The 144,179-nt window shown below is 43.8% G+C and overlaps 2 protein-coding genes across 5 annotated transcripts in view; one reads left to right on the forward strand and one right to left on the reverse strand.

The window, feature by feature from the left end:
- Window positions 1–18,244: 18,244 nt before the first annotated feature.
- Window positions 18,245–89,279, forward strand: fstl5 (follistatin-like 5; the record flags this gene model as incomplete). The annotated part of the gene is made up of 15 exons (XM_084459551.1): window positions 18,245–18,355; window positions 26,411–26,444; window positions 34,671–34,919; window positions 49,230–49,411; window positions 50,346–50,466; window positions 60,647–60,813; window positions 65,825–65,945; window positions 68,932–69,093; window positions 69,810–69,944; window positions 79,775–79,801; window positions 80,030–80,148; window positions 82,454–82,603; window positions 84,500–84,607; window positions 85,642–85,766; window positions 88,577–89,279. The coding sequence occupies 15 exons, from the start codon at window positions 18,245–18,247 to the stop codon at window positions 89,277–89,279; spliced, it is 2,514 nt and encodes an 837-aa protein (XP_084315677.1).
- Window positions 89,280–130,272: 40,993 nt separating this feature from the next.
- rapgef2b (Rap guanine nucleotide exchange factor 2b) overlaps window positions 130,273–144,179 on the reverse strand; it is a gene marked incomplete at its 3' end in the record, with an annotated part of 84,330 nt that continues 70,423 nt past the window's right edge. Inside the window, exons 13-30 of one of the 4 annotated variants that reach the window (XM_084459507.1) lie at window positions 144,098–144,179; window positions 143,789–143,992; window positions 142,825–142,933; window positions 142,343–142,616; window positions 141,181–141,338; window positions 140,736–140,750; window positions 139,866–140,106; window positions 139,012–139,395; window positions 138,126–138,337; window positions 137,845–137,968; window positions 136,199–136,422; window positions 135,933–136,103; window positions 135,442–135,591; window positions 135,115–135,168; window positions 133,667–133,868; window positions 132,374–132,894; window positions 131,880–132,197; window positions 130,273–130,313 (exon numbers count right to left, since the gene is read on the reverse strand). The exon at window positions 144,098–144,179 is cut by the window's right edge and continues 26 nt beyond it. In XM_084459507.1, coding sequence (XP_084315633.1) covers window positions 130,288–130,313; window positions 131,880–132,197; window positions 132,374–132,894; window positions 133,667–133,868; window positions 135,115–135,168; window positions 135,442–135,591; window positions 135,933–136,103; window positions 136,199–136,422; window positions 137,845–137,968; window positions 138,126–138,337; window positions 139,012–139,395; window positions 139,866–140,106; window positions 140,736–140,750; window positions 141,181–141,338; window positions 142,343–142,616; window positions 142,825–142,933; window positions 143,789–143,992; window positions 144,098–144,179 — 3,469 coding nt within the window. Of the gene's footprint in view, window positions 130,314–131,796; window positions 132,198–132,373; window positions 132,895–133,653; window positions 133,869–135,114; window positions 135,169–135,441; window positions 135,592–135,932; window positions 136,104–136,198; window positions 136,423–137,844; window positions 137,969–138,125; window positions 138,338–139,011; window positions 139,396–139,865; window positions 140,107–140,735; window positions 140,751–141,180; window positions 141,339–142,342; window positions 142,617–142,824; window positions 142,934–143,788; window positions 143,993–144,097 lie in introns of those variants that run through there. The other 3 variants (XM_084459506.1, XM_084459508.1, XM_084459509.1) reach the window with 3 other exon arrangements.

Raw genomic sequence — 144,179 nt, forward strand, 5'->3', positions numbered from 1 at the left:
TGTAGGAATATGATTTTATGTCATAGATTTCAGGCCAAATCAAAGCAGTAAATGGAAAGCGTACCCTACTGACGTAGGTCGTACAAGCAACATGTTTTCACATTGATATGGTCCATGTGGGATGAGATCATGGGATCTATTCAAACTACATCTGACATCCGTCGTGCCGCACAATGGCATCAAAGTGTCATCATCTGCCCCAGGCTTCCAATCACAGTCAAACACATCCGACTATTCATCCTTTCACACCGATAGCTCACGCTTTTTCGTGCAATTGCACATTCGATAATGACTATTCAAATGAGCAGTGCGAAATAACACATTCCAATGTGTTTGCTCACAGTGAGCTGTTTGATCTCAATAACATGTTTGTGTTTTGTCACAGTAGGCCTAATAGCACTGCATTTTAGTGATAACTAGTTGATTTCCTGTAGAGTTACCCTTAGTAACACTAGCACACTACATTTATTCACATGATTTGCACAGCAATTCTTTTGCTGGGAAAATCAGAAATGAGAGTCGCAAGGCTTTTTTATGTTGACAGTACAGTAGGCTACAGTAGGCTACAGTCTCAAACTGTCAAATGTATGACCCGGGAATGACTCGAGTCCAAGTCATTGTAACTCGAGTCCGAGTCATTGTAACTCGAGTCCACACCTCTGACTCAAACCATGGGGTCGGCTGCTGGTCTTGTCCTGTATTTTAAGACCCCTAACAAACTCACTGATGCCCCTTGGGGATCCCACACAGCTGTAAATTCACCACTGACCATTTCCCATCTATGAACACTAGATGTCACCATAATACTTTGGTTAAATCAATGGATGCTTCGGCAGTCACATCAGCATCGTTTAACAACTATTATCGATCAATGCAATAAATGGTTGATCGTCAATAACAAAATGATTGAATGAAGATTATAATAGATTATGCTTCTGAGGGCAAGGACAATTGTGAAATACTTGCTCTCAACACTACACAAGATGTTGCAGGAAGCATTGTGAAGCAATGTCCTGTATGCAAAGTTACATCTTATTTACTTTGACCAGTGTTCTGTTGATAACATGCGCTTCTAAAATGAAACTGGATTGATAGTTGCCTATAAATTAATCTGAACTTTCATATCACACTGCAGTGGATTGTCGGTCGGTAGTGTCTCAAAGGGCAAAGAAAAAAATACCAGAGCTCCAAAGTCACAAGGTTGACATGAGTTACTGATATCTAAGTTTACTAGAGGAGCCAGCGAGGAGAGCGATGCTCTCCAAAGGTACTAGAGGTAGCAAGACATCAAACCCTGCGAATCAATGACAGATAAAAGTGTCTTGCCTGGAGTAGCCATGAGTAAGACAATGGTGGGAGTGAAAGCAATACGAGATAGTCTGACGAGATAGTCTGACGAGATAGTCTGACGCTGTGGGCCACCTGTCTGTCGTCCAGGAAGCCGAGAGGAGAGGACGGTGCAGGAGAGTGAAATGTGATTAGAGAGAGAGATTGAGGGGTGATTGAAGGATTCCTCTCAGTGGGGGTGCTTATTGAGGTCTTACCTCCATGGGCCTGAAGAGACAATCAAGGTGGTGAGTGAAGGACGACTCAGGGATGGAACTGATCCATCATGAAGGGGAGGAAGCTATAGACATTTAAGTGAGAGAATTAAAAAAAAGATCTCTCTCTGGGAGGCTGCGTTCATTGCAGAAATGAGACGGCTGAAATGGGATAAATGATTAATTCCATTTTTCATTATTTCAACAATTTCACGTCGGGGAAGCTGTCTGTCTAATGGACTTGACTACAGGTCTTCCACATGGAAAGAGGCCTTAGCATCCCCATGCGGTGGCTACAAATTGAGTGATTTTTTTTTAAACTATGTGGTGAAATTGTGGGATGGACCTTTAGTTACGCAACTTGTAACATGTATTCCGTTTTCATTTACAAGTTTTCAGTCACCAAACCTGGGAACCGCACCGCCATTTTGAATGCACACTTTCCCAGGACCTGGTCATAGTGCACATCAGAACCTGAGTCCCCATGATGGTTAAAGTTGCACTGAAACGGACGTTTGAGATCATCTAACTTCCCTAGTTTGACGTATTTCCGACGCAAACAAGCTATGAGGGTGGGACATACATTTAGAGGAATTTGATTGGAACATTGACAAGTGGACGGGTTTTAAGAACTTTAGACAGATTCGATAGAAGGATAGCGTTGATTGGTGGATATCGTGAGATTGCCTGTTGTCGTCATTGCACGTGACCTACCGTTTTCCAGGAAGTAAGAAATTATATACTTTGATATGAGATTACAACAAAAGTAGAATTTTGTACATTCTTTGGCATACATCGTTGAATAGGTGAACACTATGACCAATTATGTGAACCAAAATGGGACAGAATGCTTTTTTTCATTTCAGTGCGTCTTTAATAGCTGCAGACAGGTGGTCAATCGCCTGTGTTTACCTCATCAGCTAGATCAGGCTTCAACTCCTCTTGTTGTCGTTTTGCCAGTGGACGAGCCTTTTCACCTAACATGGCCATTTTAGTGAAGAGATCTCATAACCTCGTGAGACCATCCCGATCTTGGGAGTTCACTTCCTGCCTTTTTTGGCTGCCTTTGTGGAGGGAGGGAAGTGGATGCTAGTTTTGCGGGGGTGGTTTTCGAGAGACTGTTAATCAGCCCCCTCTTAGGTGAAAGAGCTGGAGTGTGACCATTTTTATGATGTCGTAAAAATGTCGTATGATGTGATTCACGTAACGTCGCTGTTCTTCCTCACTCACTCTCTCTGCAAACATTCCAGAACACCAAAGTACCGAGGTCAAAATGAATAGTAAACTGCTATTTCAATCATGAAACTGAGTTATTCCCCAAGTGGGGAAGTACTTCTTCCAAGTACTTCTTCCTGTTAACATGCTTTATGGCATGACTATATTCTTAAATGTCAAATTGGCATACCCATAGGCCCGTTGGGGATGGGTGGGTGATGGGGGTGATGCCGTGGGGGGGGGGGGGGGCTCGCCCAAGGTGGCATATAAGCGTGAAACGCCACGGACTACACCTGGTGTGCAGAGCGGGAGGCGAAAACCTTCAGACTCCGTCATTTCATCATGGCCGCCAGTCCTCCCCCTACCAGGATGGACTTACTCAGACCGGCGTGGGTGAGGCTTAACTGTCTCCAGACCGGCGTCGGACACTTCTTCTCATCGATGCACAGACGGGGCCTGGCGTCCTGTGCGTGGTGCGAGTGTGGCGCCGAGGAACAAACCGTAGACCACGTCATCCAGGACTGACCGACGTATCGGACACCCTATGGAATGCGTGGCCTGTCGGACGTGGATGACGAATGGTGATATGGCTCCTGGAGGCGTGCCTGGATATATATCATTTTACCACCCCCTCACCCAGGCTCGGGGTGGTAAAAGGATAGCCCCTTGGCCCCGAGCCTGGGGGGGCAAGGACGAATCAACCAACCTACCCAGACGAAGAAGAAAAATATAAGTATCACGGACAATCAATACAAGTTTTTGTGATGAATTGCTGTTGATTTTATCGCAGTTCACACGGAGCCCCAGGCAGTGGTGCTTGAGTCAAATTGAGATTGTGAACTCCTTTGAGAACCGGCGTCAAAATCTTTTATATACAATGTCGCTCTAACCATGAGTTTGCTCCCTTCTTGGGTCGATGGTGTGGAGTGGGAGAAAAAGTCTAAAATATCCCCATGCAGTTTCACGGATGATGATGAAAACATCCCTGCCACACAACGTTGCTCAAAGGAACAATAGGTGAGCATGTTGGAGCTGATGTTGGGACAGATAGTCAATTATTGTCCCGTCATTTCTCATCACAACATAGTTTGACAATACATGTCAATCTATTCGCCTACACTATGGCTTTCAGTGCACCGGCGCCCATTTCATTGACTTTGCTGCTATTAAACTGGAGCCTAATGAGAGAACCAGAGGAAGAGAACGTTTGTTTTGTTCGTTTGATTTGTTTCAACGTTTGATGGCCTTTATGGACGACAATTTACTTCACAAAGATGCTGGCATCAGTCACATGGGAGATACTGTGACTGAGGATGAGGAGAACTTACATGCTGATTTATCTAAATTCTTCAAACAGCGGTACGGCGCAAAGTTGCAGCTCCACACATTAGCTTCTATCAAGCCTGAAATCTCACAAGCCCTTTTTTTCTTTTTTTGTCCTTCTTTTTTTTCTTCTTTTTTTTCCTTCTTTTTTTTTTCTTTTGAGAGCTCAGAGAACAGACATACCAAGATGTCACCATTTAGTAAGGTGATTGTGTCTGTCATCGTCATAGTCCTTTATCTTTAATTAATTACATGCATTTTACTGAGATATTATTGTATCTTGTTTAAACAAAAGAACTTACAAAGGACCAAGAAAACAGCAAATGTCCTCCCACCCTCTCACTCATACATCCACCCATATTCACTCAGTCACCCACTCCTACAAGACAGTCACCCTCTCACTCATACATCCACCCATATTCACTCAGTCACCCACTCATATTCACTCAGTCACCCACCCATATTCACTCAGTCACCCACTCATATTCACTCAGTCACCCACCCATATTCACTCAGTCACCCACTCCTACAAGACAGTCAACATCAGTCGACATCAATTACTATTATTTATTCAAGAACACGCATGTCATACTGTAGGTTGATTACCATTTATTGCTACAAATGGAAGTTTGGCGCTGATGGCTCTGCTCTTAATGCTGACCTGGATTATCCAAGCAGCCTGTTAATCCAAAACAGGGAGCATGCTACAATACATGCTACAATGCTCAGAGAAAACGATCTGCAGAAGTTGGCCTACTTGGGAGTAAAGACTGGACGACGTGGCTGTGTGGATAGATTAGTATGGCGTGTACCTAGAGGCGGCTTCAGAAACACTGATGGAGAGAGTAAGACATTAGAAGTAAAGAAAGGCGTTTCGTTTACTTTATACATTCTAAATGGAAAAATCCCTGCATCAATATCTGACATTAGTTAATTATAAGCCAGACGGTAACCTAGGATAGGTTGTGGGAGGAGAAGGATCAAGCAACACAATTAACGGTTATATAACAAAATGCAGCTTATTTTGTGTGTGTTTGTGCATGTGTGTGTGTGCGCGTGCTTGTGTGCACTCTATGCGTTTATGTGTGACACCTCTGTGTTGCTGGTGACAGTGTAATTAGCTCTCCTCCGTGTGGGTGTCTAAATCCTGTTGTTTGTGTGTGTGTGTGTGTGTGTGCGTGCGTGCGCGTATGCACACATCTGTGTACGTGTGTGCGCGTACCGTATGTGTTTATGTGTGACGCCTCTGTGTTGCTGGTGACAGCGTAATTATCTCTCCTCCTCTGTGTGGGTGTCTAAATCCTGTTCTATTTCAACATCACAGCCACCGTAGAAAGAGTGTTGATCAAGTTCACACACTATTATCACCCCCGTCCATATGTGCCTCTTCTTTTGTACTTGTGTGTCGTCTTGTTTTTTTTGCTGCTGACGGATTGGCACACCGCAGAAAAGAGCTTAACAGACCCAACCAATATAAATCATACTTTCCAATTTCCCACAGCGACAGAGCTTAGGGGGAGATCCGACTGCTAGCTGAAGAGTGCTAGCCAGTTAGAGTCTCTGTCAGGAGACTGGACCCCTATTTAGCCTAAGGCTGTCTCTTCAACTCTAACAAACTTCAGAAATTGGTGTCTCAGGATACTAAACCACTGCCAAGTCACTTCTATGACTCATTAGAAGTTTGGCAGATTCCTCTTTTCCTCCTTGTGGTGTCCATTTTAGATTTCACCGCTGTTCCCACGAGTCGCAGCATAATAGTCTAATTTAACGAGTGTCTGAGAAGTACAGGTATGCTTTCGTACGTATTAATTACACTGAGGCAGTTCAGAAAGTGCTTCTGCTCTCACGAAGAGTGCTTAAAAGGTAGCATCCATTCCCAAGAGGTGAATACTCTTCTTGAGTGGAGAGGTCAAGATGGACGCTTTCCTGCTGGGAGGCTAGACCTGAGTTAACGTCACTCTCCTAAGGCTCGATCCCCAGGACCTCATCCGCCGGGGCCTCATCCGTCGGGGCACAATGTAACAGCAGCTACAGTGAATCTACTAGAGGTTGACACTGCAATCTGGGCCAACACTCTCTGGTGTACAGTTTAATGGATGATGGAATGTGAAGCGGGTCACATATCACATCTGAGTGAGCCTGTCTCCATTGATGGGGCCCGTAGTGTGTGTTATAATCTATTACACTCTCCACACGCCGCTGCGTTGGAGAGCACAGGCATGCACACACACTCACACACACGCATGCACGCACATAGGCACACATTCACACACACACACACACACACACACACACACACACACACACACACACACACACACACACACACACACACACACACACACACATGAATTCTTTATTTAGGTCCCCATTTTCAAAATGCATTGCAGGGGCCCAAATATAATTCCATTGCTGTCGTGTTGTTTGTTCGTTTAACATGCACATTTCATAGTTATAAGCACGGTTCTAGGATGAACACAATATTATGCTTACACGTACACACATACTACACATATGTCTTGGAAAACAACATTTTGCAACTGGCTACATTAACGCCAGTTAGAACAGTGTGAGTTAGCGTGGAGTCAGATATTTGGAGAGGGCACTCCTGCTTGCACTAGCAGCCAGGACGTGGCAGCCATCTTGACACACACACACACACACACACACAGGCACATACACACACACATGCAGACACATGCAAACACATGCAGTCGCACACACACGTTCCAGGCCCACACACCCACACACACACACACACACACACACACACACACACACACACACACACACACACACACACACACACACACACACATAAAGGCTCAGTCAGTCCTAGTCTCAGAATGTATTGTACCTCGTAAGACTTTTTGTTTTATTTTGTGAATTTCTATATTCTCGCTATGGTCTTCTGTATTTTCCTTTCTGACATGAATGGTCAATGTGATCAATGAGTGGAGATCAATGAGTGGAGTTGAAGCAACACCTGGGTGTCATGCACACATGGCCGGCCGTCCGTGCACAGATGTGGCGGTAGCTACTCTCAGCCCCGTGAAGGAGGAGAATGCAAATGAACTATCTCCTCTTTTTTCCCCCTTATAAATCATGCTATAACTTGGTTTGGCAGCAGCGATGACACGCTTGACAGGCAAGACGCATATCCTCGTGCATCATGTTTGATTATGCCAATGCTGCAAAGCAGCCCTCCCGACCCTTGGCTGTGGATTCAGTATTTATTACAAGAAAAAATTGGCTATTTTGCTGTAGGCTACACGTATCATACATATTGCTGTATGCAGAGGAGAGGTGTCACGTGTAATTGAAAAAATAATGCTGGCTAGCAAGAATATCCATGCACGTAGTAGATGGCAGTTTAGATTTGAGGAAGAAACTGTTTGCAGCATCAGCAAAAATGTTTCTGTCTTGCCACATTACTAATGTTTACATTTAAAATATAGTTTGTAGAAATACGTGTTAAAACCCCCACCTTCCTTGCCAATGGCTCTACTGCTGTTTTCAGTCAGTATGATGCAGAATTGACCCGTTTTTAGAAACAATACAGACGGAATAGAGGACAATCGACATCCCCAATTCGATTCGTCTTTAGAGTAGAGTCAAGGGCAATTCGGGGATGGCATCAGACGAGTGTCTCTCTCCACTCACACACGTTACTGGTGTCTCCTGCTGGCTTTTGATTGGCTCATCTTGTGATTGCATGCAAATCCAATCGGCTCGCAGCCAGTAGGTGAGATTGGTTAGAGCTGGCGGAGCTGTCCACTGCCCCGTGGTGCTGAAGTCAGGATTCTCGACACTCGCTCGTTTGTTGGTGTTATTTTCGAAAAGGATTTAAATAAAAATCCCCTTGCTGCACAAAAACTTCCTCCCTGGACGGATATAGTGCGGATACGGAGATTTTCATCGGACCTAGGCTGAAGTAGACTACAGTTTCCCCCCCTGAATCTTGCTCGGATTATTTCTCTGGATGGTTTGCGTCTGGGCTTACTGGTAAGACACAAATACCCTGTACATGCACACATGCTGCTGGTGCATGCATTAACTAGCCTACTCTGTGAACATTTCATTATTTCAACTATCGCTGTCCACGAAGTGCACCTTGAAGTGTGTTCCTCTGTAGGCTATCAAACTGCAAACGAAACGTATAACTGTCATTAAAATTTAAATTATCAAACTCTTTTGATATCCCACCGTATCCCGGTAGGCATGTGGCTGTAAAGGCTTTAGTCCGGATGTGTTCTTTGTGTTGCGGGGTATACTGTATTTGTAGTGCATACTGTATTTGATGGCATCACTTCCCGATGAAGTTGGGAGAAGGGAATAAAAATCCCTGTGTGCTTCTATTTAGGCTCACGGTAAACAAAGCAACATGTCTCAGATTTTCAAATTAAATGCATATTTTGGCAATGTCAACGGTGTTGTTTGGGGCATTTAATTTCACCGCATAGTACTTAGTGTGTTATTTTGTCCTTTAGCACGCTAATCCTTGAGTGACACCGTTACCGGAGGGATTATTCTCTCGTTTTTACTCTCATCCTCTACCTCATCCTCTACCTCATCCTCTACCTCGCTGCGTGACTCATTTGGAAATAGTCCTTATTGTGATGTGATGGATTAATTTGTTTGATTCTCGCGAATAAAGTGGTTGGTAATAAACTGGTTGTTGTAGGCAGATGCAGACCAACTATCCAGTCTGGATAGTAGGCTACGGTTAAAGCAATAGGCCTACATCGCGATATTTGGACCTTTACAAACCTACATCGCGATATTTGGACCTTTACAAACATGCATGGTGCTAATTCTCCAATTAGATTTACTAAAAGTAAGATGAATCGTCCAAACAGTCTAGGCTACTCAGAAAGATAATTTATTACCTTTTAAAGTCGCACAGAAATGAAAAAATTCTGTCCCATTTTGGTTCACATAATTGGTCATAGTGTTCACCTATTCAACTATGTATGGCCAAAATCACAAAATTCTACTTTAGTTGTAATCTTATATCAAAGTATATAATTTCTTACTTCCTGGAAAACGGTAGGTCAAGTGCAATGACGACAACAAGTACCTTAGATTTTAGGCCAATAATTTCACGACATCCACCCGTCACAGTACAGTACTCATATGGTTTAGAGTGACAACAGACAACTTTGTTGTCACTCTAAAGAATTGACAACAGAAACAACAAACTGTAAACAAATCCACAGCAACCCGCCCACACAGACCTCTTTCAGTAAAAAAAAAAAATATTTACAAAGAGACATTTTCTTTTTGAACCATCATGCAGGAAACATGTTTTTCTTCCTTTTCAACTTCAGTCCAATTAAACCTTTTAGCATCAGGTGGGACAACATGAATTAATGTGAGCTCATCTGCCGCTGGTTACAATTACTTCAAGACCCAGAGGTAATTCCGACATGCTGATTTTCTAGTCAGAATATCTTTTTGTGAGAGAAAAACACAGGGGAAATGTAGAAAGGGCTGGTTCTGTAGGTAGAGAACAAGAGCAGCCAGGACAGGGACACGTCCCTTTCGAAATGGGATGGTGGCAACGGGTAAATTGAATGAAATAAATCAGAAAATTGTGAGTTTCTCACACATCAGCTCGACCAGTGATACCATCTTTCTGTAGGCTACTGTTTTCACCTCCTTGTGGCCATGTACGGTAGTGTAAGCCCAGTGCTACTGTAAGTTCCATGCTTAGTAGGGCCAAATTATATAGTCATGTCTTATGCCTAGTAATGTGCTCTATGGAAGCACAACTAGCGATTCATAAAGACAGATTGTTGAAAACAACCGTTTCGCGGCAGAAAATAGATTTTTTAGAAGCTGCATTCTCAGTGCCCTGTCCACCGCCATTACATGGATATACTTGGCTCGCGCTGGATTTAATTTCTTCTACAGGTCTCCGAATTACACCAAAGTTATCTCGGTGAGTCAAACGTCTTATAATATGCCATAAATAAGGTCCAGGTTGTCAAAAACGAACATTCTCCTTTAATGATATTGTCTCTGCACTAGCTGGCTGTCATGCTCATCTCTATGCTGATGATACAGTTGTCTACTGTATTGTGGATACTGTTCAGGAAGCCATTAAGAACCTGCAGCTTTCTTTTAATATGCTGCAAGAAGCTCTCACCAATCTGAAACTAGTCCTTAATCCCAGCAAATCTAAATGTATGTTGTTTTCTAGAGCCAGGATTAGATTATGACAGGCTTCATTTACTAACGGCTAATGGCTCGCGTATTGAGAGAGTCACTGAGTACAAATATCTTGGTCTGTGGCTGGATGATAAACTCTCGTTCAAGTTTCATGTAGACAGTCTAGCCTCTAAGCTGCGGCAGAAAATTGGCTTCCTGTACAGAAACCGTTTTCCTAAGTTCAGCAGGAAGAGAATTGTTCAAGCTGTCTTCTTATCAGTCTTAGACTATGGTGACACAATCTTTAGAAATGCTTCTGTGACTACCCTGAAACTCCTAGACTTTGTCTTCCACTCCGCCCTAAGATTTATTACAGGTGATAGTTGTGACACCCACCACTGTGTTCTTTATGATAAGGTAGGCTGGTCTCCTCTCTATATATACAATGTGTGTGCCATTGAGATATGTGGAACAATCAGGGGTCGAGTGATGTAAAGGGTATAGAGTCCGGGGGGTGGGGGGGGGGGGGGGGGCACAAGCCTTGTTAATGAGTTTGATGGCCGTGGGAAAGAAGCTCTTTTAGTGGCGCGTGGACCCGGGTCCCGATGGACGGCAGTCTCCTGCCAGAGGGGAGTGGTTCAACCAGAACGTGACCGGGATGGGAAGGGTCGGCCACCATCTTTCAGGCCTGTTTCAGGGCCCTGGAGGCATGCAGGCGTGCAGATCCAGTTTACAAGGGTCCCGTATATGATTGAGGGGGTGTTCCTTTCCTGCTTCCTCCCAAAGTAGTTATGCTACATCACGGTAAAACAACTAGGCGTTTCCTGTAGGTAATTGATTTTTCTCACTACAGGTTTGAGTGAATTGCAGTGACCTAGGGCAACTTCCAAGGCAACGTTTACCCCGGAGAAGCCCACGAGTCGAGCCTTCTGACTAGGAGCGCTAGCTCTAGCATCAGATAGCATGTGACAGTAATACAGTAAAGACAGCTGCCTCGAGCTATTTGGATTGATTGGCTTTTACATGTTAGAATGAGCTTTCTCCGGTGTAGCCAACGTGACTGTGTTTCAAGTCATTCACAACAGTATTTGAATTATAGTGATTGCTTTGAGCAGATAGCCTACGCAGTCCACATGATTATTCATGAGAAAAAATAAATAAAAGAATCATTCATGAGAATAAATAAATACAAGAATTATTTATGAGAATAAATAAATGAATTGTTATTCAATTGTTTAGCGATGACAGATCCAGTTGATTATGATTCCCGGTTGGACTGTGCAACATATTTGAGGGGTTATTTTGCAATATCGGATATATTTATTGTTCACAATGGTGTCAGTTTCAAAGCGTTTCTCGGGTTTCACCTTCCTGCCATTAGGATCGCAGTTTCTCATTTCGCCAGAAACGTGCGTACGCATGGGTCAGAGTGTGCTTGGGTCAGAGTGTGCTTGGGTCAGAGTGTGCTTGGGTCAGAGTGTGCATGGGTCAGAGTGTGCATGGGTCAGAGTGTGCTTGGGTCAGAGTGTGCTTGGGTCAGAGTGTGCTTGGGTCAGAGTGTGCTTGGGTCAGAGTGTGCATGGGTCAGAGTGTGCTTGGGTCAGAGTGTGCTTGGGTCAGAGGGTGCTTGGAGGTGAGCACATTCTCCGCCATTCTCCCGTCAAGTTTGTTTTTTATAAATCCCAAAGTTTGCTCAGGAGTGGCGTACGCATTCTTTTGTGCGTACGCAAACTTTATAAATGAGGCCCCTAGTGTCACATTATTATTATTAGTGAATCTTTATCTGCTGTACAGTGGATAGCCTTTATGTTGTCCTTGTATGGAGTCATTTAAGAAGGGGGGGGGGGTGTTTTTGACCTATATGGCTGGATCTAGATCTTTTTGCTCTTTAGCAGATTGACTGAACACTCAGGGCTAGTCCACCAACTGGATGGGTTTAGGTTAATGAACAGAAGCTTACCCCTTGTTCCCACTAATCCATTGTGCACTGTATGTAGGTGGATATGGACTGTGTGTGTGTGTTTGTGTAAGCGCTTATGTGCATGTGTGTGTGTGTGTGTGTGTGTGTGTGTGCGTATGTATGTAACGCAGTTGAATTGGTTAAACTCATTCCTCAGTACCCACCCAATTGAATCGCTTTTCAGTGGCGTAGCTGGTTAAAACTCTTTTATTTATTAGGATATGGTCGTGTGTGTGTGCCATCAATACTTTCCCAGGTGGTGTCTGCCGTGTGTCTGCTTAACACATCATCCCTTTGTCATTCTACTTAATATGTTTGCCCCTTAAAGGTCAATGGGCACAATTTAAAATGGCCGCTACCCAAAGTTTATGCAACACCACGTAAACCGGAACTGAGGTCTAATTGCTTAACGCATTATGCCTTTGTTATTCTATTTAATATGCATGACCCCTAAAGGTCAAGGGGCACTGAAGGTTAATGCAACGCCGCATAAACAGGAAGTGACCTACAGGTACGCTGCATAAACAGGAAGTCCGCTACACATCAACCAATCACAACAATCACATTAGGCAGCCACTGGGTCAGATGTGGACACGGGTCAGGCTGATTTTCCGAAATTGCATGTGATTGTTGAATATGTGGCACGCTCCACAGATCACAACACCCCTGCTCGGGCACGCCCGCCTGGACGCACGCCTCCTGACGGCCAAACGATTCCGCTGTGAGAATTTGATATCATAAAGCACAGCCCCCCCCCCCGCCCCCCCCCCTCCGGATGATCCATTCTAGCATCAACCCCCTAAGGGTCACTGGGCACACTACGCTATGATCGGCTTGTTGGTGCCTGGAATATTGTGTGCAATATGGCTGAATATTTATCAGATTTTAAGGATATAGAAGATGACTTAGAATATGACGGAAGCCGATCGTAGCGTAGAGAATGTAGAAGAAAAGCTCTGAGTAAATCCTTGAAAAAGTGTCTGTTACATATACACCACTTATCAATAGCGCAGGTGCTGCCTTTCAGAGAGAGAGAGAGAGAGAGAGAGAGAGAGAGAGAGAGAGAGAGAGAGAGAGAAAGAGAGAGAGAGAGAGAGAGGTTCTCAGGCCATCAGCATACGTGAAAAAAGAAAAGAAACAAGAAGCATCTCAGCTTGTAGAAGTACAATAATACTGTATGGAAACAGCTGTAGACTGATAAAGGACTTTAGAGTTTTCAGTCTGGGCAGACAGAAAGACAGACGGGCAGAGTCAGCTAAGCAGGACACCTCTACCAGCTGCCACTTCCTGTCTCCCCCTCCAACAAACACACACAAACACATGCACACACACACACACACACACACACACGCAGGAATCATTTTGACTTCTTTCTTCCAGTGCCAAATTTATCTTCAGTACAGGGGATTTAGAAGGAGAGATATCATAGATGAGCATAAGTTCAACGCTCAATGTAACCACATTTTATGCATTTTTGTGCATATCTGAATGAATCTGATAATGGCCGACAAAGGGATTCGGTGATGATAAATGATGTCATCACAACATTTGGACAACACATTTACTTGAGGGCCCATCTCCTCATGCATGTTATCTTGTAATGCAGGATGTGCATCGTTGTTATCCGTGTGACATTTGGAACTGTGTTTCTTCTGTAATGAGTTTGGGATCTTTATCTGCTGTCCTGTAGGCCTGGATTATATTCCACGTTCCCTCTCTTATCCTTGTTAAGAAGGGTGACATGTGACATTGGTGGTTTTGTCCTGGAAATGCTGGAGGACAATCCTAATTGCCCTCCAGGAAGTAGGGATTGGCTAATCTCAGCTGTAATTGGTGGCGTGTCTCACCATCTCTGGCGTCGTCGGCCTGTCAATCACAAAGGTGTTGGCTCCTTGATAAGAGCGGTGCTCTTTTGAATCGTGGCAGGGCTTGGGGCTGTTGGAAATAGGATGTCACTCACTATTTGAACAGATATTTCAGCTTGTCTTGTCCATTATGCACCGTACAGTTTTGGTGCCAGTTTAGTAGTGTTTATACCCCTATAGAAAATAAATGTCACATTTTAACGAAGGGTACTTACTCAACGTTAAAGACCTAATCTGTAATGTGGGAAACAGTGCAACACAGCCCCAGCTACTGTAGCTTTCTGGTAGCCGGGCGTCGCCATCCTGATCACGTGAGCTCACATTCTGCTTTCCACAGATCCGTGTGGACCTCTCCCCATCCACATCGATTTCCAGAAAACACAAAATTAGCAGGCCAATCATGGACTGTGTTCTGTCTGCTGTTCTGCCTCCCGATGGACATGCACTCCCTCATTGGTTCTCATAGTTGATCCGTGAAATTGAAACACATGCTGACAAAACAGTCTCCCGAAGCAACGAGCAGTAACATTAACATGGAATATAGACACAGCCATAAGTGCAGTTATTGCAGTAATAGTCTCAATAACAACAATTTAACAAGAACAAGATTATGCACTGATGACGTTTCTCGGAGTTAAATATGTTTCTGCCGTTCTTCCGATTGGATTTGGCACAGACACAGCATGTTAGAGGAAAACCTTGGATGACATCCTGTGGATCTTGTTAGATGTAGAACCATTATTTCATACAGATGAAGGCCAAGTTATAAATGGTAAATCATAAAAGGAATGCACTTATATAGTGCTTTTATCCAAAGCACTTTACAATGGCCTTTCATTCACCCATTCACACACTAATGGCGGTGAATATGGAGACACTTTCACTTTCAGAAATACATGTATGTTATATCTTTGTAACTGTACCTCTACTAACTAGATTCCTGGTCACTTCAAACGTGGGTTGGCCAGAAAGACGGAAAGAACACGAAACAAAAGAAGCTGTATTATAGGCTACTCCTGAAAGAGTTATGGATGAGAGCACTTCAATGCCTGAGGTTCAGCTCGGCTTTGAAATGGCAGAATCCCTTTATCTCTATACTGTACAATGCTGTTGGGGAGGTGAGAGTGGGAGAAGTACCCTGATAGCTCCACAAAATAAGGTGTGCGGTGTGTGCGGTGTGCGGTGCCTTTTGTGCGGCAAACAGACAGCAGATGCTTCACAGTTCCCGGGGAGGAGAGACATCTTGGATGCAAACAGCAGTGCTCCAGCCCGAATTGATCTTTACAGGCAAATACCGCTGAGCACGCTTAAACAAGTCGTCTCACCGGGGCTCGGTTCTGCCTGCAGGAGCATACGGCTGACAAAGTGTAGAGGAACCGTGCGGAACACGGCGTAGTGGAAAATGTGTGACTTTAGACCAGCCACGGTAACGGGCTTAACTTCAAGAGTCCCGGAGCTTCAAAGTGTTTCGCTATGCACTGGGGCGGCTGTAGCTCAGTTGGTAGAGCGGGTCGTTCAATGATCGAAGGGTCAGTGGTTCGAATCCCAGCTCTGACTGTCCACATGTCGACGTGTCCTTGAGCAAGACACCTAAGCCCAAATTGCTCCCAATGAGCAGGTTAGCACTTTGCATGGCAGCTACCGCCATGTGTGTGTGAATGGGTGAATGAGAGGCCATTATAAAGCGCTTTGAGTGCCGCTAAGGTGGAAAAGAGCTATATAAGTGCAGTCTATTTACCATTTCACTATAGTCCTCATCACCATTCTCAACTGTTTTCCTTAAGGTGTGCACTCTCACCACAAAGTAACTGGTCTTTGCACCACCCCTGAAATCCATTAAGAGGAATACACACTTCAGGAAGTGTGTGTGTGTGTGTGTGTGTGTGTGTGTGTGGGAGAGGGAGGGGATGCAGGACATGTCTCAGGCGTCAAGAAATCATATGAGAAAGTTCATTTAAAGTTTTCCGCCTGACAGCAGTGACCCTACCGTGTGGATAATGCAAACAAACAACCTGCCATCGCCAGTGCTACTTTGCTGGTGCTTACATACATTTAATAGCCATCCACCCTCCTCTCTGTCCATCAGTACTCTATACAGTATGACATGCAGAGCGAGAGCTGGTGACCGGAAAAACAGATCTGAGATGGGGTCCTCGCTGGTGGCCTGTCAAAGCCTGATGCATTGTGTACATAGTGATGGGTAGTCTTCATTTGAAAGTCAATGCCAAAGCATAGACATGGTCCCTCGGATTTATATCCACCAGCCAAAGTTATGATGGCTCTCCCTTGGGGGGGAGAAAGGAATTGTTTTCTATCTTTCTGTCTCTCATTTTGCTTTCCAAACACACACACACACACACACACAAAGTTACACACACACACAGAGTTACACACACACACACACACACACATACACACACACACACACACACACACACACACACACACACACACACACACATTTGAATGCAGATGAACCTAAAGCATTAGCAATTATCCTTGAGGAATTGTCTCGGTATCATAAAATGACATTTTTATTTAATTGGCTGACTAACAAACAAGCTAATGTTAGGCTATTCGAATGTAGTCCCCATAACTAATTTATTGGAAGTATTCTAGGCTCCTGATATTCACCTCCGCCCCAGCCAATGCTGGGGCGGAGAATAATGTATTTGGTGGTGTGTGTGATTCTGTGAGTGAGTCTGTGAGTGAGTATATGAGTGTGTATGTGAGTGTGTATGTGAGTGAGTCTGTGAGTGAGTCTGTGAGTGAGTATGTGAGTGAGTCTGTGAGTGAGTCTGTGAGTGAGTCTGTGAGTGAGTCTGTGAGTGAGTATGTGAGTGTGTATGTGAGTGAGTGTGTGAGTGAGTCTGTGAGTGAGTCTGAGAGTGAGTCTGTGAGTGAGTCTGTGAGTTAGTAAACAAGGTTACGCTAAAACTACCGGACCGTTTTTTTTCATGAAATCCGGTCCGAAATAGTGTCTATGATGACACTGTTGACACCATTTATCTGTGACACCCCCGCCCTGTGAGGAAACACAGCAGAGAGACGGGGGTTTGGACTGGCATAAAGTTCAGAGAGCCACAAAATGCATCTATCGACAGAGGTCTGTGATCTCCGAGCACCATTTCTAGTTAACAGATGGCTTACTTACTGTACAGTAATGTTAGAGGATCAGAGCAGAGGTGCATACTGAGAGCTTGGAGCAGCCTGGATTTCCCGTTAATTTAGGAATAGATTTAAGAATATGATCCTGCATTTCCCCAACCGACAATTGAACATCTAGACACCACCAGGGGTCGAGTGATGGCGAAGGCAGATATGTCCTCGGAAAGCCCCAGCTCAAAAGAGTAGCAGCAGTGCAATGAACAGCAGGCCTGGTACATCAGAGGATGCCAACAACGTCACGGGCGCACGGTTTGAACACTTCCTCTTTGTCCGGCGAATCCAGGTGACACAATTGGCTTTGTGAACCTAACCTTTGACCCCCGAGCACGGCAGGTGGGCAGCGGGTCTGCCCGCGCAGCTGGGCGCTGTCTGTGATAGAGAACAACAGGGCGAAGAGGTCGTGGTCCTGACGGAAGTGATTTCACCCTCGCGGGCGATCATGACTGTTCATAGTCTGGGGCCTCCTGCGTTTGTACATATAATGTAGCATTTGTTGTGGGTTTTAAAATGTAATGTATAGAACATTTTTCTATTGTGCAGACTCTGTTCGAGTTAGTTTGAGGAGAGTATTTGAGTATTAAAGCAGAACCATCACTGTAATTACCTTTTAATACATTGTCCCTGTGTCCCTTTATCTTAATGCAGAACCATCTCTGTAATTACCTTTAAATACATTGTCCCTGTATCCCTTTATCTTGGTTCTTTCATGACACCTATTTTCCTCTAATTGATTCAAAGGAGATGTAATCTTCTTTTTGAGTGTGAGCCACTTAGCATTAGTTTAAACCAACATCAGATTTGTGGTTCTTATTGTCACTAATTACTGAGTGGTTGATCGATATATATATATATATATATATATATATATATGCAGGCAGGCACTTTATCGTGTTGTTGATGTATAGTCTTAGCTGAGCGCTATCGTTATTGACCCCCTGGCGTGTTTGTAAGGAGTACTCACCCATTCTGCTTTTGTTTTTCACAGGAAAAGACCAATGAGGACACCCGGATGGCGGTCCATGGCGGTGGTGTTCTTGTTGGGTGTCGTCATGCTCGATGTGGAGGGGAGGCCTGGGAAGGAGGGTTTCGGCCTGACGCCCTATCGACCTGTCGTGAGATTCCGGCACAAGGTACCGATTTTCTTCCTGTTCCGTTAGGCTGTTGTAACGAGAGGAGTCTGAACTTCTGTCAATTATGATACTAATTACAGGAGTCTGGGGTCTGTTTTATTGAGGGGGCTCAGAATACATCCTAATGATCAAAGACTACTGTTTCATGGTATAGGCTACCGATACTAGAAAGGTACCGCAATAACCTTTTCATTTTCTATTTGTATTTTTTATCTTTTTTTATTAATTTTTCATATCGTATCATTTCATTTCGTATCATAGCCACATCAATTTTGTTTCTTCCCAGTAAATCCAGACAGGCCATTCTCTTATTTACTATGTTGAGGCCCTGAAGATTGCAGGAGAACACATTCAGGTTAGCCATTTCATCTTTAAAGTAAAAAATGTAGATAGTACAAGCAGAAGAAGGTCACATGCCACCCCCGTCCCATCCCCAACTACCTCCCCCTCCCAACTCCTGTCCATCTTCTCCCTCAGCCAGTCTCCCACCCTCCCTCTTCCCAACTCCCAATCTTGCCCCCCCCCCCCCCAAGTCTCCATTCCTCCATCCCCATCCCACCCCCCCTTCCCAGTCTAGTTCCCAAGACCCTTACTCTACACTAAGGGTGAAGCACGTACAAGGCCATGCCTCTGGAACCAGCCAGCCTATCACGTGTTAGCAAGAAACGGCAAGCCAATCCTCGTAGTGATATCGGGCTAGGGAGGCGGGACTAGTAGAAAAGGAGATCTGTTAAGCGTTCGTGTGCCAAATTATTTCTGGGGACAATTAAGTAGTGTCTGAATATTGATGGGGACCGCCAGCGTCCCCGCTAAATTCTACGCCCATGGAGAAGTAAATGTTCAAAATGAACTGCCGTTTGAGCAAAATGTCTGAAGTTTAATTACATTACAGTCATTTAGCAGACGCTTATATCCAAAGAGGGGGGTAGAGGGAGGAGACAGATGGTGTGGGCAGAGCTCAGAGGCTGACGGCTTCTTATACCTGACGACGTCGAAACGAAGGTCACACTGACATGACAGCTGCTTTTTAAAAAGGATAATTATTAGAAATATTTATATTATAGGTGATACTGTATTATGGGCAATATTTATTTTGTGTGTGTGTGTGTGGGGGGGGGGGGGGTGCAGTTATATTATGAATTTGTGTGTGTGTGGAGGGTGGATATGCAGTTATATTTTTCATTAGACGTTTATCGGTGCTGCCAAGGAACACATTTTCATTTTCCTTCGCAGCAATGATACTAGCCACATTCAAACCTGAGACTGCAGTTAGAGCATGGATAATCCGCAGTCTGAGCATAATCCAAAGACTAGGGTACAGTACGTGCCCTTATTACCACCAGCTGTTCGACCGCATTAAATATACAGATTGTACAATATCATGTAGTTCTAACCTTGGTTCCTGTGAAGAATGACTGCAAGGCAAGGAGTGTTATTTCTAGGTAGTATGTTTTAAACGGCAAAACATTAACTTCATGGTGGAAATAATGAGTTCATTAATCAAGTTCACTCCAGGTGGGCTGAGGGACTTGTACTCGGCCATCTACTGCACACAACTTGCTGACACCCGTCTTTGGGAGAAGATGCTGTTTCATCCTAAGCCGTTGTCTATCTCAGTGAGCAGAGTTACAGACATCACATTATGTGAACAAGTCTTTGAATATACTGCACATACTTTACAAGTCATTGTGGATGTCCTATTTCTTAAACATAGTTTTGAGTGCGGACCCTTCTTTATTGTTGATCAAAGTTCTGTGGCAGCCCAAAATGTTTTCAATTCTACAACGGAGAGTTTGGATACTTGATTCTGATTGGCTAGCTTATTGCGACCGCATAACAATTAGTATTAATGCGCCGTCAATCTCATTGACGAGGCCATTGATAAGATCAAGCGGTAGACTATGCTTTGCGCAGCAACCACTCGCAGCAACCTCGCCTTTTTTGTATCCTATTACAAAAACGCACTCATCAGTCCGACTCCAACACTTCTACACCCCTACCAGCAAAAACGAGTGCTCTGGAGAACTGTTTTAATAACTGCACCATAGCTGGAAATATTCAAATAAACGTGAACCACCCGAATTATGCTTTATGGTTTATGTGAACAAGGCCAGCCCAAATAGGCGAGATAGCCTATGTTTCCTGGCAACCATTTAATTCAGAACTATAGGAGACTACAGGCTATAAGAGAAGGAAGCTGTAATCAAAACTACGGTGGGTTCAGTCGTGATTAACGTGCATGTTAATATTGACTATGAGTTATGGTCACTGTGGACGGCTAGCAGCTATGCAGTAAATTAATCATCATCTGTCATGATGAATTAGCCTATCATAGCCATGGTGTATCCCATGACTTTGTGCTCTCAATACAACTTGGGCTCTGACTTTCATTATCCAGCGTTGAGCACAGTAGATTGATTGCGATCCAGATGTGTATTGATTACATGTTCCTTCCTACTTGTGTCTGGATTTTGATAACATTATTTGCCAATTCATCAAGTTTAAACTGTGACATTTCTAGTATACATCAACAATAGTATGGTAATCAGGTTGCTGTGACCTCTCATCCTCAGAGGCCGAGATACTATCACATTTAATTCAGTAAACAGCTCCATATTCCATGTTTTGCTCTCATTCTGTACGCTCAGAACGCCCTCAGCAAGATGCTACTGTACTTCACCAAAGAGCCGTGCCAACAAAACACCACATTGCAAATTATGCACAATATTTCCATTTCCAGTACATTTCTAGTCTAGCCATAGAGAAGAGAGTGGGTCGTATGCCCACCTCCCTTGTTCTCTGTAAAGCGCATTGTGTTGCCTCTGGGTATGAGTGCGCTATACAAGTAAAGCTTTGATTGATTGTTTGATTGATTGATGACAACTAAAGGCCACTGAAAATAGAGAGAGACTGTTTGAAGGGCGGCCATCTCCCTTTTTACTAACATATTTGAAAATGCAACCAAACAGTAACCACGCCAAAACAGACCAGAGCCAGGGCCCTCGTCCAGTAAGACTGGCCCATCTGTCCTGTAGGCAGGAGGATTGCAGTGGAGTTCTGCAGCATTATAGTTGGGTTTGATTCCCTGTGGGAACATGTATTCTTCTTAACCATAACAAGTACTTAATCAAATGAATGGACCTCATTCACGAACGCAGTTACGAAAAAGTTAAAAACAAATTTCTTCTTAAATCCTACCTAGTAGTTCCCACGGAAATCCTGGTATTCACCAATGTGTTCAAAAGTGGTAGAGGGACCGGCACTCACGAATTCCAAAGAATGGATGCTTTATTGCTTCACAGCGACATACAAGACAGGCAGGACGAACGTTTCAGCCTTACGGCTATCTACAGCGTATGCGTGGGCAACAGGAAGTGTGTTCACATACATAAGACAAACGTAATCAACGTTGAATACGTGCAGGTGTGTCCCAGGTAATTGGGTGTGTCCAGACTGGCTAATGGTGCGTTCCAGGCAAACCGTAACTCGTGTTTTTCCGACCTCCTACACGTGAAAATGCTCTGGAATGGCAGTCAAACCTGTAACTTCCCACCCGTGAACTCATACAGATCGATGTACTCCCAGTTGCTGGGTGGGAAGTTACGGGTTTGACTGCCATTCCACAGCATTTTCACGTGTAGGAGGTAGGAAAAACACGAGTAACGGGTTGCCTGGAACGTGCCATAAGTTCTCCACAGAGGCCTGCATAAGATAATGGAATGCAAAAATATATATAAACAGAACTACTATATATAAACAGAGAAAGAGAGAAACTGAACTGAATAAACTGAGAAATCATTGGTTATTGTATTTAATTCAATTCTACAGTTGGATGATAATATTATAGGATTGGAATACAATAATGTTTGATATTATGTTTAATAATTGTTTTCATTATTTTACAAAGCAAGATTGCTGTGCAATGTGACACACATTGCACACACAGTGAGTGGCGACACAGCACACACACATGCAACTTCAAGGTCGCCGGTGGAAATTGTTCCCTGCATTTCTCCCATCAAAGCTGTCCTTCCCCAGGGACAGCCAGGAGCAGCGGGCCGCCCACGTTCATGGTGCCTGGGGACCACATCCAAGTGCTCAGTCAAGGTCCTTCTGCATATTCATTCTGGGTTCTTTTGGGAGGGAACCCTAGTGAACACGGGGGAGAACATGCAAACCCCACACAGAAAGGCCCGGAGACCTTCTTGCTGTGAGTACCTTGCTGAGTACAAGGTACTGCACCAACGTACAGAGTACTGTTATTATATATCCACTACTGACGCTACTAAGTATGACAGGTAGAGTCCACTGCTACACCGTCTTGAGATTTTCGTTTGGGCATGCTTGACTTCTGTCTCAACTTTTCTTTTCTAATTCATTGTAGGAGTACGCCTAGTTGGCTAAATAAATATCTGATTCTGATCTGGGTTCAATCTGGGGTCCTCTATCTTCCTAATGCACCTGACACAACACCACCTCCACACAAAAAAGGAGGAATGGGATGCTATTATGCGTGAGGTGAAATAGGATCAGGTAAAGGGCGCACAACAGAACAACAAATTCAGCCCTGCCCGCACTCACCGGGCCTACGACTGCTTTTCAGGGTTCGTACTGTAAATCCTGTTCATAGCTAAGAACATATCCCAGTTGAGAAACCGTTGAGGATTGACAGAATTTTCCCGGGAACTTCGTAAGTGGGTTTATGAAGACATTCCTTAACTTTTGCTTGACTACATTCAGGAATGAGGCCCAATGTGTTTAAAATAACAGAGAGATGAAGTCATTTTACGACTGTACTGTATGTTGTCAGCCATAGAAAGCCACAACGGTGAAGTATGTCACTTTTACCTTTGCCTGGCTACTCAAGGACGTTCAGAATAACAGGAGATCGCTCTTTAAAGTGAGTCACTATTCTTAAGGGTCACTATTCTTTAACGAGGTCTGTAGGCATGATTAATGTCGTGAAAATGTAAGTGACCTTACTAACTTTGAATGTGGACACCACATCAATCATCCAGACTAAGTCATCTTAACAGCATCTCTTCGTCTGTAACCCCCACTAGCCTCTCTTTTTTTCATAATAAAATAAGAAAAACCTTATTGTCCGTTACATTTACATGTTATAATGCAAGTGTCTTTTTTTATTTTACAAACCATTCTTAGAGAGTGCTGGGTGACAGTTGCAGATAAGGGAAAACATTTTCCAGTTTTTTTTTTGGTTTGAATTTATGAAATTACCATTTATTACCATAGCAATTCAGAGTTAGCTGTCATGCCACTATCTCGTACTGTAGATGATGGAAGGACAAAATGGGGTCAGGGGTGGAACTGTTGAGAGCCACAAGCACTAAGCACCAGCCTGCCCACATGGCAAATCTAGATTAAAAACTGATGAGATTAGAGAGAGACAAGGGAGAGCGAGAGAGAGAGAGAGTGACGTGAGAAGGGATGACTGAGCACAAGAGGGGGAAAGAGAGATAGAACACGAGGGAGAAAGAAATGAGAGAGAGAGAGAGGCAGACGGACAGATAGACAAAGAGAGATCGCCCTGTGTAGATGAGGTTGAATGGCAGGCTCTGGTGAAGCGGCGTCCTAGGGATAAGCAGGAGAGAGGGAGGGAGAGAGGGAGGGAGAGAGGGATAGAGAGAGGGAGGGAGGGAGGGAGGGAGGGAGAGAGGGAGAGAGGGAGAGAGGGAGAGAGAGAGGGTGGGAGGGAGGGAGGGAGAGAGAGAGAGAGGGAGGGAGGGAGAGAGAGAGGGAGGGAGGGAGGGAGGGAGGGAGGGAGAGAGGGAGGGAGGGGGCGGGGGAGAGAGGGAGGGAGAGAGAGAGAGAGAGGGAGGGGGCGGAGATAAGGCCTGAGAGACGCAGGCGGGCGGTCAGCCAGCGGGTCTGGTTACTGGGGCACAGACGAGCGGTCAGCCAGCGGGTCTGGTTACTGGGGCAGATTGGTTGTACAGCTTGGTATGAGTGGCAGAGAGAGAGGTCTGCTAAGGCCTCTGGGAAAACGCTCTCTGGGAAAACACTGGCCTTCAAACCATCAAACTAGCTGTGCCAACTAATTGATCCTCTCGCTAAAAGTACAGCTTCCATGGAAGTTGCTGTATTTTAGGAGGTGTTGCTATGGCGTATTAAACTCAGACATGATTTGTCTAAGAGGTTTAAGTAAGGCAAACCAGTATTGGTAAGCAGCAACGGCAGTTTGGAATCATGTAGTATTAGTTTAGCAGATTTTACATGGAGATAAATGCTGACAGACGGGATGTCCGTGACTATTGGTTGAAAACTTGTGATTAAACATGTGGCTGATCCACTGTTCTTTGTTACCATGGGATCCCTGCCCAGACATGGAAAGTTGTTTGTGTGAAGTGAGATGATCTGTACCCACACAGATAATACAACTTTGGTCTCGCTGGACAAACATCCAAATACAGACTTTTTTTGTGGTACAGTTAATGTCCTCCTAACGTCACATATTGCTGAAGTGGTGGCGGTGACTAAGAATACCTACTGTATTTCAAAAGAGTCATTCTATACCTTACAAATCCCCCTATTGAAATTGTTGATGAGTCATGTATTCAGTAGATTTACGTGGGACTGGGGGATGAACGCACAAACCGATTCATGGCAGGTTCTATTTAAATCCATGATTTACACACCGGCTATTTTCTGTTTGCAGTCTGAAAAAGAGACTGTTTATCGACTCTAGACCTGTTGCATTGCATCGCACCCTTCATAACACCAGCCTGCTAGTACTGTAGCTGGAATAAGAAGGTCTGAATCCGGAGTACGAGAGAGGCAGAGAGAGAGAGAGAGAGAGAGAGAGAGAGAGAGAGAGAAAGAGACAGAGAGGCAGAGAGAGAGAAAGAGAGAGAGAGAGAGAGAGAGAGAGAGAGGCAGAGAGAGAGAGAGAGAGAGAGAGAGAGAGAGAGAATTAAGCTATAAAGACTTGGAGCTTTAGAATCAAATATTTATGTCCCTTTCATTCCTATTCATGGGTTGCAGATTGGTCAGAGAGAGGATTGCCCCCTTGATAACCAAGCCTTTTATAATGGCCGCACGCCATCATTGTGGATGGCTAGCCCAATTTGTGGTATTCCCACTTCTTTATTATTCTCCCCAGTTTTTGTCTCCTTAACTACTTCTTCATACTGTGTGCTAGAAACGTCATTCAAACTTTAAAATGTTCACGATGTTTAGCTCTTTAATGGATCCATTCAGATTTTTTATATTTTATATAGTTTTTTAGAAATGTAACTTTTAATAGTAATTTTTGTGCCTTTGGAACTGCTGGTGGAATGTTCAGTATCATGATGTTTTTAGAGTGGTGGCAGCTGTTGCTTTGAAAATATTCACACATTTTGTAAACTGCCGGCACTCCTACAGTTTTGAAAGCTCACACACATATTATACATCGAAACGTTCACACAACTGTGCTGATTCGTACAATGTAAAGATCTAAGCTGTGTGACTTACAGTTTCTGAGGTACGTAGGTAGGTATGTATCTGGAAAGGTGGGCCTTGGAATAAAAAAAAAAATCTAAAGTGGGCCTTAACTTACAAAAGGTTGAGAACCCCTGACATACACAATTGAGTAGTAAATAATTTGGCATGGAACAATACTTCTCTTAACCTTTAGACAACTTTTATATAAGTAAGGCTAGGCTTTAACTGTCGAGCACACTGCGTAATACAGAATACTGATGTACTGTAGATATTCATATGTAGCGATTTCTTGGTCCAGGTAAACTGCACAGTATGAAGGACATAACAATCTCAAATCTTCAGAGGATATTGAAATGCAACGGTTGTACCGGTGCCCTTTATAGGGGTTTCTTAATACTGAATAACACACTGAGATTCGTCAGGAAATAAATTGGCTCCCTAGTCACTAGGGCCTAGTTTATTCCCAGGCAGCATAAATCATTTTGTTCTTTGTAGAGGCAGTTCTTGTTTCACTCCAGCTGAAATTGCTTTTATGATGCATTTGTTAGTCAGGTCTTATTATATTGATGCATGTGTGATTGTGTGATATCTCATCCATTGTTTTTGCTTCAGCAGGATGGGATCCCAGGGAGCTTGCGGATAAAGGGTATGTTGCAATTATTCTTCATTACCACTGTGCTTGAGATTTCGTTCTGTGCAGATATTACATTTGACAACGTTGTTTAGCTTAGGTGTAGTTTTTAATCACACATATACCCAATAATAATAATAATAATAATATTTTTATTTATACAGCGCTTTCAATCAAAGTGCTTTACAGAGCAGCTAAAAAGGCAAGTGAAAACACACAACATTAAAAACGACACAACACTCAAATAAAAACACAATATCAATAAAACAACAAAACACACTCTAAGACACATATACAACAGAAAACAGGTGGGTCTTTAGCTTAGCCTTAAACACCTCCACTGAGCAAGCCAATGTTTTCAATTCCAACTAAAATATATTAGGTTCTTTGAAAAGGTATATCTGTGGTTCACAGCAGGGCGGACTCTCTGATCTCCGTGAGGAGTGAATGGAGCCAGACTGCATAGCTGGGAACTCCATCAGTTTACCTTTCAGAGCCGACTGCTTGGTCTGAAAAGGCCAGCATATTATGAGCTAAATAAATAAAGGATTACAATCTTTGATAATTGCATCCATAATTCATTTTTACACTGGCTTATAATGATACTTTGATCAAGCTTTCAATAAAGTTTGGCTCATGAAAGATCTATGAGGCTTGGTTATGCAGCTATAATTACAATTTGGTCATTTTGCAGACAATCTCATCCAAGGCAAACGGCTTACAATGTTTTTTGAGCTAGTGTTGAGGTTGAGTAGTCATTCCTTGCTGAAGGGCACAACAGAAGGCGTTTGTCAAGTGGTCTGGCCCAGTCTTGAACCAGCAACCTTTCAGTCTCTGGTCGGATATCGTAACCACTGCGTCACAGACCCCCCTGTAAGCCATACTTAAAATAAATGTTTCACTGTACAGACTGATACAGTCTTCAGGCTACACTTTTTCCTCAGAATATCACTTGTTTTGCTTTGCTGGAAACAAAAAAGAGATGAAACTTAGACGGTGAAATTGCCTCTAATATCACTGCTCACACCATTACTCCCAGCACCCTCCACCTGCTAACCTGACACACCGGCAATTCACATGCAATAATGCGCCTTGACAAATGTCAGTGTGGGTCTCCCACTGTCTGACAGATGCATCTCATCTGTCTACCTGTCACCTTTCTAATGTCCGCCCCCTCTGCTCAGAGTAGAAGTCAATGTCAGCCAAAAGGTGGCTACCAATACGACTGCCACTAAGCATTACCAAGGGGTGGTGAATGGACATCTTTCCATTTTTCCTCCCCCAGGGAAGGTCAAAGCAGTAATTGTAGAGGGCGCATTATCATAAAGGGCGGTCTCAGCTGTCGTCCACGATTCACTTTAATGCTCCCTTTTCTGTAAGCAGGTAGACAAGTTCCTCCTTTGGCTAGCGTTTTCAGCAGACTCATTTCCATGTTATATAATAAGCAAGCTGGAGACAAATCATGAATAATTCAAATATTTGTTGATGGATTAGAAAATGGTCATTATTTCGCCATGGGGGTGAATTTACATTACTGGCTGTGAGCAGTGTGGACAACAACGTGTTGCTGTAACAGATCAACTCAACTAACTCAACGTAACCTATGATTTGAGGAACAACAAGCTTACAGTATACTGTACGTCTGGCGGATATGGAGTATTTTCCTTCTCGTGTGTAATCAGCTCATTATCAATTAATCATTTTTTCCTGACAGCTTGTTGTAAAATGGCTGAATTATTGACTTTTAATCCGTGTTCAGTACAACAGAGACTTGGCATCGCTGTCTGCTTCTCTACTTTCTTCATATTACGAAAGTTGAAGTTAGGAAGAACCAATTTAATATAACAAACAACCATTTAAGGATCACTCATATTTTGTTGTCAATGTCCATGTCCTCTGAGAAGTGTGAACAGCTCTGAATCTTTGAAGCCCTTTTTCTCTGCCTAGTGATTTCAGGTGTACCAACATTCACAGAAGCATATCTTCTTCAAATATTTTCAGATCATTTGAAAGCTTACAATCTGCATTTTCATAATCTGCAAAAACTAAAAAATGACTTTTCCCTACATGGAGACCAAATCACCAGCAGCTGTCGTATAATGTGCAGTCGTACAATACCACACATTTTCTAAATTGTTTATTTTATACATTTAGACAGTAGTCTGGAGCCCACTTAACAATTATAGAGAGATGGAATCCAGCAGAACCTAAAACAAAATGAAATTGAATGCCAGAAAGTAAGGGGTAAAGACAGACAGAATACCTGCTCTTTCTGAGAATACTCATATTCATGTAATACTCATAGATATTAACCTTGGTTGCTCTTTGTGGATGTTCATCTTCGATCAAAGGTCAACTGCCATCTCCATCAGAGCCATGAACCAAAATACTGATGATATTTAATATGATTTCACATTCAAATTTCATCTCTAGCCTTGGGAAAAGCACTCCACATGAGACAAGTCAATATTTGCATGAACTAAATATTCATACCTATCTCAATCCTGTGTACAGGGGAAACCCTACTCACTTTAAACAAAATGGCAGTGTCTGTGGTAATGTGCCTGAAGATAATTAACTGTTGTTGGTGTTTCTTGAACATCTTGGAGGTTTCATAAGATTGAGATACAAGTGTCAAAGTGGTAAAACTAATGAACTGTAGCTTATAGAGTCTGTATTGACAGCAGTCAGTCAATCACCTCAGGCAAACTGAAAGCAGTACATTAGCATCGCATGAGGCGCAGTTGACTGGCAGCCTCGTGAGACCATCCGGATCTCGTAAGTTCATATACTGTTTCTCTCCACAGATCCGTCTGGCCCTCCCGCTATCTAGAATGATTTCAGTGGGCAGGAGTACTTGCCTTGACGGGCAAACTCCTTCAGACAATCAACGTAGCAAAACCTTTGTCCAATCCAGTGGGATAAATCATATTTTCCACTGAGAAACTCGACTAGTGCATACACTTGTTCTTGTTTAATTGTTGTTGTTGGGTCTATTTCTGCAATAAGTGCACATATGGCTATGTTTATGTTTATTCTACTAACATTAACGTTGTGGCTCACTGCTTCAGCATTAGCCTACTGTTTGGCCAATGGCCTGTATTTCATGTCATCAACTACAGGATCCAATCAGGGGGCAGAGATCCACTGGGGGACAAAGCAGCAGTTAGAATGCAGTCCCTGATTGGTCACATTTCCAAATTCTGAAAATTGTTCCAGATTGTTCCAGACTGATCTACAGAGAGAAACAGTCTCACACGGCTAGTTGACTGGACCCAGAAGCCAATAACACTAAGTTTGGCTTCACACAAAAGATGGGCGTACTGCATACTGCACTGTATGTGTTGATACCTATACAGTAATCACTGGCCAACAGTCCTGTATGTCATGGGTGTGGGGGTTTAAATCAGGTGAGGCAAATCTAATTGAGATGCATTATTGTTTCTCGATGATCCAAAGACCTGTGGTACTTACAATGGACAATGATAAACGGTTGCAGATAAAGGTCTAGCTTTCTTCCCTCTGAAGGTCAACGCGGTAATTGCAAGAGGAACATTATCTTGGAGGACGGACCAAGCTCTTGGCCAAGATTCCCCCCTAATGCACCTCTGTCTGCACGAAGAGTGTGGATCAGGATTCAGGCTTAGAATGAGCTCGAGTTGCTACTAATAGTCTTAGTCAGAAATGAATATGCGCCCTTTAATTTGACAGGGGCTCATTCAAGAGGTCCAGTCTTACGTGTCTCTCTAAGAACGTCCACAGTGATCATATCAGGAAGTAAGACAACGGTTAAATGTCGAGAGATGTCCAAACGTTGTAAAATGACTAACGCTCCTATTACGGTAGGTCGCTAACTCGCTCGAGGTCTAGTGAGCTTATGTTTTGTGATTATTATCAGGGAACACGCTGTGCATAAATGAGAACTCCAAATGACAAAAAGCAGACATATTCCTGGTGTACAGCCTGGGTCCTTACTGGGGATTAGCATATCTGCTTTTATGTAATCAGTAGCCTATTCACACCATGCCCTAATTGTCTGCAACAATTAGATTTTTCCCCTAAAAATGAAATTAGTTCAATTAAATAATTGCCCCTGGGCTCCCCTGACCTTGGCTTTGATCCGTTTACCACAGTATTCTTTTGACTGGGGTCCAGGAGGCATCGAGAACACAGATATGAAGACAGTTCTGTTACCCTGTATCTAGAAATGATCAAGCAGAGAAATATACAGATGAATACATAACTAGCCTTCTCTTTCCAACTTTAAACCCCCTTTGTCATCCGATAGCTTGTAACTTTATCCTTATGAATCCACTAGCAATGAATGACAAGAATGTCTTGCTGGTTACAGTATATTGTATCAGCATATTCCCTTTCACTCACTCTCGTGCTATGAAAGCTGTTTTGGATGTGAATAGACGACCGTGATGGCTCTGGGCATGCTGTGATGATGTCATTAAGTCACAACAAGTAATCAGGTGTGCTGTAATAATGACCAATGAAAAACTTCCCAAACACACACCTACACACGCACACACACACACACACACACACACACACACACACACACACACACACACACACACACACACACACACACACACACACACACACACACACACAGATGTGTCCAGTCCAGATGGAATCAAGAAATAGGAAAACAAACTCCAACAGCCACAAACCAAATCATCAAATAAATCAATTCCCCATAACCGGGCACACAGAAAGATCTAGAAACCTCAGTATCTGTTATGCCCCCCTCAACCAGTGAGCCTATGGTTGAACGCTCAAAAATAACAACAGTGAACCCCAGACCATCCACCAACAAGACAGCTTTATGTTACAGAAATTAGCACCGGGATAATGTTAGTACTGTAGTTTCCAATTTGCCATGGGAGTATCCTAATGTGTTTTAAGTGAGAGAAAATGTGAGGGGCCCTAATTCAATGATCATGTCAGAGGAACTAATGGGACGGAAAGTTCCATCCTTAGTGTTTTGATGGGATTGCACAATCAGTGCTTCGGCACCCATTCATGTGTGCTGAGCGGAAACGAGACACTAACTCTGACTAGCAACCGATCGATGGAGGGGTATTCTCTGTGATGTGCTTGTGGCGTCCACCATTTTGAAGAGAACAACTCTGGCGACAGTTAGTGTCCTGCCACTATGATTCACTACTGAACTCCATTAAAAGGAGTGTCTATGTGTGGCAGAGCTGCTAGAGGGAAACATCGATGTTCAAAATGTCTGTGTGTTGGTGTGGGCTCTTTACATTCGGGTACACTCTTTATTTTACTCTTTACAACAGACTTTATCAAAAGTGCTAGTTTTGTCAACGTGGCCATGGTATAAGCGGGATAATACATTCTGAGGTGTGCTGTTATCAAAAAATAATGTACAACGTGGAGGCGGATTTGCCTCTGCGAAGGAACAGCACACCTCGTATATTATCCCTTATTTTTTTACTACTTAATATTTAATAAAAGACCCTCACACAACAACTTAGCTTGACGAAAAGCAAGTTGATAGATTTATTAAAATGTTCCCCAGGAAAATCCACTCCTCATACACTGTTATCATATACAGTGTGTACTGTATTGTTCACAGTTGGCAAGTTTTTTTGGTTATTTCCGAGTGGGTGTGCCTTTCTCTGGCATTATAACTAACCATCTCCCTTCATAAGTGCCACACATGATTAATCTGTGACACACTCTGGAGATAACTAATCAAAACTTATAGTGCCGGGGACACTCCTGAGGATCTCATTTTAATTTAGCCAACGTGGAAGAATGAATTACACTTGTGGTATTGAGAGGCGGCAGATTTAATGACATTGGACCTGCCTCTATGAATACATTAAACTTTTCCTTCCATGACAACAGGTAGCTAAAAATAGATCAGGGCCGCCTCTGTAGAACCTCTGCAGTGGAACATACACATTTCATTTTCACCTTTCAGGCTTGCCTTTCTCCCCAGTGTGTTAACGTGCACGAGGCGTAACTTTTAGAAATTTAATCAAGTGGCGGGCGACTCCCAAGTCAGTCTTTGCTCTACTGGAGAGTGAGGACGTTCTCTCAGCTTTCATTGCTGTGTGGAAAAGAGTCAAATAAATAATGCAGAACCAGTCCAAGAGAGTAAAAAAAACTGCTTTGCAGAACGAATCCAAAGTCTTTAGGTCTTACTGTAGGTTTGTTCGGGTTTGAACCATTCCAAAGTCTTTAGGGCGTAGGCTTGTTCAGGTTTGAACCAATCCAAAGCAGTAAGGATAGGTTTGCTCGCGGCCATTCTAGCGACTACCTTGAAATCCCCAGATGATCTGTAGGTGGAGACTAGGTGACAAGTGACGTGTTGTTTTCACATTTTATAAAGTTTTAGCATTGTTTAGTAGACACTTTTTCCCATTTGCATCCGCTTGTTCGAACCCGGATCTTCTGTGGCGTCTTAACTCGCCACGTGGAGTGAGCGGAGAGCCATAGATGGATGTTTACTACGCTCGCGTCTCTCCCTGAGGAGAGATGCTGTTAGGGAAAACATCAGAGGGTGAGGGTCTTACATCCTGGGCTTCATGGTAAAAAAAACAACAGCGAGAGGGAGAATAGAAAATGGTTGAAAATGAATAAATAAATAAATACATCTGAAGCATGTGCTTTAGAATAGGTTATTTTGGGCATATTGCTGGATGTTTGCAGTTAGATTCAATAGGAGCTGTGTGATCATCTTGCAGGCTGTGGATAATGCTTTAAAAAGACAGACAGGAGTCAATAAAGTCACTCTTCTGTCCCAAAAGCAACTTTGCACATTTGCTTTGATCCCCTGTTGCAGTCATTCTGTTCATGTCTGATACATACACACAAATGTACATACTGTACTGTACATCTAAGTTTGTATTGTTCAACCGGACATGCATCATGCAGATTATGTATGAATGAAGGAGTTATGCCCTTCCAATGGTGCTCGCTACAGTCAAAAATGTTAGAATCTTGAATTTGCACACAAGGTCTGAATAAAATATAACCTAATAGCCTCAAGAAGAACTTGTCTGAAGTGCTGACAGATATTAGTTTATAAATATATGCATCGAATTGTCTGGTTTTCTTTGTTAATATGCAGACTTTCCATCAATCTTTCTAGCAACTATAGCTCCCTGTCATTATCCATTAACCATGATGCATAACGCATGGTAATTTTTCATGAAAGTGTTTTGAAGAAAAATACTCACACTGTCACAAATAAAAACTCTAACCAGCACTCAGCAGTTAGATACTGGTCCACTGGTCCCTTCCTATGTCTTTCCCTTTAAGAGAGTCCTCAATATACACATCGTTTCACGGGAATTAGTCGTTTGTCTCTGATGTCAAGTGATCAGGCTGCTACAGGTCATGCATTTCAATGCAGAATCACTTTGCCCTTCTCTGACTGGTAGCAGTAGACGTGTAGACAGCAATGCTCCCCATTGGATAATCATTATGCCACTACTACCGAGGGAGGATTTAATAAAGAGCGAATCAGGCCACAGTGTAGGCTACACACAGGGGCTAGGGGGGGAAGGGACCGGGCCTCGCGCTTTAGAAGGCCTCGCGTCAAGCAGGAATTTTTATTTTATTTTTTTATTTATTCTTTCATGGTGGTGCGCTAAGTTAACTTGCGCGAGGTAACCAAGACGTCACAGGAAACACTGCGCTTTCGTTTTCGTGAGCAAAAATGTATCTTGCTCTCTAGCACATGTTGAGGACTGCAGACGTCACAAACAAGCCACCAGCGGCGGTCACACATGAGGTCTCACATACTGTTTCTCAATCTTAGATCCCAATCTTAGACAGGGGGGCATGTCATCCTTCAAAAAAGAGTGAGCAAGATTGTATACGAATCAGAAGTTATTGTGCTGACTTTTCCCTTTCCTGGTTCAGAGGTTATTGTACTGACTGCTCCCTGTCCTGGTTCAGAGGTTATTGTGCTGACTACTTCCTGTCCTGGTTCAGAGGTTATTGTGCTGACTGCTCCCTGTCCTGGTTCAGAGGTTATTGTGCTGACTGCTCCCTGTCCTGTTGACTTGCTGCTCATGGAGGTTGATATGTATGCCACTCTGCCACTCCCTCTGAAGATACAAACGAAGAAAAAAAAAGAGCTAAGCTTTGCCTCGGGGGAAATGGGCTTGACTCCTGTAAAAAATCTGAGCACCTTCTGAAGAAGACCTGTGTAGATGCTGAGATTTAATCTTTTCTCTTTCTTTTTTTTCTCAGGGTTTACGGTGCATAATGGCGCCCCTGGTCCCTGTGAGCACAAGTACTGTGGTTTGGGGCGTCACTGCGAGGTCAATCTTGAGAGCGGTCAAGGGGAGTGCACCTGCCTGGATAGCTGTAAGCCACACTACAAACCGGTCTGTGGTTCCGATGGGAAGCTTTACCAGAACCACTGCGAGCTCCACCGGGCCTCCTGTCTGGGGGGTCAGAGGATCACCATCATGCACAGTGAGGAGTGCTTCTATAAAGGTAGGACTACAACCCCCAGGAACATCTCTGGGCTGTGGAGCCATTTGGGGTAGTGACCAAGTTCTGGATTGCAAGTCATGTGACACGTTATGGGTCCAAAATAGTTTTTGCCATAGACATACATGGAATGAAAGGGATGGGGGAAACAAAACAAAAAAAAACACTTTTTGAATGATCAAGTTTGAAATAATTGGTCCCATTTTTATTTAGAAGTCACCAAGAGCCAGGCTTTACTGCTGTTTATTTCCCCATGTATCTCTATGGCAACGTTGCACTGGTCTATGGGAAAAACACTGCTGCACATATTAGTTGGCCAACAGGAATTAAGAATCTTTTTAACTTTTACGGCTTCATGCACCGGAAGAGCAACTTTCATAGGAATGAATTGGCGGCCATCTTTCAATGCTGTATCCAGTTCCCTTAATACATCCATGAGCTCCCACCAAACCACTCCCCACACGTTTCATATTGTCACTGGAATTGAATTGAATGATTTTAATGTACCAGCATTTTGCAAACCTTTTCAATTTACTAAATGCAAACACACCGTGATTTTACCTTGGCTCATTGGGGTGGAGGAGGAGTGACCAGGAGAAATAGCCTAGCTGGAGACCATTTATATAATAGGAACACTTCACAAAGACTGGTGTAAGAGTAATGCACTCAATCTATACTTTTTAGAGTTTTATCGACAACCTTACAGTATTTCACATACTAACTACCACTTTGAGAAACACTCAAATGAGCTGCTACAGTACCTTAGCAAAGTCAGACAAACCTTCGTCATGGGTGTCATTACCTGTTTTCTTTAGATTCCAGTGTTGTGTACGGTGTCGATTCTCTCATCTGATTCATACAGTACTAAATAGCATCAACCAACATAAACAGCACTCCTTGTTTCCATGCCGATTCAATTGGTTTTAATTTACTGTGTCTGTTTATGCCAGGGGATTCAGTACAACAATAAATAGTAATTTCCCCGGAGAATGGCATGGTATGAAAGCAATGACACAATAGCTCTTCTTCCCTGGTAAAACATTTCTCATTCCTTAATATAGCTTCATACAGTATGAACCATATCAGGAGACAAGCCAGCTGTGGCACTTGACCTGCGTTCACATCAGGGATGGGGAGGCCAGCCTGAACTCTAGTATCCAATCTGATACTTGTGCTGCTGTTCTTAGTGAGTTTCTTAGCATAGAAGTTTAGAAGTTCATAATGGAAATGCATCTTAAATGAAGATACTTGTGCTGCTGTTCTTGGTGAGTTTCTTAGCATAGAAGTTTAGAAGTTCATAATGGAAATGCATCTTAAATAAAGATGATAACCAGCAGCCAGTGCATACAGTACAGAAACCCTCTCATCACAAGGCTCTCATCACCGTCTCACCAGTCGCTGGCATCTCACTCTGTGGTTGGAGTTTCTGCATGCATACGCCAAAGCTAACAATCAGGAAGTGAGGTTTCATCCCAATCAGCCTAAAAGACATTTGGATCAATGGTTCTGTCCATGCCGTCTTGTTGCTCTAATCAGCCTCTCTCCGATGTCCTCCCTCATCAGCCTCCCCTTCACCATCTGCAAATCAAGGCCCCATCAATGTCTATCCACAAGTGGGAGTGTGATTTTTCACCAATGTTGGTGAATCAATAGCAAATCAACAGTAGACAAAGAAAAGAGAAAAAGTATTCAGATTGAAATGGTTTCTTTTTTCAGTTTGTCTGATTTTCCTATTCGACGTGAGTCCAGATGAGGCCCTGTTGCCCTGTTGTTGCAATTATATCCTTTGTCTATTTTTCGTCCTATTTAAATATTCATGACGAATGAAAGCTTTGTTTTTGTCTTGTAGACTTTGCAGCAGTATTTACTGCCCTCGCCTAGATTACCTGTCAGTTTGTTTTTCTCCTGCTTGACAGGTTAAAACTAATGTTTATATAATTTGTCTTACATGGACATTAGTGGCTGTGTAGGTCTTTGTGGCAAATGGTGGCAGAGGATTTGTTCAGTTTAGCAAAGATAAAAAGTCCAAGTGTTAAATTGGAGGAAGTAAGTAATTGAGGAAATGGGTTAGAGCTTACAGCATGATGCAGACTTAACTGCATGTTATGATTGGGGTTATTAGTGAGGAAATGGAATGTGCTAAAATATCATAAAACATGTCATTCAATTATTTACACCTCAGGCGCATATTTCAACGTACCTTACTGTAGGCAAATAGTCATATCACTTTAATAGTCATATAACTCATTAAATGTAATCATGATTCCATCATTTTAAAAACATTTTTGTCAGTGTAAAGACTACTCTATGCTCACCCCCTTTTAGACTTTTTCCAGTGAAATAAAACAGAAAAAACAAACTCATCTCAAGACCATGCCTTCAAGTTCCCTTTAACAAACCTCAGAGCTTTCTAGTTGCCTCAAGAGTTACAGTTTTAAATAAAGTTCATAGGCAACTGAAAGAGAATTACGCAGAGGCAATAGATTTGCCTTAGCCTAATGTTATGCTGATGCCATGCAAACATGAAGAAGAAAACAAATAGCTACAGCTCCACCCAGGCCTCTCAGAACTGATTCTGTAAAGATACAAATGCCAGAATAATTCGATAGAGAAACAGTTAGTCCTTGTATTTTAAAGGCTGTGGTGGAAATTAACGAGAGCAAGGTGTTCTTTGGAATGATATTGAATGCCGAGTATCAGAAAGTAATGAGTAAGTTTATTAAGCGATACCGGTACAACGTTTCTCGAGAAAGGTTCGCCCCTCAAAGCATGTACAGAGTGAGAGAGCGAGCCCTGAGCCAAGTTTCATTTTAGTTTATATAGGATCTTGGTCGATCTTCCCGCCCGTCTGACATTCAATAGTATGAGGGGAAGTGGTTACCAACCCTCTCAGTCCTTGGGGACATAAGTCAACTCGCTGTCATTGTGTGAGGGAAAGGTCATGTTTAGTTTCACATCATTATTCTGGTATATTCCTAAAGGTCGATCAGATCCAGACATTACTTCGCAGGATATATAAGTTTAAACATACATGAGTTTAAACAACACAATTTCATTACAAGGCATTGTTACAGTAGCACGGCTAGAAATGATTGTTTTGAAATGACAGCCATAACAAAAAAAACTTAAAAAAAAGCCCTTGCTCGCCCCGGCTTAATGAGAACATGTAAAAACAGACGGCCTTTATCTGCTTATTGCTGCTCCGCTGTCTTATCTCCTAAGAAAGACAGGATAAAAAATGACAGCCGTGCGTTGACTGAGGGTTCTCATTAACTCCAGATAAAACATATGACCTCCGTCTATCCTGACGGTGCTCAGACACTGAGTCAGGGTCGGATCAGATTGAAAATTAAGTGGCACACAAAAGCTGTTCAATCCTAGATCTGCTGTGGCCTGTATGGAAGCAGGCAATATTTTCAGAAGACAATTGACACAACCATAGACAATTACCGCCAAGGCTGGGGCATAACAATTGGTTTCAGTACATCGGAGACATCTATTAAATCAGATCATATTTTTGGTTGGCGTGTTTTTTTGTATGTGATGAACCAATAACATTGCACCCTGAATCTACAGTAGTATTCAATCATATATTCAATTTGTTATTGTGAGGCCATTTCTATTTGTGGGTGATGGGGAATTGAATTCTAAATGTTTATATTTTGAGCTAGTGTAAAGATAGATTCTATGTTTGCTGGGGGTAAAGGTTAGCTGAATTGCCATTAACCCTCAGGTGAATTTAGTTTGACATGCATCGGTACAGTACAGTGTGTGACTCAAGGCGTATTCATTCAAATCCATACTTGGGAAGCCCAAAACAACACTTTTTTCAGGTTTTGAGTCACATAAACACACAAAATCCTGTACAGTATTTTTGCATGCAGTCATTCTTACATGTATGTAGCCTGTTGTTGCATGTTTTGTGCAGTATTTGATTGGCTCCTTTATATAACCAACTGTAAAGTATGGTATACCCTGTGGAACACTAAGCAAAAGTGGACTCGCACACAGAAACAAATGAAGACTGAAAGTCTTGTTAGCAAATGAGATCTATTTTACTGGGATCAACAACAAAAAGATGCAAACGTTTCAGTCCACTCAGGGACCTTCGTCGGTGCAAAAGTGCAAAAAATACCCTGTGGAAGTCATTAGTGACAGTTGGTGTTCTTTTAGTGGCAGCCATTTTGTACAGCACATCAACTCTGTATTACTTGTACCTGACATCTACAGCAAACCCCATGTTCATCTTACAAGGGTTAGGGTTAGAGTAATAATTAGAGAGACTACACCTTCTAACGCCCTCAGCTCTGCCTCAAAGAACATCCTTTGTTGTCAACGACAACCCCTAGAATCCCAACGGTCCTCACAGTGCACCCGGCATCAAACCCCTTCTCTCGAGGATGGCTCCCTCGTGGGTCCTGTAAGGAAAAACATGCTCATGGCACCAGGATAGCTGACATACCCCAGAGACCCCCTAGCTTAATGAGGTCTCAGTACTTCCCCGTCCCAGTGAGACACCTCGGTGTGATACGGCTGTGTGCTGTGAGACCTCACAACCCCTGTGCGTTCCTGCCTCTTTTTTTTCTAATGAATTGGCACCACTAATGCAGGGTTGACCTCCCCGTGAGATCTAAGGTGTCTCCTTCATTGTCACCAGGAGCAGCAGAAACCAAAGAGAGGCTCCCTCATTAAATCTAGATCTGTAGACCATTAAGTTTTCAAGGTTTGCTTGACAAACTAGAACCCCAGGGTCTCTGTGCAAGCCGGTTTCGGTGCCATGTCGCATATGTGCTGAGGTTGGCCTCCTGTTTGGAGATGCTGTCATTTTCTCACTGTGTTTAGATTCTGAACTGCAGTAACACTCTCGGTAGCTCAGACTAGATTTGACACTATCAGATGAGCTGAAGCAGAACCAGTTTGGTGCACCTGTAACTTAGAGCTGCCAACAGACATTAGAGAAGAGATGCAGACACCACAATAACCCCCTCTTCTTGAATACTACATACGGTCGAATTTCAAGAGGTATTTGATGCCTCAAATGTCAAGAAATGGTAACAGCTGCCGTGTAAATGCAGTGGTTAAGGAAATACCTCTCCAGTGCTTTGAAAAGCCAGGACTCCAGAGAGATTGAAGGCTGTAATCACAGTGCAATGGAGAGAGGATACAGGTTTCATGTGACTCACGCACACGTACAGTACAAGGACAAGTGAGCGTCTTCACAATAGGGGACGTTGGGAGTCAATAGATCGTGACAAAACTACTTTCTTTCAGAAACACATTTTTGCTGCTTTAAGCCTTTGTAATGTTGAGACCCAACACCAGAGATATGGACATTGCAGAGTTAAGGCTTGTCAAGAATACCCACAATGCATGCTGAGTCTAGGAGGACTGGGATTGTGTACAGTGACAGTTTGTCAATTGCTTTGAAAATGGGGTGGGAGGGACTGAACGCAGCGCTGATCCAGTACAATCAGGTGGGCTTCTGCAATAGAGCGATTCATTCTTGTCGTTACATTGACTTTGAAGATGAATTGAACGTACGCACAGAAGGACGTGATCCCCTTTGAAAGGAAGGCTTGATAATGTTGTGATGGGGTGATTTAGTGTGGATAGACCCCCTTGTCTGCTATTGATTCCTTTCACTTCCTTTTGAACCGCCAACATCTTATAATGATAAGCATATCACAGAATGCATGACATATACCGCCTCTGTTATTAGAGCTGAATGAAGATAGATGCTATGTGAAGATATTGTAGATAAATTGCATGGCTTTGGGCAAAGGCAATGAGCCATTTGTTGAAAATTGATATCGTAACGGAAATCTCTGTTCACAATGATCTCATCTTTCTTTGTGTCTAGTATTCTGCAGGCATTGGCATGTAACTAGTGGTACAGCACCTTCCTTCACTTGAGTGGGAATGTGATTATAATGTATTTATAATAGACGATTTAATCTTTGTGTTTTACAGTACCTGTGTTTTCTTCCTAGTTTGGCAAAAAGGAAACAGCAATAAATCATATGCCCCTCTAGGGGATCAACTTGCCATTTTCACTCGTGCCAGTTTAACCCTGTCATTTTTTCAGACGGGAAAAGCAGACGTATAATAGGTGAAAAATCATGTTAACACATGAGTATGTCAGATTTAACACTGATTTGATTTAACCACTTTGTACCTTTCGTGTTTTATTAATAATTAATTCACAGTTTTCCAATCTACATCTTTCCCCAGTTTGAATCATTCATTTTGTTCCAAGTAGAAATGCTGACTCACTTACCCAACCCTAAAGAGCCCAAAGTCCCCCCTCTTCATGCCAAATACTTCACTTCTAGAAAGAGGTTTGATGGCCCCTTAAAGCATGGTCTCTCTTCATTTCCTTATAAGATTGCCTTGGATTGTACCACAGGCAAAAAAAGTAGAATATTGTATTCGGCAAGATGTTGGTATATACATTTATTGATCAAGTCTGCCATGGCAAAAGGACAAGACAATACAGGCAAAGCAAGCTTGAAAAACTCTCAAATGTTTGTGCTAGAACTAAGAGATATGAGCCTAGCATACAAGCCTAACTCTTTTCCTATCCAAGTCCATCAAAGTGCTCTGTGGGTTGCAGCTGCAGCTTTCCTAGGCGCTAGTTGCCTCAAGCTTCAGAAAGTCACGAGGCAATCAAGCTGTCGGAGCTACACTCCCATTTCACCCAACGTGCTAAAATGATCTGTTGGATTGTGGTAGAAATCTGACTTACATATGTACATGCACATAATTGATTGTTTTCAACCGTGAAAATTCTGTGCATGCTGATAACTGTATTCTTGGCATCTGTTTTATACTGTACATTGAAATAATTAAAAAACATGATCATCCGTGTTCCCAGCGAGCTGAGAACGGACGACAGTTGACAGTTTGTCGCTGACATTCTCCTCATTTGTGCACTGCCAACTATTGTAGGCTCTACCACCCTCCCACATACTGTAAGTACTGTAGCTCCCTGGAGCACAACAGATCAGTTTTAAATGCGTATCAAATGAGTGGGCCCAGGCACTCGGGTGTCAGGTTTGACACTCAGACAAAAACCTCAGTTGTCTATGACTGCTGTGTGTATTTATAGCGGGCTCAGCTTCAAAGTTAGCCCTATTCATTTCATGTTCATTATGGGACTAAAATGGACAATTATTCAAACGTGCATGAAGAAGGCTGGACGGCAGAAACAAAACAATAATGTGACTAATTAGCCAATTAAAGCGGTTTTGATGTTAACGCCCCCCTGCTGGGCACAGGGATGTGTTGAAGGGATAGTGCGATGCTATCCAAAACAAAACAAAATGAGTGTCTAAGTGGGTGATTCAAAATGGATTTAACCTGACTTTGACCGAAACGTTGTTTAACTAGAAATGGCCAGAGAGCACAGACCTCTGCCCCTGAATGCATTTCATGGGTCTGTGCACGCTAAAATTGAATAGGTTCTAAATTAGTCCATGCTACACCCCTCCACCGAAGGGTCTGGTCATTTTTGCATAATCCTAGTCCAAAAAATGAACGGAACGGAAGTGAATGGCCAGCCCGGCCGTGTTTGGGCGGTTCATGGACCTGCCCCATAATTCGAATCAACTCCAGAATGACTCCTGGATGAGAAAATTAGTAGTACTACATTAGTCCTGTAGTTTTTACGTAATCCTGCTAACAGGCAAACACACACACAAACAAACAACACCTATCTATCTATCTATCTATCTATCTATCTATCTGTCTGTCTGTCTGTCTGTCTGTCTGTCTGTCTGTCTGTCTGTCTGTCTGTCTGTCTGTCTGTCTGTCTGTCTGTCTGTCTGTCTGTCTATCTATCTATCTATCTATCTATCTATCTATCTATCTATCTATCTATCTATCTATCTATCTATCTATCTATCTATCTATCTATCTATCTATCCCCCAACTCTGGTCTCAATTTCATCCTCACAGAACAATTTGGAGACATGAAACCAAACAAGTGCTGCCAAGGTTGATTCAAGCTGTGTGTTTGTGAGTAAGCGAGAGAGAAAGATAGAGAAACTGTGAGTGGGGGTGGGGGTAGTGTGTTAGGGGGGGGCTGTACAGCACACTGCCAAGACGTCTCCCTAATATGAAGCCATGGGCCACAAACTATGTGCAGTACACCTATGCAACCCGATGACACAGACAAATGCATTGAGTTTGTAGACACTGGCCACTAGTGTTTCTGGACTGGACTGGATATTTCTCCCCATGAGAGGCAAAGGAACTGTGATCGATAGAGCGTGTAACACAAGCCTTTTGGCACACTATTTCGACCACTCTCTGTGGTAAAAAAAAAAAAAATGAAATAGAGAACTTGAGGAAAAACAAGTTGAAGGTCATTTATACCATTAGTCAAGAAAACTATAAGGAATTGTGCATGTACAAGGCATGGAGGTACAGGTACAAGGGCATCTCCGTGAAGACTTTGGTGAAGAACGTCCTCTTGATGGCTCCATCAGAGAGAATTAGGGCCCTGCCAAGAGCGCCTGTCTGAAAATGACTGAACCAACTGCCAATATCGCAGATGACGTCGTATATCAGAGCCCAGTCAGATTTCAGACAAACAATCAGCAAGAGGAATGTGTGCTTTGGACACAGAATAAATATTGGCTGACCTAAACCTCACCTGCTATGTGAAATAATTCTCGTTTTGGTCCAAGGTGAAAGAGCAGTACCTCAGCGAACGGCTCAGACTGTCAGTGCTGTAGAACTGTAACTTATTTGAACTGGGACTACGTCGGTTGGGAGATATTGTCAAAAATATTTATTTCACTAAGAACTGTCTGACACCAGGGGGTGACCGTCATTCCCATCAAAAGTAATGTTGATTCGTTCATTCATGCTTTGCGGTTCGATTGTGAACATCAATGAACAGACAATCCCTTAGCAACTGACAATTCATTCTTGACATTAATTATGTTTCGATCAATAGAGAGAGTCTTTTGATGAATCATCTCTCTGTAGTTATGTGGTAAGGGGTCGAAGGGTCAGATTAAGTGTGGAAAGACCCCAGCAGTGGATTGATTTGAGTCTCAGATGAGCTCTTCTGAAGAGGGATAATCAGAAGTGTGTAGCCAGCAATCACTGGGGAGAGGCTAGCTCAACCTCCAACCTTACCTCGTTGACCTGTGTGTGTGTGTGTAAGTGTGTGTGTGAATTTTTCTGCATCCATGTACAGATGTTTGTCCACACCGACATCTTGTTAGGAAAGAAGCTCAGCTCCACCAGTCACTGTATTCTTCGCATGAATGCTTCTTTTTACCTCCCCTGGCTTTGGCAGTTAGAGTTTCACAGGGATACGGTACTATTCTCCCCTGGTTTGGCAGTTAGAGTTTCACAGGGATACGGTACTATTCTCCCCTGGTTTGGCAGTTAGAGTTTCACAGGGATACGGTACTATTCTCCCCTGGTCCTTCCCAGTCGTGTCCAAATATAGATATGGATCCCTGGGTTGATTTGATGTGGGGCGCAGGCTCTGTTCTTCTGGGCCCCGGGGCCGGTCGTCCTCTGTCATGTCAACAAGCAGCGCCACTGAAGGAGTCAGCCCTACCTAATGAACACCAGGGGAATCAACCTGTTCTGGGGAAGAGAGCCGTACACAACCTATCACACACACACACACACCTGCACACACACACACCCACGCACACCCCCGCACCCCTACACACGCACACACAGCCGCACCGACACACACACCTGCACACACACACACCCACGCACACCCCCGCACCCCTACACACGCACACACAGCCGCACCGACACCCACGCATGCACACACACACACAAACACACACACACACGCACACCCCCGCACCCCTACACACGCACACACAGCCGCGCCCACGCATGCACACACACACAAACAGACACACACACACACCTGCACACACACACACACACCCACGCACCCCTACACACACACACACAGCCGCACCGACGCCCACGCATGCACACACACACACACACACACACACACACACCTGCACACACACACACACCAACGCACACCCACGCACCCCTACACACGCACACACAGCCGCACTAACACCCACACACACACACACACACACACGCACACACACACACACGCAGCTGTGAGAGACAGCGGCCAGAGCGGCAGCCACGTTCTCCTCTAGCCAAGCCTGTAAAATATACAGCCAGCCCAACCTTCTCTGCTGTGTTTCAGGATATGTGTGACAATTAATTAGGATAGACTACCCACAGACACTCTCTCTGTGAAGCAAGCTGTCGATAGATCGTCAGGTAGAATAATTTGAGGATAGCCAATCACGTGTGCCACAGTAGCGTTATAACGAACACACTTAGTGTCGCCACTTAGCATGACTTGAAGCTGTTGCGCCAATAAGAGACTATGCAGTCCTAACACTCACTGAGGTGCCTCTCTGGGATTCAAGTCTCCTGGCTGGTAATAGCCCCCTGAAAGTGAGGGAGTGGAAGTGATGGATTGAAGATGAAAGGAGGGAGAGGGACTGGTAGAGGAGTGAGGAAAGCAAATTACAGATGCGACAAGGGGTGCCAACACGCCCAGGGAGGTGGTCACGAAGCAGCGAGGAGACAGAGACAGAGACAGAATGTAAGTAGTAAGGAGATCCAGCCAATGGAGATTACTTATCGGCAATGGAGATATTCATCACGGGCTGAGGAAAGGGCAGAAGTGTTGTGTGTGACTTAAAGCAAGAGAGAGAGAGATAGACAGAGGGAGAGGGAGAGAGAGAGAGAGACGGCATTTCACATGGGAGGTCACACAGAACATTGACTGTTCTGTTGGTGTTCTTCAACCATGTTTGTGGTCAACATAGTTTGTTAAACCACTGGTGGGTTATAGTTTTTGTCTGGTTTTATGATTCGGTTCGCAAAGGGGCTGCTTGTATTCAACACACCCCATAACTGACTGAAATTGTGATGAGCACGGTCAGCAAAAACAACTCAGAAGGGACCGGGGTAGCCACAGCTGCATGTCAACAATACTGTATCATATTCATAGGGAGATACAGAGTGCATTGGGTGCAAACACTAACAGTCGACAGAAGGCTGTAGTCCCAGATAGAGGAGCAGCTGTTGGGAGTTTTGCGGCCCGCTGTCCAGCTATCCATCTCAGGTCAACCCAGGTGTTACCGCAACGCCACCTCTAGTTGGTCTTAAAGATTGCAATCGCTGACCTCTGATTTGGGTAGCCGAGTTCTCCCGTTGCTTCGGTGTGATGTATGTGATGTGTGGATGTAGGTGGCGGGACGTGCAGGGAGGAACCGCACGTGCGTGTGTGAGTGTGTGTGTGTGTGTGTGGACGGGGAGGGGGGGGGCTTTGCTGTACATGATACAAGCTATCGAGCTGCGCGGGCCGTTTCTTTACAGCACATCAATAAAGCGGCAGCACTTGTGAAGCCGAGGGGCCCCGATGTTCAGCCGAGAGCCCCGATGTTGAGCCGGTCATGGCCCCGGAGATAGTGAGCTGTGGAGAGGATGCATGCTGTGTGGTTTTTTTTCCCCCCTGCCGGAAATAGCTTTCAGCCATCTCATTATTTATTTATTTTATTACACACAATATCCTGTGCGGTTTGGGATAAATGCCCATCAATCTACGGAACACAATGAAGGCCCTGCTAGAAGTCCCGTCGACGCTTGGGGCGATCACACGGACAAAGCATGATAAATGTGTGTAAAGAGGCATTGTTCATTTAGTAGAAATCATTATTATCTAATGCTTTTACACATGCTTGGATACTGCAATATTTATAGTCAGCGGGTAGGGATACTGGTTGGGCAATTTTGGATTTAATTACAATTCTTTGTTCCTATATTATTCATGTGTTTTTTACTGACTAATTCAATATTTCCAATTGGAACACCATCAATATTTTATTCTTTCACCATCTTATTTTATCTGCTTTTCTCTTTCTACACGAAACAGGAACATGAAGGCAGACTACAGAGGATTTTATTTGAATAAATTGATGTTAACTGTCACCAGACAGTGTGACATGGCGTCTGTTTCCGTCTTATCATCTTGACTGAGGCCCTGTCATCTATTACTGGCAAAAATGAAAACAAGAATGACTTGATAGAAGAAAGAGACAAGTGATTTGCACATGCAGCAAGTCCCCAGAACAAAGCTCGTTTCAACACCATCACCCAAGAGGTCCATCCTTTCTTTGATTGCTGTTGTCACGGTTTCCTGTCGACTGCTCTTCCTCTATGAAGTCGGCCTCCTTGTTAAGATGAATCTGAACATATTCTGACCATCTGAACATATGCGTCAGTCATCCACGATGGATATAACGTGCATATATGTCCCTGCCCTGCTGTATATTCTCGTTCCCGAAGGGGACGTGACCCGCCAATGATTTCCCCAGTAAATTACAATTAATAATACGTATCGGACCTCTCGCGGTGGAGCTTAGCGAGCCGCTTAGCGGAACCCAGGGCTGCCGTGACCAGAATCATTTGTCAAGAACAAAGTTGGCGAGCCGCGTAACCGAACGGCGGTAGCTATGTGACGCTGAAAAAAAATCCCTCCCATCAGGAGAGCTGACCGGCCGTGTCTACAGCTCAGCATTGGACCGCCTCTTGGGCGAGAGGAAGCAGTCATGCGTTTCGGACATGAACAGTGTTGACAGAGCTTGCATTATACAGAGGCACTCTGACGGGAGTCTCCATTTTGATGGGTCTATTACCACATGGTTATGTGTCTCTCCAGAGAGGGCGCGTCCTTCAGCTTTGGATGTGCTGAAGAAATAAAGTCATAATTTCATGCAAAAGGGACTTAGTCTCTTAAGTTTAGTTTGCTTCATATTTCACATGAAAGGATTGCATGGGCCTCCTGCACTTTAAAATCATACTTTTGCTTGTTGACTTGCACTGGAATTCTTTGCATACCTTCAAAATAGTAATCTATGAAAGGATCTTTGCATACGTTCAAAATACAGGTAGAGTAATCTTGCATATGTCTGCTTCTGAGTTTTTCTTGTTTACAGTAATGTACATTACAGTATGTAGATAGGAGGCAGATGACTTCATCCAAACAGATGCCTCATCCCCTATTGGAAGCTGGAGCAGCAGCCGCTAGAGTGGGTGGCATTCACTCAGAGGACGCCACTCTTGAAAGCGTATTATCTGTTGAGGGCGTATAGAAAATAAAGGTTACTTGCACTAGAAGGCAAATGTACTTTAATGAGTGCTCTCTGTTCTTTGTGTGGCGTATGGAATATGGATGAATGTGTTTTTGTATGGGTCGGTTTGTGCTATTGAGTGTGTGTGTGTGTGTGTGTGTGTATGTTTGTGTGTTCCTTTCAATTCTGTCTATGTGCATGCTTTATACAACACTGACCTTCATATCTCCGGGGCTAGGCTAGCAGCCATTTATCTTTTATTCATTCTGCAATTTTATGAGGAAGGGAGCTTTTGTGCCACAGAGGCTTGTCAAAATAGAGGCCATTTCATGATGTGTAGGGCTCTGTAGCCAAACGACACACTCTTTACCAGGTGTTGAGGATACCGGAGTGTACAGTCTTGACATCTGTCACGGAGTGTAGCTCGCTACTGCCGGTAGCACCTGCTCAACCTGAATGGTGTTCACTTCTCTAATTGACATCTGCCAATATAACTGTCGTTACAAAAGTAATCCTTCACCGAACCCAGGAGGGAGAAGTTTAAACTGTGAGAGAAGTGTTGACAAGTTCGAACAACTTCCATTCCAGTAATTAGTTCTTGCCATTTCTCCTCCCAGAGTCTTTCATCTGTGTGCCTCTTTTGGTGTGTCCCTTTTTGAATTGCGAAAACAAAGAATAGTCTTTTCTTTTACTCTCAGAGTTAGTATTTTACACTGACACAATTCATTTGCTCATCGAATGCATCCGTCTGACGGTGATGTAGCTCGTTTGTCTGCAGCATTGAAGTGTTTCTGGATTTAAATCAATCTAAGGAAAGCCTGTCAAACTAAAAACTGCCGTTTGGAACTCTGTGTTGCCTTTACGCATAATTTCTTTTAAGATTTTGCAGCATGGTGTAGCAATTTGTAGACTTATTTGACCCTGGATACTAAAGGGTTTCATGTATCTGACAGATACGTATTTATAAAAAGGGTGGGGGGGGGTGCTGACAGATTATTTTGATTGGCGTACGAGTTGGGGGGGGGGGGGGGGGGGGGCTTTCGGGACCTTTGGTCGTGAGGGGGGGGTTTGTTCGATCCACCCGACCCCCCCTGGCTACGGACCTGTTCAGTAACTACAATAATCCTCTGTCTTTCTCTCTTCCGTTCTTCCCCAGATGATAACTGCAGATTGAGTGACTATCGCAGGCTGAAAAGCAAGATTCTGGAGCTTCATGACCCCGGCAACCGTGGAGACCATAATGACAACATGGCCGCAAGAAAGCAACTGGTAGACCTCATTTTCAAGCGCTTCGACGCCGACGGTAGCGGACATGTGGATAGCAGCGAGCTTTCACAGGTGAGGATATAATGGGGACACTTACTAGAGACCAGATGTGGATATCAATATACTATTTGAATTACTGATTTACTTTCACCAGGCATGATTGCTCATTTGGCACAATGGAACCAATCAGCTATTCACAAATATGCAAGCCCCACCCACCCCACTCAAGCAAATGCTGAAGTAATCGAAAGTATTTCAAATAGTGTTGAGTAGTTGGGGGTTAGAGCTTTGTGCACTGGTGCGCAGTCATGTTGGAACAGGAAGGGGCCATCCCCAAACTGTTCCCACAAAGTTGGGAGCATGGAATTGTCCAGAATCAATTGGTATGCTGAAGCATTCAGAGTTCCTTTCACTGGAACTAAGGGGCCAAGCCCAGCTCCTGAAAAATGTCCCTGAAACCCTTCCTGTTCCAACATGACTGCGCACCAATGCACAAAGCAAGGTCCATAAAGACATGGATGAGCGAGTTTGGTGTGGAGGAACTTGACTGGCCTGCACAGAGTCCTGACCTCAACCCAATAGAACACCTTTGGGATGAATTAGAGCGGAGACTGCGAGCCAGGCCTTCTCGTCCAACATCAGTGTCTGACCTCACAAATGCGCTTCTGGAAGAATGGTCAAAAATTCCCATAAACACACTCCTCAACCTTGTGGAAAGCCTTCCCAGAAGAGTTGAAGCTGTTATAGCTGCAGAGGGTGGGCCGACGTCATATTAAACCCTATGGATTAAGAATGGGATGTCACTAAAGTTCATATGCATGTAAAGCTAGATGAGCGAATACTTTTGGCAATATAGTGTATTACTGAGGATTTAATTGACAGTTAAATAGAATGTCTTCCCTATCTTCCTTATCTATCCCACAGTAGGAGCATTCCCAACGTTAAACCGACGTTAGTAGGCGTACATTCTGAACGTTGTCATCTGAATGTTGTGCTTATGTTGCAGGTCATCAAGCAGGAAGGCCTGTCCAAGGACGTGTCAGAGTGCAATGTGTTCGACCTTCTCAAATACAATGACATCAACGACGACAAGCACCTGACGAAGGAGGAGCTCTACGCGGCTTTCGGTGAGTGACAGTGCAACCGTAGTGATAAAGATACTGTAGAGGTCAGAGGTCAGTGTGTTGCTTTTCACCCGTATGCGGCTTTGTGACAATATTGACACCTTTCTCAGTGTCATCCTGATCTGGTATAGCTTGATATCAGACAGAATGTCAACTTGTTACACTCCGTTGAGATCTTAAGTCTGACGTTGCTGCCCCTCTATTTGATTTCCATGGGAGAGGGAGATTCAATTTTCCCTAATCAATCACTAGAGACCAATGTATCTGCCCGAATCTAATGTCACAAATAGGCTACTTTGTTACTTATACAGTACCAACTACTACCAATCGTACTCCTCTCAAGTTGTCCCAGCGCACAGCTTCACAACACTCGACAACAACAAACTCTCCGTTGTGAGTCCAGTTCTGCTTGGAAGCATTTTACCTGCCATAAATAGACATAGTCGCCTTTGACAGAGCGCATGCGCAGAAAGAACACAGCCAGAGTGATCCGGTTCACTGATTACAGGATACTTGATCTGTTTATGAAAAGGTTTTCACTACCCCTCTGCAACCGATTGACATTTCAATCAGTTTGAGCCTTTTTATTCGGATTGAGGTGTTTATATGGAGCATTTGTTGATTCTTTATTTGATTTGTTGATTCTTTATTGATCCTCCTCCGAGGAAATTAAAATAGTCAGCATCGCATACAATACAAAAACACTTAGGAAGTGCGATGTTTTTAATGTCTCATGTAAAGCACTTTGAATTGTCTTGTTGCTGAAATGTGCTCTGCAAATACACTTGCCGTGCCTTGCTGATGATGCCTGTGCTAAAGAAAATGATAATTGGTCACTATAAGGTGGACTACTTTTGTCACCATCATAAACGTGTGCCTTATGAGGCTTATGAGCTCCATAAAAGTAAATGGTGTCTAATTAAGATTAGATGACGCTTGACATTGCTATCTTTAGGGAAGCTACTGCTACAGTATACTTCTCTGAGTGTTGAGACTTTGTGGCTTGGTCGGATAAACCCTCTATAACACACAAATCTGAGTTGTGAAATGGGTTAATGCCAAACTGTGTGTACGTTACTGCAGTATAAGACCAATACAAGTATTGAAGGAGCTTCATGATGGAACCCCTTCTTTGTGCAACATAATGATGACAGGAACTTCCCCCAAATCTACTGGAAGTTACATTTATGTTTGCACTAGTTGTTTTGCATCTTTCCTTTTCCCTATTCATACCAGTCTGACATTTCAAAACCAGCTCAATATCCTCTGACATTTTCCTCTGTTGACATATCCGCCAAAGAGAGTGAATCCATAATGAACTTCTATTGTAGGTCTCCTATCTGGCACTTCCAGAAGACATGAGAAAAAGTTACTAAAGCAAATGGCGAGCTGGCACAGTTTCCTCTTGTCTGCGCTTCTCCAAGTCGGGCTTATGTGTGGGAACACCCCTTCAGGCGAAACACCACCAAAGGAACCCGGCAAATGTGAAGAGAGCTGAGCTTCCTTGAACAGTTGTGATGCAGTTGCTCCAACTGCTTTTCTAGTTTCCCCCCAAGCTTCTGCAGGCTGAACTTGAAAAAGAAATGTAGAGATTTGATATGACAGTGTCAGCTCCCCCATCCTTAGAGAGTACTGTATTTCTACTAACCTGCCTGCCTTTTGCTCCTGTCCTCATTTAAATTTTACACTGTTTTCCCTCCATCTGTATCTCTGAGGATTTTTAAAATGATTGCGTAAGGATGGTGTATCTGGTTACATTTTATGAATTTCTGAAGTTGCCAAATGAATAGGATATGAATTGTGTGTATATCTGGAGGATTCAGCCATGCAATAATGTGCTTAAAGGTATAATATCTAATATGTGGATTAAAATTTAAAAAAAATAAAATACTAATACATCCATAGGGCTTTGCGACGGCTGCAGAGTAAAAGTATTGCTTTTCCATAAAAAAATATATTTTGTCTGAAATTATTACATTATGAAATTTTGACGGCCCGACAATGACTCTCTGTTGATATCATACCAGCCAATAGTATTACAGCGTTGGTACTGCGCGCTGGGTTGCCAGGTACTATTCTAGTTTCACCATTGTGAGATTAGCAGTAGCCAGCTAACGTTATACTTCCATGAATTAGCAGCATTATAGATGTTGGTTAGTGTGTGTGCGACTATAAAACAGTAGCTTTTCCGTCCACTTCCGCTCACTCTTATTATAAATTATAAATAGTATAAATTCTGGTATGACAGTATAAATGCTGGTAATGACAGTGTACTGTAAAAAAATGGAGAACATTCACATACATGGATTCTGTCCATGTTCAGTATAGTTTTTCATATTTTAGCAGTAAATGTAGGTAACTAGTTTCCCATTAAAATGGCACCTGCCTTGCACAGGCTGTGTACCTGTTTTCCTAATAGGAACTGGCATACCTTTGCAGAATATTCAAAGTGCAGCAACATTGTCACTGTTGAAGATAAGACTTTAATGTCTATGCATTATTCATTTGTCCCTCACAGATAACAGACAAAAAATCAATTTACCCAACATGCAGTAGGGAAAATGGAGGGAAACGGATTTAATTAGATGATGTTACTGATGAATGAAGTCTGTCACACTAAAAAATAATACATGTATTGAATAATAACTGAATCATTTTGTGAATAATTGCACAATGCATCCAGGAAGACAGATGAGGTACTGTGTTGTCAAAACATGAGGGCGGTGGAAACCCTTGAATCTGTTTACTGTATGTGTACAGTGCTGGAGGTATTGGCTTGTCTTTCAGTCACCAATGTATCATTCCAAACTTTGGTGGTAGCTGACAGACCTCATGCCCACAACATTTGTCACTTTCATTCTACTGGGTGTGGCTCTTGTGGGTTGGCATGGTCTGAAGTTTGGCGTTATGATTCCCCGACATCCTAAGCTTATTGCTTTTCCCGTTTAAGTAGGATTCCACTGCATGTCACCGATTCAGGTGGTGCATTGTGGGTCTCGGTCTTCAATATAACCAGATCTGAGTGTCTTCCTCTGGTACCCTGTAAAGCTGAATAAACCATGGGACCTGCAGCACGTACGCAGACATGAGTTGTCTTAAGCTCTGCCCTTCTCCATGGATCATAATTAGACGTCTAAAAGCGACAGCCCAGCTTAGTCCCTTTGAGACTGGACCGGCTTCTTCCAAGGTGCTCGCCTCCATTAAGAGAAGTTAGGTGTTCTCCATCTCTCGGGGTTCGACGACAATTAATGGATCCTCATGCTTTCCCTTGACAAGCTCACGCCATGCTGGCCTCAAGGAGTGATGCTAAATTGGATTCATGATAGATGGAGTGCTCATTTGTCATTTCTGCTGAATATATTATACAGATATGAATGTGAGTTTTTTTTTTCTCTTCATTTTCGTCAGAGAGATCCCCAGTATTACGTGAGGTAGCAAAGATAATAGCCAATTTGAGATTAACAATACCTGTGGGAGTACCCTTTCCCAATTAAACCTATGACAAATTGTATTTTGTGACTTGAAACTAATTGAAACAGGGTTAGTTAGTTAGTGAAATGGGTGTCTAAGGGTGTGTGTCCACCGGCAAGCTGTATTTTAGAGCTGGCGCTGTTTTTGTTGCAATGAGCTCTAAGGCTCTATAGAGACGATAGCTGTGTTCAAAGCGCTTTTAGCGCTATAGCGCCATGAGCTCTAGGCTTTTTTTGCTGTTGAAAAAAGTTGAACTTTTTGGGGTTGAGCGCAGGCTGTAAAAGGCTGTTGTGATGACGACAATTGTCAGTTTTTGGCGAAACTGCAGAGACAGCGAAGGGTAGCATTAGCAAACGTTAGCTAGCTTATTTTAACTTGCTAGTTACACTAATCTACAGTCTGCAAAAACATGACACTTCTTGCTAACATAGGTATGAAACATCGGTAGCCTAGCCAGCTCTAAACTCCAGCTCCAGCTGTAAACTGGAGGTATTGGCTTGTTTTTCATCTGTAAGCTGTAAGCTTGGCGCTGTTCAGCTACATACAGCTCGCCGGTGGACACACACCCTTATCTTTCAAACGTTTGTTCTTTTACCATATAAGTATATTCCTCCAAACTTACAGTATGTAAATTCAAGCATTTGCTTGTTTCATATAAAAATAAATAGGTTTGCTTTGATTGTAAATTGCAGATGACTTGGTATAGTGGTACGTTTTGCTTGCTCTGTAACAGACTGTATTGATTTATGTTATGTTATGTTATGTTATTTTTATTTATAATGATAATAATAATTTATATTAATAATTTATGATCAGTAAGAGACGTTGTCATGCAACACATGCCCTTCTGTACTCATTGAATATCTACATTTGTGAATATCATATGTTGCTCAAGTCATAGTGATTTAAAATGACGTTTTAGGCAGTTATAAAGACATGCTGTGCAAATGAAGGGTGATTCAAGGACATAGTTCACAAGAATGTCATTTTGAGTGTATTATACTCAACTGAGACTGTGAGATTCGAGTCCTCTCGATTTGCCGTGAATTGTCTCTCAGACTCAGGCATTACCATGTATTGTACTTTGAACAACTCAACAGCTCACTGGGGTCATACTGCTGATGTTATAGCTCTTGTCATAAACTGTTTTTATAGGGCTGCTGCCCAAGTCATCATCAGGGAGGTATGAAACAAATTCAGAAATGTCGACGTTTGAACGCTACAAGACATTAAAAAGATCTCCCTAGAGCATCAGGACACATTGATTTAACGCCCCCTGGATGCTCAGCTGTGTGCGGCACTTCATTTCTGTTTTTCATGAGATTGCGATATGCCACTGTGCTTCAATCAGCACCTTAACACAGAGCCTCAGTAAACCACCCACACTGCACTCAATATTATTCACAGTCACATAGCCTCATAATAGGAAATAGGCCTCGCTTGAAACAAAATTGACTCCAATAAAAATGCCGCGCAGTCTGATAAAGACAGTGGGGAGCTGGATCTGGGGAAAGTTGAGTCATTGCCTCCATATGGTGGTTAGATGGGTTCTTGATTTAGCACGTCGCAGGGAGATTTGAACGGTGGCTTTTCCCCGCAAAGTGGTTGCGATAAAATTTGTCCAATTAAGAGTCTTGGGCCATGTTGCATACTAATGTGAGACTGTCCCACAAGACGCCTCCAACAGCTGTGATAGAAATCAGGCTCCAGGAAGATCAGGTAGAGGTAGTGCATTCAGTAAGACTATGTGGGACCAGGACCCCATACTACGAAGCTTATTCAACATATCCAGGATAACTTTTCGCTAGCTCGCTCGAGTAGTACAGGGCCCAGATGCAGGAAACTGGGCTCACTTTAGATAAATGTTCTGATTTTGAAATAATATAATCTATCATACACTGCGATAGTATACATATTTAAGAAGTTATATTTACTGGTATCTGAATGTTTCTACTCTTGAAAACTAATTGGCCTCTGATTAAGTATTCTGGTCAACAAAACTCAGTGTGAGTTGTATGTTTTGAAAAAGGAATAACAAGAAATCAAAGGAAACTCATTTTGGTATAATGTTCAAATTATCTCAATTAACCATTCTGAAACCAAAGCAACCTCTCTCTCTCTCTCTCTCTCTCTCTTTCTCTCTCTCTCTCTCTCTCTCTTTTTCTCTCTCTCTCTCTCTCTCTCTCTCTCTCTCTTTTCTCTCTCTCTCTCTCTCTCTCTCTTTTTCTCTCTTTCTCTCTCTCTCTCTCTCTCTCTCTCTCTCTCTCTCTCTCTCTTATTGCTACGTCCTGCAGGCCCAAGCTATTTTCTCTGACGAACGTTCCTTCGTTTCCTAGGTGATTCAGCACAGACCAAGAACCCATTACAGGAACAGTCCCGGAGTAAATCAGAAATCCCAGCCTCTTGCATTAATCACTAATTACAGGCTGCAAGTTGAAGGTTGGTCCCTTCCAAAGGGAAGTGCCCCATCGCAAGCCAGGGCCACTTCCTTTACTGATAAATCAGCCATAGAGTAAGTGGACCAAAGATTACTCCAAGCGCTTAACCTGTGCAAGGAACTGCCATGGCTGCTGCATGTAGCATTACCAACAGCCACGATCCAGCCCAACTGCCCACTACCTTCTTACAGCTCTTGCCAATATCTTCACATTTCAATCATCCTCAGAGATCACAGGCCGATCGAGTTTATCGCTCCAGGGCCCATCCCAGAACCATTAAGGTACAAGGGACTGTAATTGAATGTTTAGGGCGGGTGTTATTGAGCGAGATTGTGTCCGAATCCCCCCCACCCCCCCCTCGCCTTGTTGTCCTTACAAAGCCTGTCGAGATTTGAAGAGTGCATTCTGTTAACAGTGATGTTATCGCCATTTCTTTGCTAGCCGGTTGAGGGGGAGGAGGATCTTAATAGAGCTCACAGAGGAAGCCCACCCACACCACAGCCTGGAAGGAAGCCCCCCTACTCCGTCAGCAGTTTGCTCTCATGTTGGGCTCATTGTTTACATAAATATGAGGATTGGATGTTAACAGAGGGTGGACAGAAGTGTATGAGAATGCATGTGAGAGTTCATACAGTGAAAATCTATTTTATATGAAATGTCTGCTAGCTCTCTTTTTATAGCACTGAGTCTTTTGTTATGTTTTTGATCACACATAATGTACTAATGTTCACTCTTTGAGTCATTATGGGATGGCCAGTGGGGTGTCAGCGAGGGTAGGGGAGTGGGAGTGGGAGACTGGTCCGTCAGAACAGTTCTGGGGGGAGGGGGTTAACTGTCCAGGCAGAGGTGTGGGAGGTGTGTGTGTGTGTGTGTGTGTGTGTGTGTGTGTGTGTGTGTGTGTGTGTGTGTGTGTGTGTCTGTGTGTGTGTGTGTGTGTGGTGGTGAGTGGGTAATGGGTCGTGGGGGTGGGGGCGGGTGGTGGGGGAGACTGTGATGTTTGTACCACATTTGAAAGGTAATTTATCTTTGTAGACTATACATACTGTAATTGCATGATTGCTGTCATGTCTGTATTACCTCGGACGGAAACGTTCATCCTTTCCTGGGAGTTAATAGTTTCTCTGTGCTTTTTCAACCTTCAGGGTTCTTTTTCAATTTTCAAGATCAATGGTAATGACTGTTAACGTAGCGCGTCCTGTTTTTCATGTGCTAATGCCGCCGTCAGAAGACTGTGTTAATGCAGCTGTAAGAAGGCAGTTAAAAAGACACATAATGTCCTTTTAGAGTTGAGCGAAGGAAGAGACATATTGTATTAATTATTTGATTTGTTAATTAAGTTAAGTTAAGTTAACTGCTAATCTGCAAGGGGCATGTTAGAGTATATTAACAGTATTATTATTATCATTATTATGTCCTGTTGTGTATGAGATGTAATCTTGACTGCTAAGGCTAACGTACACCTTCAAGTACCTGTCGACAGGTGCGTCGGGGGAAAAGTCCATGACCTGTAATCTCAGAGAGGCTAGCTGCGGACAGTCATTGCTTGCAAAATTACTTTTATTATGAAAAGAGTTTTAGTGCCAAGACCTTCATCAGGTTATGGTCTTAACCCGATGAAAGTCTTAGGACCAAAACATTGTTCAAAATAAAAGTAATTTTGCAAGTAAGGACAGTGTGCGCGAATATCCTCTCTCTTTATGTGTGAGATGTAGAATTCCAACCAGGGACAAAGACTTAATCTTGTGGTTGCCCCACATTGATCAATCTACAGTAGGTCATATCACTTCCCAATTAGAGCATGTACAACACAAAAATATTGAACGGGAGAATCATCTTGGGTCAACAGACAGTAGCTAAATGGTCCACTGTAATCACTGTCTAATAATTGAAGCTCCTCTCCTGTTCTCTGGCTTTGCTGAGCCAACGCTATTTGCTGGACCTGGTCTTTCATTAGGTTTGCATTTCATGCCGACAAGAGCAGAACAAATTGAGTCACTGTTTCTTTCTACACAGTTGCGCATTACCCCGAGAGCAAAAATTACAAAGCAAGCTAACAGAAATCAGTTATTTAACTGGATGGTTGGGAAATAGCATTGTACTCTCCATTGTCTCCATTGAATAACTGAATACATATCGGATAATTTGACTCAACCCCTCCCATCCCCTCTATGTGGAGCTGGGGCAGATGGGGAGCACTTTCAGACACAGGTTCATCACACCCAGGTGCAAAACAAAGCGGTTCAGGCGTTCCTTTATACCAGCGGCCATCAGACTCAGGCAGATCCATCTATCTATCTATCTATCTATCTATCTATCTATCTATCTATCTATCTATCTATCTATCTATCTATCTATCTATCTATCTATCTATCTATCTATCTATCTATCTATCCATCTATCCATCTATCCATCTATCTATCTAAAACACCCACACTCCTTATAGGAAAGTGTATTTCAATACAATGTCCCTCATTCACCAATATCTTCCTAATTAAAATAAATAAATATGTTCTTAAAAAAAAGGTCCTAAGAAAAGTTTAAGTGGAATTCATGACGTGTTCTGAAACCACAGAATTCTCCAAGCCTGTGTTCTTATAATGATGAATTTCATTTACCTTGTAGGTTGAAAGCCTGTGCCTGTTGTCCCTAGCATAGCTAAACGGCCCGCCAATCTCCAGGAAAGGGTATGATGAGACCGCCGGGCCATGCGCATATAAATGAGTTGAACTGGTTAAACTCTCTCCTCAGTATAAATACCGCCCACGCCCGCCATCCAATAGCTGGCTAAAGTTTTGCTTGTATAAGGTTGTCATGTGCGTTCGGAAGTCAGAGGACCCGAGATCGAACCCAGTGTGGGTGAACGTGAACACACACACACACACACACACACACACACACACACACATGCATTTAGAGGTCGTTGGTGTGTCCTCTCCATTTCACCCATCCAAGCTGTCCTCCCAGTCTGGAGTGGCGGTCAGCCGGGGACCAAGTCCAAGTGCTTAGTCCAAGTGTTCAGTCCAAGTGCTTAGTCCAAGTGTTCAGTCCAAGTGTTCAGTCCAAGTGCTCAGTCCAAGTGTTCAGTGCAAGTGTTCAGTCCAAGTGCTCAGTCCAAGTGCTTAGTCCAAGTGCTTAGTCCAAGTGTTCAGTGCAAGTGTTCAGTGCAAGTGTTCAGTCCAAGTGCTCAGTCCAAGTGCTCAGTCCAAGTGCTTAGTCCAAGTGTTCAGTGCAAGTGTTCAGTCCAAGTGCTCAGTCCAAGTGCTTAGTCCAAGTGTTCAGTCCAAGTGTTCAGTCCAAGTGTTCAGTCCAAGTGCTCAGTCCAAGTGTTCAGGACTGGAGAGACATCCATTCCCTGCATGTTTTTATAATTGGGGATCTATGTAGAGGGAGAAAGGCTTACCCAGAGTTATCTGAGCTGATTAGCGTCATTACATAAATATCACTAGGATTATTTAGGACCTGAGATCTACTAGCTCTCTTGACTAAATGGCATGTCCGTAACACATGCAGTAGTCCTTAGAGATTCTTGGCTTGACAGACATGCGGGGCGGCTGTAGCTCAGTTGGTAGAGCGGGTCGTTCAGTGATCGAAGGGTCAGTGGTTCGAATCCCAGCTCCGACTGTCCACATGTCGAAGTGTCCTTGAGCAAGACACCTAACCCCAAATTGCTCCCAATGAGCAGGTTAGCACCTTGCATGGCAGCTGCTGTGAATGAGAGGCCATTGTAAAGCGCTTTGAGTGCTGCTAAGGTGGAAAAGCACTATATAAGTGCAGTCCATTTACCATTTACAGTAAATAGATTAGGCTACATTACATCTCTGTTTATTCAATGCATTTGCAAAACACATTTTCCATCCATTTTCATTAGCAAAAAAATGCTTTGTACCAGTATGTACTCATTATGCTTGTTCCGTGCATATTTAACCATAAAATAAATAATATTTGCAGTGAGATTGTGCCTGTGCAACAGAACAATGGATAATCAAGCCACTCTCTGTATTCTCTGTATTGGTTTTCAGTTTGATTTAATCATAAATGTAGGTAAACACACTTTAGGGCAATTATTCTGCTTGTCAGGCGATTACACATCATCCAATGAGGTTGATTATAAAAGAATAATTAATGTTAAGAGTATGCAGCATCCATTTCTGAAGAGCATCTGAATACAACCCCTCCCAACATATATATATCCATATATCCAACACAGGTGGCATGACTCCTGTGCTTAATAAGCAGGTGGTCTAATGTTTTGTTTTGTTTTTTTCTATTGGCAGAAGTGTACCAGCTTACCCTTCCTGATGACCGGAAATTGAGCATCACCACGGTAACGGTTGGCCAGAGCGCCGTCTTGACCTGTGACATCACCGGGGAGCAAAGACCACCTATCATATGGAAGCGCAACAATCAGGTCCTCAACTCCCTGGATCTGGAGGACATCAATGTAAGCCACGTGAATCACTCCTGAAATTCTCTCTCCTCCTCTGCTGTAAATGTCAAACCTCCCTTCTATTAAGGGTTGTCGGAGAAGCTTGCAAGGGTTATTTATCCCACTTAAGATAGAATATTTGCATTTTAGTTGTGTAGCAGACACTTTTATCAAAAGTGACTTACAGTTACGAGCTAATGTTGGGAGTTAAGTGCCTTGCTCAAGGGCTCAATGGTAGGCACTCACTCAGATTACCAACCAGGAAGTCCTTCCACCCTCAGACTAGACCAAGAAGGGAAAACTATGGGTTTGGAAACACGTTGTGGGCGGGGCGTTGTCCACAGCGGCAGGACGTCCTCATATGAGCGGTGTTTGTGAGAGACGATGCTGCACAGACGAAGAAAAACAGGAGGAAGGAAGAGGAGGCGGGAGGAGAAAAGGTTCTCAGCTTGTCTGTGTGTGCTCGTGTGTGCTTGTGCTTGGCTGGGTGTGTCCAAGTGTGTGTGTGTGTGTGTGTGTGTGTGTGTGTGTGTGTGATAGGACCTGACAACCCTTTCATCCTCTTCAAAGCCAAGACCTTCAGGTACAAACAAGAAGCAAGGAGGAGGAGGGAGTTGGGGGGGGGGCTGGCATCACCAGACCAATTTGAAAAGCCGGGCATCACCACACCAATTTGCAAATGCAAATGAGTCTGGAAACTCTTAGGTCATTTTCGACTTCCAAAGGTTTTATCGACGGGCCCAGACCAAGATGCCTCTGGATGCAATTGGATAGACTTACGACCAATCAGATAAATTAAATGCAGGTTTGTCATCGTATCATCGTAGCCATCGTATTAAAGCTGTCTCATAATAGATGAACGGTTGCAATTGGCTCACCACATTTCGCGTTTCCGGAAATCTGTCTGAATGGAAGGGCTTCCAGACTGATCCGTGGATGAGAAACATAATGTGAAGTCACGTGATCAGGATGGCGATGCCAGGTTATGGGGGGGGGGGGGGTGTCCTCATCAGAACTCTCTGTCAGGGCTGACCAAGCCCTACTGGGGACTCTGTGCATAATTGAGTCAACACTGTCTCAGTACATAAAGGACGTCCAACGAAGCCACTAATGTAACATTAAATGTTGATGACCCTCAAGGCTGGGCGCAGAGCCGCGCAGCTGTTCCCGACGCCATCGGCCAGGAATTCGACTCCCCTTTTCTGAGATGGTGGGGCATGATCCCCATTTACATAAAGATTAGCTTTTCTTTTTTGGCTCAGTCACACTCCCCAGTCACCTCAATGGTTTGTATGCAAAAGCCGAAACTCTGTCTCTTCTGGATTATCTACGATAAGCTATTAATAATGAAATAGTAAGTGGAGCACTGGTGAGCACTGTGAATGCCAGCCTGTCAAGTTGGAGTTGTTACAAAAGGGGACTTGACATAACAACTCTTGGAGAATGTAGTGCAAAGTTTGTTGGGTCAGGTTAAATTCTCTTTGATAAGCTTAGTGAGAGGTGGGTTCGTTCTTCTTTCCCTCCGTGTATCACGCAGGTAGAGTAGTTGAGGAACCCCATTGCTTGTTTCCTCTCTTGAATATATATTGCCTGAAGACATCCTGCAGTTTAGAGAGTTTGCACCGTAGGTGGTCGTCTTTGTTGCTTCCTCACACAGAATAATACTTCCTCAGTGAACTAAAGCAGAGTTGATATGCAGAAGGTGTTTGATATCACTTCTTGTCGACTTTTATCTAGCAGTCTTCAGATCATTTCCAAAAGGGATAACAACAATGAATTTTCCAGGCAAAGAGCAAATGAACAGGATCGTTCTGCTTGTAATGGTAAATGGTAAATTGACTGAACTTACAGTATATAGCGCTTTTATCCAAAGCGCTTTACAATGAAGGCTTTACAATTCTAAACCTGCCGACCCTACAATCATTGGACGACCCGCTCTACCGCCTAAGCTGCAATCTAACAATAAATAGTAAACATATCCTGAAAGAAGTGTGAAATGCATTACACACAAAACATCCGGTAGAATATATAGTATCAGTTAGAATAAATATGCTGGACTGGTTTATTGAAATATTATGTGGACTTTGAGCTTGGCATGGCTGACATTTCACATTCAAAGTGTGACTCGTGCATACAAATTGTGTAGCAGTCATATGGGTTATGTATTCTTCCCTGCTACCCCGTTAGATCTTTACTGTGATATCAGGATCTGTGCTTCTGTCAGCTTCAATTTCCCGGTGACATCTAACCGGAGAGAAATCTCACCTTCGGCTGAGGACATAATTAGCGCAGATGGCGTTCTGAATATCCAGTGCCACTAGCAAGTTGGTGCCACAGCAAGAGATGAAGGCTAACCGTCAGTCACTTGTGATCCATCGTAAACTGTGTGGAAGGCTAACGGGACGCAGCAAAACATGCTAATGGAACATCAGCAGAACCCAAACACCAGTTTACCCCAGAGTCTTTCGGCGTGCCGGTGCCGGTGCCGTTTTTCACGGCAAGCCAGTCGATTTACTGGTACAGTATCTGCAGCTGGTGTCCACACAGCCACTGAGGATTGCCATGTACCCGTTTTCCAAAGGTTTCAGGAGCGTTAATGTTCGCAGGTCTCATCTGCCAACTCTAATTGAGAGTTATATCTTTGTGAATAAGCGAAGGGTTTATAGAGCTTAAGATAATGCAAGGCAAGGCAAAGCAATGCCTTTTGGCATTAAAATGCGATGGCATAATCACGTTTTTCTTTCGCGTTTCGGGGGTAACATAGGACCAGGGGAACATAGGACCCTTTTTCGGGGGGAACATAGGACCCGGGGAGCATAGAACCTGGGGAACATAGGACCCGGGGAACATAGAACCCTTGGGAACATAGGACCCGGGGAACATAGGACACAGGGAATATAGGGATGACCCCGAATCACAACCCCTCTCCTCTTAAATAAATAAAGCAAACATTTAAATGTCAGTGCTCTTCTTTCTTATCTTTAGAGTCACTATATTCTGTATGTTTTTCTGTATACAGTTTATCCTTAGCCTCAGGGTTTTCTCGACAGTCTAATATGTCAAACTATCGGATGTGTGGTGATATATGGATAACACTTGCTTTGTATTTCACCTGCTATTTCATGTGTGACCTTTAACCTTAACAAAAACCCAGCATTTCAATAACCATGGATTTCAATTGTGTTCTTTTCCTGAACAGATTCCATCACAGGTAGGCTTATCAGAACAGACACCACTACATACTAGTCTTGTTCACCGCATAATCCTTCATGAAGAGCCCTCAAAGCTAATGACATCGTACCTTATCGTAGTGTATACAGGAGCTCTTAACCAAACGGACAAATACCACTCCAGGGGAAGTTTAACCGTCCAATAAGGTTGCTCTGTTGGGAAGCTTTTCAGAGGTCAACCAGGTGGGTGTGGTTAAACGGGCAGCTGTCTCGTCCTGTGAGGGTGGCCTACAGCACAGCATATGTGCTCCACTAGCATCCTTCTTCTGCTCCTCAGTCCCGCCTCCTCCTTCCTGGCTGCTGGATGGAGATGGGAGGTTGTGTTGGGGGGGGGCGGTGGGGGGGGGGGGGGGTCAACAGCCTCCAGTGGCACTCGTTCCACCCTCTGAGTTTCATTTCTCCCACCATTCATTTTTTCATTTAAAAAGGTGACACAGAATGCTCCCAGCCGAGGGGGGCCAGAGCGCGCCATCAATTTGCCCCGTATTGCAAAGGTCTGCCGCTCCTGCGGGGCCCGAGCCGCTAGCCTCGGCTGGGCTGTATATCACAGCGCTGGAGAGGCAGCCTCTCAGCACGGCGGGGAGGCTGTGGAGCTCTTACAGCTGTCTGTAGGCAGGCGGACGGGAGGACAGACTGTATACAGCGTTCACACCTGGACAATCAGCCAATCGGGATCGGCCCTTGGATTTTCCTCAAAGGAAGCAGCCTTATCAAATTAGAATTAGAGACGATTTAATCAAATGGGAAATTACTTCTTGGAGAAACAGCAAATTGCTTCCTGTGAGTGTACATGTATGGCTGGCCTCTAATGAGGAGGACGATTTAAAGGAGTAGTAAAGAGAAAATGCATGTTTAGCCCTGTTTTAGGGTTACTTGTGATCATATACGATGGTTCAGATCAAAATGTTGACAAAGCTAGCATTTTCGAGAAAGTTGATAATTGCTCTACCACCGTTTTGGTCATACAATGGATGTGGGTGGGCATCTTGAAAAATCATTCAAAAACATGTTAAACCCTCGATTTTCCCTTTACTATTCCTTTAAGCTTGTACCAGACAGTCTCACTCAGTTCTCACTTTCATTAGCTTTTGGAGCTCTTATCAATGTTACTGCTACACCTTATTATTATTATTATTATTATTATTTAGATATCTTTTTTTTTTTTTTTTTTCTCAGCACCTTGATGTGTTCACCAGCTTGATCATAACATATTTTCTTATTTGTTTGCTCCCCGTGACTCGTGACCTCACCCCCATGGACAGGCTTGTGCCTGTGCTGCTTTTATAGGTTCAGAATTACTGTGTGATATATTTTTGTGGCACGCATGCTTACAAAGGCTAACATCTCTCATTCTGTCCTCAACACGGCATTTGAGAGAATCACTGTGAAAAGCAGCGATATTCATTTGCATGCCGTTTACTAATGGATTAGCTGTCCCCTACCTGTGTTGTGAATGTCGAACATACTGAAAAAATTGCAGCAATATAGTACCTTCCATCCCAGTTAGCTCTTGTAAATGTGTATGTTTTTCACTATCTACTTCTGTCTGTCCGGTACATTAGACACTGTGGTTAGGGCTAGAGGAATGCTTTATGCTTGATTGAGACTGAGGCACATTGGCCCATGCTGTTATAAAAAAAAAGTCTGAACACAGTTTTCTCATGCCACAGCCCTATCGCATGATCACATTCACATCTCTGTCATTTACTGTCATGCTGATCAAGGCCTTTGAAGTTAAAACATAGAACTCCCTCGAGTCACTGTCATTGTGACGAAGCCCATTCCTCTGTCTGCAGGATTATGGGGACGATGGCTCTTTGTACATCACCAAGGTGACCACCACCCACATGGGGAACTACAGCTGCCATGCCGACGGGTATGAGCAGCTCTGGCAGACGCACGCGCTCCAGGTGAACGGTAAGCACAGTGGCCCCTCAGCACGACCAGCACGGGCGCTACCTCACTTCCTGTTGACATAGTGTCACCGCCAAGCTGCGTTAAATCACACCTGAGGGGCACGCCCGGCTCCTCTGACACCACAGTCAGTACAAGGAGAGGTGTTCACATGGGAAGGACAGGACAGATTTTCAGGATTGTTTTGACAGATGGTTCCGTCAGTGTGATCAACACTAGTTTCTTTCTTTGAAGATGATATAATAAATATGACAGGAGTATCCCGATAGCTCTGTTTTAAAATCTTATCAGGTTTTATTGCAAATACTTTATGAGATTCTCTGAATTGTTTACAGTAGAAAAATCTAGTTATAATTGTAAAGAGCTATAATTGGAAGAAAATATGTTTGATAACAGTGGTTGAACTTTTTACTTTTCTATTTAAAATGAATGTCATTAAAACACATCTCTAGTCAGTGGTGATGTCTCACTTCAATTAGTTGCATCACTCGGACGGAGGACATGTTATAAATGACCATACTGTACAGTAGATACAAGGGTTTGTGCTCTGCAGCCATTGGGGCATCTTACTGTAATCAAGGCTTCCCGGTGCCCTTTCACTCAAATGTTCAATATGCCATGAAGACGAGAGAACAAAGATGAATGGTCATGGCATCATTTTTAACTTAAAAATGCAAGTAAGCAGTAAGCAGTAAGTCCAGTCGAAAATATTATTGTATGCGTACCGCTCCTTTGATATCACTGTGATTCATCAAAATGCAGACTCTTAGCGGTTCTTGAGTGATCACATAGGCAGGCGTGACCTTATTTTGTGTCACATTCACTCATTATTTTGGGAGGATATTCCATAAGGAAGCAATGACAGTTCAAATCACATTTTGGCATGTTGTTGCCATGACAGAAAACATTCAATTTCTCCATGTGTATTGGTATAAACCAAACTGACGTTCCTAGTGTGAGATCTCAATAACATTTGGGCGGCAGCAGAGCTCTGGGTCATTCTCTCTCCCCTTTGGTCTTCCCCGGGTGGCCCGAAGCTGGCTGGGAGAACAGCAGTGGTGAAAGAGTAATCACATCTCAGATGTCTGGGTCAGAGAGGAGCTTTCATCATGGCGGGCGGGTGGGGGGGGGGGGGGCGCTGTGAAGGGCTTCCCACAAAGGACTTGGCTGGAGTGCTTGAGATGCTACACAGAGAGAAGGGCTGAGAACTCAGAGGGGTAACAAGTTCAATTCAGTTGAAAAGTCGAGACAAGCCAGGCTGCGTAGTAGGGAATCACCACTAGCACTGCCATAAGGTGGGCCCCTGCTGAACGGCTGTGTGTGTGTGTGTGTGTGTGTGTGTGTGTGTGTGTGTGTGTGTGTGTGTGTGTGTGTGTGTGTGTGTGTGTGTGTGTGTGTGTGAGGCTGACTGTGTGATTGACGGTAGGCTGTGGAGCATTATGATGGAGCTGTCAACTCCACTGTGTCACATGCTTCCCCCACTGTGTCCTGACACCTCCAGGAACACATAAGGCTACAACACATCTTTAATCTTGTCTGAATCCAGTCTTGAGCAGAAAAATCACGCTGACTGGATTTCACGCTGCTGCGGTTTACTAGTCAGGCATAGGAAATAGTGATTTTAATCATGGACTGGATTTACGCACATAAAGCCTAGAAGCAATATCGAAGCATTATATATGGAAGGAGCGCCTTGGGAATATGCTTGTGACATTTCCCTCTCTCATAAAAATGAACGTTTGGAGGTACATATACTGGTTATTCACTATAACGAGGCCTTCGGGTGTACTTTGAAAAGGAGCCTTGAATGTCAAATTACTCACTCAGGCAAAACAGAACATTATACTGCACATTTTTTCACACAAATGCTATATAGTATAATAAACTCTTGAATTATGTTATGTCAACGCATTCTAAATGTGCTTCCATATATTATACATATATGTCATTTATTGTTTGTATTATGATACAACACAACCTAAGTGGATTCATTGCAACTGTGTTAGAACACTGAAGTCAGCTATTTGCCATCTACCACCCATTTCTAGTTCCGAATGGCATATTGGCACGAGGGAATAAATCAAGGCAGCTTGTGGGCTCCAGAGTGCCACCCTGAGCAGATGGCCATGGCGCCTCTCATTCTCCTAATCACTCACCTGGCTGGAGAAAGACTTCCCCTCCCTAAACAAGCCCACAGGAAATAGTCTCTACCACGTTCTCTTTATCTGCTAGACCGTCAAGGAGCAGACTGTCCTGGCTAAAAGAGGCCGTAGATATGGTGCACTGGCTCTGCAAAGGAAGCGCAGTGTCAGGATGGGGGTTAGTCTCACTTCCGCCAGATTACTCCAAATTTGTCAGGAAGGTGGAAAAATTATAGATGTGAAAGATTGAGAAATTAGCCTGTGTTTTGAAATAGCGGGTGATATATATAGATACTGTATTAACAAGTGTAAATGTTTGCAAAATATTCTTCAGATGGATTCAAGAAATTGCAGTTACAGCAAATTGCTTCCACATGAATTGTGTAACCCTTCTCTGTGTTGTTGTTTTTATGAATTTAGTTCTTTCAGTTCCTATCCTCTCATCTCCTTGCTTGTCAAAAGGTTGCATAAAATCAATGGCCTCCAAACTAAATGGATGTCAGTCCAATGGAGGTTCCCTGCCTTATTTATCCAGCTAATTCATCCGCCGCACACGGGCTTGCCAGCACTCTAATGTTGTCTAATCCTGTTGAATTTATGCTGGAATTGTACATTATCCTATTGATAGTATGTTCATGCTTAAGTTGGAAGTTAAATTGACTTGGCATCCTCTCTAAATGAAAACTTCTCATTCAATTAAGCCACTTTTGCTCTTCATACTCTAAGACCCTGCACTTTAGCAGACACATGGTCGGCATTCATTCCCTTCTTCTTCTTCTTCTTCTTCTTCTTCTTCTTCTTCTTCTTCTTCTTCTTCTTCTTCTTCTTCTTCTTCTTCGTCTTGCCAGTCCCTCCCGTCATACGGGTGTACCCCGAGAGCCAAGCGAGGGAGCCGGGTGTGACATCGAGTCTCCGGTGCCACGCAGAAGGTATTCCTCACCCCCAGCTGGCATGGCTGAAGAACGGCATGGACATCACTACCAAGCTGTCCAAGCAGCTCACTCTGCAAGGTGCGGACTCTTATTTTTACCCTTTCACGCATGAATTATGATAACCTCGTTTTTTTATTTTTATTACTTAGTGTTTTTAGGGCTCTTTCGGCATGAAAAACAAGATTTGAATTTTTTTTTTTAAACACTGATTTTCCATACCGAGTGTGAAGTCGATTGGATGAAATCTGTAGGAGGAGTTCGTTAAAGTACGAGGGATGGAAATGTCAAAAACGGCGGCATTCCAAACGAGCGTTACTTTGAAACCCTACTCCTTATGCCCTTCAGAGTTCTCACAACGAAGGCAAGCGACTTCGTAGGGTGTAGGACACAGGCATAAGCACTACGGTTTGGAATACAGCCCATGAGTAGATTCCGTGGGGTGCCACACTTAAGTCCTTCCCCTAGCTGAATGGACATCCCACGGAGTCCAGCCAGATAAGCATAATGCACAAGAACTCCTGCTGCATGCAACAACTTAGAAACTCTTCTATTTTGAATTCTCCCCAATCTAGTTAAGACCTCTCACTCCCCCTATCCTATCCTATTAGACGCAGTCACGCAACAGGATGGCTTTGAACAAAATTGCCAAGCGCCACTGAGAAGGGTATAAATGTGGCCTTTTTTTCATCTTTGCCTGCCATGAAAACTTACTGTGTGTGTGTGTGTATGCGTGTGTGTGTGTGTGTACATGCGCGTGTGTGTATGCATGTGTGCGTGTGTTCTGTTCCATCCAGCTAATGGAAGCGAGGTACACATCAGCAACGTGCACTTCGAGGACACGGGCGCATACAGCTGCATTGCCAAAAACGAGGCAGGAGTGGATGAAGACATCTCTTCGCTGTTTGTGGAAGACTCCGCCCGCAAGACCCGTATGTATAACTTATGATATGTGTCCCTTTCTGGGGGTAATGGAGCCATGCAGCTTAAGCTTTCAATAATTCATCCCCTGACTTGTTAATAGTTTATAACCTCCAATGTAATAATAGAACTGCAGCCAGGGAAATCAGAATCAGAATTTGTTTATCGCCGTGCAGTTTTTCAACATACTAGGAATTTGATTTTGGTCGTGGTGCATAACATGGAGACAACGTTGGACAGGGTGCAGGGACAGTTTGTCCCTGTTGGCTTTAGCGGCAGAATACCAGATGGTGATGGACGAGGTGAGGATGGACTCAATGTTGGAGGGGTGGGGTAGAAGAGTACCATCATTTTCTTTGGTACAGTAGTCCAGATTTCTTCAGCTGCCACAGGAAGTATATTCTCTGATGAGCCTTCTTTGCGAGGGAGCTGGTCTTTAGTTCCCATTCGACGTCCCGTGAAATAATGGTATGATAATAATGATACTCACAATACCATATTCCTTCTTATCTGTTGCTTTGGCTGTGTAGACCATCATTATTAGTATAGGCCATGAGATGCCTCTAGTGCTGCTAGTATACTCCTAATCAGAATTTTGGAAAATCAAAGCTGCTTCTCTACGATTCCTCTCATATTTATGGAGTTTCACATCGGTTTTCCAGCTGTGAGCTTCTGATTGGTGATCCAGCTGTGATCGCGAATGATAAAAACACCTGTGAAATAAGATTTCTCAGATATTTTTTTTTCACTACCGGATCAGTTCCCTGCTCACACTCTGTATGTGCAAATTCTCACTCTGTCATTATCCATGGCCTTTGGAAATGCCAGCCAGCCGGTATATTGTCATTAGTTTGTTGCTTTCTTAATGGTGTCTTAGGAAGAGCACACACAGCAACTCCGGACTCAAGTCACAAGTCCCCGTGACCACACACAAACACACACATGCACGCACGCATGCACACACACACACACACACACACACAGACACGTTTTATACAGATTCAGTGGGTTTACACATTGTCCCCATGGCACACTTCACACATCCAGTCACGCATCATAGGATCATGCTCTCTGGGATCAGAAGTCAGCTGCCAATCTGAATCTGAAACTGGAACCACATACTGTGTGGTGAAATGACTCTGGGGTTGGATATTGGCTGCCATTTTGGATCTGTAACCCCTGGGGCAGTGTTCAAAGGGAAGTCATTGTGGATGGAGAGCAACTCAGCTGTGGGTCGGAGAAGAGACACGAGGTTAAACAACAAACTCAAAAGTATATTAGACCCTCTAAACAACGTCTGGTGGTTTCCTGGTACCAGGTCTGCCCGAGCCAGCGAAGCGTGAATGCTGCTGTTCCCTTGTGCAGTGTGTGCAAATGTTGTTGGTGTCCTTTCAAAGCATTCCCTCATGGGAGGTTTCTAGAGGCAGCAGAAGAGACCTTGAGCAGTGGCATTTTGTGTCAAAATATACAGGAAAACAACTGTAGCCTAAATTCAGGCCCTGCAAAACTGTGCATTGCACATAGAAAGTACACCCCCACAGGAAAACTACTGTATTGCGCTCTCACCCACACACACACACACACACACACACACATGGCAGAATACATCACGTAGTTAGGTCAAAAACAGTCTGAAGGAAACGAAAGCACAAAAATAAAAATTTATTGGGATTTATTTTGGGTATGCCAGGCTTAATCTGTCTTATATGAGAAAATTGCTATTGCTATTGCAAACCAATAGTTTTCTAGCTCTTATGAATACATTTAGCCATCGAATTCTGGCTTGTTTGGTTATTTCCCCATACAGTATGTGCTGTGTTCCTTTTTTTTCCTGCTCGAGGCCGGTCTGGCTGCTTATCCAGCAACGGTCTCTTTCTCTTGCTAAAGCTCCCAGTGTGTCGACTCCCTAGGGTGACTCCTCCTCTAACCCTGAGGCTATAGGTTTGCTCCGAGTCAGTTTAAGATCTGTGGTGAGCCAACAACAGCATCCCCAGGATGCTCATTCCTGCATTAAACATCCTCACCCAAGGTCTGGAGCCTGTTTTTTACACTGCCATACATTATGAATGGTATCAGCTACATTGTGATATACTATAGCAGACTAGTGGGGTTGCTGGTTCTCTAAGACAGAATCTATGCTAGCCCCAAACTGTGTTGAGGGTTTGTTCATGTGTTCTGGCAGTCATCATGAAATATCCTTTATTATAGTCAGGCTAACCAGAGCTGGAACACTCTGATTGCATGTGTTAACCTTAGATGTGCTATTTCTGGAGACTCTTGCATTTCACTTTCTCTCCTTTCCTCTGTCTTTTTTGCTGCTCTTGTCTGTCTACTTGGTATGTGTGGCTATGGTGGCCTCTCAATGACCTCGAGCTGTTACTGGAAATGATTCACACTCAATCTCTTTTTGATTCTCAGCTCTGTTGACCCCTCATTGACAAGAATATGGATTTATACTGCATTCCAGTAGGAATTTGAATTACACCTGAATTCACCGCATTCCAGAAAAAAGGCAAAAAAGCCAAGTTAGACATTGTTAGCAATACCAGTTGATAACAATGCATGCAATTCTGCACATAGAATTGATTTAATGAGACACAAATAAGACAGAAGTTCTAATAAACAGTCTTAATACAGCTTTCACTTATTGTTGATGCGTGGAGCAACTCTCTTGACTTTGAGCTCAGGTTGGGGTAGATTTCCCCCCAGAGTTTCCACAGCGGAAAACGCAGTTCAGGGGTCGTTCCAACTGTCATTTTTGCTGGAGAACTAAGAAAGTCCCAGTTCCCGAGGCAACTGGAACGCACCAGTTAGATCAGACATAGATTGAAATAGCCTATGGTAACACAGTTGCTGGTCCATTTCTCATATGTTGCTTTCCAGGAAGTACTCAGTGGAATAATATTTATAGTAAACTTTTTAACAAACGTGCTTCGCATCATCCATTTCCTGGTCATTTTATATGGTAATTCATAGCTAAGATATTTGTGCATAACAGTTGAAGCTAGTCCTGACTAGCTTTTTCGATTTGGTTTTGTTGGAGTAGTTACATGGTAGCCTAATCTTAGACAGGAGATGGATTTTAGTGACATGGCTTGATGAGCAAGAGGTCAAAACGGTAACAACTGTTACTGTTAGAACAGTAAATCCACTGTGCCAACATGCAGTACTGTCTGTCTGTCTGCCTGCCTGCCTGCCTGCCTGCCTGCCTGCCTGCCTGTCTGTCTGTCTGCCTGTCTGTCTGTCTGTCTGCCTGTCTGTCTGCCTGTCTGTCTGTCTGTCTGTCTGTCTGTCTGTCTGTCTGTTTGTCTGCATGGGCTGCACTGTAAAGCATTTGTGGAGGCTTTGTATTGTGTCTGTGTGCCCCAAAAAGCCTGCTTTGAAGAAACCGTCATATTCATTTTGAATTCTTTCTGTTGAATTGTGAGGCTTTATTTAGTCCAGGAATCACGAAAGCAGTGTCTCTTTCAATGTTGGCTCAACATCTTGCAGAAAGTCAGGAAAGTTATCTTTTTCTTCTTCTTTTTTTTTTGTACATGCAGCATTTCTCCTTTTCTTACTGACGAGGCAAAATCAAATTGGTAATTCCATATGGGAGAGGATTTCAATGGATGTTTCAACTTCTCTACACCAATTTCTCATACTTTAACTCATACTTAAACTCTCAAGTATTTTCCGGACACGCCTGGAACACCTCCCTAGGGAGGCGTCCAGGAGGGATCCTCACTAGATGCCCGAATCTCCAGATGGTATACGGTGCGGAGCCAGGCGCGAGCAGCACCTGTGGTTTTTGTTCGGAGTGACCTTCTCCTAGATGGGTTGCCTACCATGGCTATGAGCCCCATCTGCCCATGCTGTTTGCTATATACAGGGTATATATAAGGATTTTTGAAAGTCAGCTGTAAATAGGATCTAACCTCCAATTATAGAACCGGTCTGTCTTATTTGAAGACCTCCTTTCCAGCAACACTCCTTACAATTGAAATTGTGCAATTCCCTCCTGGGGATTAATAAAGCATCTACCTACCTACCTACCTACCTACCTACCTACCTACCTACCTACCTATCTACCTACCTACCTACCTACCTACCTACCTACCTACATACCTATCTACCTACATACCTATCTACCTACATACCTATCTACCTACATACCTATCTACCTACCTACCTACCTACAGTACTGTAGGGCCTAGGCGTCTCCCAATCTGCTCAGATTAACCGTCAATCATCAGCAGTCTTTCTCAAATCTGATGGATTAAGCCGTGGAAAGCAACAACCCCCCCCCCCCCACACACACACACACACAAAATGTGAGTGAACTGTAATCCAGTTATAGCATCTCATGGAATTGCAAAGTGAGGTCAGGTGAGGTAAGTGGATATTGATACAGCGCAGAGTTTGGTGGTGAAACCACAGGTAGTGTCAACATACTGACCCTGCTGGGTACACAAGGTCAAGGTCAACTTTATTTATAAAGCACGTTTAAAATCAACCGAAGTTGCACCAATGTGCTGTACAATATATAAAATAAACTAAAACAAAAAAAACTGAATAAAGTGCACATAATCACAGAACAATAAAAGGACAGGACACAAAACAGGACAAGGGATGTAGGCTATCAGGCCTCAAAAGCCAGTGAAAACAACATGCATGCTGTACCGCTGAACACAAGTTCTCCCTCTCACTGCGTAAATATGTCCTTGACCGTTTTCCTGGATTCATATTCGTCCTGCCCATTTTTGTGAGGGCATTTCACTTTTACATCCATTCATCTACAGTATAACCTTGATACTGTGAACACAAGCTAAGAGGATGTTACTGTGTTCACTGAACTGAGCAGTAAGTGGACCTTTGCCTTAGTTCAATGGTATGTTGAAGAATAAAGAGAAAAGACACCCAAGGCAGTTGTCACAATGATTTTTTTTTTTCATTTGCATTGGCTGTGACCTAATTGGAAGCGAGGCTGCCTTCACCTGTTGTGCAGTCACAATTCCGATGATGTCAGCGCATTAGTAACCACAGGCAGTTTGGCCAAATGCTGCAGCGGTGTGCCCTTGTAAACAGATTGAGTTGGTCTAACCTTGCTGAGGGGGAGGTAGAGTAGGACAGAGGCTGACTGGTGAATCTTGGGCTGCCGACGGTGTTCCGTTCTAAACACAATTATTCAGGCCAGAGTGAACAGTAAAAGTGGCACATCGCTCTTTTGCAATATGGATGATGAATTTGATGTATGGGCCACTAGTATGTTTTCTTTTTGCCAGTTGATGAATAGCATCAATACACTCTGTTATTAGAAAAGATCTCATCTTGAAACTCTTAACTGGCACTCTATGGGCCACGAAACAGGGAAAAGTACCTTGGTTGTCAGATTTTTCCATTTCTTATTGACTAATCTCTCATCTAGAGAAATCCTCATGTGTAACTTTTTAATAAGCTGAGGTGTACGTTATGCATGAATGCACAGAAATAACTTGATAGCACTTTTGAAAGATTAAGTCTGACTCGCAGCTTTGTGGTGTTGCGGTTTCTCTCTCTCTTTTCTTTCTTTTCTTTTCTCTCTCTCTTCTCCTTGCACTGGCTCTGTCCAGAAGGGGCAAGAGAATGAGCAGGAGGGGGAGATTAGAATCTGATGTGAATTGGGGTGAGATTGGTTTGCAGATAGCCTGTAAATGGAAGATAGAATGGAAACAGAGAGAGCGTGGGACAGACGAACAAGAGGTCACACTTAGACAGGTAAAGCTAGGATAGTTCAAACGAAGCGATAGGACTGTTATTTGCATAAAGCTTCTGGATGGAAGTCCTCAATTTTCATCTCAATTTTTATTTAAATTTCGTCTGTCTGCATTTCCCTCAGACAATTGGCCTGACAGCATTTTGTAAGGGTATCTGCACCCGAGCAGGCAGTGAAGGAATTTTTTATTAATTTACATTTTGTCTAAATGTAACCAAAAATACTGCTCTGGAACCACCCTTCTTTTCACAAAGTGCTGCTCAAGCGTATATACGTATATTTACTGCACCCAAGTCAAGCCAGCCAGTAGAAATACGCTCCAGAGCTGGGCTGCGTGTGTCTGAGCCATTACGCTTGGGAAAACCGTGCTTTGACAGTGAAAGCTAGCTAGCTAGGCATTGTTGTCATTATAACAGGTGAAGAAAGCAGAAATAAGTACTAAAAGGATCCCCTCTCGAATGTGTTTTACATGTTCGGCCTCTTCACTGTAGTAGGCTAAGCACAGAATTGACAGTTCTACATAAGGTCCCTCTGGCCTGGGCCTTCGTTTCCAATATATTTTGGGGACGCGGAAAATCATGCACTGTCTGGACCTCGCGTATCATTGTGTTTCACAGCAGCGAATGCCGTGTTAAACACAGCTGGATATGCAAATGAGATGACAAGGTTGCCAAGAAATGTTGTGGATGAGAACAGCGCGCATGAGCAGGCTAGCTCACACGCAGCTGTTCTGCATGTCTTTGGCAGAAAAGAAAAACTTGCTTTGTCTGGGTCTTATTGTGTATCGCCTGTACCAGCAGTTACAGAACAAATGCTTTGCTGGTTTCGGGTGGATATGAAAATGAGGCGTGACAAGATTCCCTGTGTTACAAGACACAGCTGTTTTGTCTGAATGGGCAAATCGACGACAGGTTGTCTATAATGCGGACGCAGCCGACTCACTTGCTCCTTCTATGAATAAAGTGCTTTCCGACAGGATTGCCATTCACTCTTGCACAGAGGCGCAGCATGAAAAATCCTATGGTGATTTTTCATGTCCCTTTCAAAAGCAGACCCCCTTGAACCGAGACACCGGAGTTTCCGCGCTGTCGGGTGGCGGTCAGGGCCAAAATGGATTATGGCAGATTCCTCGACCCTAATGCCACGGTCTCTGGCGCGGCCTCTCTCGGATCGCTTCACAGTCTGGCAACAGAAGGGCCTCCTGGACAGTTGATTCCAGCGTGATCTGACGGAAGGTTACTCCATTCAGTTTCACTGTTCTCCCCCGCCTTTCACAGGCGTTACGGAGACGATGATGCCGTGTCCCGATCAAGACGCAGCTCTGTCAGCAGAGATTGCAGAGCTTGTATCGAAGGGAGCGTTGACTGTGGTTCCGTTGGAACAGAGGAACAAGGGATATTATTCCCGCTACTTCCTCGTACCAAAGAAGACGGGAGGCGTCAATTTTGGACCTCCACCTTTTCAAGGTATGTTGGTGGCAAAATTGGAAGTTCCACATGCTTGCGGTGCGACAGATGCTGGAAGCGTTTCTTCCCGGCGACTTTTGCACCAGCGTAGATCTAAAAGACGTCCACTTCCATGTCAACCTCCGGTCTCTGAGGGCGTGGCACATAGTGCCTGAATGTCAGGGCAGACTTGGTTCACAACAGCCGAGGTGGATCTGTTCGCTTCGAGAGAGAACGCAAAGTGTCCCCTCTGGTTCTCTCTGAGTCAGCAGGTGGACGAGTTTTTTCACTCTTAACAGGCTGCGCTGTGGTTCATTTGTAAGTGGTAAATGAGCACATGCTTTTAATAGGCATATATCTCCACTGTGGGTGGATTTGAGGGGCTGACTAGGCGGTTGTGTGTAGGTCACGTTATGCCTTAAGGTCCCGGGCTGCTTTGTGGCTTACAGATTAAATCCGATATCAATTAGTTGTCTCTAAGTGAATTCAGTATGAAATGAAGGTGGCTTCATGAGCCAAAACTGGTAACACTTTCAATGAGAGAGCAAAATAATCTTGGTTAATGACCGGTGATAATCATCAGTGCTTGAAATGTCGACAGACCCTTCATGAGTAGTCTAATACCTCTGGCTACTGCTGATCCGTAAAGCTCGTATCGAGGGATGATAACCTGATGTTTGGATTTTTATTTGAGTATGTACCTGCCTTTCCTGATCATGGGCTTCTGCACCACTCACATACACACTGAAAGCAGTGGCGTAGCCAGGAATTATTGTGTGGGTGGGCCTGGAGAAATGTAGGTGGGCCAGGGGGAGACTCATTAAAGCGTGGGGTCTGAGCTGAAACTTCATTCATTATTATTATTTTTTTTTAATGCACTAATTAATCATAAGCATAAGCTAGCAGTGAAAACAAAAACATCGGCACGGCGGCCTCAGAATGTGTTTAAAACTGACATCCACATGACTGGCTCGGCGGCCACAGAATAGCCTACACAGTCTCGGCGGCCTCAGGTTTATCCTTGACATCCACATGACTGGAACGGCGGCCAGAGCACTTGTAATCTAAAGGCATGATCGAGCAGACAACAGCTGTGTGTCAAATCCAAATAACACCCAAATAAAAAGTAAAAAATATAAACACTTATATTATATTGACGCACCAAATAGCTAGGCTTCATTACAATTACAAATTAGTGAAATGTGAATTAGCCTACCTTTTTGATGATCACAGCAGGAGACGACGGGGCTTGGTATTGAACACTGAGATGATCTCGTCATGCTGCAAAGACTCTGCCAGTTCCCTTTCAAATGACAGGAGCGATAAACTATTCAGACGGCCAGTCACCGTCGATGCTCTGTTGTCTGTCTTGATTCGATTGACTGTAGAAAATAGTCTATCCACAGAGCAACTGGTCATCGGTAGATATAAGTGCCCTCAGCAGACAATTCATATTTGGAAATATGTCACTTGGGCAGGTGTCGACAACTTCCATGAGTGATGGAAAGAGCCTGCCATCTTTCTCCTTTCTCTTTAGCTGCTGTACAAAAACAGTGTGTTCTGCAGCCTCCACTGTTATTCCAAAGTGGGCACTGGGTGACTGTATTGCTGCCAACTCGCCAAATGTCTCGGAACTGGGCATGCAGGCCGCTGCGGCTTTCATCAGCCCATATGAGTCTGCTTGGAAACGAGTGTCTAGCTCCATTATCTGCCTGTCCAAGATGTCATTATATAATCTTCTCAAATCAGAGTTGTCCCTCACAGCGGTCGCTTTGCCCATTGTCGATTCCACATGAGAGTCACCCAACCTGGCTGGCATCTTCCTCTTTCGGGAGGCAGTGACGTCCCAGTTCATAATGTCATATTTCAACAGCAAATCATCCGTCAGTTTCATTACTTTGTCCAAGTCATTTTTGGAATTATCCCTGCATGCAGTGAAGCTCTCCTTAAGTCCCTCGATTAGATGTATGCAATCTGTTATAGATAAAGTGGCGGATTGCAGGCCCTTGGTGGCGAAGTCACTCATTTCAAACAACATATTAAATGTTACAAGAAGAAATACAAATTTCTTGTTCTGGATTTGTTGTAAGAGAGAGTCAGCCTCGATTTTCGTCTGACCAGTGCTCTCAGAAAATTCGGCAAGCGTTTCTAATATTGCATCAAAAAGACTCAAAACCTTATTGACTGAACCAGACCTGGAACTCCACCGCGTATCGAACACAGACAGCCACCAGTTCTCTGGAGAGGTCTTTACATTCATCTGCAAGAATAGCATAATATGTATCCGGCTGATCATGTAATTCACCTTTTATTTTCCGGATGAGTAGCCTACTGGCTGAGAAGGAGCGCGGGAGCAGTCAGGAAAGTCAAAATCGCTGTGACGCGCTGATTGGCTGTGGGTGGGCCAGACGTGCATGTGGGTGGGCCCAGGCCCACCCGGGCCCACCCACAGCTACGCGACTGACTGAAAGATGGATGAAAGGAATCAAAAAAAGAACTGAAGCATTTCCACAGTCGTGTAATTACCGTTGATTACCACCTGGCTGGGATCACTGGTTCACCAGGGTTGGTAATTATTTTGAAAGAACTATTGATTGTTTGTTGCATGCGGTGTCAAAGGGTTTTAATTTTCACTCCTTCTTTTTTTTCCCCTTCACTTTAGTGGCAAACATACTGTGGAGAGAGGAAGGTAGGTTTTGTATTCTGTATTTGTTCTGTATTTTGTATGATGTCAATATACAGTATAACAAAGTCATATTTATGTATGATTTCAACAATGTTTTATTGATTGCAATGTTTTCATTGCTATTAATATAGCTGGCAGTCATTAATCTGCAATGTGATTCCAGCACCATGGTTCATTTCGTTAATTTATAAGTCTATTTCTAAATCTTACAAGATTGTTTTTCTATCACAGGCCTAGGAATTGGCAATATGTTCTACGTGTTTTATGAGGACGGGATTAAAGTCATCCAGCCAGTCGCATGTGAGATCCAGAGACACATAAAGCCAAGTGAGAAGCTATTGGGAAGTCAGGTGAGAAGCAACACAACAGACATGGCTTATACAGTAGAACTGACTCCTTCCTGTTAGCTTTAGCTGTCAATCAAACAGCATGTGTGTATATCTTAAGGACCACCTGCAGTACTGGATTCAGACTGTAGCATTTCATATCACTATATTTATTATTAATTTCTCTTCCGAACCTGCATATCAGACTCTTTAGTTCTCTTTAGCTCTTTAGTTCACAGCATTGGAATGTACAATCTGCTGCATTTTCAGACGAATACTGTATCGTCTACAAGCAATTACATGTCCTAACAGATATAGCCTCTGCCATTGCTACTGTTCCCTTGGTATTTGATGAACAGAAAGATTGTGCTCTGTTAGAGGGCTTGCATCTTCCCAAAGACCTTTTCGATCCTCATCAAACTAGCACTTAACACATAAACTATTCTCCCTCCCCTTAACCTCCCTTTTGATCCATCCTGTTATTCAAAGCAGATCCCTGATGGATGTCAGTTAGATTTACACATGTTCTCAAATGGATGCTGTCGTCCTTTACTCCCTTTCATAATAGGCCCTGTGTTGATTGGGCGCCAAGCACTGCTGTGAATGCACAACGATCCTCCGAGAGTCGTGTTTATATTAGGATATCAATCACATTGAACTCTATGGCGGCCACACAAGCACTGTCTAGGGGGAGTCTGGTGTGAGAGTACATTAGTCCAGAGCTTAGCCGGTTATGAGCATGATGATCACGTCCGTCGTAGGCCTAACAGTGCAGACGAGAATCGATCGATTGTTTACGGTAACAACGCAACAATTCATTATTCTTAAGTATGATATAGAGAAGCTTAACTACGGTAATCTTACAGGCTGAAGAGGCTCTACAAATGCAAGTTTGTGATTTTAGTTTAAGGGTTTCCATAGTTACCCTAACCCTCACCCTAACCCTGCTCTTGTCGGACATTATTGTTGTTACCATGACAAAGGTACTAGTTTTGCAGATAAAGTTCTTTGTACTGTACACTGCATGAAAATAATTCAATATTTGAATGGCAAAAAAGTTGACAAAAAAGTCTCAAATTCTTAAAGCTCTATTTTGACAAAGAACAAAGTTTAAGATGGTGGCCGCATTCTTTCAAGGGTTTTTGGTCTTTAACGAAGTACTGCAGCGTTTGGCTTCTGCTTTAATAAAGAGGCAAAATTTGAAAATCTTACTACATATCTCCACTTGAATGTATTCACATCTGTTCAGATCCTATCAAAATTAATATCCGTCTGATTTTCATTAAACATAGATAATGATACTTGGATAAATTAGATACTAAGATAAATCAAATCAAACTGTATCTACAATATACACCATATTTTGCTTTGTCATCTACACAAAACAATTCACATTGCTCTATCCATTGCTATACCCATGCTTTTAGCAGTGTTATATCACAGCAGTGGGCTGCTGTAGTGGTTCAGTACAGAGATCAAGATAATGGAAAGGTATGAGGCGAGGCCAAACCCATTATTCCTAAACACCATTCTTGCTCTCTCTTAAAAGCCATCTATTCTGCACCTGACTTTTAACCACCTATCACACACCCACACACAAAACACACACACACACACACACACACATTCATGCACCAGGGGGGTACATCCACCTCCATTCACACTCTCCATTGGACGGCAGACAGCGGCGTTCTCGCCTCTTTACCGGGGGAGAAAGCGGCCTGCAGCGAGTTACGACAGCTGTCAGGCGCGAGCCCCCTCCCCCCTCTCCCCCTCTGTGACATCGGAAGTGACCTTGTAAGACAGGAGTTCATCCTGCTATGCCCCGACACCCGGGTCCATTAGGAGAGCCCCCCAGTCCTCCCACCATGCCCCCCTCCCGGGTAGACGCCTGTGCTGAGTGGGCGGGGCCAGGGGGCAGGGACACGGAGATGGAGCGGGGATGGAGATGCGCCTCAGCCTACACGTGTTCTGGTTAACGATAGCTGCCGCCTTGAAGCCAGGGATGTGGGGTTTTACAAGGGTGTAATTGTGGATTACGCACGGGAGAGGCCAGATTGAGCAGGATATAACTGAGCAACATATATTCAAGTGGCTGTGATAAGGAAGGCTGACATCCAAGATGGCCGATAAGGCAGCAGGTTGTAAACACCCCAGAAACTATGGAGATAGAGATCACTGTTTTTATAATGTGAAATGTTTCAGTGTTGTGTTACATACAGTACAGTACATATAGTAAGATTAATGCTATATGTGTGTTTGTGTGTGTGTGTGTGTGTGTGTGTGTGTGTGTGTGTGTGTGTGTGTGTGTGTGTGTGTGTATTTTCAGGAGGAGGTGTGCCCTAAGTCGGTGGAGGAGGCAGACCAGAGGTGTGTGTGGTCATCAGCGGTCAACGTAAAGGACAAGTTTATTTATGTCACACAGCCAACCTTGGACAGGGTGCTCATAGTTGACATCCAGTCTCAGAAGGCTATCCAGGTAATTTTGTCTTACATTGGGTAATCAAAACCACCTGTGGAGAATGAAAAAACATCTAGGCAAACCCAACTAAAAATAAAAGCCAATGTAATATTTCTGCATTTGTTCAAAACTTTTCTAACCCATGGAAAATATATGAAAACAAGGGTGTTTCTCCAACCCTCAGCATACAGTAATTAATGGATCAGTTGTGAAGTACAACACAACACATATTTCATTGTGGTATCAATAGAAACAGGACTTGGTGTGTAGATTAAGACCTAGAATAAAATAAAGTGTTCTCCGAATAAGACATTTTCTGGATGTGCAAAGTCGTTTTCGTGCAGTCAATATTTTGCACGATCGGTCAGTGAATTCCCATGTACAGTACAGTCTATTTCTGCCCAAGATGTTGCTCAGCAAAGCTAAACCTTAGGTAACCTCCACAGAGGAGAAAAAAAGTGTGCAATGATGGAAAATGGCCGCAGTGTTCCAGGTAGTACGGGTGTTTTAAATAGAGTGCTCTACAGTAGGCTGTGAATGTGCCATGTTAAAAAGGTCTGTTAGTCCTGAACAGCAAGGATTCCTGAGAGGGTTGGGGATGTGTGTGTGTGTGTGTGTGTGTATGTGTGTGTGTGTGTGTGTGTGTGTGTGTGTGTGCGCCTGATTCCAGCTCGGAACGCTCCCCAGGGTCCATATTGTTGCGCTGGCGACTGTCACATGCTCATTATTATGGTCACCTGGAGGTTCGGCTTCATTACTGTAGATTAGCAGTGGCTAATTAGCCACCTGATCCTCGCTCCGATCTGGGAGGGGAAGAACAAGGAGCGATCTGGGTAGCTCAGTTTGTTTACCTACTCTCTTTACTTTGATCGAGGATGTTCTACTAAGGTAATCATTTTTATTTAGAGAGCGAGATTGGCTATGATTCAACGAACACTCATCCTCTCTCTCATGACTTATCCTTTCAAGGGTTGTCTTTCTTCCCAGTGATACCATAGAGTTTTGAAACCACAGAGGAAATACAACCATGTTGATTTCACAGTAGACAAAGCCTAGCATTGAAGGAAAAGGAGACTGCTACAGTGCTTCATGCTACTTTTTGCTTGTTTTCGTGACTGCTCTTAATTTTCCCAGACTGAAGATGATTGCTTTTGCTAGACTAGGTATAAAACCCAGGGACCTTTTTTCTCATCTTATGTGTTCACTAACTGACTGGGATCTCGTAGCCAGGTGTCAAAGCATGGATGCGTGTTAAAAGCAATTACTCTAGTGTGGTGAAGCCAATGTTGCTGTCACCATGTCATCATGCGGCTCAACACATGAACATTTCAAACATTAAAAACCTGGCCTCCTCTTTATTTTGTTAAAAGGGAAAAAATCCTTCCTGCCAAATCCAATGCATTAGGGAGCAAGCAAAAAACGTTTATGTTTATGTGCCATGCTGGTAATCCTAACGGATCTCATCAACACGTTACTGAATTGAAGTTGGTTATGTGGTATTCATCTGATTCAGATATGTACTTGTCACACATACAGTGCACAATCACAGTGACATGTTAATGCCAGCTCTGTGATGTGCTCAATTACAAATACGTTACTCATACACAAATTACAAATTACACAATCAATTACACATCTACACATACAGTATAAAAATAAATAACACAGGGGGTGGAGCTAGAGTTGTTCAAGTGCCAGCTGGCTTGGGGGAAGAAGAAAGAAAATATCTAACAAATAATAATATAACAAAAAATATCTAACAAATCTAAAAAATTCCTCACTCCAACACTTGCTGAAAGCTGAGAAATTGCGCTTTCTAGTATTATAGGGAAAATCCAATTAATATTCAAAATGTCACTTTATTTTCATGGTTAAAAGGGTTAAGGTCTGTTTTTCTTTTGTCTGCCTTTCCAGACGGTCACCACAGACCCCTACCCTGTGAAGCTCTACTATGACAAGTCCCACGACCAGATGTGGGTGCTGAGCTGGGGCAACGCAGAGAAGAACTTCCCCACTCTTCAGGTACCGTCATTGAAATGCCAGTCTGTGTTCTTTGAATAATTGGCAGGTTGCTTTAGGGAGGAGTAAATGGAAGTGTACTCTCTCAACCTGTCACTGATCTTTTGAGTTCAAGATTTCAAAGACATCATCATAAACACCCCAGGAGGCAGAGTAGCAGGTGGAACAACTGGTTCATTTGCTGGCTTCTCTGTAAGTAGCTGGATGGAGGAAATTAGGCAGAACTACTGCTGGGTTGTTAGGCGGCGCCAGGTTCTTAAGTGCACTGTGGCATACAGTAATTAGGCTATCCAGCACACATATATGTACCAAATCATATATAGAATAAATAAGTAAATAAATACATTCATAAATAATAGATACATTATATATATATACATTGTATACATATATATATATATACAGTTCCTGTGGAATTGACAGGAATTGGAGGGTTTCTATACCAAAGCGGGGGTCGGCGTCCTCAGAGACCTAGTTTCCTGTATTCTGGTGACTTTTAAAGAATGAAAATAACAAAATCGTGAGACATATAATTGAAAAGTATACTGAAACAGCATGTTTAGCCTACATGAAGTATGCTTTCTTTAATTCTGTGAGAATAATAGATAGAATGTTTTATTTAATAAAAAAAAATGCCAAAGAAGATGCCAAAAAGAAAGAAAACAGGCTGCTCTGGCATTCAATTACCCAGGATTCCCAAGGGACTTCGTCTGAACAAAACCCCATCCTAGATGACAAAGAAAGACTTCATACAAAAGTGGGAACAAATTCTCAATGAATGTTCTCTTGATCTCATTCTACTACTGGTTCAAAACAGCAGAGAAATATTTGATTAGCTCTGAGATAACGAAAATTGAAGAATAAATAAAAATGGACATGGAGACATTTTTATATATGCATATATTTATATACAGTACACACACACACACACACACCTCTCACACCCAGGGTTTGTGTCAGGACCAATCCAGGTAAACATGATGAATAATTCATGTGTATCATGTTAAACACCCCCTCCCTTTCTTGTTGTGCGATAGGTGATCAATCAGGCCAGCGGGAGTCTTTCCCATCACACCGTCCACTTGCAGCCTGTCGGCAGAAGCCTTGATAGGGTGGATGATTTCTTCATTCCCGCGGCCAGTCTCATCATTAATCACATCAGGTACGTCAGTGTGATTGTGTGTGTGTGTGTGTGTGTGTGTGTGTGTGTGTTTGTGAGAGTGAAAGAAAGGGTGAATCTATTTATGGGAGTGAGTGTATAGACAGATGTTTAACTTGAGAGCATTGCCCCCCCCCCCCCTTGCCCGAAGGCTAGCCCCCTCCCAAAGCAGTGTGTGAATCGTACACTCAACCCTGGTTCGTCAGCAACAAAGTGGAGACAAACGCAGAACAGATCAATTTTCCCCTGCGACCTTTGACCTGCACTCACAGGCCAGACACACATGGGGTTAACTCAGATCCAGCCGGCGGGCTCCTCACCGAATTTTCAGCTGGTTCCTCAGAGAGACCAAGAGGATTTAAGGATGTTAATGGCTTCCCGGAGAGTGTTTTTACTAGCACAGCTCTAATGAGGTCCACCAAGACCTGGCCCAAAGGTTCCTGGAACCTGGTATGGAAATGAGTTCTTCAGCAACATCCAACATCACCGCCCTTTTAGATGTAGAAGTAATTGGAAACTTTTTTTTAAAGATATTCTATTCGGTTTTATTGAGTCAGACATCTTAATCCTTGTATTCCCTAGCGTTGGAGTGATTTTCGTAACACTATGCTAATAAGAAGTAATGACTCCTCCTAGCCAGATTAAAAGGATTTTTATTTTATTTATTGCAAATCCACTTATCTGTCTGCAGGCTATTACTGTAAAGTTTGCTCTAAGTGGACTCTGGAGATTTCCTGTGACTGTATTTACATTGCAGTCTTCATACTACACAAGAAAATACCAATTCATATTATGACCCAATTTGATACATTTGATCGTACTACTTGCTGCTTGATTCAAAGAAAATACAGTGATTCAACACAGGAAGTGAAGTCACTTCTATAGACATAATCCCCAGGCAATCTAAAGGATGACCACTGATAGATCATCATCTTCAATAAATCCCTCAGACAATCTTGATCCATTGTGGGTGTTCATAACCACGCCCCTAAACCAACGCATAGTCTCTCTACCTCGCCTGGAGTGATCTGTGTAGGGATTAAAATCACAATAAATGAATGAAAGGTAATTTTAGATTTTCCAGGCAAACCAACATGGAATTGGGACGTTGGTCTGTGCCAGGCATAAGGCATTGTGTAGGCCTATGAGGCCCATTTTGCAAAGCATGTCCCTTGAAAACATCCAATATAAATTAACGCTGGTTGTGTACATGTATATTCCATCTCTTTTCAGTGTGGTTTGTCATTGTCATGGACATATTTATAAACAGAAAAAAGAAGATGCCTTGTTTCTCAGTCGCAAACTAAGTGTAATTGACAAATGTAGTGGAGGAAAGCAAGACACAAAGTCTGTGAAAAGCTCCCTAGAAAAGTGAAGATGAGAATTACAAACTCACTTAAACTCCACAAAGCAAATAAAATATGAGGACATTCTGTCGGGGGTAATTTGAGAGTTTATATCATCCTTTTTAAATCCAACTATAGTTGAATCCATTACTTAGTTTGTCTGGAAGTTCGGTGTGGCCTTATTTTTTGGCTAGGTAGGTTCTCACTGATAAAGTAAAGGAAACGTACAGAATTACCACACGCAGGTGCATTTTCAACAGGCACTTTGCAGTTATACAAAAGATTCACAGTGTTTCTCAAAGAGAAAGGCCAGTGCCAACAGACCCAGTCCCACCAACTGTCTCATTATAACTCAATACAGCACCATGCAGTCAGTGTACGTGTACATTTTTCCTTTCATGACCAGATCCAGACCCAATGAACAGTACAATCTGTGGATCAATGCTTTACTTCACAGGGCTGATAATGTTCTCCACTGCCCTCAAAGAGCCATTTTCTGTCCGCATGAACAGACAGCGGAGTGTTTAAATTGCATAAAGGAAGATGGATGTCAAGATTGATCAGGGGGCATTCAGATTTAATTGAGGCTTTTCACCCCCTCTGAGATTCTTCTCTCCCCCTCCAGCCTTTAAATAGTGAATTTTAATGTGTCATTATCAGTCACTTCGGATTTTGAATGTCTTAGGGAGCATCTTCAATGATTCATGTTCTCATTGAAATCTATTAGGGAATGTAGGCAGGACATGATTTGAGCTCTCCACACTGTGATCGCTCAGCTGGGATGATAAGAAAATGGCGGCTGAAATGACTGGACTGTATCCACCCCTTTTCTGTTAAAGCCCATCTTAAGTCCTTTCTCTCAAGGAGTTGGGATATTACAGCTAATAGAGACTCAGCCACTGTCAAATCAAAGTCTCTTCAGGGTGCACAAATGGAAAGGAGGTTTCAAATTGAAACCCCTGTCACCATTGAGATAAGTAGTACTGTATGAGTAAGGCTCCAAATGTGGCAAATGTGGTCTCAAACCAGTTGGGCTATGTACCGCTCTAACCACAAGGCTACCTACCGCTCCATGACAAATGCAACTGTAGTCTTGGGGGAGGTTTGGGGAGGCGGCAGGGGGAGGGGGAAGATGGCACATAGCTTGGGAGGTAGAGCGGCCGGCTGGGGATTGGAAGGCAGTGTGCCGAGGGGTCCTTGAGTAAGACACTGAACCCCAAATTGCTCATGGGGTGGTACGGTGGCTAGGTGCGCTACACTGCCATAATTATTTAATCAATTATTTATTGACTTAATTAATTAATTAATGTATCCTTCATATCGCACCACCAAGTGTGAAGGAAGTTTGCGCAAATTGGCCACAATGATCATTCACCTCAGGGATTTCAGATACCGGTACTACTGCTACTTAAGAATGTGTCTATAAATAGTGATTAATCCACATTTCCATTTTTTTTTTTTTTCTAGGTTTGGGATTATCCTCCACAAAAACGAACCCATGCTCCACAAAATCGATCTTGAGACCACGTCATATGTGAAGAACATCAGCCTGAGGGCGTATAACTGCATCCCCAAGTCTCTGGCCTACACTCACCTCGGCGGGTACTACTTCATCAACTGCAGGCCCGACTCCACAGGCGCCAGCCAACCCCAGCTCATTGTAGACGGCGTGACGGACGCCGTGATCGGGCAGAACGGGGACGTCACCGGCACGCCCTACGTGTCGCCGGATGGCCACCACCTCGTCACCGTGGACGACCGCGACGGCCTGCTGAGGATCCAGTCGATCACCGAGCGAGGAGAGATCCGGGAGCCGTTCGACATCCACACCAACCTGCACCTGTCCGACCTGGCGTTCCAGCCCTCCTTCACCGAGGTCCACCAGTACAACGTCTTCGGCAGCTCCGGCCGCCAGACGGACGTTCTCTTTGTGGAGCTGAGCACCGGGAACGTGAAGATGATCAAGAGCCTTAAAGAAGCGATCAAGTCCTTCGAGTGGCCCTGGAGCTCCAGGAACAGGGTGATGGTGGGTAGCGGGCTGTTCGGACAGTACCTGATGACCCCCTCGAGGGAATCTCTGTTCATCGTGGACGGACGTCTGAACAAGCTCAACTGTGAGATCATCGATGTGGTGAAAGGCAACGTAGTGGTGTGGGTGGGCGAGTCATAGATGCAGACCATGAACCACCTTGTGTTTATTTTAAGGTACGGTTGCAGATGTGTGGTGTATGTGGTGTAATAATCAAAAGTAAGCAATCCTTAAACCAAAATTGACCATTTGAAAATGGCAGTGGACACGGGACCTTCATCCAAACATGTAGGGAGTGACTTGTTGGAAAGCAAAGTATAAATCTGTTTTTCAACTGGGTGGTTCCACTCTTAGTCGAACATCAAGTTGCTCCCCAATATCTTCAAAAGTAATGTTGAAATTTCAAAAAGTATGCTGCATATTACCAGTTTAAAGTTCAATACTCTTGCTAACTCAATGTGGATCACAAATTATGTTGCAATCAACAGAGGGGGGAGGGGTTGTTTGGACCTGTTTGTTACATCATACCCCTTCCGATGCCTTGAAGGAAAACGCTCCATAAGATCAATTAGAGTGATTAATTCCATTGCATCTGCGACTTATACTTTGCCCTTTGACCCTCGTTCATGGCGAGAGGTGCTCCCAAAAGAATCCATGTTTTTTTAATTTCTTTATCTCAAATTGAAGTGGAGCCATCTCAGGCTAATTAAAAGAGCCATCGCTGAGATCTTGTCCTTATTGAAGTTAAGATTGAAAGACGGAGTTGTCTTTTATGATTGCTCACTCTAATCTATGATCATGAAATTTCATTTTGAAGGCGATTCTTTGTCCAACGATCAGTCGATAATAACGTTTTCAGAATATTGTAAAATAAAATTATTTAAATCTCCCACAGCTTTAAGTCAATAGGTCAGTGTGTTTAGAAAAACCCATCTCCCCGCCCTTAAAATGGCCTATTTATGGTAGAATGTACTGTAGAAACCACGCATATTGACAGTAATTTCCGACAATCTGTTGGAAATGGATGTTTGGTGTGAAGTAATGGTTGATTCTCTTATTGGAACGTGAGTTTAAGCAGTGGTAGTGTAGAAGGAAATCGAGGAAGAGGGGGCATGTCGTGTGAGTAGAGATACCTTGATCTATGAGCTTCAACTGTCACCGCTATTCATTTCAAATGCTACAGTATAAGCTGCAGCATACAGTAGTTGAATGATTCAATTACACCTAATATCTACTGTAGGAAGCAAATGGCACACCTCACATAGTACCTGAGGACTGAACCTAGATGGGCACATTCTATGCATTTTAACCATAGCACTCTAATATAACATAAAGAATATTGTTTATATGTTTTGTTGTGTTTTTTTGTTTTTTTTTAACCCAATATAACCCAAAATAACCCAATATAAATTTGATATTTGATGTAATGTACGCGCAGGGCCATTTACAGTTCCCAATTTAGATCATTTGTATGGTTTTGTTTAATTTCGTGAAATCCATATGACTCTCCTGATAACCCGTGACTTGCTCTTAAGTGCGTTCTGTACATAGCAGCAGACTGTGAGCTCATCAAAACGTTAGCTTTCATACACTTTTTGAGGGCTCGATCTGTTCATTATTTTGAGTGAATAGGCACCCTCCTTTTTATGAATACAGTACGGCACCATTGTCATTTCTCCATCCTTGACCAACGACATTGTGATGTCCACCGCTAAGCCGTTTGTTACTTCCATATAGCCATGTCCTGTACGTTCTTTCATGTGGTTGTTATTTATGTAGAGAAAACACGCTTGTCATTTTACTCAACAATAAAGCCTATACCTTGAAAACCTGGATCACTTGTGTGTCTGTGTGTGGTACTTAACCCAGGTGGCCTGTTCTTGTAGTCCAAGGACTGTAGCATTAGCTGGGACAGTATAGTTGAAGCCAGATTGGCCATCAGCTGAGGGCACACCTCTATGTGCCTAAAGTTGAAGAAGAAGAAGATGATGATGATGATGACGTGCAAAGAGCATGTAGATAATTTAGGAATGTGTGTTTAAGTGAAGCAAATTCATTATTAAGATTCAAAATACATAAATCATACCATGAATGAAAATGTGAATTTTCATTCACAATTCAGCTTGACTGAACCTCCAAAGGCCAATCCCATGGATCGAAGTCACATCAAAGAAACATTGCTCCTTAATTAGTTCTCAGCACCTCATTTCAAAACATATCTGGTGAAACTTTTCATCATCTTTATGTAATCTTCTCCCATAGACATACTCTAGTCTAGACTACGGCAAGCACCATCTCAGGAATGCTCCGACACAGCTCACAATTCCTGATGAGAAAACTTGAGACTAAACTTGACATTGATGCATCCTCACAATATAATAGCATGCCTTTTATCTGCCTGTCTATTTGAAATCCCTGGCAGGGAAGTAATTTTATTTGAATGACCCTATCGATTCAGCATTTCCCCTTCGGTAAGACTTATTCCACTCCCAATCTAATCCACTTGCGAATGGGGAGGATATACCTTATCTGTATGCTGATACAGTTGGCACTGTATTTACCCATAACTGCTGAATAAGCAACCCAAAGTAAAGAACTAAATTCACTATCACTACTAATGAAATGAGTCTTCTTACCTACAAATGCACTATTACGAAATATGCCTTTGTATATTCCTGAAGTAAAACATGACCCTGTTGAGAGATGGAGAGAAGAGTTTTCTCTCTGTTTTCTCTGTGGCCCAAGCGCCTTTGTATAATTAGTTCAGGCGGTAATATCAACTGACTTCAAGTATGAGGAGAAACGACGGTTATATGAGTGGAGTGAAGCCCCACAGGGAATTGGGCGCAAGCTGTTGTGTCAAAGAAGAAAAAGAAAAAAGAAAAGAAAAAAAGGTAAAGAAAAAACAATTGTGGATCCATCCCTGGGTGTCACGAAGAGGACAGTATGGGCTGTCAAACCTTCAAGGAGAACTTGAACTTCACTGATCTTCGATTATGTCACACTACAAGGGGTTTCGTTGCTCTCGACGTTCATATTTGAGCCCGACGCTGGACGCTTTGACGGCGACACAAAAATGGCCCAAAATCCTAAATGCTCAATGGGGCATTATCTGAGGCTAACAGCTCCCTCATCCCGAGGCTAACAGCTCCCTTAGCCTGGCTAAAATCCCTCATAGGGAGATGCACTCACCCCAGGGGACAGCAAACCAAGTCCATGTACCAGTAGTATACTACTGTAGGCTACACCATTGTCTAAAACCATTGAAAGTTGTTTCCCATAGTCTCATTTTGAACACTGTGGAGGATTCCTCTCTTAGGAACTACTGATCCATGGAGGTTCAACAGGGCTGAGCCTCAATCATCAAAGACTAGAGCTATTCCCACCATGACCACGCCTGATAAGCCCTTTCATACTCCTTTAATTCGCCAGCCGGAATCTGCATTGGGCTCTACGTCACAGTCGGACACATTATAATAGTCTACCTGACCGGTTGTCCGTTAGTGAAAAATGTCAGGAGAATATATATAACTATATATATATAGAATATCTAACTCCTGGGCAGAGAGCATGGTCTTGGCAGTTCCTTAATTATCTATTATCAGTCCTTCCCTTGACCACATTTCCGCCACCTCACCTCAACCCTGCCCACTCAAACCATGCCTTGCTCTCCCCCATCCCCTGCTCAGGAGTGAAGTGTTCGCCCCGCCCTCTCTCCCTCTCTCCCTCTCTCTACATCTTTCCATTCACGGCCAAGCGGCTTAATCATGCTCCCAGGGCTGGCACCGGCATGCCTCACTTCTCCGTCCACACGCCATTTTGTGATGACTGATCGGGGGCCACCATTTGTACCATCCCTGGATACTCATCACATGCTCTGCCCTGTCTGTGGTCTCTCTCTCTCTCTCCCCCCCCATCTCATTCCCTCCCTTTCACATTCTATTTATCTCTCTGTCTCTCTTTCTCTCTCTCTCACACACACACATACACACACACACACACACACACACACACTCACACACACACACACACACACACACACACACACACACACACACACACACACACACACACACACACACACACACACTCTCCTTATATGTCATACTGTCCGCAGCCCTGTCTAAGTGAAAGGACACCACTTAGAGGATCATCTGTTCAGCGTTGATTTGTTTACAGAAGGATGTTACAGGTATCTCTATCAAATGGACAACAATAAGATACATTTTTAAGCCAGTTCAGTCCTGGGTAAACTTTCCACCTTTTTAAAGCAATCTGTGATATTGGCAGGATGTGGCATCCAGCAGCAGAAGCTGCCTTGAGTCTGTGGTAAGATGGTGGCAGCAGAAAACCTTGTCCCCTTTGGTCTCCCTATTGTCATGCTGAGCCTGCTGTCATCAGCCGGGCATGACACCAGGTCCGTGCGACAAGCACTGACACGCGTCTCTGACAGGGACAGAGCAGCCGTTCTGTCAGCCAAGGCACACTCGAGCGACGCTACCGAGATGGAGGCCCATCCGTTCACATTTACCATAAACACTCATCCGCTCGGCGTCTACAGCACCACACCCTGAGATATGCTCTCCAGATGGTGTGAGGGAAGAGCCGCTCCTCCAATGTGGTATTATGTTGATGGTATCATCATGTACTGTATACTGTACTACCCTGTATGTGTATCATCTGTTTTAAACTATGCAAATGTGGATTTCTAATTTTTTTGATGCCCCCGAAAAAAAAAGTGGTCTATTTACTGTGTTTTTTAGTGGGGAATCCAAATATGAAAAAATAATTGATAGGATAACTAAACTAGGTACATTTTAATTTGAAAATTGGTAAATTGACGATTATTTTGCTATTTTCCCAGAAAAACCTAACTTATATAGGAGACTTTTATTTTGAAATTAGGGCTTTTATTTCAGTAACTAACTGATGGGACATGTGTTATGTGTCCATGACCATCCACCAGGCTTCAGTGATATGTCATAGTGTCCATTCATGGTGTCATATGTCAATCGCTGCAGCATGATACTGTAAAACAGAGATGACACATTTTAGACTTCTGTCTCAACATACTAACTGGAACGCTGTAACTAAAAAGGAATTCATTAATTTTAGTTAAATCATGTGTTCCCGCACCTGCTATCTGACGTTTGCGTCATCAGGCAGATTAATTGATTGATGTTCACATCATAGTGACAGATTGCTGGAGTGGCTACGTGTTACAGCAATTAGTCCATTGCAGGTAGGCCAGACGACTGTAAAGCCAACCTTATTGAACAATTTCTCATTCACTATTTAGATGGCATGTTAATGACAGCAGGGTGCACAAATGGCTGCAATAATTAATGATCCTCCCCAACCAACGCATCAGACAACAACAAAACCATGTCACTCTTGATAAATGGAGGCGAGGAGTGCTCTTTTGTGCATCTGAAGCAGGTCTTGTTTTCACTGGTCGGTAGGGAAATACCCTAGTTTGTTGATCTGTTCACTATTCATTTGCCTCCCTCCACCAGAGAAACTTATTAATTACCACACAGAGACTGAAATAATGAGGAAAAACTCAAACAAAACAAGAGCAAAACGTTTAATTACAAAGTCAAATACCTACACCCAGAGACACAGATTGTTTTTACTCACATTCTCTACACTCTACACAGGAAGATGTGCTGAGAAAGAAGTAACCTTTACACTATCTATAAAAATCCCTATGGGTTTCCCAAACCCAAATAGCTATGGGTCACTTGAAGCAGATATAAATTGAGCAGTACAGCTTTAATGTTGAATGAAAGTTGTATTTCACGGTCCAGGTCACCCCTGTTGGACAGGATACCTTGAGGCCCCAGGATAGACGCCAAGCTTCAGTGTTTTAAAAGGATTCAGCGTTTTATTTCTTACAGACTGCTGCTGTACGTACTCTCGTGTTCCTTGTGTCCTTTCTTCTGAGTCAGACTCAATCAACCCTGGCATCATTATGATGGGTTTCTTAGACAGACATGAGAAACATGATAATGGGAGAATGTTATGGTCTCATCCCACAAAGCAATTCTACTTCCTCTGGTTCAAACTTACCCGAGCATGAATAAAAAAGAACACTGCCTTTCTTTTACCTTCAATTCCATTGTGTTCAGTTTTCAGGATGTACCAATGCCTTTCTTTGCTTTTACTTTGAACCTTTTAATAGCCATGCACAGTGCAATTGCCCTAGGAGAGCAGGAGAAGAAGAATACTCTGAGGTAAAGGGATGAATAAGGCATGTTGGAACTTAAATATGCACAATTTAATGATTGGAAATGAGGCAAAAAGAGCTGCTGCTGCTGTATGATGGATTGATTGAGCCTCTGGGTGCTTCCTACGGGAGAGAGCTCCACTGGGAAGAGGGATGAATCTGAAATCCTACATGATACAGTATTACAATCGGAAACAGCCTCTGGAGAACATATGTAACCCTTAGGAAGAGTCGCAGAAATATTATGCGTTTGGCTTGTGATATTATATTTGCTGATTTAATTGAATGTGAGCTTTATGAATAAAAGAGGAGCCATGTAGAATTTATTCCTAATTTGCTTGACTGTTCAGGCATGAAATCCATAATATTCCCAAACTGTTTATTATTTGTAATTTTTTTTGTATTATTTGTTGTTGTTTTTTTGGGGGGGGGTCATGTGCAGTTGAATTAATGTTTTTATTTTGATCAGATCATTTGGAGGGCTATCTGGAATCCCCTCAACTCAACAGTATGGATTCACGCTCTTGCCGTGGTCTGTATATGGATCTCAGCATCCCAGCTTCCATCATCGCCTCATGCTGCTCTTGTATCTTTCTGGTCCAAAAGCGGGATTTGGCATCGCTGCAGTAGAGGGGCAGCTATCCAAAAATCACCCCTCCAACTCCCCCTCTTCCGTCTAGCATGCAGGTGTTGGCCCAAAGGAGAACCCACTTCAGCAGCCAACTTGGCTGGAGGGGGAGATTCCAACTCTGTCACTCCCAGCTTGTTGACTCATACAGTATTGATCAATATTTAATGTGCACTGTTGCTGTGGATGGTTTTAGGTTTTCAAAAGGCAGGTAAGTATTTCATTTATTGAGCATCCAAGGACGACAGAGCAGGCTGAGTCCCCAAAGTGGCACGCTGCCTATTCATCAGATAAGCCAACAGTAAATTACAAAGTAAGCCAGTTCAATTATACAGTGAAAAGGCACATCCAATGACATGTGGAAGCTATCATTTAACAGAGACCTTGATTGTGAGTCTCTTTGTACTGTATCAAGAGTCTTTCCTGGATCGTTTTTTGGTCTTGGATTCTCCCAGCAGATGTCGTCTTGGACTCTTCTATATTTAATTCGGTTGTGGGGAGTCGGACTGTGGACTTGACACATCTAATAGAGCAGGGCTTCTCAACCTTTTGTAACTTAAGGCCTTGAAGTAGTTTTTCCCTAAAGGCCTTTGTGATCTGACCCCTAGTAACCTCTATCTAGCCCAGTCTTGATACTGAAATAGCACAGTGTGCACGCGGTTTGTTTTTGCTCGAAGACAGGTCCATGAAGGGCCCAGAATCATCCACTGATGACTTGAGTTTCCCTTTGGGCCTGACAGAGACCAGATCTGACTCTGTTTCTTAAACTCTAGGGCTCAGCTGTTTCCCTACACTTTGATATTAGCAAACACCCACTCGCACCTTTGATATTACTCTGTTACTGACCTTTGGGAAGGCTATATAAACCGTTGTGATCTAAACGTTAGCAGTTGCCGTTGCTAGCACTCAACTCTGATGTTGACTTTCTCAATAAACCAACATCATGTATTCAAGCCATTGTCTCGTCTGTTGGGCTTTTCATCAAAGTGATAATTGTCATATGGGAAACCACATCAGCCCACTTTTGATTGTTAAAACAATTTTGAGGACCGGCCAATACATGAGAAAAAAAAACTGGTGGTCTGTCACTTTTCTCATCTGAGGGTGGGGGAAAGTTTGCATCCGAGGGAACATTCGCTAGCAAGCTACGTTAGCTGAACACATTCGGATGTGATTGGCGTGAGGATATTCAAATGTAACTGGTCATTGAAATGATGCATTTTAACTTGAAATGTTTTTTTTATATGTGCATTCTTGAGTACATTTAGAAAGAAAAATAACTAGCTTTGTAAATTACCAAACTTTATTTCTTTTTTTTCTAACCATTTGGCAGTAGGCTACCACAGACCGCGGTACTTGATGGTGCTCTGCGAACCACCTGCTGTGGACCTCTGGTTGAGAATGGCTGTGATAGAGAATAAGTTCACTTTCTTTCCCTTTGAAGCCGAGACGGGCGAATCTGCTTTGCAGGGGACCAGGACTAGACTGACACTCACAAGACTGAATTGCCTTTTCGTTTCACTTCATTATTCAGTCCGAAAGTGCTCCCATTGCAGATCGGCGTTGCCGAAGGAGTCCTCAGTGATTAATTCATCAACTAACCAATCACGTTGTGCAGTTTAATTCCGTCATCGCATTCGAAGGACACTGATTGGCCTGATTGGATTTCTTCCTGAGAAATCCCTCTGGCTTAGAGCACTTCCAGACCCTGAATCGTATTTCAAAAGTTAAAGTGGGTGTGCAATTCAGGGGCTGTATCCAGGCTAGATCAGGACAGCCAGCGTGAGGTGAGGTGAGGTAAAGGTTGGTCTTGGCTAACTCCCCTGCCATCTGAGGTCTTATTTCTCGTCTTATTTCTCAACTATGGCCATGGCCTTTATAGCATTTGACAGAATCCAGATCCCGTCTCTCCACTCCCCTTCCTCGCACTCTGTAAGGGCCCCAGTCAGACAGCTTGTACTTGTACTGTACTGTACTTGTGCATCAAAGGTAGGTGGGAGAAGTCTCCCCTTCTCATTCTACCCTCCCTTGACAATTGTGTATAGGATGTCAACGTATAGCAGAAAGCTTGGTGGGCATGGATAGCTAGCTAGATAGATGTTAGCTGAAAAAACAACAATTTGGAAACACTACAAACACAAGGGAGATGATTCTTTCAAACTTAGAATCTGTGAGCTTGCAGTGTCCATTAGACTGTAGTGCAATACCTGTTATTCATTTGGTAGATCAAGGGATCATGGATATTATGATATGACTCGTTCACTCTGTCAAACTGTTTGTCATTACAATGGCTCATGAATACGTTTAGCACATTGGGTAGCAGCATGCAGATGTCTGTGATACAATCCATACCACAAGCCTTGTTATTGTCTAACATCATAATGGCATCAAAGATATCTTCAGACTTAACTATCATGCTTTCAGAGAGAGCAACATTTTCAACTGCCATGTTATTGCTCTTAACAGTCGAATAGATGGCAGTAATGTTCACGCCACACCTCAGATATTTCGTCTGGGCCACATGTACCCTCGATGTTGGATGGTAGAGAGGTTTTACAATTATTCATAACCCTGACCTCTTTCCAGAAGTCATAATGGTTATTATTCGGCAGCTTTCTAGCAAGTGAGTCGGCTCTCATTGTATTCTCCATTCTTTTGATGAACTGGAGAGCATATTTAAATCTAGCATTGGTAAGTTTTCTATCTTCAAGCAAAGATCCCTGTCTAGGCCTTCCTGACTCTGACCAGCGTTTAAATGCTTCTCTGACTGCAACATGTTGTTCTGCCACAAAATCATTCAGGTTTAACATTATACACCTTGTTATTCTGATTATGAAATGGCTTACTAGAAGCATTACTGTACGTGTGTATATTGTCATACATGGTACATAGTTCAGTGTCATGATGGGGATTTTTACAGTTCATAATAAACATCAGAGCATCCATAGGCAGTTCAATATTACTTAAAAAGTCATCAGATTTGGTGGAATATCTGTTAATATCATCTTTAGTTAAGTTTGTCCAGTCCAGCTTCCCTGCATTATTATCATTACCAGTATCAGCCAGCACAGGTAAATTCTCAACATTTAAAAACATAACAATTGCTATATGATCAGAGGTAGCCATCCCATAATACATCTCTATCTTATCCAGACAGGTGTGGGCATCTGCAGTACATACACAATGATCAAGCCATGAGGTTGTGTGCCATGCATCACTAATATAAGTAAAACTGTTTTCAGGTAAAAGCATTTTGCTGGATAACATAAGATTACTGTTATTACAGAACTGTGTCAAGTGTTTTGCAAATAAAGGGTTAGACCGGCATTTACCTGCATCGAAGCCATCCTTCTAGAAATTAGCTACAATCTTCTAATCCAATCTGCGCCACGGACGTTTGTTATGATTTTTTCCCCATCATTACAGCGAGTGAGTGGGGGATTGTGGAAAGTGTGGTTCTTAAAACGCAGTGCCGATTTTATCACGACCAGAGGGGCTGCCAAAGTGCCGAGTTATCTCATGTAGCTTTAAAGAACAGGTGGGGGATGTTCTGCCACAATAGGATTGTGGAAGTGTGTGTTGTTGATGATAGTGAGATGCAGTGTCCACTGAGCTATTCACTTGTGAAATGAGAACCTCTCTGCTTGTAACCAAGGCTGGGCAACAAAACATCTGAATCCCAGTCATAAACAAACAGCTGTGCATGAGAAGTCTGCGCTAAGACTGAAACATTGCTGATATTGATCACACACACAACAGTACATACTGTAGAATCAACTCCTCTTTCCATTTCACGATTAACTAAAGTAAACAAGTTAATGGCATGCAAAACAACTGTATTCAAAAGTATTCTATATGTCATGGCCCCAGCGCATTCCGCGCATTCTTCACATTCCTCGTGCAGCTGAGGTCGCTGCAATCAACGCACCTGCTGCAATCAACGCACCTGCTGCAGCCACTCCCCAGCATGCCCTACGTTCCAGCGCCAGAACGTAGTCACCTGTATTGGTACCACAGCCAAGCCTTGTGATTCAGCTCGTTTGTATTTTGCTCAGCGTTTTTGGCTCACCCGTGTTCTTCTCCCCAGAACCCTGCCTCCCTCGAGACCCCAGCCTTGCCCCCCACGGACCTTCCTCCGAGCTCCCTGGACCCTAGCCTCCCACGGACCTTCCCCGGACCTTCCTCCGAGCTCCCTGGACCCTCGCCTCCCCTCCCGCCTGCCTGCCTCCCTCCGAGCCCCTCCAAGCCCGGGATTGGACTTGCACCCACACACACGCACTTACAAACACCCCCAGATCATATACCACATAATCGCATCACATAGTCTCTGCATTATATACGCTTAGTATAATTCCACACCCCACGCTCCCCTAAATAAAATCTGTCTTTTTGCCACTGAGATCCCCTGCCTCTGCGCCCCCTCCTTCCGCGTACTGTTACACTATAATTGTCATTGTGTCAAGAAGAGGTAATCTTTATTTAAATATGTCCATATTCCTGAACTGAAGTGCTACTCATTTGCATTTTTTTGACTTTTGCACTCACTGCCAAGTTTGAGAACTCATCACTCACGCATAATGTTCTCATTAAAATCTCATAAAAATCAGTAAAACAATCTCATACATTCTGAATGCAATTCTTGATGTAATTGTTTGTGAATAAATTCTGTTTGTAGCGTAATTGACATCCTATACACAAAGGAATCCAGCCCATGTTCTTTGTCAATAGCAGGAAAATTAGGACATAACTGAGTGGGGTAACATCCAAAAAAACTGGCAGTGGAACACTTGGAAAAGCTATCGTGTGTGTGTGTGTGTGTGTGTGTGTGTGTGTTGCTGTTTCAATTTGCTTCTCGTACATGGACTCAACTGAGAAAGATTATTTATGTTGTCTAGTATTTAGTGGGTGCTGAGCCCTGCCACCTTGGTTATTGTTACTAATGGCTACGTTCACTTTCCCTTTCACTTCACTTATCAGTCTGGCATCTCTCCGATAGGAACCATGTGGGACAAGGGACATTCCAAAGGGGAACTGCCTAAATTCAATTACAGACAATTCGATCAACCTCCAGTCGATCAGAACAACAAATCACAGCCTCCAGTCCATCGTCCACATGGAACAAGCCGTTTCCTGAATTTGAACAGAGCAGAACGATCCGATTTTGGTTCGGTTAGTTCCAGTTCAAGGGCAGAGTTTAGCGAAGGAGATTCAATTGGAGGCTGCAACCATCGCACATTTCTGCCAACCAACAGACCTCACCTTCTAACAACCTCACTATCAGGTTGTGATTCCTTATAAAACATCTAAAACAAAACATTTTCAGATATGGAGACATCGTAAAAACGCCTTGTGGTGACCGTGGCGGCCATTTTACCTTCTTCCATAACTAAATGTGGTATTTTGCATCATATCTTCTGAACCAAAACATGATCACACAGCATAGGTGATGTCTACTTCTCTGTTTTGATGGTTACACAAGTAAATGTTACATAAGTGCAACAGTTACTTTGAAAAATACCTGAATCTACATGTAAGATAACTGTCTAGCGGTTTCTTGTGACCAGTTGAGGCTATTTCCACAATTATCTCTAACCTCATCAGCCAACAAAACACTGTAATCCATCAATGTATTCATTAAACCTAATGAGCTTTTTAGAGCAGTGACATGATTTAATGAACAACAATTCACAAAGAGAACTAGTTTGAGAGCATTGTTTACAAAAGACAGCAAGGTAATTAATTCCTACAATTGAGTTTGTACTCTTTCTTTAAACAGTTAGGCTACAAGTAATTTATATCAATATGCAGATGTTGTTGTCTTGATAATGAATACTAGCAAGGGTTACAGAGAGCACAGGCCTCCGCCCATGAATGCATTTTCTTGGTGTAAGTTGAAGTGGTTAGCTACTACAGTAGCGACTATTCTGACTAGCCAGCTACTCTTCATTAGTTCTTGCTGTAGTAGTGTGTCAGAACTGGTCACCACACAAGAACACAGAAGACAAGTAATATAAATCAGAACCAGGAGAACGTTCCTGTGTCAAAGGTTCCTCAGAGAAACCGGAATGCTCAGATTACTGCCAGTGTCACGTGGTATTATCAATTCCAGCCACGAGACAAAATGTCTGCCAACAGGATGTGGCTTAATGATCCAAAACGCCTATGTAGCCTGGTGACAAACACGCCCATGAATTACCCAGCAGCTGCCAAGTTCATTACCAGTAAACTGATGTAACTGTCTAGATAACTCATATCTGTGCATTCCATTCCACAACTATGTCTGTATAAAATGCATCCAGACTCCATAATGTCTGCCAAGGCGCCCAGAAATCAATTTACTTCTGGAATGCAATATTGCAATATGGAATTCTACTCCCAGAGATGCACTGTAAAGGAGATTGTCTCGTCTTAAAGAGATGATAATGGGAGTTATGGTAATGACATTTGAGCACTCAAGGTCACAAACTCTGAATAAAGAGGAAGTGGAAGGAAGTAGTTGAAGACTATGAAGTAGTTGGTTGCTTCTGAAAAGCTCTAGGGCTTCTTCTGACTCCGATTGGGATGGAAGAAAGCTCCATCAACACATTATGATTATTGACTGTCAAAGCCATTCTTATGGTGTGTTTTATGAGGCCATTATGGGCACTACAAAAGTGGAAGACAGGTCTCCCAAGCCTCTGGCTCTCTCGGTGATGTCTCATATTACTCAAAATGATTGTTTTCACGTCTCATTTGTCATGTTTACTTGTTTATAATGCCTGATGATGCAACCCTTTGAACTGATGTATGGCACTGGGGGAAAACAGACTCCTGCCGCTTTATAATGTGAAGACGCCTGTCAAGCAAAAATGCAGTTCATTTCAATGTTGACGAAGAGATGACAGTCATGTTTACTTAGCTGTGGCTGTAACCCCTTATTGTCAAGGTACAATTTCCTGGGGGGATGAGGGGGGGGATTTCCATGTCTCTGCTTTTGATTTCTCTTCCTATAATCATTATTTTTTTATTGCTGGGGAGGAAAAAGAACAGTTACGTTTTATCCCCCTTCTGGTCATCTGTAACAGACTACGTTCATTCTAGCACTCAGTTAAATAGATGGATTTCTCGTCCACAGATGGTGCAGTGTGTGTGTGTGTGTGTGTGTGTGTGTGTGTGTGTTTCGTCACAGGACGTGTGTGGTACTGGAGTAGTAGTGCTTGTAGTTAGTGCATGTTGCATTTTGCATGCTCCTTCTACTTGCTACGTTCTGCTTTCAGCTACAGCTAGCTAGCTAGCCCTCTCCGTGGGGGGTGAGAAGAGGAGGAGGGCGTAAGTCTCCTCGTGCTGGCACACAGCCTCGCTACTGTCAAGACTTCTGCAGCGCCTCCTCATGGCCACACACGGTAACTGGGTACCCTGCAGTCCCAGACTGAAAAACGCCACTGAAAACTGTGCACACAGCCTACACATCATTTTATGAAATGTGTGCGTTTTATATACATTTGTAAGTGTGTATTATTTTTATGTCCTATGTTTAAAAAAAAAAGAAAAAAGAATGTGCCCAACTCAGTTTTTTTCACAAACTGTTCTCTGCTTATAGTGACAATGATAACACTATTCTATTCGTTCATTGCAAATTTAGGCTTACAGTACCATTATTCATGGAAAATGTAGGCTTACAGTAACATTATTCATGACAAATGTAGGCTTACAGTACTATTATTCATGACAAATGTAGGCTTACAGTAACATTATTCATGACAAATGTAGGCTTACAGTAACATTATTCATGACAAATGTAGGCTTACAGTACCATTATTCATGACAAATGTAGGCTTACCACACAACATTTATAGAACATTTGCTTCATCTTAGAGGTGATAATAACCAATCCCAAAGTACTGTTTTCTGTTTCTGATGTAAAAGGTAAAGATTATTTTTGTCCAGTAATATGGCCATCCGTGACTATAGAAATGCATATGGAGGCAAATGTAGAGATTACATTCGCTAATTACCTTGCAGAAGTAGAGTGAAACATTATTCCGTTTTTTAGGTTTTGTTATTAGAAATAGTTGTGACTGCTGTTGCTCCTCTGCCTGATTTCCTTGATCTGAAAGTACAACAAAATAAGAAAGCAAAGAATATCAGGCCTCCACATTTCAAAGCAACAGACTGTCACAACTTCTCACAACTGTCACGTTGTTGTTGCTAAAAATCTGCAGAATTCTTTGGAGAGCTCGAAAGACAAAACATTTCATCTCTCTCCCTTGACATGTAAACAAGGGCAACTCTGCTGAGACGAGAAACGTTGCAAGAAAAGCTATGTTTTTGGTTTGTCAGAATTTGCGCCTCTGATACAAATATTGTAATAATTTCACCTTGTGACAAGTATGGTATTTAAAGGAATGAAAGACCATTTTAATCAAAGTTAGCTGAATGGGTTTGTACTGTACTAGTTTAGTGGCAAACTGTATAAAAACAGCAAGGTGTTAGCTGGTCACTCCTGCAACTCCCTACTTGCTGCCATCCTGTAGCGTTGGCCATCAGACTCCTGGAGAAAGCTAGAGCTTGCTCGATCGCCTTGTTGTGAGGGGTCAGGGAAGAATTTTTACAGCTCACTTATCTGGCCCCCGGGTGATTACTGTTTTTTTGCTTCCCTCTGGAATATGTAGGGGTGGGTCGTATACCCACCCTCCCTTGTTCTCTGTAAAGCGCATTGTGTTGCCTCTGGGTATGAAATGCGCTATACAAATAAAGCTTTGATTGATGGATTGATTGATTGAAGGGTAATGAGGAATGAGGTGCAGCTGGGCAGGGCGGAGACCGGTGACAGGTGATGCAAGAGATGGGAAGGTGAGCAGGCAACAACCAAGCATGAACTAGAACTGGACCACTGGCTCCCCTTGACTGTCCAACCCATCCATCAGCGCCAGCAGAGTGGACACGGTAGAGCCAGAGAGAGAGAGAGACAAATGCAACGCAAGGTTAGTTTAGTTCCAATCGGCCATGAGCAACATCAATCAGGTACGCAGCCAAGCTGAAGAACCGAGTTACACCGGAGGCGGAGCGAGGCCGTGGCTCCGTGACGGACAGGCCTCACCTGTGTGTCTGGTCCTGTCTGCTGGAGCGTACTGGGGCCAGCCGGTCTATCTTGTGGAAGAAGATGAAGGAGGGTCTCATTAGGTTGACCTGGGGAGAGACCAACAAACAGCCATCATAAGCTCTCAGTCAACACTGAGGATGATGGTTGGGTGTCCTGTCCAATAATGATACCCCCCTCCCCCAACCACCACAGTTGCCCTATTGGCTAACCTGGTCAAAGAGAAGGCAGAGCTGATTATGTGTTCTGATTCACCAACCCAACCCGCACCACAGGGGTCTTACCTGTACCTGTGGGACTGTAGATCAGAATACAACACACCTGGAGGTGGGGGGGAGGGGAACATGTCTATGTTCCCCGGGTCCTTAATCCCCCCAAAAAAGGGTTCTATGTTCCCAGGGTCCTATGTTTCCCGGGTCCTATGTTCCCCGGGTTCGATGTTCCCCGGGTCCTATGTTCCCTCCCGAAAAAGGGTCCTATGTTCCAATGTGAACAACCAACCACAAAACTCTGACAACAACCAATCAAAGACTTAGGCTATCCTACCTCGTCTGTCGACGTTTATAACTGTATGATGCCGTCTAAAAATTACGTTTGGAGGCGATGGACAAACGTCGAATTCTGACGTCTGCCAAGTGAGACCAGGCTGCAATTTCCACTTACTTTTTCTCCAAAAGCCATTGAACTCGACCATGAAACCTCCGACGGTGAAAGGTTAAATGGCTAGTGACAAGAAAAGTAGTCTAGAATGTAAATGCAGGATTGAGATGTCTGTAAATGAAAAGATTCTGGGGTCCAGAGTGAAAGCACGCCGGTGCGTTAGTGAGGCCTGTCTGGGAGAGGAGAGCTCACAGCTGAACTTCAAAGAAGTGCCTCGCAGTGCTGCTGCCAAGAAACCATCCTTCGAGCGGCAGCAGAAATAAAGCTACTCCTTGCTACTCCCAAGGTTCCTGTTTGCTCTCTCCCTTGAAAGATTCCCCCCCACCCCCAAGGCCTTTTCCTTTATTTATCCAGGGGAAACCCATCGAGACCAAAGTCTCATTTACGATGGTGCCCCAAAGCATTTAGCAATTCCCATAAAGCCATTTGTGACTGCATACAGTAGAATGGGCCATATACAGCAAAACTAGCCACTTGCATCTCCAACGGTGAATGATAAAAGGGCAACAATAAGGAAAGCATTTAACTGTACTGTACAGTATATGCAGGATTGAGATGTCTGCAAATGAAACACTTCTGGGTTCCAGCGGGAAAACACACAGGCTCATTATTGAGGTGTGTCTGGGAGAGGAGAGCTCACGGCCGAACTTCAAAGACTAGGACCTGTGAACGGTGTGCCGGTGCATTGTGCCTCAGCGCTGGTGCAGGGAAAACATTCAACCTCCGGCAGCATCCGAAATAAAGCCTTTCAAAGCACACCGCCAAATCCAGCCCTGTATCGCTCCTGTCACATTCATTTATCTGTAGAGCCAAGTCAGACTACAGTCACAGGTACTCTGTAAACGCTTGTTTGAAACAGGCTCATGTGTATTAAAGAGAAGGATAAAACCTTAAGGTAATGTTATGTGGTATTTAGTGTTCTTTTGGTAATGTTATGTGGTATTAAGTGTTCTTTTGGTAATGTTATGTGGTATTTAGTGTTCTTTTGGTAATGTTATGTGGTATTTAGTGTTCTTTTGCTACTGTATTTAGTGAGTGAGTATAGTGCAATGACAGCGGATGACAACCACTGAAAGGTGTATAATTTCTCCCTCATAATGTTTTAGGTATCAAATAATTCAACCCTATGGACATAATTATGTTTCCTACCCATGGGCTAGCACCTAGTCAGCCATCTTTTAGGAGATCCCTCGCTGAATTGCTCCTTTAAGGGTTATTTTATGCATTCTCCCTCAAAGACCCCCCCTCCCAGCCGATGGTGCTGATTTCCTGTAAAGCCCTCTCTGCATGTTAGAATAGGATATACAGTACAATTTGATTTGAGAATGCCCGATGGATGAATGTGATAAACAAAATACTATTACAGTCATTGCATTATTTAATCAGTGGATGTGGTGAAAAGGATACAGTAGAATACCGAACAGGGCTATGAGAGAGTTGGATTGGGAGTATAATATTCTGCACACACACACACAAATGTGACTGCCACCAGAGGTTTGGTCCTGATGTCTGCCAAGGTCATACAGATTATGAAAGTGTAAATTGTAAGCTTTCAGATGATGTGCCATGCATTGAAATCTGCAAATATTTGAAGAAGATATGCTTCTGTGAATGATGGTATACCTGATTAACTAAGCAGAGAAAAAGGGATTCAAAGTTTCAGAGATGTTCACACTTCTCACAGCCAGGTAATGGGTGGGAACAGTAGCTGGTTAACCCCGCCCTAAACCACTCCCCCACTGGACTAGCTAGCTGTCATTGGCCGGGTTTCCCGATAGGGAAAGGGTTTCGGGGAAATGCGGCCATTATCTGTCAGTGGTGGTTTGATGGGTTTTTCAATGACAATGTTGGCTAGTAAGCTTACTAAAAAGTAATACATGAAATTGATTAAAAGCAGTGTTCAGAATTCTTTTCTATATGGTTATATATGCACAATGCCCATGTATTATTCTATGAATAGTTCCATTGGGATTGGAGTTTGAAAGCAAGCTGGAGGGTTGGCTATTATAACAGGTAACCCTACTAGGAATATGAATATAAGATTAAGTTTCAAGTGTTTTTATTGTGACATAGGTTACATGATGCAAACATGTTATGTGTTTTCCTATAAAAGCTTCCACTTTTTCTGTTTTTTTCTTCATTATTTTGAGGAAGCACTTAATGCTTGAGCAGCTTCCCTGAGATGCGGTCTGGAGATAAGGCATTAATCATTTACTGGCACACAAAACACTTATTTCATTATTTAAGGATTTGCATTGGAAACATTGTTAAAATCAGATTAGAGGTGCAACCAAGTGTAGGAACCACACAAATGTTATGAATGCATGTGTTTTCACTAACAAAGCCCTTAAAAGCATATATATTTTCAAACCAAGGACAGCATTCAGTGTTCCTATTAAGCAATGCTAAACATATTAGACATAGTAAATATTAAATGTTGAACTCAATAAGTTAAATCCATATGCCCATGAAGAGACATGTGTGTTTATATATTTGTTATTTGCTCATTTGTATGATGAGAGGATGATTAGTGTTAATCTTCCTTCTAAATGACCTCTACTCTGAGGCTCACCAAAATGGGGACACACTATTAAAACTACGCTACTGACAATGATGGAACGTCTGATTAAGAAAACACAATTTCAATCCGAATTTCACAATTACACACACACATACACACACACACACACACACATTATCCATTAATCAATTCCAAACAGAACACACTCAAAGTGCACACCAAACGCCCCACATACAATACATAAAACCATAAACATACATTACAAATCCAATAAATTGGTTGGCAGTTTGTCTATATGCTATCCATACCACTAAGGTGGCAAATCAGGTGCCGTTTAGCTGCAGATGAGTCTCCAGCCAGCGGTTATGCCTCAGTAATGGAGAGGATTATTCCCTGAATGAGGAAGTCATTAAAAACAACTTTCCCCACTAACAAGCAACTGGAAACTCTTGCCTTTGTCTTAATAATGTAATAGAATAGTATGTTCTCATTATTATTTCTCATGATTCACACACATTAGAAATGGATGCCCTGACCTGCACCTTTCCTTACATTAGATTTAGGCCTGGTTTAGGTGTGTGGGTTTCACATGACACAACATACTACAACTACAGTACTGTAAATCAAACTTTATTTTCCCATGATGCTCCCTGACCCTGACCCAATCTGTTTATTGTTCCCAAGCTTCGATAAAGACAGACTTAATAAGGCAGCAGTAACTTTGTTTACTGTAAAGCATTTTGCCCTTGCCCAGCCCGAACTGAATGCAATTGGCCAACTTGCTGTCCAAACTAAGCAAACAACCAAAGTGTTGTTAATTAAGTTGCAAATGTTGGCTTCTTGTGCAATTCTGCTGTTAATTTAAGTAAGTGCTGACATTGTCAACTCTATGATTCCCATTACATCCCACAGCAAATGAGTGGGCTAATTCTGCTCTGTAGTTCTGGTGCAGTACATTTTAATTAGTTTAGTAGGTCATCATTCACATTCAGTACCTATATTCCACTATCTTGTTTAGCCAAGACCCTTACATGTTTAACTGTCAGCTTTTCTTTAAATACTTTACAATTCTCGTTTAAGATCTGGCCAAAGCGCTGTATTAGTTGCATCTCTTGTTTTAAATGATATTATACTGTATGTAAGGTGACCGAGTGCATTTAGAAGACATCAATCTGAGCCGTTGGTAATGCAGCCTCATGTGCATTTCTCTACTTAGTAATGAACCAGTGGTCTTGGACAATCTGGATATCCAGAACACCAAGCATCATGCAAAGCTTCCCCAGAAGAACTCCTTGTGTGCATGAAATCCATTTCCATGCCAATGTCTTTTACTGTATCGGTCCCATTAATATGTAGGAGACAGTCAACCATCATGTTCTCTCCTTTTCCCCTCAGAGCAACTCAGAACCTCGGTTAGCCTACAGGATATTTTTTACTTTGTTAATCAGCAACAAAAATTCTGGCGCCTTTCCAATGTGAATTAATTTCCTTTAAGGCAATTCATTTTCACAATGCTCATGTGAATTGATAAAAATAAAAACTACTGCTCAGAATATGATTTGTATGCTGACTATCACCTCCAGCACATGGTAACTAACAGCTAACTCTTTTTTATTGGCAGTTGCACTGATGACCAGGCTTTATCGTGTGTGGCAGGCGACACGGGGAATATACCGTTTGGTAATCATTTCACGGTCAATCTTCCCGGTGCTCGTTCTCCCATCTCGCTTATGACTGTCGACAGATTGTTTCCACTGATTGTACAAATCTTCTTTCGACCTGCGAAGAACATTTCATTTCATACGGGGTCACCTGACGAGAGATGGGAGTGGAAATGACTGTGCGAGTAAAAGAAGGAAAGTAGGAAGAAGGAAGGAAGGAGGAAGAAGTAGAAGGAAAGTAGGAAGAAGGAAGGAAGAAGGAAGCAGTAGAAGGAAAGTGTGCTCGCTGTGTAAAGGGTTCAGCTGATGCAAAACTTTGGAATGAGGCAGAAACCTGGAGGAAATTCAACATATATGAGCATGAATATTCATTAATGAATGATTGAACACCATTAACATATTCACAGAAAGACGTAATTACAGTCTTTCGGCTTACCAGTTGTCATCTGCATACAGCTGAACATCAGAAGAGAACACTGTCTAAGGCAGAATACAGGTATGGGTAGAACAAGTACAGTAAGTAGAATAGTTGGGTATTGGTAGAATATAGAGACTGTGGAAAGCAGAAAGTAGTCTATTACAGCAGTTTGCTGGATATGGTTGACATTGCTGACCTCTAGAAGGTTCCAGCAGTCATATTTTCCCCCTCAGAGTACAAAAGCTCTCAGATTCATCTTAGCCTCTCCATGGACCAGCTCCTAGAACACACAGGTCCACCTCAGGGACGGAATTAACAAGCTCCATGTCTTCAACAACCCCTCCTTTACTCAACCTGCCCTGGACCTCCACCACCGCCCTCGACATGTCAGCACGTCAGCATGTTCCACATTCAATCTTTCAGCGGATAACTCTTGCTTGCGCTGAAGAGGACCAGCGCAGGTGCTGCTGGCGGTAGTCTTGCGGTGATACTTATCATTTCCCAGAGAGAAGCAGCCCCTGGGGGGTGTGTCTTTTGGAGAATGTCATGTCTAATTGCCTGAGATCCTCCCTCCACACCACTGCCCTCCTGGAGGAAATGTGAGCGGTTGTCAAAAGAAGTCCTCTCCTTCCATTGTTAGAATTCCACTTAATTGAATACCCGCTGAACAACAACAACAAGACCAACAACAACAACTATATTCTGTAATGACTCCTTGAAATAAACATTCTGAAACAGCACTCAGGATAGATGTACAGTACAGGGAGGATCAGCCAGCAGAACAACACAAGTACACATTGTTGACATCTTAATTTTACTTTTATCTTCTTTGCAGATGACAGATTACATTTAAACATTTACACAGTAAAGTCAGCAATAATCAAAAAGTAATTTCAGAATGTGTGTTAGATGTTTTCAAGAATTGAATATCCTGCACCTGGGGTAATTAGTTCAGCGTTCTTCAGTAGAACTGGGTTCTTAATCACTATTGAGTTTAGTTTTTCCAGGATGCGTCCTGACTGACTAATTAAGGTAGAACACGATCCTCTCTGAACCCTAGAGCCATTTCATAGTTCCCTTCGAGGATGAAGCAATAGCTACAGTATGTAAATGTAATCCAATAAAGTGTTGTTGTGCTAGTTATAACAACATGTAGGCAGTCTCACATGTATTTTTGGTCAGCCTTGGATTTACGTCTTAACTTCTCCCAACCACTGTCGATGCATGGGGGGAGAAGAGAGAAGAACTCATCAGCAACACCTTCGTCTGTCAGTGGAATTTAATTCCCCATTAAATTTACTGAGTGTGGGGGGGTGGGGGGCGCCCCGGTAGCTCTCTGGGTAAGGCGCGCCCCATATGAAGGCTAGTCCTTCGCGCGGCGGACCCGGGTTCGATTCCCGGCTCGGGTCCTGTGCCGCATGTCCTCCCTCTCTCTCTCTCTCCCACGTTTCCTGTCTCTCTCAAACTGTCCTGTCCCATTAAAGCTGAAAAGCCCTAAAAATATATCTTAAAAAAAAAAATTACTGAGTGTGAGCAGCGCAAGCCACAGACTCATTGTTGGAAACCAGACTTATTAAAGCGGTCAAATAGCCATTCCTTGCACCGTTTCCTGCCTGCATACTTTAATGGATAGTATGGACATTAAGATTGCTTATAGTTATAGGTAAATGTGTTGCTATACTGTAGGTTGCAGTAGGGTCCCCACAAAATATCTTGATCATTAGAGCAAATTGGAGCATGTATGGACTATTTATGACGTATATGATGTGGTGGTGTGTTTTATTCCTGTCAACAGTAAAACACATATGATGTTCCTTTGTAGTCCAACACTGTACGCTGTGACTGATTAGCATGAAGTCACTTGAAATATTATTTTACTGTACTGTGTGTGATATTTCACATTTGAATGGAATAACAAACAGCTCATCATAGTGACTGAACCAGTTCATTCAAATTTAATATTGTTGGCGTTAACCTATGTTTCTTTGGGCTATGAAACCAATACAAAATGTGGAAATATACATTTATTTTTGCCCCACATAAAATCAAACTCCACCACATTTTTGCACCTCTTTGCTTGTCTTCATGCTCCATTAAGTGTACACAGGGCTCGCCCGGGGAATCCTATCCACAATGCTCTATGCACTGTTCAGGATTTACATTCTCAGTGTAATCTTCCAACACAGATATTACTAATAAATGTTTTTACAGCGAGTAGGTTAGGGCAAGCCTATTCTGCACAGTGCCTCATAAATGTATTTCTTCCTGAAGACGCACAGTTGGTGGAATGCCACATTTTAGAACCATGTCAATAAACTGTGGCCTTGTGGTGTTTATTGGTTGGCTTCCTGCACAAATATGAGCTTTTACTCCTGTTCTTGACAAAGGCCGGGCATACATCTAGCCGACACAATAAGGTCAGAACAAGACTTCTTTTATGAATATCTCAAAAAGTGTCAAAGTTTATCTTAGAAGATGTTGACAACTGAAGGGTATTTTGAGACTTTGTATGCATACTTTCTTACTCAATCATCAGACTGATTGTAAGTTGTAGATGAGGCCTTTGCCCTGCAAAAAAAAAGAAGTTGTAATGCTAAGATATAAACTGCACCATAAGCCATGAGTGTAGAGTCAAAACAAGTTGTAGATTGCCTGCTCATGGTAACGTTATGACACAAAAAGCATGCTGTGTTGATTGTGTTTTAATACAGATGAGTCTCTGGGACTGTATTAGCACTGTGATTTGAGCCTAGATTTTGAGCTGGCTATTTGTAATACTCTGTGGATCCCTTTAAGACTGTCTATCTTTTATCAATATTGTGTACATTTTGAATCAGAGGGAATACTGAATGTCAGTAAAATGAGCAGACAATGATAAAAGAGAGAAATGAGACTGGGAGTTACAGCTATATCAATAGGCTTGGCTTCACTGCTTCAACATATGGGAATTTGGGAGTTAAATCTTGCTTGGTTGCTGATTGAATTTTACACCCAGAGCCTTCAGGAGAGCAGTGAATGGTAATTACTTCAATGCTGGAACAAGCAGAGTGGAAAGGCGCTAAAGAAAGAGAATGAGAATGGATAGCTGTGGTCCACGGGCTCACTGTGTAACATAGCTGCTCTGAAATGTGGCAAATGTGCTAAAAAGTGTGTGTGTATATTTACATGTATTTATTTCTTTATTTTGGAGGTAGTGGGAATTGCTCAAGACCAATCCTCCAATTAACTTGGTCTGTATCTTTAAGCAGAAAGTAAGAAAAAAAACTAGTTTGTATGCATGTTACAGTAACCATCTTTCCTCCTCTGTGCTTCGGATAATTAATGCATTCATGGATTAGCATTATATTCACAACTCCAATGGCAAGAAGACTAATTATAAATAATTTTCCTGTCTTGGTAATATCATAACACAGAGCTTCAGCTGAACTGGCAGACCCTTATGTGAATAATATTCACATAAGGGTCACATTATGTTGGAGACTGTTTGGGGGCAAAAAGACCATGTTAAACATTTTGGAACAATATGTGAACATGCAAACTCTGCCCAGAAAGGCCCTGGACCTTGTGTCTGTGAGGGGACAGTGCTCAGTACTCCTTGTGTCTGTGAGGGGACAGTGCTCAGTACTGCGCCACCATGCTGCTCCTGAGTGATTTGGGGTTCAGTGTGTTGCTAAACGACACTACGACACACTGCCGGGAGCTGGGATCGAACCGGGGACCTCCCCAGCCAGCCGCTCTACTTCCCAAGCTACGTGCCCCCCTCCCACCCCCCCCACCCCCCTATCAAAGCCAATCTCAAAAAATGCCATATACTATACTAAATCATTTCCTACAAGAGGTAGAAATATAACTGCCTGTCATCTTAGCAATTACTTAGTGGACAATGCACCCTCTTACACCACAAAACGATGGTCACTGAAGATATGAGTGGCCTCCAATCTCCAATTTCCTCATGATCCTTATCTTTATTAGCTAATTAAATTCCCGGGAGACATGACTCTCTGCTGATCTGTGGCAATCAGCCAGGCGACACCAGGAAGCCAATTAGCAGGCGCTTATCCAACATAAGATATGCAGGCACAGCGAGCATGAAATAACATGGAGGATGGGGCGTACAGTACGCAGACTACATAGGAAAAGGTGGGTTTTTAACTTTGTGGTTGGGTCCATTGATTTAGTTTATTTTAGTTTATTGATTAGTACTGACCGCCTGTAGGCCTACATTCTATCATTATTTTATAGCAGGGGACACAACTGGGAAAGAGAGGGGGGGGGGGGGGGGGTAGTGGGCCAAAGACACAAGATTAAAAGCTTCCAGTTTTCAATCTTCTGTTTCTTTTAGGAATAATTAGACAAACACCCCACAGAGACAAAACCAATCCAACATACTCCTAATAAGGTAAACTTCATAGGATGACTGTCTTAAGGGAATCATTCTTTCCTTCCCTTGGAAGCCCTCTTATATGTTTTCATTTGGACAGATTGGTGCCACCTTAAAGGAGTAGTAAAGGGAAAATGCATGTTTAGCCCTGTTTTAAGGTTACTTATGATCATATACAATGGTTCAGATCAAAACGTTGACAAAGCTAGCATTTTTGAGAAAGTTGATAATTGCTCTACCACCGTTTTGGTCATACAATGGATGTGGATGGGCATCTTGAAAAATCCTTCAAAAACATGTTAAACATATTATATACATATTATATACAGTAGACTATATTTCAATTCATGATTGTGTTCTTTGTCTTTATTGATAGTTTCATAATTTTGAAGGCGTGGCCGTTCATATATTTAAGAGTTTGTGAAAAGAATGTATCAGTGGGGTCCCATAGTACAACCCCCAGTAAGGCAGTTCTGTGTACAGCTGGGAAGAGAGAATGGCTTAGAAATGGGTACATCAATTTACAGGTCATAAGACATTTCATAGAAATTACTTGGAAGTTATGCAGGGAAGTCTCACTTTAATTAGGGGGCTGCTCCTCAGAATTTACCTAGAAATTACTTGAAAATGATGCCGGATGGACTCACTTTATGGTCCTGAGAAATCACCAAGAAATTACTTGGAAATTATGCAGGACAGTAGGAACACACTTTATTTTAAGGGGACTGTTCATGAGAAATTACCAAGAAATTAAGTGGAAATTATGCAGTAGGAACACACTTTATTTTAGGGTCTGTTTATGAGAAATTACGTGTAAATTATGCAGTAGGAACATACTTTATTTTAGAGGGCTGTTAATGGGAAATTAGCAAGAAATTGCATGGAAATTACACAGTAGGAACACACTTTATTATAGGGGACTGTTCATGAGAAATTACCAAAAAATTACATGGAAATTACCCAGTAGGAACACACTTTATTTTAGGTGGCTGCTCATGAGAAATTACTTACAAAATGTTGTCTGCCAATAAAGCAGACAATAGAGCAGTGAGTTGACTAATAGGCTTATCGCTATTCTAAATGGCTACTGTATGATTAATTGCACAGTGCTCACAGCACTACTAGACAATGAGTAGAGACTTTAATTCTGTGAAGTGAAGAGAAAATGACTCAGATGTGAGGCGCCACACGAGCGATGATGCCTGATCGCTCGGAGAATAAAGTTCCATTCCACTCTTCAGGTTATTTGGGTGGATAAAAGTGGAACTTGCTTTGAGAGTCCTTGGGGATGCGTGCTGAATGTGCATGCATGCGTGTGTGTGTGTGTGCGTGCGTGCTTGCGTGTGTATGAAACCATGCACTCATCAAGAGTTGTTTGTGTGTGTGTGTGTGTGTGTGTGTTTGTGTGTGTGTGTGTGTGTGTGTGTGGAGTAGGAGGGCACGGAGCATGGCAAGAGAGTGAGCTTGTGAATTGTACTGATGGTCTCTGTAAATTACTGAATAACACGGTGCTTGAAAAGCGCTAGTCTATGATCTTTGTTAATTCTTGATTTATATCGACTGTAAGCCCAACCTTCCATTCAGTCACTGGGGAGCGGTTCTGTCAGAGTCAGAGCGTATACTGTATACTGTACTATCTGGGTATAACAGCAGCTGATCTTAGCTTGTTATGCTTTCAGCAAACACTGTGAAGATGGACAGGCTTAGCCGCGGGTTGTCCTGGTATATATATCTTGGCTAGTGAGATATACGTTTAAGTTCAGTGGTTTTGATATGAAAGAATCACATGGCTCACTGATTCCAATGGCCACTGAAGCAACAGAAAAGATGGTTCCTTCAACCTCAGAAGGGTTCCTTCAACCTACTGTAGCTTGTCAACATTCAAGTGGCTCCCTTGTTCTCTGTAAAGCGCATTGTGTTGCCTCTGGGTATGAAATGCGCTATACAAATAAAGCTTTGATTGATTGATTGAACATTCAAGTGGTTCATATTTGTTGTCAAATGTTGCTCTCAAATGCAGTAGCCTGCCTTGGAAAAGTAGATAGCTTTCAGCACAAGAGCAATGTCTAGACTGCAGCACTGAGGAGTGAGCGCTGAATATATACTGACGGGGAAACAGACTTGGATGCATTAATGTGAATTCATCACATCTCAGATTGTGCCTGTTTAGTCTGCTTGCAAATAAAGTGCACAGCATCATTTATGTAAATCCGCCCCTGTCTTTTTCGAAGTTCTGAAGGTCTGTGCATTCTGCGATGCTGAGGTGAGACAGAACTACCTTCCCTTAGGATATAACAACCTGTTTTCTCAAGGTATTCTGTATCTTTCTGCATAGTACTGATGTTTATTACACTATTTACAAAGTGTCCCTGATTGTGTCAACTTGTAAATGTGTATTGACCCTAAAAATGTCCTGGCCTTTACAATATTGACAAGTATGTGTGTGCGTGGGCACGCACGCATATGTGCGTGTGTGTGTGTGTGTGTGCGTGCGCGCGCATGCGTGTGTATGTGCGTGTGTGTGTGTTTCAGTGGAGGTTTCACATGTTGCACAGTTGCTTTAATTGTCCATCAAAGTGAAGGGAAATGATGGCTAACAAAACTCATCTTCTAGAGTTTCCAACAAACAGCCATCACTTTATCCGTTGACTAATTCTAGCATTTTCTGTGCAAACTTTGTGATTCCATCTCATGCTTCATGAGAAGAGAACCTCTAATAGTAGCAGTAATTGAATTGTTAGCATATGCTGCATTAGCCATGTATTTGGCAGGGAAAAGCACAACGCCTGGACCCTGTGTCGGCCAGTCTCTCAGTCAGTCATCCATCTGTCCATCCAGCTGTCCATCCTTACCCACGCGTGGGACAGCGTGGGACAGCGTGGGACAGCGTGGGACAGCGTTGGACAGCGTGGGACAGCGTGGGACACTCCAGATACTGAAGTATAGGCTGGTCAAGGACATTTGGCATGTTTACTGTATGTGTGTTTGTCTGTCTAAGCATTTTGCATTTAAATGACAGATATCGGTTAGTGGGTGGTGTTAATGTCGCGTGTGTGTGTGTGTGGGTGTGTGTGGGTGTGTGTGTGTGCTGCTGAATCCTTCGAGGCATACCCTCTGGAGAGTGCACCCGTGCACTTGCACCCCCTAACTGTACATGTCCTCCTCATTGTGGTCCAGTGACATTAACAGAGAGTGTCACACTGTCCTGGAGCTCTGGGACTGGGTTTAGAGAGGGCGAGGTCAATAGATTCAATCATCCGCTTCCAGAACATTCTCTCAGCAGAGCGTTTAACAAGTCAAGGGTGGAGTTCCATGGCAACCACTACATCAACACCACAGGGTCGCCTCAGGTCGCACGATAGTAACAGTAAGACATTCAGTTATTTAATCTCTAGCGCAATATAATAGTGGCATGCTGGGAAATGTAAGCACCAAAATCATTCTACCACGTCAGGCTTAATACTATAGTCTCACCAAGCAGATTCATCTTCATTATTTTCTGTTGTGTTCAATTTTGTCTGCAAGACTAAATACCCCAAGGCTACCTCTCACAGTAATGCTTCAGCTATTTAACAATCGATCTAAGAACACGTTTTAGATGAAACCCTTGCATAATTAAATTACAAATCAAATGAGAGACGACTCGAATGCAACTATTTTAAGTGACAGCACCTTGTAATCCCATCCAATAGTGTATTAGCAAGTATAAACCACTCGGCATGAATGGTCTACAGTACCTGTATGTCCTTGCATTGAGAGTCATATACTTTGCTGGAGCAAAATAGGTTAACTCTATGGTCTACCATAATACCACGCTATAGATTTAACATATTAATCTCATACCAGGTGTTTACATGGTTTCCAAACAGTAAATTCATCCTTATAATTAAACAATGCAAAATGTACTGACATGTTGGTCTTTGGAACAGCAAGACGACACCATGAATGTTTTGCCAAATCAACCCGTCCGTGACCTTCTGTGTGAAGCCTGACATTTGCTAATGAGATGTGTGAGTAGTTTTGGGTGTAGTTTGCAATATAGCCTAAAGGATTAATGAAGCCTCCATTCATTCGTTGAGGCTTTGAGTTGCAATTTGTCTGAAGTGAGACTAACAACGCTCTCAATCACAAATATAGTGAAACCCTCCTATCAAGCCGTTCTCTGAAAGGATGAATCAGGGTGAAAACACAGCATGTGGCGTTGCTCAGACATATATTCCACACAAAGATTATAGGTCAGTCATCTAATGAGGGAAGGTCAACCCTTCACTTCATCCACTGTCTTTCTCTCTCTCTCTCTCTCTCTCTCTCTCTCTCTCTCTCTTTCTCTCCCTCCCTCCCTTCACCCCCCTCTCTTTTACTGGCTCTCTCTCTCTCTCTCTCTCTCCCTTCCTCCCTCCCTCCCTTCACCCCCCTCTCTTTTACTGGCCCATTGTCTGTGGTGAAGTGGCGGTTTGTGAGAGACAGACACAGAGAAGAGGGCATGCCAGTGTTATCAGCGTGCGACAGACACTGTCTTTGAGGGGAACCGTGACTTTCACCAGCTCTCCAGCCACTGGCTAATTACCCCATACTGGCCCCTTCGTGTCCATTTTACAAACCAACCGTGTGGCCACATGGAGACAGGCGGACATCTTGGTGTCACGACAGTTTTGGAGGGAAAAGCAGCTGCATTGTTGTCTCCCGGGCTGAGGATTATGTGAAGGCTATCTCTTAAAGGAGTAGTAAAGGGAAAAATGCATGTTTAGCCCTGGGTTTTTTGGGGGTTCAGTGTCTTGTTCAAGGACACTTCGGCACATTCCGGAAGCTGGGATCGAACAGGGGACTTTCCCCAGCTGGCCGCATTGCCTCCTAAGCTACGTGCCACCCCAATAAGGTACAGAGCTATGTGCCACCCCAATAAGGTACAGAGCTATGTGCCACCCCAATAAGGTACAGAGCTATGTGCCACCCCAATAAGGTACAGAGCTATGTGCCACCCCAATAAGGTACACAAAAGAGTAAGTAATGATTAAGTAATGATGCAAGCAGATCCGCTCTCTGTGTAATTTTCACATCACTTTTTCCCAGACCCTGGAGGGGTGTCTGCCTGCTGCAGCCCTCCTACTCAAACACCACCCTTCTAGCTTCCTTCTTCATATTTCCTCACTATTTTTGTTATTAAACTGGCCGCTGGGGCTTTTACAACATCTGCTGTCTCCCAAGTGAGCAATTGGGTCCAGTCAACAAACCTACTCTAACAGTACTGTAGGAGGTTAACTCTGACAATAAAACAATCTTCTGTTGGCAACAGTGGGTGGGGTACTGTAAACATCATCTCAACGCAGGATTTGTTGGCATTTAAACATCTGGGCAGAAATCAGAGAATGTCCAGAAAGATTTTAATATGAAGTATGAAATAAAGCTTTGATTGATTGATTGATTGATTGATTGATTGATTGATTGATTGATTGATTGATTGATTGATTTTCTCACGCAGAGATTAACAACCTGTTAAATCTCCTGGTTTTAAAGCGTGTACAGTAACAAACCAATTCCATACATGTTAAATTCACATAACGTTGCATGGAAAACTATTTTACATTTCATCAATCACCTTAGATTAAAATACACGTTTCATAGTCCTAACAGAGCTAAGAGCACATCCCAAATGGGCATCAGGCATCATTCACAATTATCTTCCTAAAGTCCGTTCTTAAATTTCTTCCTAAGAACGTTTCTAAAGAAAGATCCTGTCTGACTCACGACGTGTCGCTGGATGGGCGGGGCTTAGGGGGCCGGGTCCGCCCACAAAAGTGCTAGTGCCCCCCCCTCCCCCCCAACTGGCGCACAGAAAATGGGGGGGAAAATGTAAATATTTAAATAATTTAAAAAATACTAACTTTATATTCCTTATAAATAAAGACATCAAAACAGAGAAACAATGGTGTGTTTTTAATTTTGTTTGACGAGGTTCTAGCAACAACCTATCTCTTGATGGGTTAGGGTTATACAATATATAATGGAGGCTATTAAGTAGCCTAGGCAAAACCCACTCTGGCTAAAAACAATGATTATGCAGAACACCATTAGCATATCTGAATCTGAATTTCACATTAATGTATGTTCTCTTGTATGAAGGGCTTTCTAGTTTCTAATTGCTCGGGCTGACGCACAAAGACGTCTTCTGAATGTGCGTCTGGGGATCGGCTACGTGGTGAACAGCTTGCGAAAAGCAACCGAAAGGAGGCAAGAGCGATAATGTCATCTCCCCTGAGCCCGATGGGGCCATGAGGATGTCCACAGGGGGTTGTCACTGCTCCTCCTCCCTCTCCTCTACCTCCCAGAGTCCAGATGTTATCTAGGAAGGGCTCCGATAGGGGGTAGTCAGGCCTGATTCTGAAACCCGTCTAAAAAAGCTCCCTGCGAGGAATGATGCTCTGTCGATAGGTGATCTGCTGATGATAACTACTGTATTATGTAAGAGTTTCAATCCTCCAGAGCGTCTCAAAGACGTAGAACCGTGGAAATACTTAAACAAGATTGAACTCAGGGACGATTCAAAGAGCATGCAATAACCTCGCATCCAGAGAGCCAGACTGAAAATGAGACAGGGCATTTTCTAGGTTTAATGAATACAGTTTGTGACGCTTACTGGTAATACACTGAAAAAAGGAACTTGGAAATGCTTCAAAAGTCATCAGTTTCACTCCGACCATGCATAAATTCACTTAAATTAAGAATTAATCTGGTTGAATAAAGTTAAATATTCATTGTGCAAAGCCTTTGAAGGTTCAGGCTGATACCGCATTTTCACTGATGATAAGAAAAGCTGTCCATCATTGGGTATCTGGCAGAACAGAAGTAGAACTTTCTCTTGCATACAGTTAGGAAAAAAACTCGACTAACAAACAGCACTTTTGTATTTTGAATCAGTGAAAAAACATATGCCTCGATTTATTTATCTGTAGGTGCTTCGACAGATGGACACTGAACGATTCAATTATCTGAATGTACAAGTATTCCAGGAAACATTTTGTTCTGCACTTTAAGTTTGTTAGTAGAACAAGTATTAGAACATTGTGTCCCAGCTAACTGCTACCGGTAAGTATAGTAGCTATCTTAACTGAACCCAACTACACAGCTCCGCCTACGCCTCCAGCATCCCAGCCTCCTCATGCATATGCACTTTGGATCTTGTACAGGGCAATTAGGCTTGACTGGGTTCCAGCAGTCCATGTGTGTCCCTCCCACTCATCTGAAGTGAACTTTCATTAGTCACTTCCCAACAAGGGCAAAGGCCTTCAGATGACATCTGCTAACATCTCATCTAGTATCAACCAACTGGTCCACACTTACAGTTAACCCAAGAAGCCCGTCCAAACATTGCAAACATGATTTGGGGACACAAGTCTAGTTGTACTCAAAGTCAATGTCAGGTTTGTTTATCACATACTATATCAGGGTAGTGGAATGTTCTTCTGTGAGCTCCTAGAGTGTGTTAGCTCCTAGAGTGTGCACACGTTAAGTCATATAGAGATACACATAAAAGAAAGAAAAAGAAACAATGTGTATATATAGCTAAATAATGTTAGGACTACGCTACGCTGCTCAGAAATGATCCCTCCCGCAATGTGAAAAAAATAAGATAATAAAGAGAAAAGCCATGGGGATGAAGTGCTCGTTGAGTTTGATAGTGCACACTCATAACAACAACACCCTCTATTCTCTGTCTATGTCTGGAAACATCCTACAGAAAAAGGCAGCACACAGACGATGGACGTTTCTGAGTTCCAGGGATGACAAGAAACATTATGGGACGACTCCAACTATCAACAGTTTCCACACAGTCAGCACTCCATGGGCAAGGCAGCAAAACGGCATATTTATTATTCTAACTCCCCCCTATATTTTGCCAAAGTGGCAGGAACATGAGCTGTGGTAAGTTCGAGAGGGGGAGGGAAGGGGAGGGGGAGAGGGAGGAGTGACTTCACAGTGCCTGTAAGTATTACGGATGTTACATGAGGATGGGTTCTGTCAGGTGTTCTAGTCTCTCTTATCTCAGCATATCTCCAGGCGCTCTGTCAAAGAGAGACCAGCGTGTGCTGCAGGGAGCAGGGGAGACGCTGCAGCGGCCAGGACTGAGGATGGGAGGACATCAGGGGTGCGTTCAAATTCAGCCAACAGAGGCGAACGTTCGTCGCAAACATGTTTTCTCCAAACGGTCACATTTGAACGGCTTTTAATGAACGTTCCAAATAGTTCGCATAAACGTAACAATCCCCATCTGGGAGCACATCTCCAGTAAGCCTGGGTCCATTGTGATCCTCGTTCCCTTACTGGCGAACTACCTCTCCAGACTGTTAGCTTCTGTTAGCAAACGTTTGCGGCGAACACAAAGCTAACGGAAAATAGTTAGCTAACGTTCGCTATGTTCGCTGAATTTGAACACCCATTTCCCCACGCAACACCACAATGAACACTCACTTCAACTCACACAAATGCAGCCTCTGCCTACCCTCCTTCAGCTATGACAGACCTAGACTTCATTCCACCACTGTGCGGACATCAGGCACAGTCCAAAATGGGGGACATGTCATCTCCCCTCTCCTAACCCTCTAGTGCTGCCATCTTCAATTTACCATGAAAGGCTCGCAGACGTCCTTGTAATACTGTCCTCTCTCGCCCAGTTGAACACAGCTGACAATGCTAGGCCTGAGCTCTTCTACACACATGATAGGCCGTGTGTTTAAAGAGTAATGTGGATGTCTGGCTTGCCTTGATAAGGCCTGCTGGGATTCCTGTGGGGTGATTCTGTCAGTCCATATTTATTATTATTAATATTTCCAGACTCAAACATGTCAGTAGGCTACAGGATGGTCCCGGCACACCCCTACTTCCAATGCTAATCCAGCACAATAAGAGCAGGATAGCCAGTTAGCTCATGAGCTCACAACAACTAGAAGCAGCTTCCATAACATTAATGGTAGCGGTCAGTGGCAGTTACACTGATGATAACATAAAGTCATCCCCGGCAGGAACCCCAGTCTCCAGGGTGGGAGTCCAATGCTCTGACCACTACTCTACTTGTGCAGTGGAGATCAGTGGGTTGGTTTTGGTGTCCTTCTTCATTTTTGTGTGCTGGGACTACTGCCTCTTGTGGTACCAATAGAGAAATGCAGCCAACATTGTCCGGAGTGACGGAGGGAGGGAGGGAGGGAGTGATAACCGGACAAACGCTATAGGTGCGCTGGCTTACATCCACGCACAAAAACATGCAGAAGAACAGATTCTCTTCAGTCCTGTCCCCTGACCAAGACTTGGACAGAGCACTTGGACTTGGTCCCCAGGGGCCATGAATGATGGCTGCCCACTGCTGCTGGCTGTCCCTGGAGGAGAAAGTTTGGATTGAAGAAATTCCACCAGCGACCACTGAGATGTGTGTGTGTGTGTGTGTGTGTGTTGTTTGTGCTGCGTCACACCTCATTCATGTGTGTTGGGTGTCACGTGTGCATAATAAAGACCCTTGAGGTCCAGAATTATTATTATTATTATTTAAGATAAGTATTAAAGCTTTAAATTGCCTTGCACCCCCTACTTTAGTGATCCCCTATTTCCCTCATTTCAGCAGATGTCAGCTATCTTACAGCATCACACATTAACCAGTGTCAAAGTAATTTTATTTATATAGCACCATTCATACAAATCAATGTCACCCATAGTGCTTCACATAAAAGAAGGGAAAAAAACATAAATCATATATAAGCACAGTGAGAACAGATTTAAAAGAAACAGTAAAAGTAAAATTATTATAAATTAAAATATAAGATATTTAAACAAGTAAAGCTCGTGGTAAAAGCAACGTTAAAAAGATATGGCTTTTAAGATCTCGCTTAAAAAATGACCACGGTCTCAGACATTCTCAGGTCCTCTGGCAGGGTGTTCCAAGGCTGGGGGCATGGATTTACAGACGGACATCCGGGGGCAAGTTGTTCAAATATGTTGTTTCATGTTTTATTATGTAACTAGCTTGTCTTTTCTTATTTTTATCTGTTTTATTTCTCAAAGCTGTCACCATATCTTTGAATAGGTCCTATTTCATAGAGAGGAGTAGCCTACCCCCTTGTGGTTGAAAGTGCACATTGCACGCTGGCTGTACAACATCCTAAGAGCATTGTTAGATTCTATCTATGCAATATTTCACCCAAATGACATGTGATGTTACATGTGTGGATATATAGGAAGTATTGAATCATAATCTCACCTCACATGTTAAGATTCATGTCCAATGGATGGTCGTGTGATTCAAAGGCCTTACGTTGCCTTGGAAACAACTGTTAGGTTGAGATATATTATGTCACGTGATCCATTTTACATTAGCTGTTAAGCAAATGGAACAAATGCCATTTAGTATTTTAGAGACCATATTATGAAGGATGTGCAGACGTAAGTGGATAAGTGCTATTTAAAAATAGAGCACTATATGCACTTTATGAGTATATGAGCCATGAGGGACTGCTTTTTTTCTGGAATGGGAATATGGCCAACACTGCTGAGTTTTTAAAACATAATTCTTACACATTATCTCTCCACAAAAATGCAATGTGTAGAGTACTCTATTTGTTTTCACACTAAGAAATTGCAAGATTATTCACAACTGGATACAAAAATCCAGATAAAGACAACTGTAGGCTATCAAATGGAAAACAGTTCCCTCAAGTTCCTGAAGAATTTAAGCCCTTGAGAGGAAACCTATTTCCCACTAATTTTCATTCATTCTAATTCACCGAAACAGTTTAAAACAAAATAACAGATGTTTTTTTGTATCAAAATACATTTTGATGTATTTTTGCCCATCTCTGCGCACACACACAGGCATGCAGGTGCACGCACGCACGCTCACACACACAGACACACACACACACACACACACACACACACACAGGCCTTGATTAGCTCCCATTAGAAGCCCACTCCAAACCTCTCTGCCATGCAATGCAATTATAACAGAGACAGAAGCGTCACAATCAAGTCCCTCGCACCCCAGGTCTCCAGGCTTGTGTGGAAACGGTTGACAGGGAAACAGCCCGTCATGCGACAAAGTGGGATGCAGGGACTTGGGGGACCAAGCAAGTTATTTGGCAGCTTGTGGCTCTGACATCACAGGCCTGGAGTAGACTACCTGCGCGAGGACTTTTTATTGATTAACGTCACGCTGCAGTAAAAATGGGAATCATGTTCCCTCTGAAGATCCAGAGAAGCTCATCCCAATAAGGCTGGATAATAACATTGCTGGTAGCTGAGTCAGTGTAGCTAGAGCCAGTGTTCTCACAGAAAATGGTGCTATAGAGTCTATAGTATAGACTATCTGTCCCAGCCACCTGGAGAGAGGAGCTCTGACTCCTGGATGAGCTTGACTACAGAGAGCAAGACCACGTGATCTGAGCTGTATGAAAATCCAAATACAGAAGAAGTTTAATAAATAATTATTTTAGGCTTTTTTTTTTTAAACCTCAGATGAATTCCTCCACCGTACTCTGTAATCCTGTCCTAAATAATGATAAGGTTTCATATCGTTGTACGGTATCAGTAATACCCACACTACCCAGAGCTAACCAGCAACAGTAAACAGAAATTCAGAAATAGAAACAATACAAGACAGAATTTTGTCAGCAAAATATACAGACTGCCCCCATATCTCTTCTACAAATTACTACAAAGAAGATGACTTACTAGATTAATGTTTCAGTTGGATTTCCTAGATAAATACAAATATGAATTTGTAATTGTGCGCCCCAAAATCCATGTAGTGTATAAGAGTGGTGGTTGAGGTGTGTAGGAGCAGTGTTTAAAGAGGATTCTGGCGGCGCATGGCCTTGTGTAGCATATTACATTACATTAGTCATTTAGCAGACGCTTTTATCCAAAGCAACTAACAATAATTGCATTTAACGTAGGAAGAGCCAATGTACTACTCTCCAGAACTCACAAGTGCATCTTCTCTCTAAAACAAGTGACTAAGAGCATAATCTAGTGCTGAAGGCAAAGTGCAAGAATAGCAATCTAAAGTACAGTGCAATATAATATAATATAATACAATAAGTGCTTATAATAGTGCATAATGCATAGTGCATAATGTCTGTTGACTTATCAACTCTGCGAGAGCACCAGGAGAGAGAGCTACAACACCTTCTCCATGCCAGGAAACATTATGTGAGAACAGTAGCTTATTTTGCATATCTGTGTGTGTCAGACCAGCCCCTTCACCTTGCACCAATGTGTGTGTGTGTGTGTGTGTGTGTGTGAATGCCTCGTGTGTGAGGCATTTCTGTCTCAGTTCTGCCTCAGCTGAGAGTGGGAATCAACCTTATGTTGAGACGAGTGAGATGCAGTATTATGTAATATGGTAGATAAGAAGGTAAGGCACTGTACCCACCTGCTGTACACTACCTGATATTATAGGGAGCCATGAGGCATTCTCTGTTACTTACTCTAATACATTTATTTCAGAGGTTTTGAATCCCAAATTGCTGTGTTGAGAACATGTATTAATGTACAGTAGATCAATAGAATTACAGTACTAAGGAATGGTGATCCTTGCTAATATAAAGGTCAAATTAAGAGTTCAAAAAGGTGCTCATTTCACTCGACACTTATTCACTCCGTCATTTTGAGCTTTTGACCAACTCTCTCACGTTAAAGTTTTGTGTATTTAATACACATATGGTTCAGTTTGCGTATCATCTGTTGATCACAAAGAAATGCAGTCTAATAGGTGTGTGTGTGATGTATATAATATACACAAACACACACTTTTAGTATATTTAGTCATATTATGTGTGGAATATCGATCAAGCTAACTTTTCTCGGGCATACAGTATCTGGGCTCTGTAGAAGTGTGTTTAGGGAGCAGAGCGCCTCACTGTGGTCCCCTTCCCCGTCCACTCCCCTCTTCAGCTGCAAGACATGCAATTCACACATGTAAAAACCAAGAGGAGACATATTTTTTATTAATTCTGACAAACGTTGCTGTCAGATAGAAAATTAGGAGAGTTACATGTTTCAAGTTGATTCCAAGTCATATCTTGTGCAAACACTAGATGGTGTATGTATGGGAAATGTTAGAGAAGAACAGTATTCTGGGAAAAAAAACAAAAAACTATCAAAGTCCAGGAAACAAGGAAGTGCATTTAAACCTATGAGTTGATTCCTTTTTGTAGTATTTATTGATTCCCAGCTTCATATAAACTGGATGTTGAGGCATAAACAGTACATTTCAACAAAAATATAACCAATATTTACAATTATTGTATTAAAAATACCAAAAAAAAACAACCAATACATACTCCACCAATTGTCTTTTTAAAAGACATACAGGTAAAAGTAGTACAAGAAAAGCATGAGAAAAAAATCATCACCAGCTAAATGTACAGTTCTCACTTGACACCACACATCAAACGCAGTCAGATCTACCTACTACAATGATCTTCTGCTTGTACATTGTTGTGCAACTTTTTGTTTTTCAAAATAGGACTTGGCCAGCTAATATGCACATTATCTTCAAAGACTTGAATGAAAGTGAATGATGCATGTCACCACAGTATTACAAACGCATTATCGACAATCTATCTGCAGCCATTAAAAAAATGAAACATTAAGAAAAAACAAAAACATGAATGAAATTATTATGTTACAGAACACAGTGAAAAACACTGCACTGTTTTTTTTTCTCAGTCTATCGTTTCTAACTGCTGATCAATGTGATCGGCGTAACTCAGTGATTAAAAAAAAAAAAAAAAAAAGAACTAAAAAGTGACACTTTTTTCACAAGTTCATTACTAATAATTCTGATTGGCAGCCTTCAAATAAAATTATTTTGTCTAGAAACTTCCCCACCGGAGTCGGACGAGAAAAACACCAAAAAAAAACACCAAAAAAAACAACATACACACAAACATTTTCTTCAGTCAATTCAATTGATATTGATCAATAGTGGAAAACAGGCTGTCCTATGCTAGCGTCGCCTACTAATATACACATCCACTCAACTGATTCCTGTAACAGCTGAAAGAGTTTCTCCAACTATACTTTGCCATGAATAGGATGATTCTTAGCAGGACATACTAGGAGTGAGGTGTGTGTGTGTGTGTGTGTGTGTGTGTGTTCCTGGTGATCTGGAGGTAACGTGTAAGCCTGTGATGTGTGCAGCACCATAGAAACACCCAGGGGACTCTGCTCTCCTGGCTGGTGGGGTCTAGTTATGCCTTTGAGACGCACAACTCAAGATGTGCCAGGGTCATATCTCCCCTTCTGTGCTTCTTATACCGTTAACATCGAATGGGGTCTGAGACCAGCGACGCTCCTCAAACCGCCGTGATCCGCCAGCTCCAGACAGATATGACATGAACAGATATCCCCAGGTAAGCTTTCAGCATGATCAAATAGCCTCTTGAGTCTATGTGGGGCGTTTCTATTCTGTAGCCTGGATTGAGTCTCGGGTGGCTGTGGAGACAGCGTAGCTCAACAATCCAGAATTAGACCACTAACCAGGCCATATTGGATATGACCATCGCAGTACGAAAACGCCAAATGAACAGAAAGGGCCCATCTCAAAACTGAAAACGGACTCCCCCTATAGGTGTGTGTGTGTGTGTGTTAGTTTACTGTGTGCATGTTGGCTACCCCTACTGATTCCTACTCCAGTTAGCTGTGGTTTGAACCACCACTGAACCATCGTTTTAAGATATAATACTGAATTGTGGGTAAAACACTCTTCACCAGAACGGTTTTCTGAGTCCAGGAAGAGCTAGCTGGGAGAACGCTCGGGTTGTCTCTCTCTTCCGCTCCCCCCAGAGTGCAATCATTCCGGGAAGACGCCCTCCCCCCAAAAAATCTAGCAGGAAGTTGAAAAAAAAAATCAACAAGAGTCAAATCGATCAATGTTCTTTTTTTTTCATAACCATCGTCCCAGTTGTTCTCGTTTTACAAAGTAGAAAATGAAAAAGTGCAGACGAAGCTCAACACGTCACAATGTTGTTCAGGTGGGTCAGGACAAGGGAGGGGAGGGGAGGGGGACAAGTCTCGGAGAGCTGTCCCACTGCGACGGACACAGCAGTGTGTACAGTATGTGTGTGTGTGTGTGTGTGTGACGACAACACACGTCACTGGACGCTCGGCGGCGGACAGTTTGACGTTTTATTGTATTTCCAAAGTGCCAGGCATTTTCTTTTTTCTTTTTTTAATCGTTTTTTTTTCTTCTTTTTTTTTTATCCTTCTCTCCACCTCCGTCTTCATCTTCACAGTATTTTTTTTGCATGCAGGGTCATTAAAACCCCCCATGGTGCTTTAAGGCTGGGGAGGGAGACGCGCGGAGGAGGGAGACCCGTCGGGAGAGAGACCAGTCAGGAGAGAGAGAGAGAGAGCGCCAGGCAGCCAGGCACGTACGTAAACTGATGAGTCTCTGTCTGTCCCTCAGTCCCTCTTGTCCTGCCCACTGAGGAAGGGAAGGGACTTCAAGTCACTGCAGAGGACCGACCCCCCCTCCCTCCCTCCCTCCCTCCCTCCCTCCCTCCCTCTCTCTCTCTCTCTCTCTCTCAGACGGCTGACACCTGTTCATCCTCTGGAAGGATGGAAAGAAAGAGAAAGAGAGAAAAAAAGAGAGAAAGAAAGACAGAAAGAAAGAAAGAAGAAAGAGAACAGTATTAGACACTTGTCTCCAAACCCAGCCTTTAGCCAGAAGTCAAACACCCTCGTCTTTCTGCAAACTTACCCAACAATCACATGCTATAAAAATAAACACTACCCAAACATTAATATCAACATGACTATCAGCCCCACCTAACACTAGCAATTTCACAGCCATTAGAAGACCCAGATATGTCTTATATATATATATATATATATATATATATAATTCAGTCCATGTATACAGTATGGTGCTCCATCAAAAAGAATACAACCTTTTGTCAATGCTTATACAAAGCCTTATATTGGCTTATAGATGATTTATGTATGGCCCTTGTAAATTGATTACTGTAAGATGGTTCAAAGAGGCCTTTGCAGTTGTCATTCTTTAGAGATCAAATGGTAAGCTTAAATTAAAATTACATTGATCAGAGCACATCATAACACAATCACTGGAATGAACACAACTACATGAAACTGTTGTGACAATAACAATAAGTGCGTCCTACTGCAGTGAATGGGAATGTGTGCAAGCATCGACCAAATACATGTAGATGGGTGAGCAGGAGCTATCACTACTGGGCCTGACATCGAGCAGAGAGCGTGTGAATGAGAGAGAGAGAGAGAGAGAGAGAGAGACAGAGAGAGAGAGAGAGACAGAGAGAGAGAGAGAGAGAGAGAGCGAGAGAGAGAGAGAGAGGGAGGGGAGAGAGAGAGAGCGAGAGAGAGAGAGAGAGAGTGGGAGAGACAGAGAGAGAGAGAGAGACAGAGAGAGAGAGAGAGAGAGAGAGAGAGAGAGAGAGAGAGAGAGAGAGAGAGAGAGAGAGAGAGCGAGAGAGAGAGAGAGAGGGAGGGAGAGAGAGAGAGAGAGAGAGAGAGCGAGAGAGAGAGAGAGAGAGAGAGAGAGAGAAAGAGAGAGCGAGAGAGAGACAGAGAGAGACAGAGAGAGAGAGAGCGAGAGGCAGTATGCCAGTAAAAATGGAGAGCTTTCGGTCCGATCATGATGAGTCATGCACGATGAGATGCCGTGGGGCAGGGTCAGGGGTCAAACCAGAATTCGAAATTCTCTCGATACAGGAAGTTAATTAACAGTTCAAGTTATGGATCAGAAAAAATCGCTCATGGGCAAAGACTTTCAATTCATGACCTCGACTTAAGTTCATATCCCGTGTCGAGAGGCATCAGAATTACCAACTGACCCCAGACCTGTTACTGTGTGTGTGTGTGTGTGTGTGTGTGTGTGTGTGTGTGGTGGGGGTTGTGAATATGGGCAGCAGTTGCAGTCCGTGTGGGCGGCGTCTTCTCTTGGGGGTGGGGGGGGGGGGGGGCATGCAGGTCGGGGAGTGTGGAAACCCCATAAACCAGTCTTTACCTGCCTCTGGGACGCACCTGCCTGTTAACCTCCGACCCACACACTCTCATGGTCTGGAGGGCTCTGGCGTGTGTGCCGCCACTGCCTTTGGCTTCCTCAGAGCGACTAGTTTGGGAGACAAGGACTCACCCTCCTCTTCCTCCTCGGGCTCGTGGTCCTCGCACGGCGAGCGGGCGCGACGGAGGCCCCCCGCCGCCCGCTGCTGTTGCTTGGCGGCGGCCTGGTGGGCGGCGTGGTGATGCTGCTGCGAGTCGGGAGACTGGGTGACCATGCGCGAGCGCTGGAGCGCCGTGGTGTAGTCCGGCGGCCGGCGGCCCGAGTGGGCGGCGCCGGCGGCGGGCGCGGGGGGCGTGGCCTGCTGTTGACCTTCGGCGAAGTCGGAGACGGTCAGGGCGGTGTAGCCCGGCGGGGTGGGCGGGGGCTCGCGGTAGCGGCCCTCCTTTCGCGCTGAGGGTATGAGATCGGGGGGGGGGGGGATTTAGTGACGCTACTAGAAGATCAAACACATTCCACACTTATTACACACTTTTACAAGATGGCCTCCTCTATAATGAAGCCAATCAGTGAAGGATAATCGAAGGCCCATCGACTGACGGGAGATATGGATGTGGGCGGAGACTCACAGATGAGGCTTTTTCCTCCGGCGGTGATGGGCGATGGCGAGGGCCTCCCGTGCTGCTTGGCCTCCTCCGACCCCGTCGACGTGATGCTGCACGTCTCGGCGTCCGCGTTCACGTCCTTCCCCCCTCGCCTCTTGATCGTCCCTGTGTCGCCCTCGGAGTCCTCCCCCCAGTACGCCGCCGACGACGAGGACGAGCTAGCCGACGCCCAGCTGCCCCTGGCCTGCGCCGCCCACAGTCCGGCCTGGCCCAGCAGCGCCTCGGGACCCCCGGGTGGAAGCCCCCCGCCGCCGCCGCCGCCGCCCCCGAAGGCCAGGGTCTCCCAGCTCCGCCCCTGCTGCATGGTCTGGATGTTGTCGTGGGAGCCGGAGGAGCAGGAGGTCCAGGAGCCGCGGCCGCTGTCGGCGGCGTCCAGGGACACGCGGTCGCCCTGGTCCTGGGTCAGCTCCTCCGAGCTGGGGGAGGAGAGCACGGTGGGGCACCCGGCATACAGGCCCCGGCACTCCTGCATGGAGGAGTACGACCTGGGAGGGGGGGGACGGGACGTTAGTACAACATATCTACAACACCCCCACCTGACATAAGAAAGGGCCTGACTGACATGTTTTTTGTCGTACGACATTTTAGGTATCAGCACTCATTCCTTGAAGTTGAAATGAGAAGATTTCCCTCAAGAGACAAAAGCTGTGTTCAGAATCGCTCCCTCGTTCCCTCACTCCCTATTCCCTATATAGGGTTCACCATGTAGTGAACTACCTAGGGAACGGAGAAAATGTGGGGTACATGCACTGTTCCCTGCAAATCAAGGTGAATTGTGGGTAATAAATAGTGGACTATATAGGGAACGAGAATTCCGTGAAGAATTCGGACACTACAAACAAAATGGCTGACGCCCTATATAGTGCACGATAGGGAGCGATTCCGAACACAGCTAATGTGTGGGACAACTACAAAATGTAAAAGAACTACAAAATTCTTTAAACAGCTCCTCCCATCATCCCCGGGGTTTAGGAGGAGTCAGAGTGTTAGAGCGGGTCTCCTCCCATCATCCCCGGGGTTTAGGAGGAGTCAGAGTGTCAGAGCGGGTCTCACCCCATCATCCCCGGGGTTTAGGAGGAGTCAGAGTGTCAGAGCGGGTCTCACCCCATCATCCCCGGGGTTTAGAAGGAGTCAGAGTGTGAGAGCGGGTCTCACCCCATCATCCCCGGGGTTTAGAAGGAGTCAGAGTGTTAGAGCGGGTCTCACCCCATCATCCCCGGGGTTTAGAAGGAGTCAGAGTGTTAGAGCGGGTCTCACCCCAGGCTGTACTGGTCGGGGTCGGTGGTGGCGCGTCTCTCTAGGCGCGGCCCCCCGCCGTGGGCGTCTCCCATCCCGCCCGAGTGCCTCAGCCGCCGCTCCTCCTGGGTCATGTCGAAGGAGGAGTTACTGACCAGGCTGGAGCGGGACGAGATCTCGCTGTGTCCGGAGTCGGAGTAGGCGTCCGCCGTCCTGGGGTAGCCTGGGGAGGAAGGAGACGTCGTTTTAATGGAATGAGCCGGAAAACAAAATCCTGTGACTAGCTGGGGACCGCACTTGAAAAGATATCACCTTATTGAGTATGGTTTGATGGCACTATTATTTTTATTATTATTTTTTTTTTATTGGATGCTTATTTGATTTGTCTTCATGTATGTTTTCTTTTTTCTATATTTCCTTCTGTTATTGATATGATAGGAAAATGTATCATTCTTGTATATGCTGAAAATCAATCAAATTTTGTTTAAAAACAATAAAAGATATCCCCTATGTTCCTTCAATAGAACACCGCTGGACTTCCAGGCTCTTAGAATCCTTACTTAACACTACAAAGCAAGAGTGTCCCTAAATAAAACGTCACATCAAGTAGGAGGAATAAGAATTGACGCTCGGCCACAACCCCAGTCCAGTGAAGGGACGGACATACGGGCGGGTCCCAATTCTACAACAACATCCTGAACGTTACTGGGGCGCATTCCAACACTACCATCCTCGCCTCAACTTCAAAAATAACTCGGCAATTCATATTGATCGTGTCCACACGATAAAATAAAAAAAAGTCCAGCTCAAACTGTCATAAATCTAATTGGACTCATTGTGCAACATCTCATCGTAATGGACGACTGTAGGACGTTAAATCACTGAGGCCACAAAAGCGCACCGTGAGCTACCATTCATGAAACTGAAGAGCTATATCGAGCTAGCCAACCAGCAAGGCCTCAGAAAACCTTCTCCATCTAGTCCAACGGTGAGTGCATAAGGTTTTCTTGGCAGGGCTACAAAAGGCTTCAACACACACACACACACACACACACACACACCGACTGTAGAACACAAATCAAGCAGAAGCAACTGAGAGCTCTATCTAGTAAAGCAACTGCCATGATGCTAACACTACTGGACATCCCATCAGCAGCAGCTCAGTTAAGTGGTCGGTACTAATCCCTCAAGCCCCGCCCTAGTCCCTCAAGCCCCGCCCCTTTATGTATGCAGGTTCCAACCATTGATTCTGTCTTTGGAAATGGGTCTCAAGTCATAGAGCCGCCATGCGAATGACGATTATTCCACATTCAACGTTTACAGACTGTCCGTTAGCATGAAGGGCTAGTTGGAAGTAGGACGATTCCAAACTGCTGCATTCATAGGGATGGGTTTGGGGGGTGGGGGTGATGTCATCAGTGTTTCTAGCCCAGCAGCGCGGGTCGAAGGCCGGGACAGTCCTAGTTTACCTGCTGTGGTAAAGGTAACCTTCCTGACACTCTGCCCTGCTGGTATCCCCGGCCCTGCATACGAGGCACAAGGTGAGACGCGTCACAGGGAGAAACAAGCGAGGAAAGCAGACGAGTGTGAAATTCAACATTTGAGACGGGGCTGGTTAACAGACACCTCGGCAGTCCGCCAGAAAAACCTCTGACATATGCACCACTGAGGCCTTTTGAAGAGCCGTTGCTTTTCCAGCATGCTGCAGTACACTTTCTGACCACCAGGGGTCAGCAGCGAGGCGCCGTCTGAGGCGGAGAGGGTTGACAGTGGGGAGGGGAGGATTATTGGCTTACCCTTCTTGGGCGAGTTCTGGGGGGAGGTGGGGGGCGAGGAGAGCTGGGAGGAGGCGTTTGACACCGTGTCCTCTGGCTGCCTCTTGTGCCTCTCGCTTGCCTCCTCCGACAAGGAGAGAATCTTCTTCAGCGACTGAGGGGAACTCGTGCCTTCAGAATTACAATACAGCGAAGCGTTAGCGTATGTAGTTAATATTAGCAAGCAAGGGGGCTTTGTTGACAGGATTAATAAGCGTCAACATTGTCCTTTTTTTTCTTTCTTTTTTTCCCCCCTCAAGAATGCAGTTGGCCAGACAGCCTCTAGGTGGTGCTGGTGTTGCACGGGGGGGGGGGGGGGAAGACAGGGAGTGTCAAGGTGATTTGTCTATTGTCTGTGAATTAAAATGGATGGAGAACAAGCTGCCCCTGCATTGCGGAAATGAGCAAAAAAAACGGAGACAAATATGTGTAGTGTGTGTCAAAATGCCAAGTTGTAGTTTGTGAGTTCTTACCAAAGGGTGGCAGGTCCTTGACGGGCACTTTCTTGCGGGAGGGGTAGAGGGCCACAGCTGGCACCTGGAGGGCCTGGCTGCCCTTCGTCAGCTGACCTCTCTGCTGGCTGGCCGCCCTGGCCACCACCGGAGACGTGTCCGGCCTCTTCCTGTCGCCGGCGTTCTTGGGCACTAAAGTCCAAGATACCAGGGTTGGTTGTGAAGTGGAGAAGTGCTGCTTGTGTGTAAATCCAGGCATCGGTTCGGTGTTTAAGTACGTTACTCACATGTGTTGATGGAGGGCTCGCACTGCAGAGAGAGGGTCTGCAGGCTCTCCTCGTTGGTCTCCAGGCTGAGATTGGACAGGTATTGTTTGACCTTGCGTGCCATCTGGGCGTCCTCGTACAGCTTCTTGGCGTTCAGGAAGGAGCTTCGGCGTACCCGCTTCTTGTGCCCGCCGGTCTGGGTGACGTCTAGCACCGCGGCGTTGGCACTGCCCTGGCTAAGGGACCTGGACACCCACACAGGGGAAGGAGACCACCTTCAGACCGATGTTATTTATGTATGTGTTTATATGCCTGTGTATGGTGTGGGTATAACTCTATGGGTGGCACAAGTCCAGGGGAGGTAGTATCGTTTTAGACATGCAGAGAGAGAAGGCTTTATGGCATTCCTCTCAAGAACTCTAGAACATTCCATGCATTCCAATGGGGGGGTGGGCGGTCCGAGACGCAACGGGGGAGGTCGAGCAGGAAGCTAATGAAGAAACAGGCCAGCAGTTTACATTGCTGCGGCCTGAGACTGAGGCTGTAGTAAAATGTCTTCTCAGAAGCATGTGTGATAGATGTTCCCTCAGATGTGCACTCAGCCACAAGAATGTAAAGCAGCACTAGGTTTCAGTATCGTTGTACAGACTTTGATACCGACGTCTTTTGAGTCGAGGCAGGTATGTGGAGAATTCAAATGATCGCAAACTCATAAAACTGAAACTTCAAACAAAATGTGAGCCACATGCTGTTTTGGTAAGTATGCTTGGGATACATGATAAATGATCACTTTTGCCAGTAAATAGTTCTGATTTGATGGGATTAAATTAATAATGTTTCTCAAGATGCGAGTTTGACAAGAAGATTGCTTTGTGGAAAGATATTTAATGTTAGTCAAGATATTTCTTTTTTGGCAAATACACTACACAACTTAGTTCCACGATATTCCTCTCATAGATTCAGTGTGTTGAGACCCTGACACTGGCAAAAGTGATTTTCATTCCAGTGTAAGTCTTTTAGCCAGAGCCAGGCAGTGTTAAAGGGTGTTCAAACCAAAGTAGTTCATCCAAAAAATAAAAACAAGCTTGAGAAAAGGAGACGGGAGGTGTGCAAATGGGCAGGAAAGAAGTGTGGGAATGAAAGTAGAGGGAAAGGTCATACACTAGGTCACCAAACTTACCCTAAACTCCTCCATTTCTTCTTCCTAGAAGGGATAGCCATGATCAGAGAAGCGTGGGGTCAAAGAGTGGACAGAGAGAGAGAGAGAGAGATAGAAAGAGAGGGAGAGAAAAAGCTTAGGACAGGACAGACCACCAAGACCACCAAGATGAGCGAGTAACCAGAAGCCCACGTGAAAGACATCAGAGAGACACATGAAAACAACAATCTCCCAACCCGGAAGTGAGGACAGTGCACGGGACGAACAAACACTTTCAGAGGAATGCTGGGATTTTAATGCAAACAAGGTGAGCTAGGGTGGTTGCCCGGGAAACGTCTGCTTGAGAACAAAGCGTGAGGCAGAAACTTGGAACCAGTCTACGGTGAACTACATCCAAGAGTTTGGTTAGTGTGTGGAATGCCCATACGACCTCCAATACTGGGAATGTGAAGGAAGATTAGTCCATTTTAGGAATGCTGCTCTTGTTTTAGGGTTTTCCATAGTTTACCTGGTTCGGAACATGAGGGCAGGATCCATGTTGACAGAGGCCATGCGACCTACGTGGCGGATCTCTTTGGCGATCATCCTCAGCTTCTCAAAGTTCACCAGGCCGTCCACCTTAGAGTCATTGCCTGGAAAGATGGTGAAAAAATCTCTAATTTCAGCAACGTGACTAGATTCGAAACTAAAACGTAAACACTGTGAATAGAGTACAAGCTGAAAGGTTTGCCAAAGCAGAAAAATTACCACAGGCAAAATCTAAGGCACCCGTTTGTGGTAGCAGGTTACCTTCATGCAGGAAGGTGAGGTCCTTCTTGATGACGGGGAAGAGGGGAATAATGGGCGGCTGGAGGTTCTGGTTGTTGAGGACGTTGCGGTACTTTGCCATGTTCCTGGAAGGGTCGAACAGGTCCTGCAGGTCCCCAAACAGCTTCTCATACTTACTGGGAAGCTTCTCCCAGGTGCCCCGGAGTCTGGATACTGGCGCCAGATTCAGACCACTGAGGGAAACACACATGGACACTACGGTCAGGAAACGGCTACTAGAGAGTGGTCTACAACAATGGGTTCCCAAACTCCATCAATGTGGGCCTCCCCTCTGAAAACAGTGACACACCCGCCCCCCCCAACCCCCCAAATTTGTCAATTTTGCAAGGCAGCGTCAGCTAGCCCATAATGTTACACAGCTAAGTTAGCTCCGTGGCACCTGCTAACCTGCCGTTTTCGCACAATACATTCATGCCTGCGGGGGGAGGCTCTCTCTGCACTATCCACAAATTTAGTATACATCTCTCCCATTATTTATTTCGATCTTCTGACCTTTAAAATCACATTTCATTCATAAAGACCATAGACATTTTAAAACATTTTCCTTATTTTTTTTTTCTAACCATCCCTCCGCGCCTCCCCTGAATTTCTTTGGGGCCCCCCAGGAGAGGCCCGCCTCACAGTTTGGGAATGCCTGGCCTACAACAATGGTTCTGGGAAGCTACAAGGCTTTCATCCAGCATTGGGAGATTGAACACAAATCTCAAGGTTATAGCTGGTATTATCAAGACCCCATTAAAATGTCTGGTCAAAGCTGGTAGACATGTGCAGAAGCGTTTGTTAAAATCAACTGCATTACCAAATACCATCTAAATAAAAGTGGGCTGCAGGAGTAGTCTTCGCTCACCTGATGATGGCGAACATGGAGTTGAAGTTCTTGCACTCGCGGCAGTGCAGGGCGATCTTGATGAAGTGCTTGATGGTCTTCATGCGCTTGAGCTGGTTGGGCTCGCGCGTCACCTCGGACGCCACCCAGAAGGTCTCGTGGTTGATGGCCTCCTCGAAGCGCTTCAGGCTGGCCGAGCCCGTCTTGGAGCGCAGCTTGAACAGGTCGTCGATGTACTCGGTGGGCTCGATGGCGCAGAAGAGCTCGAAGGCGCGCATGGAGAGCTGCGTGGCCACCTCCACCGTGCTGAGCTGGAGCAGGGAGATCTGGCCTTCCCTCAGGAGGTCCTGGGCGTCCTCGTCTGAACACAGCGTCTCGGTCTCCATGTTGCTCTTCAGGTAGTACCTAGGGAGCGAGGGAGAGAGAGAGAGAGAGAGAGAGAGAGAGAGAGAGAGAGGGAGAGAGAGAGAGAGAGAGAGAGAGAGAGAGGGAGGGGGCGTGGGGCGGGATGGGTTAAATGGTAAATGGACTGCATTTATAAAGCGCTTTTCCACCTTAGCGGCACTCAAAGCGCTTTAAAATGGCCTCTCATTCACCCATTCACACACCAATGGCGGTAGCTGCCATGCAAGGTGCTAGCCTGCTCATTGGGAGCAATTTGGGGTTAGGTGTCTTGCTCAAGGACACTTCGACATGTGGACAGTCGGAGCTGGGATTCGAACCACTGACCCTTCGATCGTTGAACGACCCGCTCTACCAACTGAGCTACAGCCGCCCCAAATAAATGTGTGGTATACAATACGTACAGTAGATAGTTCCTTGTTTCCAAGAAAGGAGGGAAGTCTGAAGACTAGGACGGTAATGAATCCCCTCACCTGCCACTGAGCTGTATCCTGTCCGCCAGTTTGGAAAGCTGCTCTGGTAGCCGTCTCTGTTTGATGACGCCCTCCGGTGTGACGGACACCTCGCACAGCGAATAGGCCTCCGGCGCCGCCGTCAGGGTGAACTCCCGGATGGCCTGGGCCACCACCTCCTTGGCCGTGGTGTCTTTACCGATCATGATGTAGCGACTCTGCTGGTCGGCTTTGAACACCCGCAACACCTGGTCCGACATGTCTGGAGGGGGGGAGGGACGCAAATACCGACCGACGCTCAATAAACACGCCGCCGTGAGGACAAAGTGGAATTCAAGCACGGTCAACCTGACCCCCCATTGTCCACCATGACAGACAAGCCCAAATTAGGATAGAAAAATGCGCGTTCTGCTGCTCGCCCGCACCCTGTCCCAGTTTACTGGCTTGATTAGTTTACAAGAAGCTTTACAACAACAACAACAGCTGACGTGTATCCATGCCATGTTGTTGACATGCCCCATGACCCCATCTGCAGTCACACAGAGCGGTTATGTAACCTAATAAGCCAATCTGAAAAGTGCACGACAAAAGCCGACATCACTGACCGAGACATGTTTGTATCCAGCAGTTAGATTCGCTTCAGTCACATAATTAGAACCATACTGAATAATTAGTGTGCTTTATTATTATCCAACAAGCCCAGGTCATAGCCAAAGGATTACACCTTAAGAACCTGAACGAAAACCCAGCTTGAAGCAGGAGGATTGAGAGAGGAAGAGAGTAAAGAGTTTAGGAGCTAAAAGAAAAGCAGTTGAGAGGAAGCTGACGAGAGGAAGGTTGGTATTAGAAGCGTTTTCGAGAGCAGAGCAGCAGAAGAGTGCAGATACTCACTTGTCACACACAGGGCTGGGAAAACAGAGAGCGTGTGTGGGAGTGTTAATGGAGGTTTGAAATATGGACGCCACATTTCAGGCGTTTAATAGTCTACGCATGGCTGCCAACATATTCGATATGGATAGCAGGAGCAAGGTGCTAATGGCTTCAAAGGACCGTTAACAACTACTTTGACGTTGGCGTAGATTTTAATTTAGAGAGTGAAGATTTAAACTCAAACAGCCCTTTTTGAAGGTATATCGCAACTACCCTTCAAGTAGCGTGGATCACGATTCAACTAATCACTGACCGGTTTGGTGGAACCATTCCTTTTATCTGCCTACAAAGATAACAACAACTATTTGAAGAAAGCCAAGTATGAGGGGCTCATTTATCGACCCCCTCACCCCAAACGAGTCTTTTATCTCCTAGCCAACAGCTGTCCAGAGCACAGCACCCTCACCAGGCTGGTTGTTGAAGTCCAGGATGCGATGGTGCGACTGTAGCAGGTCTGGGTTGGAGGAAGACAGGTTCCCGCTGACGGGCAGGGCTGCAGGGATCTGTTTCGACTGCTTCAGCCCCACGATGCTGTCGTCCTGGGATTGGCCAACGCCGATGTCGCTATGGAAACAAGAGGGAGGGGGAGGAGATTAGATGCAGTGCCGTCGTTAGGAGACAGAGGGCGACGTTTGTGTGGAAAAGCCCAACGCTTCATACAACATTCATGATCACATGAATCAGCTTTCTAATGTCATCCCGATAAAGATCATGGCCGACCCCTCCCACCCAGGCTACGACCTCTTCACACCGCTCCCCTCTGCCAGGAGGCTGCGGTCATCAAAGACTAAAACGGTTCGACACAGAAACAGCTTTTCCCCCACGGCCATCGGCCTTATCAACAAAGCTCCCCTCCAACTCTCTCTCTCTCTCCCCTCTAACGCTCTCTCTCTCTCCCCTCTAACTCTCTCTCTCTCTCCCCTCTCTCTCTCTCCCCTGCCACCTGCAATTTTTGCACTAAACTGACTACTGCACTGACTCGTGTAGTCCAACTGCACTGCTACTGTTTGCACTGTTTATCACTGCATTTTACGAGTCCTGTCACGCACTGACCTGTCCTTGCACTTGTCTATTGTTGTATTGTTATAAGCACCACGGTGTCGAAATAAAAATGTAAAGTACAATGGCAATAAACAAATTCTGATCATCATGGACGAGAACGATGCTTATGATTTAGGGTTAAGCTGTAATGAAAGCAGTGGAAATTGTCTTTGTATCTAATTCTATCTATGCAACTCCACTACCTTTTAAATGTTTGATATTTGTGTGTTTGTTTGTAACTTAAATGTATGTTTTCATGCTGCCCCCTTGACCTCTCTTGAAAAAGACATTTTTGACCTATTTTAGCATCATAAGCCGTTATAAGGTTATTTACGATCTTATACAACAGTCCATATCAAGATTTTGACCGTATATGATCGTAAATAACCTCATACCAGGGCTTATGATGCTAAATACCAAACAAATCCTTTAAATAAAGGTCCAACAAAATAGACCAACAAGCATCACCACTAGTACAACATTACAGCACCGCTGTCACAGTAGAACGCAAAACTTAAACATCCTACTTGTACGGTTTGGGCGGCAGGATGCTGGTGAGCGTCTTGTCGAAGATCTTCTTCAGCTTGTTGCGTCCTCCGACGGTATTGGCCTTGGCTTTCTTGCTGACCTTCTCAAGTCCCATGACCTGCTCCACATCCACCGCCAGGTCTGGGATGGAGTAGCGGCTCCCCTTCTTGATGTCTCCTATCTTGGGGAGGTGGGGGGCTCCGTTCTTCCTGTCCTCCTCCTCCCCCTCCGCGTCGTGGTCCTGCTCTGGTCTGGTGAGCAGGTCTTTGAACACTATGGTCAGGGGGAGGTCCAGGTAAAAGGGTGTATGGGGTTAGTTTTGTAGTAGAAGTGAAGAGTTAACTTGAAGGTGGTGTCGGTGTCACACGTGTCGGTGTCACACTTTTGCACCCAGACCCCACCATGGGACCAGGAGAGTCTACGCCCGCCATGTTTGTCAGCGCATGACTTAGTAGCTCAATAAGCCAGGTATGCGGCTCACCTAAAAGGTTGGTTTTCACAGTAATGGACAAGTGGGTGTTGTTCCTCAGGATCTCATTGGCTTTGGTGAGCTGGACGTTCTCAAAGTTCTGTCCGTTCACCTCCAGGATCTGCAGAAAGCACACAAAACCAAAACACAGGTCATCGAACGCCTCGCTACCCACGCTGCTATCCTTGACAGCTGATATAGCCGGTGGAACTAAGCGGCCAGACATACTCAGCGGACACTTCCTGCTATGATGTCACCATGTCCGCCCAGGTGGTTGCGCCCTCACCCTTCCCATCTCCACAACACGCCCCGGGCGCCATTTCCACTAAGCTGCCGCCTTTAGCCTTCACAGCTGCCACCCTGTCCGGACCCCCCTCCACACGCACGACCTGCTAGCCGGCGCTCAGCACTTCCTCCGAGGGGAGGTGGAAGTGACCTTTGACCTCTAGCGAAAGCAGGGACTTCCTGCGCTGTCATTACCACGGTGCTGATGGTCCGCCCTTATTGAAGAACGGCGGGGTCAGAGTTCAGCAGCGGGGGTATCAGTAATCGGGCGATGAAAAGAGGATGGTGACAGATTGGGTTAGGAGCCCCCCGCTGTGTATGATGGTGACAAATGCCAGGATGTTGTATTTCAAACTTCCTCTGGGAAGCAGCTGGGGGGGGAGTGGTGGGAGGGTTTAGGTCTCACCAGGAAACAGCCAAGATGGGTCAGGATTAAGAGAATTGGGCAGCGACGTGAAAACATAACACAGTAGTTCCTAACTGCATTTCTACGAGTCACATCTGAATAAACATATAAGTACAGCATATCACCCTTTGAGTCAAGAGTGAAATACATGGAACATCTATGAATGCAACAGTTACCGACCACAATGAGTCATCTTATCTAAGATTCATGATTCTTATGCACAAATGAATTGTAGAGGATTAGATGATGACGATGATGATGATGATGATGATGAGGGTGCAGTACCTGATCTCCTCGTTTGAGGCCGGCCTCGGCCGCCTTGCTCCCAGGCTCCACGCTGTCGATGAAGATCCGGAAGCCCTTCTCCGACCCGCCCAGGAGCTCGAAGGCTAGCGGCGCCTCCCTCGAAGGCTTGGTCAGCGTCACCAGCCGTGGTTTGGCTTTAGCAGCACAGGCGATGTTTAACAGTCTAAGATGGCCGCACATTTTCTGTAAAAGAGGGCGGGAGGAAAGACTTGAGCATTTGGGGGAAGGCGAGGAAAAGGTGGGAAGCTTATAGAGATTTAGAGATGTAGAGATGCTTACAAAACTGACCTCTCTTTCTAGATTGTTCTCAAACTCTTCGAGGAAGTGAGTCATCGCCACGTCGCCCTCGAAGTCGTTGAAGTGATTGTTC

The sequence above is a fragment of the Borostomias antarcticus genome, assembly GCF_949987555.1.
Source record: "Borostomias antarcticus genome assembly, chromosome: 28".
Taxonomy (NCBI): Eukaryota; Metazoa; Chordata; class Actinopteri; order Stomiiformes; family Stomiidae; genus Borostomias; species Borostomias antarcticus.